This window comes from Mixophyes fleayi, chromosome 2 (assembly GCF_038048845.1).
Source record: "Mixophyes fleayi isolate aMixFle1 chromosome 2, aMixFle1.hap1, whole genome shotgun sequence".
NCBI classification, from domain to species: Eukaryota; Metazoa; Chordata; class Amphibia; order Anura; family Limnodynastidae; genus Mixophyes; species Mixophyes fleayi.
The window spans coordinates 361,240,421-361,384,599 of NC_134403.1; the positions used below are offsets into that span (position 1 = coordinate 361,240,421).

The 144,179-nt window shown below is 45.4% G+C and overlaps 2 protein-coding genes across 4 annotated transcripts; one reads left to right on the plus strand and one right to left on the minus strand.

Annotated features, from left to right (window-relative positions):
• Positions 1-916: 916 nt before the first annotated feature.
• HMGN1 (high mobility group nucleosome binding domain 1) lies at positions 917-5,262 on the minus strand. Its single transcript, XM_075197262.1, has 6 exons — positions 5,017-5,262; positions 3,845-3,880; positions 3,720-3,749; positions 3,383-3,439; positions 2,798-2,929; positions 917-2,002 (listed from the first exon to the last, which is right to left on the minus strand). The coding sequence occupies exons 1-6, from the start codon at positions 5,029-5,031 to the stop codon at positions 1,958-1,960; spliced, it is 315 nt and encodes a 104-aa protein (XP_075053363.1). The 5' UTR covers positions 5,032-5,262; the 3' UTR covers positions 917-1,957.
• Positions 5,263-5,811: 549 nt separating this feature from the next.
• On the plus strand, positions 5,812-104,771 carry GET1 (guided entry of tail-anchored proteins factor 1). 3 transcript variants are annotated; one of them, XM_075197261.1, is made up of 5 exons: positions 5,812-5,830; positions 6,941-7,106; positions 57,091-57,158; positions 100,756-100,870; positions 104,401-104,771. In XM_075197261.1, the coding sequence occupies exons 2-5, from the start codon at positions 6,983-6,985 to the stop codon at positions 104,472-104,474; spliced, it is 381 nt and encodes a 126-aa protein (XP_075053362.1). In that variant the 5' UTR covers positions 5,812-5,830; positions 6,941-6,982; the 3' UTR covers positions 104,475-104,771. The 3 variants fall into 3 exon arrangements, with proteins under 3 accessions (XP_075053362.1, XP_075053360.1, XP_075053361.1); XM_075197259.1 differs by lacking the exon at positions 5,812-5,830 and adding an exon at positions 5,839-5,998; XM_075197260.1 differs by lacking the exon at positions 5,812-5,830 and adding an exon at positions 5,903-5,921.
• Positions 104,772-144,179: the final 39,408 nt, after the last annotated feature.

Below are 144,179 nucleotides of genomic sequence, written 5' to 3' on the forward strand. Positions count from 1 at the left end.
GCCATACAGAAAATAGTACCGTGTGCACCATTTATTAAAGTATAAAGCCCGATTACCTTTTCCCTTATCATAGTCTCAATTCTTTTTTGCAAACTGAAATCCTATGACACCAGCCAGAAGCTTTGCCTTCCTATGAACAGCCAATGTGGACTTAAGCCAGCACTGTAACCCAAAGTAAGACAATATAGGAGAAGCAGGAGTCGACAAGCAGAATAGTTATACAAACCCATCTTACTTGCACTTGACAACCCCAGTTAATATTGGGATTTTCTGACAAGTATACATGTTACCCTTCCGAAATTTGCAAGCTAAACTTCCATTATCATTGCATTCTCTCTGCTTTTCAGCCAATGATTATTTTTGACAGCAGAGAGCTGATGTACAGACAAACTGAGCACAGCTGGGTCATGTGAAATTCATGGATGGCAACTGTCAATTACATAAAGGCAAGACTGAATAGCACAGAGTGGCAGAATAGCAAGCAGAAGCCAATTAAGTTACAGCTGTCTAATGTGAAAGTATTGTCTTAAAGCATCGCACATCAAGCCAAATCTTACACAGTAGCCTGTGATCAGTTTACTTGGACTGCACCTCAAAATAAATGCAAGTGCTGCTATCTATTAACGTAAATTAGGGACCATAATATGGACTTCCTTATTAGGGAATAGTACAATTAATCATGCAGCGATGAAAGCTACCGCTTACATCGCCAACGTGTAGTTACAGCCTATTACCTTCAAATAACACAAGACCTGGAAATAAACTCTCCAACAGCATGTTTGAAGTGTTACACTTTAAACACTCAGGATAACTGGGACGTATGGAAACACCAAATGACACGGGCTGTATTATAAAACACAACCATCGTACAAAAGAGATTGCCTGAGAAATCACAATTCACAACCCAACAGAAAAGTTACATTTTTCAACCAGGTTTTATTGGTTTGGTGATAAGTACACAGACACTATGAACAATTCTGTACATTTTTTTTTTTTTCCTTAAACTCTACTAGACTGGAAATCTAGGAATAAAAACATGTAGTCAACTTAACGTCAGAATCCAAAAACCCTAGCGGCTTTCCAGCTTGAAAGCTCAAAGACAAGTTGTTTTTTTTTTTTGTAAAAAATAAGAGCACCCCTCGTACCAGTATCTTCAATGTATTAGCTTAACTCATCCTCTGCAAAGGGGGAAAAGTGGGGTAAAATATTATGAAAAACAAAAATAATGCAGCCGCCCTGGGGAGCAAAGTGGTTGACAACTTAACCGTCTTAAACTTCCCAGTACTTCAACATCACACTCACTACACACTCAAAAGGTTTCAAAAGATTCACAGCACTTTTACATAGTTACTGAAAATAAAATACCACTACCCAAATATAGGAACAAAAAAAAAAATATGGTAACACAGATAAGTACACAATTTTTTTTTTAGAGGGAAATCCAACACCAGGGGATTTTTATTAGGTTGTAAAAATTGTACGCAAGACAATATGGGTACAGAGAACAGTTAAAATGTTAAGATAAAATAAAACCTTGAAATCTATTTGGAGCTAGGTTTAAATACCAGGCATTGCCATCCCTGTGCCAGGGAAATAGAGGGCATAGGTGGAGTGAGTGGAAAAAAGGTAATTTTGGGTGCACTTTTAACAATTGTCTTGTCACAAGATACCCGTGGTATTTGTTTTTTGCCTCCTCTTCCAACAGCAAATAATTTCAGGTACAAACTCCTCTAAAATGGGCTTTACATTTTATTCAAAACATGTAATAACATTAACAAAATAAGACAACCTCAAAAACAGAGACATGGTGGGGATTCCCTCCTATTTTAAAAATGTGTTTTCTAGAATTAAACTACTAAAAAACTTGCATTTACAAAATAGTTGATAAAAATATTCCTCTGAATTGTACAAGGGAGGTACAGGAACCACTGATAAAAGACTTGGAACAAGATGTAAGTTATTCAGATTTCGATTCCTTGTCTCCTCCATCAGACGCTGGGGCCTAAAGAACAAAAACACAACATATTTTAAACAGAAGAGAAGTAATCATTGCAAATAACAATTCCCCCCCCAGATATGTAGGTCTTAGATTGTCAACACTGTAAAAGACGGTTTGCCATGACAAGTAGAACAACCTTGAACAACGAAAATTGAGCATTAATTGTGGTTAAATACAGTACCAGATTTCTAAACAGCCTCATGGTAAAGCCAACAGCGAGTGACTATATGGGACCAAGTAGTAAAATAAGTTTTAAGCATGGTGACTCTACCCATTATTCTTATTCACAAAAAGAAAATACAAGCTAGAGAAATGCAATTTGCAAATGCTTGTTAAGATTACAAACCGAGGTATATTAATAAACTACCACTAAGGCAGGAAAAGTTGGGCAAACAAAGTATCACAAAAGCCACAACAGTTAACATTCTAAACTTGTATCTTGGCAATATAATGAGAACTATTCTCAGCCTACAAAACGGCTGAAAATAGGTACACAAAATATATTCGCTTCCCCAATTACAAGAGGCGTATTGAAATCATTTCACCCTAGTCAAAGCATACTAAGAGGTATATTTACTAAACAGGTTTGAAAAAGTGGATGTTGCCATAGGCAACTAGATTCTACTGTCATTTTTCAGAATGTACTAAACAAATGACAAATAGAATCTGATTAGTTGCCTATAGGCAACATCTCCCCTTTGTCAAACCTGCAGTTTAGTAAATATACCCAAGTGGCAAAACCTGAGCGGGGTATCACTTCAACAAATGGCAGGGTGTGTATTAATCAATGTTACTGACCTCATCGCTTTTTGTCTCTCCATTTTCAGATGGCAGGTCGTCCTTGGCCTCCTCTTTGTTAGCCTCTTCGGTCTGCTTGCCTTTAGCTCCCTTCTTTCCCTTAGCTGGAACTTTCTTCTCCTCAACCTTTTCCTAGACGCAAAGAAGAAAATGTTACTTGTTTACCCTCAACTGTACTGAACAGATCAGCATTTAAGACTTCATGTACTGTAAAAGCTGTTAAGTGTAAGGAGTTTACTCATTACCCTGTCTGCAACATCTACAAGTATGTTTTATGGAAACAAAATGATAACAAGGGTCTCTGGAGAGATTCTAAGACGAATGCTGTTCCAGAAGAGTCCAAATGAGGAGACCAGGGGTAAATGCAGTTACACACAAGTACCCCCTGGTCTCCTTATGCAATAACACATCAACCATTCTCCTACAATTTACATAATCAATACAAACGGTAAGCCTCACTTACAATTTTTAAATATAGTTACCCATGCAGCAGATTCCAATACTGCCTACAACACTGTTGTAGATGTATTTTCTTTTAATACAAGCTTTTAAAAGCACACATTCAATAAGTTATGATTGACTTACCTTAACTGCAGCCTTTTCCTTTTTTGGCTTGGGCTCGGCCTTTGCTGGGGTTGGTTTCTGAAAGAAGGGAGAAGACATTAAATCTCACGTAACCAGAAACTCCTGATATTAAGAGTTCATACAAGACTCATTGTTTTGACTAAAATTACATGTGGCAATAATTGCACAGCATAAGACTGCTAAGAGTTTATAAACAGGAGCTAGTATAGGTCAACATTTAATAATCCAGCTTTAAACTGAAAGTTTCAGTTTATTTACAAAAGCAAACCCTCCAATGGCTGTGCCTTCTGTCTAAACAGTAAAGTATAATACTAGTTGGTTAGCAAGAGATACTTACAGCTGACAACCGTGCCGACCTCCTCTTGGGCTGCAATAAACAAAGAAATTAGAAACAAAAGTTATTTCCTGCAAATACAAAATAAAAAGAAATAGAAAGTTGTGGTGAGTCAAAGGGACTCTTACCTCATCCTTGGCATCTCCAGCATCAGCAGCATTGACCTGAGGAAAAGATAAAGAAAATTTAAGTTATATGCAAAATAAAAAAAACAAACCTGTTGTAATACAGGCAGTCACCATTAACTTAATAAACCTGACCTTGAAAATAAAACACACACTATGCTACTTTACTGCAACAGGTTCACAGTCCTCCAACTACACACAAACCAGCAGAGGGCGCTAATACAACAGCGGGGCTTAGGACTCAACCATAGTAAGAGAATAGATGGGAGGGGGTGTGTGCTCGCGCGCGCTGCAAGAATGTAAGCTGGCTTATAAACAAACAAGCGCTCAGGCAAATGGCGCTGTGCGCCCCTCCCCCGCCGCCATGGATCATGCCCTCTCTATGAAGACAGCGAGAGCTTCTTCTCCCAACCAAGGGGTCATCACAGCACTCACATATACACACACCAACAGGAGGACTCGATGAGTCGTGACGTCACGAGCCCCGTCGCACGCCCATTGGCTGAGCCGCGGCCGGAACGTTCTAGAACGCCCGGGGACCTCCCCGCTGCTAATTAACCAGTGCGCGCAGGAGAGCGCAGAGGAGAACCCGCCACCGAGGGCTGCGGAGGGGAGGAGGAGGGGGGAGACAGACTGATCCTTTCCTTCCAAGTCCGCGCCATTACTCTCCCTCCTCAGTCACCCCGCCTCCCCCTCCCCCTCTATAGCTGCACAGACCCTTCGGCGACACGGTCTCCCTGCGCTTTACCGAAGACATGACAGGAAAATAAAAACCAAAATGTGATAAAAATAAAAAAAAAAATGTAAAATTAAAGAGAAACGTCTAAAAAAAATTCCCAATAATAACGCGCGATGCACAAATCCCGCCATAACCGGGAGTTATATGTAACAAGATATAAAAATAAACCCTGGATGTAAAATCTGTCCCAAATGCGCGCCATAATGCAACGCGCGGGATAATCCGCGAAGACAATGACCCGGCGCCCACAGAACAATAGATACTTCGCTGGAACTATTTGGCGGTAAAACACAGAAGCGGATAATAAAAGCGCGTAGAACTGTGCAGCGGTTCCCGCCGGACCCTGCACCGCGATGTAAGCAGAATGCGTCCTTGACAGTCCACCTCGCTCTCTCCTTCCACATAGTATATACATGCATGGTGCCCCGCAGCTTACCTTTCTCTTGGGCATGGCGATGGTTTTGTGCTACCCCAAAAAATATATATATATAGTCCGTGCAAAAAAAAATATTATCGCGAAGAAGCCGAGCTCGCACCCGCTGCAGCCTCCAGCACTAATGGACGCTCTGGGTTGTAGGAGATCTGAAATCCCTTTCCTCCTGCAGATGGAGTCCTCACAAAGACTACCTCAATCCTCAGCACTCGCAAGCGGTTAATATGCCAGCCAGAGAACTAGTTCAAACCGGATAGGATCCCTCCGCCTCTTATCTATTCACCGCTCCAACCTGCTGGGGGCTGGGAGGAGGAGCCAGCGTCAGTCCCTCCCCCTCTTCTCTGCCATTGGTTCAGCTCTCCTAAAGAGCGCCTTTCAAACCATAACACGGGCACCTGTCTGGGTAGGTTATCCTGTCAGTCAACTCGCAACCCCCCCCCTCCCTGTTTCTGATTAGGGAGGGGGGGTGTGAAGATGGGAGGGGGGGGCATAGTAAATCGGCTTTAGGTATTTTTTTTTTCCCTCCATTGGGAAGGTTTTTTTTTCACGTTTTGTTTGAATCACTGGTGGTAAATAGAACGTCGCTCGCTGATTGGTTGGACAGCGCCATTGTGGATGGAACGTCATGATCTACGACGTTCCAAACATATGCCCCAGCGTTCTACTCCTTCACCCAACGTTCCAAGAAGGGGGTGGGGCCGCTGTATGTGGCGGCCGTGACTGTCAAATAAAAGAAATCGTGAAAAAAATAAAAAGAACGAGAAAGTTGTGTTTTGTTGGTCGTTAGTACCGGGATTTAAGCATCTTATTTCCCTGGGTAACCTCGGAGGTTCCGAGGGGTGGGGTTTGATGATTGCTATTGTGTGTCTGAGTGATGCGATCGCAAGCTGGGAACATGGCGGAGAGCTGTGCGTGGTTGTTAGTGCTGAGTACTGTGTTTATATGCAATCTCTTTAAAAGCCAGCTTCATGCCCTATCCTCAATAGTAAGTAAGCAGACAGTTGCGTTTTAAAAATGGAGTGGATGGTATTACAGTAACCACAGATAGAAATACAGACATCTGTATTCTTAAACATGGGTGTTTGCCATTTCTAAAATATCTGGACTGAAATATTTAAAGGCGGGTTTTAAGATTTACCCCACGAACCAGCCCTTTGCACAGGCTTAAAATGTAGCATACAACGCGTCTAGAAATCCTTGCTAAAACATAGGTGTCATTTAATGATTATATTTTCCTATTTTGGCTGCTAACTGCAGCCAGCGACTCTCCTGCAAGTGCATTTTGGTACAATGACTGCCATGTTCCCTGTTCCACAATGAGTTTCTTTTTTCACCTTATTTAACCTCTCTGATATATCGAAAATAAATCAGTATCTTCCTGACTTGGTTAGACTGTAAAGAACGGCAATCCCATTAAAGTACATATAACAATTACTTCCCCGTCTACCTATACAAGGATGACCACCTAGAGGGGGTCAGATAGTTTGCACTCAGCATCATTGCTAGTGTGCTACAAACAAGTATGGAGGGTGATTTGATGTGTGCTTTTCAGTGCGTCCCCAAGTGTGTTGAAGACAGCAATGCCACCATTATGCCAACCATATGTACATTTTTCAAGACTTGTTTACATTTACTTGCAAAATATGATCAAATATACAGAAACTTATTAGTATGTTTACAAATGATGGCTTCTGTATTTTCATTATTTTGCTGAAGTATACAATCTAGTTTCTCAGAAAATAATGTGAGGAAAAGGTGTGCACATGCTAGCTCCAAGTATTACTGTATGAATTGTTTGCTCCATACACACCAATTGGTATTATTTTCCACATATTTTCCAGCCCTCAGGTGTAGAGTTATGATAGGCCAGTGGTTTATTGTGTCATTATTCTCACTTCTGAGAGTAAATCTTTTTTTTACTATATAGGTATCCAAGTTACTGCAGAAGGATGTAGAGCAAGAGCACCAGATGAGAGCTGATATTCAAATTATGAGACAAGAACTAACTTGTATCAGTATGATGGATGAATTTGCAAGATATGCCAGATTGGAACGTAAAATCAACAAGATGACTGACAAACTTAAAACCCATGGTAATACATTTTTAAAACAATTTAATTACTCTATATATATATATATATATATATATATATATATATATATATATATATATATATATATATATATATATACACACACACACACATACATACACATACACATTGGTTGAAGTGGGCTGGTATGTGGTGGCATTGCCATTCCGCCACTTTTCCTGCTGCTTTGATGTAAAATTACATGCCATTTCGCTTACATTTTCCATACCGCCATTTCTAAATTTGTACTTTGACCACTGTGTATGTGTGTGTGTGTATATATATATATCTTTTACATTATGATATATACATATTTCCTTATTCCTTGGAATCTCATTCAAAGACTACAAAATGTTCAGAGAACCTATTTGCTGATAACAGCATATACAATATTTATTTGGGTACGTAAGTATAAAACTGAAGATATATGTGATGTTTTCATCAAGGTTGGCATTTATTCCCAAGCCAGACTCCCTGTCGGAGACCACTGACGGGCGTTTCATTAGCAAGCAACACACAATATAAAATATTTTAAAATATTAAAGCTCCTGTTAACCTATGGAAACTTTTACATATATTTATCATCATCATCATCATCTATTTATATAGCGCCAACATATTCCGTAGCGCTTTACAATTGGGGACAAACATAGTAAACTAATAAACAAACTGTGTAAAACAGACAAAGAGGTGAGAAGGCCCTGCTTGCAAGCTTACAATCTATTGGACAATGGGAGTTTGACACATGAGGTTAAGTCTACATTTGTAGTCGGCCCAGCCAGACTGCAAAGGTAAAAGTGACTCGTAAGCTAAATGATCCTGTCCCACAACAATGTTGGTCAAGGGGTAGTTGTATAACAGGTGGTAATAGGGTAATGTAGTGAGGTTAAGAGGGTGGTTGACGAATATTTATGAGTGCCTTATGATGCATTTCATATTAAGTTACTTTGTATGTTAGAATTAATGGTCCTCTTTAGTGTGATTGAATGCTAAAGTTTGGAGCCAATCATAATATAGACCTTTATATAGTCAAGAAAACAACTAGAGAAAAGCTTTCAGAAACAGAATAAAACAAGTTGGGAAAATAAAAGGTCCTACAATCAAATGCGCTGCCTTTGCCTTTGGAGCGATTCATGTAGTTAAAAAATTATTATGTTATCAAGGTTGAGCCATTTGGAGAGAGTCAGAAGGGCGTTCTGATATAATTTATTCCCCCCCCCCCTTTTTGTGGGATTCTATAGCAATGACCTTGACCTTTCATTGATTTCAGTTACAATTTTGTGGTTTGAGTTTGATAACCTACTTCACGGTTGTCCAACTGGCAGCGTATGGCCCTCTATAACTCGTCAAAGCAATTTTGGCTTCTTAGATTTCAAATAAACTTGGATAGCATATTGATTGCCGAATATGCTGGTGCTTTATTAATTTAGAATAATAATCATCATCATCAATTATTTATATAGCGCCAACATATTCCGTAGCGCTTTACAATTTGGGACAAACATAATAAACAATAATAATAATAATATTAAAGGTGTTGCCACACCAGTCACTTTTCCATTCTCAGACGCGCTGAAGCATAATTATAACGTCTGGAAAAGCAAAGTGCTTTTAAATCTTACACCTTATAACGAGCCCTTAAAACGCCCCATGTGACGGTCAGCTGAAATATATTGTTATTATATTTTATTTAAAAGGTCCCAGAAATGTTCTGCAGCGCAGTACATGAAATATAATGGAATTCGGTCATAGAGTGGTTTTATTGAGCGCTTTGGACAAAAATGCTGCTGTCAGCGTTTTAAATCCAAGTGATTAAATCGCTCATGTGACATCCTCTCTGTTTTCCTCAAATGTAGGAATGGTCTCAATGTGGAGCGATTGGATGTTGCGCTTTAAACATGGAGGGCAAGTGCCCATGTGTCACACCAAAAGGGAATTCCAGTCTCCGCTTTACTAAATACTCTGTATATTTAACCTGCATTAGTTCCTTTTAGCTTCTCAGCACTTGCAATTAAAGCCCCGGTGAATTTGCTTATTAGGGTGGCAGTATGTGGTGTACTTCTTATGGCAGACTGTCATTATAACTGATACCCCATAATGCACAAGGACATTGTACAACCGTAATATTTTTATCTGTATAAGACCTGTTTATCTGTTTTCTAGGCATTCAGTGCGCATTGTCAGACTCTATAATGTGATACGGACAGCAGATAATGTAATCCGTATGGGCTTGTCCGTACACACATAATGCAAGGTATGCCACTTGGCCACATGCATTTTAAATGTTCGATGCATAGCATTTGAAAGGTTCTTCGTTACTCATTTTAACTAATGGGGTCCTGTATAAATGCAGACAAACCGTTAAAGCTTCATGGTGAAATAATTATGTGCTTGTTGCATAATCGTTATATAGTGCTTTTTTTTTTAGAAAAAAGGTGCCGGAACTCACATCACGTATTCAATCACTGTACACACACCCACACACGTTAGTTGTGTAATGAAACATAACGGTCACCGTCCACAGTAAGCTCTCAGCGCGCGACCACACGACCAATCACAAGCTGAGCAGCGCCACAAGCTGAGCAGTGCCATCACAACCAGCGCGGACGAAGTACGCATGCATCGGACTCGACACACAAGCAGCCTGCATGCACCGTTTTAATGATTTTGACATCGACCTGCTACGCTCGACAGGGCGATTCAAGTCCAAGTGGACCAAACATCAAAAGTTCAAGAGTTACTTATATATACTTATATACTTACTTATATGTCTTATTTAGCCACATGTCTATGATAGCTGGAGGGACACAGGAGAAGGGTAACGGAAAATGAGAGAAAGCAGCTGGACATACAGTGGTAGCCTTGCATTATTTAATATATCCTTGTGTTTTGCTACATATGTTAAAAAACATCTAAAATTAATTAAAATGAACAAGTTTCCAAAACCTTCAGTGGTCTTGGCGACCATTCACGTATATATTTTCCATATCACCACTTCTAAGTTTCCACTTTGACCACTGAATATGCTACTAAAAAAGTTATGTCTGCCTTGAAAAATGTTTTAATTTCACTTTGGTAAACTTTCAGCAAACAGTGATGCATGAACAAAACTCACATCGCAAAAACCTAAAATGAGATGGCTGTGAATGGGTCAATCCGCCCCATGATGACATGATTACTATTGAGTTAACTTGTATTTTAGGTGTAGTAATGCTTCCAGGTACATTAGAATTTGCCCTACACTGTCCATTGGTGTAGTGCGATCTTCACAATCCACAAGAGAAAGCTAACTTTGGCCAAAGAACACCAATATAGGTCTGGAATCTACTATCCCGTATACATGGAATTTTTGGTTATCTTGATAGGGTTTACGATCTGTAATTTGGAGCCAGTCCAGTAAAAAAATACTTTATTATATTTAAAAAATACTCCAACACTGCTCCAGACATTTCCTTGATCATGAAAATGTTTAGCTGTGCTCCTCGCAGTGATTTTTGGTGGAGGCACTTGGGGGCATATTTACTAAACTGCAGGTTTGATAAAGTGGAGATGTTGCCTATAGTAACCAATCAGATTCTAGCTCTCATTTATTTAGCACATTCTACAAAATGACAGCTAGAATCTGGTTGGTTGCTATAGGCAACATCTCCACTTTATCAAACCCGCAGTTTAGTAAATATATCCCTTGGTGTGTTTGACATTAGAGCTTATACCTGGTGAATAGCATTTGCATATAACAGCATTGCTTATTTTCTCTTGCATATCACGTCAAATAAGCTGAGAACCAATCACAGTGTATCTTGCTAAGCGATCACTTTAATTTTGGCCCTCTGCTGTTCCTGTCTTGCAGTAGAAACACAGAATTTATAAGGCATCCTATTCTCTCTAACACCTTCCAAATACTCCTGTTTTTCTTAGGATAGCTAGATAACAGACATTTACTGATATTTGTATTATACTGGCAAGGCCAGTTAGTAAAAACTATTACTACAATATTACATATATAATTTTTCAATTTAAAATTTATTACCACCGTTGGGAATTTGTAAGTACATTTTTTTAGCATTAAAAAAGGAGTAAGCTAAATTTGTTTAAGGACAAGTTATTTAGTTTAGTAATGACAATAATATGGCATCCAGCATTTTTAGTTGTTCTGGTACAAGAAATGCCTATAGCTAACCTGGGACTTTATTTCTGTTGTCTGTTAGTTTTCAGTCTATTGCAGTGTCCTCCATTGACAATACGGAAACAATAGGAATCAATGTAAATGCTGCAAGTTATTCTACCATTGGTTTGTACACAAATACATTTGTATGCTAAAAATTTGCTAGGCTTAACCTACTTTCTTCTTATGCAAAGCCCCAGTCAGTGGACACCAACAAAAACAAGTGAAATGAGAAATGTTTGTCTCAAGAGACGGCCATTATTTAAAACAAAAAAGACCCAACTTTCAGGTCACCTTGATCTACAAATCCCATACTCTTACCCGACTATAATCAGAAATGGTAATGGTTGAATTTCAGTAGTAGGTTCCAGGAAAGTAGTCAAGGCTATATATTAATTTATTTATATGGGTGGCACATTGGTTAGTATTGCTGTATAACAAAACTGTGGCCATGGGTTCGACACCATAGTACAAGCAACGCGAGTATTGATAGAAAACTAGTAACGTTAGGTTCCAATGCCTTTCATTTAGAGCTCACAATCTCCAGGAAAGGTAATAACATACCAGCATTAGACTGGGATTTTCTGTGGCCAATGTATACCTACGGCTTCCATCTGTAGATCTACCATTATTTAGCCAAACAGTTCTCTTCTGAATGCCTGAAGACTGTGACGTGTCACGGTACAAGAATACAAAGGGTTTCAAATACATAAAAAAGCAGGTAAAACATTATATATTACAAAAAAAATACTAATGGAAGTGGGGTTATACAATGCTTATATGGCAACAAGAGCACTAGACGCAAGTTGGACAGGCCAGACATTGTCATATGGATAATGAGGTTACAGAATATGAAAAAGAAAACGTTAGAGAATAATGTTTAGTATATTTTGTAATAAATTCAGTGTATATCGCCACGAAAATGACAACTAACGGTCTGCACCTTCCTTCCTGGACCTCATAATGTTATCAATCAATAATCGAAACATACACAGGCAGTATACCAATAAAAGGGGAGATAACGAAGGGGTGATTTGGGATGTTATAGCCCCTTTCAGAGATTGCATGTGAAGTAGGAAAAAATGCACAAGGATTAGTGAAAAAAATGACATTGACATTTCTTTTAGACAAGTTTAATATACCTGTAATTGGAGAAAAGGTAAATATTATACAATTTTAGGAACCACCCCAGCTTAAGTCCTTGAGAGAATTTTATTTGTCTGGGTGTCCTGGACTGTCCCCCGGTGATATCCCGGGTTCATATACCCGGGATATTGCCGGGGTAGCAGTCTGAAAGGGGTATTAGTGGAAGATGTCTGGGGGTTTTGTAATGACAGTATATAGAGAAAGGAAAATACTCATTGTTGTTCCTGAACCCCAGAAAATGCTCAGACACTGTAAAGCACATATATGTAGTATCTTTGGGTATCATTTACAGCTGATGATGCATATTTGAACCTAGAGTGTGACGCAAGCAGGGTAAGTGCACTATTTTTTTTCTTATTTTTTTTGGCATATGGGGACAATCCTGGCGGCCTTTGCACGCAGCACAGAAATACCGGGAAGCTTTATTTTAATGCTGCGATTTTTGAGCTGAGCTAGGAAACAACCTTACTCTAAATCTATCCACACATTTTAAAGTTGCCCCCAATCCCTGGCTTTACCCAGGTGCAGCATTTACCTCCTAGCTGGGTTTATCCCTAACTCTAAACGATGCCCTCTGCAAGCTGGAAAATGAGCAGAAAACATGTTAAGGTGTGTTCACCAGTTGCATGTAGCATGTAGAAAAACACACACGTGCATCAATAAAAGTAATTATTATTTTGAATGCAGTAAAAATGAAATTGAGCAAAAAAAAAAAAAAAGATATTTAAAATACCCATAGAGGACTATATGCCACAGGCTGTGCACTTTGTTAGAGGTATTTAGGGTGTTGTGGCACAAGGGGCAGAGGCCTGGGGTGGTCTCGTAGTGGGCTACCTTGGGCTGAGTCACTGGGTCACCTGCATTTTTCTCCTTTAAAATAGGCCGCTGAGTCAAATCTTGCCCCCCGGGCTAAGACTTGCCAGCCCCAACCCCCCCCCTTCCTCTGTGTGGCACCCAGGATCATTCATGATTAGATAAATAATTCCATTTTGTTACTGAATAATATCACTGTGGGATATTAACACTTATTACTGATTTACCCCCCCAATCCTGGCAAAAATATCAATCCCTAAGATATACATGGTATAGTATTCTTACCTGAGCATTTCATTTGCCCAAACTTCTTAATGACTGTTTACCAACCTATTCCATGATATCGTTGGTCAGCCTGTGCTGTGCGTTCAGCTTGGTACACACTACAGAAACTTCAACCAACTTTTTATGCCGATCGATTTTACATGCGATGGATGTTCCGATCGCTCGGTCCATGGACTGCATACACACTAGCCTTGTTTAGGACGATAAAGGGAAGAGCGGACGTTCCTTTAGCGACTTTTTACAGCCATGTTGTCGTGAGCAATGACTGTAATTTCGTACTCACTGTTGTAGATCGGTCGGAAATTTATACACACTGCACAGCGGAAACGAGATTGGAACGAAAATATTAAACGGTACGACCAACCAAATGAGGCGACAATCATCCATTTGGGCAGACTTTCCACCATTGTGTCACTGCACACACTGACCCGACTTTTGAACGAGCGGTCGTATGTCGGCTGATTTAGTCGATTATTGGATGAAAACCGTGTAGTGTGTACCCAGCTTACGTCAGAGGTGTCACAGTTGGGTTCAAGTCTTTAGCCCAAAAAATACAACATATGAAAGGTAATCAGAGGGATATGTAGTAATAATAGTGTACATAGATTAATAGTAAAAGTGGCAAAATTTGCTGACACGAGGGGGAGTTGGTAAAAATTGACAAACATAAGGGGGTCCTTAGTAAACTTATACATTCATGAGGGGATGTGTGAGAAGAAAAGGCTGGAGAGACCCTGACTGGAATAACAATATAAATCACAGTTCATGGTTACTGTAAACCAATCACATTCACTTCTTTAAGGAAAGACATTAACATTTAGATGAAGCATTGTTTGCGCTGTGATATATTTACATCTTATTAAAGTTTTTTGTAAAGTGACCATAGAAGAGATGCTGTATAAAATGGAGGATACTGGATTAGATGCCTAGTGTGCTTTGTTCAAATAAACAATCACATTTAGGGCTACACCCTGCAGCCCCACTCAAAAGAATCATCAACTCTTATTGTGGCACCAACAGGGGTGTTTGTTTTTATTCTTCTTTGTTTTTTTTGCAGAAATTTTAAAATGCAGAGAACAAGTCAAGCAAGAAAGTATTTCCCATTATCTGGCTGTTTGGCTAGCATTGTGCCATAGAAGGTGTAGGATAAACTTGGGGCTAGATTTATCAAACTTTCTAAAAGGCAAAAGTGGAGGTGTTGCCCATAGCAACCAATCAGATTCTAGCTCTCATTTATCTAGTACATTCTTGGGAATGATAGCTAGAATCTGATTGGTTGATGTGGGTAACACCAGTTCTATAATAAAGGATTGGCAAATTGATTTAGGTCTCCACTTAAAAATGGTTGTGGATTGGAAATGTGGTCATGAGGACCCCCTTGGTTTTTGGCTGGGACTGTAAGAGGAATGACTGCATGTAGCAACCACCAGGGCTCAAGAATAGGGGGTGAGTTTTTTTTTCATAGGTGGTAGTGCAGCTGTAATGTAATTAACACATTTTAATGCAATTAATACATTTGACTTAATTTCTCCCAGTGATCATAGCTGGAATGAGGCGTTGGTGGTGTTATAAAGGGGTGTGGTGAGGGGGTGTGTCGTGATATATAGAGGTAGCCCTGTGCTTTACATGCATGGTATGCCTAGAATTGGATATAGCATACATCGTTTACATTTTTTCTTTGTTGCACAAATAATGTTTTCGGAATAACTAGTGTTAGCACATAGAATGATATGTACATGCAATCTCCTTATTGTCCTGATTACAGGGAAGCCAAGTACGTGAGTTATATTCATGTCCTGACAACATTCTATGGTCTAGATGTGTAATTTCAGAAGTGTTATTATTTGTATCACACTGTATGATGAGTGCAAAGTCCCTAACTTGTACCCCTAAAAGCACTCCCATTTACAAAATTAGTCACCCATATGTATTCATCTATAGATAATATGATAATCTGAAGCTGCAGGGGGTTTATTTCTTCAATTTAATTATAATTTATAATAAAAAAAAAGAATGAATGAAAGTCCCTTATTACTACTGCTGAAAATTAACTGTTTATTTTGTTATGATTTGTTCAACTGGGGAATCGAACTCCAACATGTATCCTACTTGTATCGTGTGTGGCGATAACACGCGTGTGCTTTAGCCACTGGTTGGACACATGGCGGAACCCAGAGACAATGGAGTAGATTTTGGCGTTCAGGGGCAATCTAAATGTATTTTTCTGTGAGCACTTTATATTACTATTGAAATCATTTTCTGGGGCTTTGAAAAGACCAATTTTCACATTTTCTGTATGTGATATATGAACCATGGATGACAGGTTTAGTGGTGTGTGTGTGTGTGTGTGCCATAGTGAGTGTGATGAGTGTTATATTGTGGTGTGTGTGCCATAGTGAGTGTTATATTGTGGTGTGTGTGTGCCATAGTGAGTGTTATATTGTAGTGTGTGTGCCATAGTAAGTGTTATATTGTGATGTGTGTGTGCCATAGTAAGTGTTATATTGTGATGTGTGTGCCATAGTGAGTGTTATATTGTGGTGTATGTGCCAAAGTGAGTGTTATATTGTGGTGTGTGTGTCATAGTGAGTGGTGTGTGTGTGTGTGTCATAGTGAGTGTTATATTGTGGTGTGTGTGTGTCATAGTGAGTGTTATATTGTGGTGTGTGTGTGTGCCATAGTGAGTGTTATATTGTGGTGTGTGTGCCAAAGTGAGTGTTATATTGTGGTGTGTGTGTCATAGTGAGTGTTATATTGTGGTGTGTGTGTGTGTCATAGTGAGTGTTATATTGTGGTGTGTGTGTCATAGTGAGTGTTATATTGTGGTGTGTGTGTGTGTGTCATAGTGAGTGTTATATTGTGGTGTGTGTGTCATAGTGAGTGTTATATTGTGGTGTGTTTACCATTATGAATGTTATGCTTTTTTTTTTCGGTGATGGGGCACAGGAGGCTGGTACAATGTGATGGGGCACAGGAGACTGGTACAGTGCAGTGGGCACAGGAGGCTGGTACAGTGTGATGGGGCACAGGAGGCTGGTACAGTGCAGTGGCACAGGAGGCTGGTGCAATGTGATGGGGCACAAGAGAGTGGCATATTGTGATGGGGCACAGGAGACTGGTACAGTGCAGTGAGCACAGGAGGCTGGTACAGTGTGATGGGGCCAGGAGGCTGGTACAGTGTGATGGCGCACAGGAGGCTGGTACAGTGTGATGGGGTCAGGAGGCTGGTACAGTGCAGTGAGCACAGGAGGCTGGTACAGTGTGATGGGGCACAGGAGACTGGTACAGTGCAGTGAGCACAGGAGGCTGGTACAGTGTGATGGCGCACAGGAGGCTGGTACAGTGTGATGGCGCACAGGAGGCTGGTACAGTGTGATTGGGTCAGGAGGCTGGTACAGTGTGATGGGGCACAGGAGGCTGGTACAGTGTGATGGAGCACAGGAGGCTGGTACAGTGTGATGGGGCCAGGAGGCTGGTACAGTGTGATGGCGCACAGGAGGCTGGTACAGTGTGATGGGGTCAGGAGGCTGGTACAGTGCAGTGAGCACAGGAGGCTGGTACAGTGTGATGGGGCACAGGAGACTGGTACAGTGCAGTGAGCACAGGAGGCTGGTACAGTGTGATGGCGCACAGGAGGCTGGTACAGTGTGATGGCGCACAGGAGGCTGGTACAGTGTGATTGGGTCAGGAGGCTGGTACAGTGTGATGGGGCACAGGAGGCTGGTACAGTGTGATGGGGCACAGGAGGCTGGTACAGTGTGATGGGGCCAGGAGACTGGTACAATGTGATGGGGCACAAGAAAGTGGCATATTGTGATGGGGCACAGGAGACTGGTACAGTGCAGTGGGCACAGGAGGCTGGTACAGTGTGATGGGGCACAGGAGGCTGGTACAGTGCAGTGGGCACAGGAGGCTGGTACAGTGTGATGGGGCCAGAAGGCTGGTACAGTGTGATGGGGCACAAGAGAGTGGTATATTGTGATGGGGCACAGGAGGCTGTTACAATGTGATGGGGCCAGGAGGCTGGTACAGTGTAATGGGGCACAGGAGACTGGTACAATGTGATGGGGCCAGGAGGCTGGTACAGAATGATGGGGCACAGGAGGCTGGTACAGTGTGATGGGGGCACAGGAGGCTGGTACAATGTGATGGGGCACAGGAGGCTGGTACAGTGCAGTGGGCACAGGAGGCTGGTACAGTGTGATGGGCACAGGAGGCTGGTACAGTGCAGTGGGCACAGGAGGCTGGTGCAATGTGATGGGCACAAGAGTGGCCATATTGTGATGGGGCACAGGAGACTGGTACAGTGCAGTGAGCACAGGAGGCTGGTATAGTGTGATGGGGCCAGGAGGCTGGTACAGTGTGATGGCGCACAGGAGGCTGGTACAGTGTGATGGGGCACAGGAGGCTGGTACAGTGTGATGGGGCACAGGAGACTGGTACAGTGCAGTGAGCACAGGAGGCTGGTACAGTGTGATGGCGCACAGGAGGCTGGTACAGTGTGATGGCGCACAGGAGGCTGGTACAGTGTGATTGGGTCAGGAGGCTGGTACAGTGTGATGGGGCACAGGAGGCTGGTACAGTGTGATGGCGCACAGGAGGCTGGTACAGTGTGATTGGGTCAGGAGGCTGGTACAGTGTGATGGGGCACAGGAGGCTGGTACAGTGTGATGGAGCACAGGAGGCTGGTACAGTGTGATGGGGCCAGGAGGCTGGTACAGTGTGATGGCGCACAGGAGGCTGGTACAGTGTGATGGGGTCAGGAGGCTGGTACAGTGCAGTGAGCACAGGAGGCTGGTACAGTGTGATGGGGCACAGGAGACTGGTACAGTGCAGTGAGCACAGGAGGCTGGTACAGTGTGATGGCGCACAGGAGGCTGGTACAGTGTGATGGCGCACAGGAGGCTGGTACAGTGTGATTGGGTCAGGAGGCTGGTACAGTGTGATGGGGCACAGGAGGCTGGTACAGTGTGATGGGGCACAGGAGGCTGGTACAGTGTGATGGGGCCAGGAGACTGGTACAATGTGATGGGGCACAAGAAAGTGGCATATTGTGATGGGGCACAGGAGACTGGTACAGTGCAGTGGGCACAGGAGGCTGGTACAGTGTGATGGGGCACAGGAGGCTGGTACAGTGCAGTGGGCACAGGAGGCTGGTACAGTGTGATGGGGCCAGAAGGCTGGTACAGTGTGATGGGGCACAAGAGAGTGGTATATTGTGATGGGGCACAGGAGGCTGTTACAATGTGATGGGGCCAGGAGGCTGGTACAGTGTAATGGGGCACAGGAGACTGGTACAATGTGATGGGGCCAGGAGGCTGGTACAGAATGATGGGGCACAGGAGGCTGGTACAGTGTGATGGGGCACAGGAGGCTGGTACAATGTGATGGGGCACAGGAGGCTGGTACAGTGCAGTGGGCACAGGAGGCTGGTACAGTGTGATGGGGCACAGGAGGCTGGTACAGTGCAGTGGGCACAGGAGGCTGGTGCAATGTGATGGGGCACAAGAGAGTGGCATATTGTGATGGGGCACAGGAGACTGGTACAGTGCAGTGAGCACAGGAGGCTGGTATAGTGTGATGGGGCCAGGAGGCTGGTACAGTGTGATGGCGCACAGGAGGCTGGTACAGTGTGATGGGGCACAGGAGGCTGGTACAGTGTGATGGGGCACAGGAGACTGGTACAGTGCAGTGAGCACAGGAGGCTGGTACAGTGTGATGGCGCACAGGAGGCTGGTACAGTGTGATGGCGCACAGGAGGCTGGTACAGTGTGATTGGGTCAGGAGGCTGGTACAGTGTGATGGGGCACAGGAGGCTGGTACAGTGTGATGGGGCACAGGAGGCTGGTACAGTGTGATGGGGCCAGGAGACTGGTACAATGTGATGGGGCACAAGAAAGTGGCATATTGTGATGGGGCACAGGAGACTGGTACAGTGCAGTGGGCACAGGAGGCTGGTACAGTGTGATGGGGCACAGGAGGCTGGTACAGTGCAGTGGGCACAGGAGGCTGGTACAGTGTGATGGGGCCAGAAGGCTGGTACAGTGTGATGGGGCACAAGAGAGTGGTATATTGTGATGGGGCACAGGAGGCTGTTACAATGTGATGGGGCCAGGAGGCTGGTACAGTGTAATGGGGCACAGGAGACTGGTACAATGTGATGGGGCCAGGAGGCTGGTACAGAATGATGGGGCACAGGAGGCTGGTACAGTGTGATGGGGCACAGGAGGCTGGTACAATGTGATGGGGCACAGGAGGCTGGTACAGTGCAGTGGGCACAGGAGGCTGGTACAGTGTGATGGGGCACAGGAGGCTGGTACAGTGCAGTGGGCACAGGAGGCTGGTGCAATGTGATGGGGCACAAGAGAGTGGCATATTGTGATGGGGCACAGGAGACTGGTACAGTGCAGTGAGCACAGGAGGCTGGTATAGTGTGATGGGGCCAGGAGGCTGGTACAGTGTGATGGCGCACAGGAGGCTGGTACAGTGTGATGGGGCACAGGAGGCTGGTACAGTGTGATTGGATCAGGAGGCTGGTACAGTGTGATGGGGCACAGGAGGCTGGTACAGTGTGATGGGGCACAGGAGGCTGGTACAATGTGATGGGGCACAGGAGGCTGGTACAGTGCAGTGGGCACAGGAGGCTGGTACAGTGTGATGGGGCACAGGAGGCTGGTACAGTGCAGTGGGCACAGGAGGCTGGTGCAATGTGATGGGGCACAAGAGAGTGGCATATTGTGATGGGGCACAGGAGACTGGTACAGTGCAGTGAGCACAGGAGGCTGGTACAGTGTGATGGGGCCAGGAGGCTGGTACAGTGTGATGGCGCACAGGAGGCTGGTACAGTGCAGTGAGCACAGGAGGCTGGTACAGTGTGATGGGGCACAGGAGACTGGTACAGTGCAGTGAGCACAGGAGGCTGGTACAGTGTGATGGCGCACAGGAGGCTGGTACAGTGTGATGGCGCACAGGAGGCTGGTACAGTGTGATTGGGTCAGGAGGCTGGTACAGTGTGATGGGGCACAGGAGGCTGGTACAGTGTGATGGGGCACAGGAGGCTGGTACAGTGTGATGGGGCCAGGAGGCTGGTACAGTGTGATGGCGCACAGGAGGCTGGTACAGTGTGATGGGGTCAGGAGGCTGGTACAGTGCAGTGAGCACAGGAGGCTGGTACAGTGTGATGGGGCACAGGAGACTGGTACAGTGCAGTGAGCACAGGAGGCTGGTACAGTGTGATGGCGCACAGGAGGCTGGTACAGTGTGATGGCGCACAGGAGGCTGGTACAGTGTGATTGGGTCAGGAGGCTGGTACAGTGTGATGGGGCACAGGAGGCTGGTACAGTGTGATGGGGCACAGGAGGCTGGTACAGTGTGATGGGGCCAGGAGACTGGTACAATGTGATGGGGCACAAGAAAGTGGCATATTGTGATGGGGCACAGGAGACTGGTACAGTGCAGTGGGCACAGGAGGCTGGTACAGTGTGATGGGGCACAGGAGGCTGGTACAGTGCAGTGGGCACAGGAGGCTGGTACAGTGTGATGGGGCCAGGAGGCTGGTACAGTGTGATGGGGCACAAGAGAGTGGCATATTGTGATGGGGCACAGGAGGCTGTTACAATGTGATGGGGCCAGGAGGCTGGTACAGTGTAATGGGGCACAGGAGACTGGTACAATGTGATGGGGCCAGGAGGCTGGTACAGAATGATGGGGCACAGGAGGCTGGCATATTGTGATGGGGCAAAAGAGGCTGGTACAGTATGATGGGGCACAGGAGACTGGTACAGTGCAGTGGGCACAGGAGGCTGGTACAGTGTGATGGGGCACAGGAGGCTGGTACAGTGCAGTGGCACAGGAGGCTGGTGCAATGTGATGGGGCACAAGAGAGTGGCATATTGTGATGGGGCACAGGAGACTGGTACAGTGCAGTGAGCACAGGAGGCTGGTACAGTGTGATGGGGCCAGGAGGCTGGTACAGTGTGATGGCGCACAGGAGGCTGGTACAGTGTGATGGGGTCAGGAGGCTGGTACAGTGCAGTGAGCACAGGAGGCTGGTACAGTGTGATGGGGCACAGGAGACTGGTACAGTGCAGTGAGCACAGGAGGCTGGTACAGTGTGATGGCGCACAGGAGGCTGGTACAGTGTGATGGCGCACAGGAGGCTGGTACAGTGTGATTGGGTCAGGAGGCTGGTACAGTGTGATGGGGCACAGGAGGCTGGTACAGTGTGATGGAGCACAGGAGGCTGGTACAGTGTGATGGGGCCAGGAGGCTGGTACAGTGTGATGGCGCACAGGAGGCTGGTACAGTGTGATGGGGTCAGGAGGCTGGTACAGTGCAGTGAGCACAGGAGGCTGGTACAGTGTGATGGGGCACAGGAGACTGGTACAGTGCAGTGAGCACAGGAGGCTGGTACAGTGTGATGGCGCACAGGAGGCTGGTACAGTGTGATGGCGCACAGGAGGCTGGTACAGTGTGATTGGGTCAGGAGGCTGGTACAGTGTGATGGGGCACAGGAGGCTGGTACAGTGTGATGGGGCACAGGAGGCTGGTACAGTGTGATGGGGCCAGGAGACTGGTACAATGTGATGGGGCACAAGAAAGTGGCATATTGTGATGGGGCACAGGAGACTGGTACAGTGCAGTGGGCACAGGAGGCTGGTACAGTGTGATGGGGCACAGGAGGCTGGTACAGTGCAGTGGCACAGGAGGCTGGTACAGTTGTGATGGGGCCAGAAGGCTGGTACAGTGTGATGGGGCACAAGAGAGTGGTATATTGTGATGGGGCACAGGAGGCTGTTACAATGTGATGGGGCCAGGAGGCTGGTACAGTGTAATGGGGCACAGGAGACTGGTACAATGTGATGGGGCCAGGAGGCTGGTACAGAATGATGGGGCACAGGAGGCTGGTACAGTGTGATGGGGCACAGGAGGCTGGTACAATGTGATGGGGCACAGGAGGCTGGTACAGTGCAGTGGGCACAGGAGGCTGGTACAGTGTGATGGGGCACAGGAGGCTGGTACAGTGCAGTGGGCACAGGAGGCTGGTGCAATGTGATGGGGCACAAGAGAGTGGCATATTGTGATGGGGCACAGGAGACTGGTACAGTGCAGTGAGCACAGGAGGCTGGTATAGTGTGATGGGGCCAGGAGGCTGGTACAGTGTGATGGCGCACAGGAGGCTGGTACAGTGTGAGGGCACAGGAGGCTGGTACAGTGTGATTGGATCAGGAGGCTGGTACAGTGTGATGGGGCACAGGAGGCTGGTACAGTGTGATGGGGCACAGGAGGCTGGTACAATGTGATGGGGCACAGGAGGCTGGTACAGTGCAGTGGGCACAGGAGGCTGGTACAGTGTGATGGGGCACAGGAGGCTGGTACAGTGCAGTGGGCACAGGAGGCTGGTGCAATGTGATGGGGCACAAGAGAGTGGCATATTGTGATGGGGCACAGGAGACTGGTACAGTGCAGTGAGCACAGGAGGCTGTACAGTGTGATGGGGCCAGGAGGCTGGTACAGTGTGATGGCGCACAGGAGGCTGGTACAGTGTGATGGGGTCAGGAGGCTGGTACAGTGCAGTGAGCACAGGAGGCTGGTACAGTGTGATGGGGCACAGGAGACTGGTACAGTGCAGTGAGCACAGGAGGCTGGTACAGTGTGATGGCGCACAGGAGGCTGGTACAGTGTGATGGCGCACAGGAGGCTGGTACAGTGTGATTGGGTCAGGAGGCTGGTACAGTGTGATGGGGCACAGGAGGCTGGTACAGTGTGATGGGGCACAGGAGGCTGGTACAGTGTGATGGGGCCAGGAGGCTGGTACAGTGTGATGGCGCACAGGAGGCTGGTACAGTGTGATGGGGTCAGGAGGCTGGTACAGTGCAGTGAGCACAGGAGGCTGGTACAGTGTGATGGGGCACAGGAGACTGGTACAGTGCAGTGAGCACAGGAGGCTGGTACAGTGTGATGGCGCACAGGAGGCTGGTACAGTGTGATGGCGCACAGGAGGCTGGTACAGTGTGATTGGGTCAGGAGGCTGGTACAGTGTGATGGGGCACAGGAGGCTGGTACAGTGTGATGGGGCACAGGAGGCTGGTACAGTGTGATGGGGCCAGGAGACTGGTACAATGTGATGGGGCACAAGAAAGTGGCATATTGTGATGGGGCACAGGAGACTGGTACAGTGCAGTGGGCACAGGAGGCTGGTACAGTGTGATGGGGCACAGGAGGCTGGTACAGTGCAGTGGGCACAGGAGGCTGGTACAGTGTGATGGGCCAGGAGGCTGGTACAGTGTGATGGGGCACAAGAGAGTGGCATATTGTGATGGGGCACAGGAGGCTGTTACAATGTGATGGGGCCAGGAGGCTGGTACAGTGTAATGGGGCACAGGAGACTGGTACAATGTGATGGGGCCAGGAGGCTGGTACAGAATGATGGGGCACAGGAGGGCTGGCATATTGTGATGGGGCAAAAGAGGCTGGTACAGTATGATGGGGCACAGGAGGCTGGTACAGTGTGATTGGGTCAGGAGGCTGGTACAGTGTGATGGGGCACAGGAGGCCGGTACAGTGTGATGGGGCACAGGAGGCTGGTACAGTGTGATTGGGTCAGGAGGCTGGTACAGTGTGATGGGGCACAGGAGGCTGGTACAGTGTGATGGGGCACAGGAGGCTGGTACAATGTGATGGGGCACAGGAGGCTGGTACAGTGCAGTGGGCACAGGAGGCTGGTACAGTGTGATGGGGCACAGGAGGCTGGTACAGTGCAGTGGGCACAGGAGGCTGGTGCAATGTGATGGGGCACAAGAGAGTGGCATATTGTGATGGGGCACAGGAGACTGGTACAGTGCAGTGAGCACAGGAGGCTGGTATAGTGTGATGGGGCCAGGAGGCTGGTACAGTGTGATGGCGCACAGGAGGCTGGTACAGTGTGATGGGGTCAGGAGGCTGGTACAGTGCAGTGAGCACAGGAGGCTGGTACAGTGTGATGGGGCACAGGAGACTGGTACAGTGCAGTGAGCACAGGAGGCTGGTACAGTGTGATGGCGCACAGGAGGCTGATACAGTGTGATGGCGCACAGGAGGCTGGTACAGTGTGATTGGGTCAGGAGGCTGGTACAGTGTGATGGGGCACAGGAGGCTGGTACAGTGTGATGGGGCACAGGAGGCTGGTACAGTGTGATGGGCCAGGAGGCTGGTACAGTGTGATGGCGCACAGGAGGCTGGTACAGTGTGATGGGGTCAGGAGGCTGGTACAGTGCAGTGAGCACAGGAGGCTGGTACAGTGTGATGGGGCACAGGAGACTGGTACAGTGCAGTGAGCACAGGAGGCTGGTACAGTGTGATGGCGCACAGGAGGCTGGTACAGTGTGATGGCGCACAGGAAGCTGGTACAGTGTGATTGGGTCAGGAGGCTGGTACAGTGTGATGGGGCACAGGAGGCTGGTACAGTGTGATGGGGCACAGGAGGCTGGTACAGTGTGATGGGGCCAGGAGACTGGTACAATGTGATGGGGCACAAGAAAGTGGCATATTGTGATGGGGCACAGGAGACTGGTACAGTGCAGTGGGCACAGGAGGCTGGTACAGTGTGATGGGGCACAGGAGGCTGGTATAGTGCAGTGGGCACAGGAGGCTGGTACAGTGTGATGGGGCCAGGAGGCTGGTACAGTGTAATGGGGCACAGGAGACTGGTACAATGTGATGGGGCCAGGAGGCTGGTACAGAATGATGGGGCACAGGAGGCTGGCATATTGTGATGGGGCAAAAGAGGCTGGTACAGTATGATGGGGCACAGGAGGCTGGTACAGTGTGATTGGGTCAGGAGGCTGGTACAGTGTGATGGGGCACAGGAGGCTGGTACAGTGTGATGGGGCACAGGAGGCTGGTACAGTGTGATGGGGCCAGGAGGCTGGTACAGTGTGATGGCGCACAGGAGGCTGGTACAGTGTGATGGGGTCAGGAGGCTGGTACAGTGCAGTGAGCACAGGAGGCTGGTACAGTGTGATGGGGCACAGGAGACTGGTACAGTGCAGTGAGCACAGGAGGCTGGTACAGTGTGATGGCGCACAGGAGGCTGGTACAGTGTGATGGCGCACAGGAGGCTGGTACAGTGTGATTAGGTCAGGAGGCTGTACAGTGTGATGGGGCACAGGAGGCTGGTACAGTGTTGGGGCACAGGAGGCTGGTACAGTGTGATGGGGCCAGGAGACTGGTACAATGTGATGGGGCACAAGAAAGTGGCATATTGTGATGGGGCACAGGAGACTGGTACAGTGCAGTGGGCACAGGAGGCTGGTACAGTGTGATGGGGCACAGGAGGCTGGTACAGTGCAGTGGGCACAGGAGGCTGGTACAGTGTGATGGGGCACAAAAGAGTGGCATATTGTGATGGGGCACAGGAGGCTGTTACAATGTGATGGGGCCAGGAGGCTGGTACAGTGTAATGGGGCACAGGAGACTGGTATAATGTGATGGGGCAAAAGAGGCTGGTACAGTATGATGGGGCACAGGAGGCTGGTACAATGTGATGGGGCCAGGAGGCTGGTACAGTGTGATGGGGCACAAGAGAGTGGCATATTGTGATAGGGCCAGGAGGCTGGTACAGTGTGATGGGGCCAGGAGGCTGGTACAACGTGATGGGGTCAGGAGGCTGGTACAACGTGATGGGGTCAGGAGGCTGGTACAGTGTGATGGGGCACAGGAGGCTGGTACAGTGTGATGGGGCACAGGAGGCTGGTACAGTGTGATGGGGCCAGGAGGCTGGTACAGTGTGATGGCGCACAGGAGGCTGGTACAGTGTGATGGGGTCAGGAGGCTGGTACAGTGCAGTGAGCACAGGAGGCTGGTACAGTGTGATGGGGCACAGGAGACTGGTACAGTGCAGTGAGCACAGGAGGCTGGTACAGTGTGATGGCGCACAGGAGGCTGGTACAGTGTGATGGCGCACAGGAGGCTGGTACAGTGTGATTGAGTCAGGAGGCTGGTACAGTGTGATGGGGCACAGGAGGCTGGTACAGTGTGATGGGGCACAGGAGGCTGGTACAGTGTGATGGGGCCAGGAGACTGGTACAATGTGATGGGGCACAAGAAAGTGGCATATTGTGATGGGGCACAGGAGACTGGTACAGTGCAGTGGGCACAGGAGGCTGGTACAGTGTGATGGGGCACAGGAGGCTGGTACAGTGCAGTGGGCACAGGAGGCTGGTACAGTGTGATGGGGCCAGGAGGCTGGTACAGTGTGATGGGGCACAAGAGAGTGGCATATTGTGATGGGGCACAGGAGGCTGTTACAATGTGATGGGGCCAGGAGGCTGGTACAGTGTAATGGGGCACAGGAGACTGGTACAATGTGATGGGGCCAGGAGGCTGGTACAGAATGATGGGGCACAGGAGGCTGGCATATTGTGATGGGGCAAAAGAGGCTGGTACAGTATGATGGGGCACAGGAGGCTGGTACAGTGTGATGGGGCACAGGAGGCTGGTACAGTGTGATAGCGCACAGGAGGCTGGTACAGTGTGATGGGGTCAGGAGGCTGGTACAGTGCAGTGAGCACAGGAGGCTGGTACAGTGTGATGGGGCACAGGAGACTGGTACAGTGCAGTGAGCACAGGAGGCTGGTACAGTGTGATGGCGCACAGGAGGCTGGTACAGTGTGATGGCGCACAGGAGGCTGGTACAGTGTGATTAGGTCAGGAGGCTGGTACAGTGTGATGGGGCACAGGAGGCTGGTACAGTGTGATGGGGCACAGGAGGCTGGTACAGTGTGATGGGGCCAGGAGACTGGTACAATGTGATGGGGCACAAGAAAGTGGCATATTGTGATGGGGCACAGGAGACTGGTACAGTGCAGTGGGCACAGGAGGCTGGTACAGTGTGATGGGGCACAGGAGGCTGGTACAGTGCAGTGGGCACAGGAGGCTGGTACAGTGTGATGGGGCACAGGAGGCTGGTACAGTGCAGTGGGCACAGGAGGCTGGTACAGTGTGATGGGGCCAGGAGGCTGGTACAGTGTGATGGGGCACAAGAGAGTGGCATATTGTGATGGGGCACAGGAGGCTGTTACAATGTGATGGGGCCAGGAGGCTGGTACAGTGTAATGGGGCACAGGAGACTGGTACAATGTGATGGGGCCAGGAGGCTGGTACAGAATGATGGGGCACAGGAGGCTGGCATATTGTGATGGGGCAAAAGAGGCTGGTACAGTATGATGGGGCACAGGAGGCTGGTACAGTGTGATTGGGTCAGGAGGCTGGTACAGTGTGATGGGGCACAGGAGGCTGGTACAGTGTGATGGGGCACAGGAGGCTGGTACAGTGTGATTGGGTCAGGAGGCTGGTACAGTGTGATGGGGCACAGGAGGCTGGTACAGTGTGATGGGGCACAGGAGGCTGGTACAATGTGATGGTGCACAGGAGGCTGGTACAGTGCAGTGGGCACAGGAGGCTGGTACAGTGTGATGGGGCACAGGAGGCTGGTACAGTGCAGTGGGCACAGGAGGCTGGTGCAATGTGATGGGGCACAAGAGAGTGGCATATTGTGATGGGGCACAGGAGACTGGTACAGTGCAGTGAGCACAGGAGGCTGGTATAGTGTGATGGGGCGAGGAGGCTGGTACAGTGTGATGGCGCACAGGAGGCTGGTACAGTGTGATGGGGTCAGGAGGCTGGTACAGTGCAGTGAGCACAGGAGGCTGGTACAGTGTGATGGGGCACAGGAGACTGGTACAGTGCAGTGAGCACAGGAGGCTGGTACAGTGTGATGGCGCACAGGAGGCTGATACAGTGTGATGGCGCACAGGAGGCTGGTACAGTGTGATTGGGTCAGGAGGCTGGTACAGTGTGATGGGGCACAGGAGGCTGGTACAGTGTGATGGGGCACAGGAGGCTGGTACAGTGTGATGGGGCCAGGAGGCTGGTACAGTGTGATGGCGCACAGGAGGCTGGTACAGTGTGATGGGGTCAGGAGGCTGGTACAGTGCAGTGAGCACAGGAGGCTGGTACAGTGTGATGGGGCACAGGAGACTGGTACAGTGCAGTGAGCACAGGAGGCTGGTACAGTGTGATGGCGCACAGGAGGCTGGTACAGTGTGATGGCGCACAGGAGGCTGGTACAGTGTGATTGGGTCAGGAGGCTGGTACAGTGTGATGGGGCACAGGAGGCTGGTACAGTGTGATGGGGCACAGGAGGCTGGTACAGTGTGATGGGGCCAGGAGACTGGTACAATGTGATGGGGCACAAGAAAGTGGCATATTGTGATGGGGCACAGGAGACTGGTACAGTGCAGTGGGCACAGGAGGCTGGTACAGTGTGATGGGGCACAGGAGGCTGGTACAGTGCAGTGGGCACAGGAGGCTGGTACAGTGTGATGGGGCCAGGAGGCTGGTACAGTGTGATGGGGCACAAGAGAGTGGCATATTGTGATGGGGCACAGGAGGCTGTTACAATGTGATGGGGCCAGGAGGCTGGTACAGTGTAATGGGGCACAGGAGACTGGTACAATGTGATGGGGCCAGGAGGCTGGTACAGAATGATGGGGCACAGGAGGCTGGCATATTGTGATGGGGCAAAAGAGGCTGGTACAGTATGATGGGGCACAGGAGGCTGGTACAGTGTGATTGGGTCAGGAGGCTGGTACAGTGTGATGGGGCACAGGAGGCTGGTACAGTGTGATGGGGCACAGGAGGCTGGTACAGTGTGATGGGGCCAGGAGGCTGGTACAGTGTGATGGCGCACAAGAGGCTGGTACAGTGTGATGGGGTCAGGAGGCTGGTACAGTGCAGTGAGCACAGGAGGCTGGTACAGTGTGATGGGGCACAGGAGACTGGTACAGTGCAGTGAGCACAGGAGGCTGGTACAGTGTGATGGCGCACAGGAGGCTGGTACAGTGTGATGGCGCACAGGAGGCTGGTACAGTGTGATTAGGTCAGGAGGCTGGTACAGTGTGATGGGGCACAGGAGGCTGGTACAGTGTGATGGGGCACAGGAGGCTGGTACAGTGTGATGGGGCCAGGAGACTGGTACAATGTGATGGGGCACAAGAAAGTGGCATATTGTGATGGGGCACAGGAGACTGGTACAGTGCAGTGGGCACAGGAGGCTGGTACAGTGTGATGGGGCACAGGAGGCTGGTACAGTGCAGTGGGCACAGGAGGCTGGTACAGTGTGATGGGGCACAAAAGAGTGGCATATTGTGATGGGGCACAGGAGGCTGTTACAATGTGATGGGGCCAGGAGGCTGGTACAGTGTAATGGGGCACAGGAGACTGGTATAATGTGATGGGGCAAAAGAGGCTGGTACAGTATGATGGGGCACAGGAGGCTGGTACAATGTGATGGGGCCAGGAGGCTGGTACAGTGTGATGGGGCACAAGAGAGTGGCATATTGTGATAGGGCCAGGAGGCTGGTACAGTGTGATGGGGCCAGGAGGCTGGTACAACGTGATGGGGTCAGGAGGCTGGTACAACGTGATGGGGTCAGGAGGTTGGTACAGTGTGATGGGGCACAGGAGGCTGGTACAGTGTGATGGGGCACAGGAGGCTGGTACAGTGTGATGGGGCCAGGAGGCTGGTACAGTGTGATGGCGCACAGGAGGCTGGTACAGTGTGATGGGGTCAGGAGGCTGGTACAGTGCAGTGAGCACAGGAGGCTGGTACAGTGTGATGGGGCACAGGAGACTGGTACAGTGCAGTGAGCACAGGAGGCTGGTACAGTGTGATGGCGCACAGGAGGCTGGTACAGTGTGATGGCGCACAGGAGGCTGGTACAGTGTGATTGAGTCAGGAGGCTGGTACAGTGTGATGGGGCACAGGAGGCTGGTACAGTGTGATGGGGCACAGGAGGCTGGTACAGTGTGATGGGGCCAGGAGACTGGTACAATGTGATGGGGCACAAGAAAGTGGCTTATTGTGATGGGGCACAGGAGACTGGTACAGTGCAGTGGGCACAGGAGGCTGGTACAGTGTGATGGGGCACAGGAGGCTGGTACAGTGCAGTGGGCACAGGAGGCTGGTACAGTGTGATGGGGCCAGGAGGCTGGTACAGTGTGATGGGGCACAAGAGAGTGGCATATTGTGATGGGGCACAGGAGGCTGTTACAATGTGATGGGGCCAGGAGGCTGGTACAGTGTAATGGGGCACAGGAGACTGGTACAATGTGATGGGGCCAGGAGGCTGGTACAGAATGATGGGGCACAGGAGGCTGGCATATTGTGATGGGGCAAAAGAGGCTGGTACAGTATGATGGGGCACAGGAGGCTGGTACAGTGTGATTGGGTCAGGAGGCTGGTACAGTGTGATGGGGCACAGGAGGCTGGTACAGTGTGATGGGGCACAGGAGGCTGGTACAGTGTGATTGGGTCAGGAGGCTGGTACAGTGTGATGGGGCACAGGAGGCTGGTACAGTGTGATGGGGCACAGGAGGCTGGTACAATGTGATGGTGCACAGGAGGCTGGTACAGTGTAATGGGGCACAGGAGACTGGTACAATGTGATGGGGCCAGGAGGCTGGTACAGAATGATGGGGCACAGGAGGCTGGCATATTGTGATGGGGCAAAAGAGGCTGGTACAGTATGATGGGGCACAGGAGGCTGGTACAGTGTGATGGGGCACAGGAGGCTGGTACAGTGTGATAGCGCACAGGAGGCTGGTACAGTGTGATGGGGTCAGGAGGCTGGTACAGTGCAGTGAGCACAGGAGGCTGGTACAGTGTGATGGGGCACAGGAGACTGGTACAGTGCAGTGAGCACAGGAGGCTGGTACAGTGTGATGGCGCACAGGAGGCTGGTACAGTGTGATGGCGCACAGGAGGCTGGTACAGTGTGATTAGGTCAGGAGGCTGGTACAGTGTGATGGGGCACAGGAGGCTGGTACAGTGTGATGGGGCACAGGAGGCTGGTACAGTGTGATGGGGCCAGGAGACTGGTACAATGTGATGGGGCACAAGAAAGTGGCATATTGTGATGGGGCACAGGAGACTGGTACAGTGCAGTGGGCACAGGAGGCTGGTACAGTGTGATGGGGCACAGGAGGCTGGTACAGTGCAGTGGGCACAGGAGGCTGGTACAGTGTGATGGGGCCAGAAGGCTGGTACAGTGTGATGGGGCACAAGAGAGTGGTATATTGTGATGGGGCACAGGAGGCTGTTACAATGTGATGGGGCCAGGAGGCTGGTACAGTGTAATGGGGCACAGGAGACTGGTACAATGTGATGGGGCCAGGAGGCTGGTACAGAATGATGGGGCACAGGAGGCTGGTACAGTGTGATGGGGCACAGGAGGCTGGTACAATGTGATGGGGCACAGGAGGCTGGTACAGTGCAGTGGGCACAGGAGGCTGGTACAGTGTGATGGGGCACAGGAGGCTGGTACAGTGCAGTGGGCACAGGAGGCTGGTGCAATGTGATGGGGCACAAGAGAGTGGCATATTGTGATGGGGCACAGGAGACTGGTACAGTGCAGTGAGCACAGGAGGCTGGTATAGTGTGATGGGGCCAGGAGGCTGGTACAGTGTGATGGCGCACAGGAGGCTGGTACAGTGTGATGGGGCACAGGAGGCTGGTACAGTGTGATGGGGCACAGGAGACTGGTACAGTGCAGTGAGCACAGGAGGCTGGTACAGTGTGATGGCGCACAGGAGGCTGGTACAGTGTGATGGCGCACAGGAGGCTGGTACAGTGTGATTGGGTCAGGAGGCTGGTACAGTGTGATGGGGCACAGGAGGCTGGTACAGTGTGATGGCGCACAGGAGGCTGGTACAGTGTGATTGGGTCAGGAGGCTGGTACAGTGTGATGGGGCACAGGAGGCTGGTACAGTGTGATGGAGCACAGGAGGCTGGTACAGTGTGATGGGGCCAGGAGGCTGGTACAGTGTGATGGCGCACAGGAGGCTGGTACAGTGTGATGGGGTCAGGAGGCTGGTACAGTGCAGTGAGCACAGGAGGCTGGTACAGTGTGATGGGGCACAGGAGACTGGTACAGTGCAGTGAGCACAGGAGGCTGGTACAGTGTGATGGCGCACAGGAGGCTGGTACAGTGTGATGGCGCACAGGAGGCTGGTACAGTGTGATTGGGTCAGGAGGCTGGTACAGTGTGATGGGGCACAGGAGGCTGGTACAGTGTGATGGGGCACAGGAGGCTGGTACAGTGTGATGGGGCCAGGAGACTGGTACAATGTGATGGGGCACAAGAAAGTGGCATATTGTGATGGGGCACAGGAGACTGGTACAGTGCAGTGGGCACAGGAGGCTGGTACAGTGTGATGGGGCACAGGAGGCTGGTACAGTGCAGTGGGCACAGGAGGCTGGTACAGTGTGATGGGGCCAGAAGGCTGGTACAGTGTGATGGGGCACAAGAGAGTGGTATATTGTGATGGGGCACAGGAGGCTGTTACAATGTGATGGGGCCAGGAGGCTGGTACAGTGTAATGGGGCACAGGAGACTGGTACAATGTGATGGGGCCAGGAGGCTGGTACAGAATGATGGGGCACAGGAGGCTGGTACAGTGTGATGGGGCACAGGAGGCTGGTACAATGTGATGGGGCACAGGAGGCTGGTACAGTGCAGTGGGCACAGGAGGCTGGTACAGTGTGATGGGGCACAGGAGGCTGGTACAGTGCAGTGGGCACAGGAGGCTGGTGCAATGTGATGGGGCACAAGAGAGTGGCATATTGTGATGGGGCACAGGAGACTGGTACAGTGCAGTGAGCACAGGAGGCTGGTATAGTGTGATGGGGCCAGGAGGCTGGTACAGTGTGATGGCGCACAGGAGGCTGGTACAGTGTGATGGGGCACAGGAGGCTGGTACAGTGTGATGGGGCACAGGAGACTGGTACAGTGCAGTGAGCACAGGAGGCTGGTACAGTGTGATGGCGCACAGGAGGCTGGTACAGTGTGATGGCGCACAGGAGGCTGGTACAGTGTGATTGGGTCAGGAGGCTGGTACAGTGTGATGGGGCACAGGAGGCTGGTACAGTGTGATGGGGCACAGGAGGCTGGTACAGTGTGATGGGGCCAGGAGACTGGTACAATGTGATGGGGCACAAGAAAGTGGCATATTGTGATGGGGCACAGGAGACTGGTACAGTGCAGTGGGCACAGGAGGCTGGTACAGTGTGATGGGGCACAGGAGGCTGGTACAGTGCAGTGGGCACAGGAGGCTGGTACAGTGTGATGGGGCCAGAAGGCTGGTACAGTGTGATGGGGCACAAGAGAGTGGTATATTGTGATGGGGCACAGGAGGCTGTTACAATGTGATGGGGCCAGGAGGCTGGTACAGTGTAATGGGGCACAGGAGACTGGTACAATGTGATGGGGCCAGGAGGCTGGTACAGAATGATGGGGCACAGGAGGCTGGTACAGTGTGATGGGGCACAGGAGGCTGGTACAATGTGATGGGGCACAGGAGGCTGGTACAGTGCAGTGGGCACAGGAGGCTGGTACAGTGTGATGGGGCACAGGAGGCTGGTACAGTGCAGTGGGCACAGGAGGCTGGTGCAATGTGATGGGGCACAAGAGAGTGGCATATTGTGATGGGGCACAGGAGACTGGTACAGTGCAGTGAGCACAGGAGGCTGGTATAGTGTGATGGGGCCAGGAGGCTGGTACAGTGTGATGGCGCACAGGAGGCTGGTACAGTGTGATGGGGCACAGGAGGCTGGTACAGTGTGATTGGATCAGGAGGCTGGTACAGTGTGATGGGGCACAGGAGGCTGGTACAGTGTGATGGGGCACAGGAGGCTGGTACAATGTGATGGGGCACAGGAGGCTGGTACAGTGCAGTGGGCACAGGAGGCTGGTACAGTGTGATGGGGCACAGGAGGCTGGTACAGTGCAGTGGGCACAGGAGGCTGGTGCAATGTGATGGGGCACAAGAGAGTGGCATATTGTGATGGGGCACAGGAGACTGGTACAGTGCAGTGAGCACAGGAGGCTGGTACAGTGTGATGGGGCCAGGAGGCTGGTACAGTGTGATGGCGCACAGGAGGCTGGTACAGTGCAGTGAGCACAGGAGGCTGGTACAGTGTGATGGGGCACAGGAGACTGGTACAGTGCAGTGAGCACAGGAGGCTGGTACAGTGTGATGGCGCACAGGAGGCTGGTACAGTGTGATGGCGCACAGGAGGCTGGTACAGTGTGATTGGGTCAGGAGGCTGGTACAGTGTGATGGGGCACAGGAGGCTGGTACAGTGTGATGGGGCACAGGAGGCTGGTACAGTGTGATGGGGCCAGGAGGCTGGTACAGTGTGATGGCGCACAGGAGGCTGGTACAGTGTGATGGGGTCAGGAGGCTGGTACAGTGCAGTGAGCACAGGAGGCTGGTACAGTGTGATGGGGCACAGGAGACTGGTACAGTGCAGTGAGCACAGGAGGCTGGTACAGTGTGATGGCGCACAGGAGGCTGGTACAGTGTGATGGCGCACAGGAGGCTGGTACAGTGTGATTGGGTCAGGAGGCTGGTACAGTGTGATGGGGCACAGGAGGCTGGTACAGTGTGATGGGGCACAGGAGGCTGGTACAGTGTGATGGGGCCAGGAGACTGGTACAATGTGATGGGGCACAAGAAAGTGGCATATTGTGATGGGGCACAGGAGACTGGTACAGTGCAGTGGGCACAGGAGGCTGGTACAGTGTGATGGGGCACAGGAGGCTGGTACAGTGCAGTGGGCACAGGAGGCTGGTACAGTGTGATGGGGCCAGGAGGCTGGTACAGTGTGATGGGGCACAAGAGAGTGGCATATTGTGATGGGGCACAGGAGGCTGTTACAATGTGATGGGGCCAGGAGGCTGGTACAGTGTAATGGGGCACAGGAGACTGGTACAATGTGATGGGGCCAGGAGGCTGGTACAGAATGATGGGGCACAGGAGGCTGGCATATTGTGATGGGGCAAAAGAGGCTGGTACAGTATGATGGGGCACAGGAGACTGGTACAGTGCAGTGGGCACAGGAGGCTGGTACAGTGTGATGGGGCACAGGAGGCTGGTACAGTGCAGTGGCACAGGAGGCTGGTGCAATGTGATGGGGCACAAGAGAGTGGCATATTGTGATGGGGCACAGGAGACTGGTACAGTGCAGTGAGCACAGGAGGCTGGTACAGTGTGATGGGGCCAGGAGGCTGGTACAGTGTGATGGCGCACAGGAGGCTGGTACAGTGTGATGGGGTCAGGAGGCTGGTACAGTGCAGTGAGCACAGGAGGCTGGTACAGTGTGATGGGGCACAGGAGACTGGTACAGTGCAGTGAGCACAGGAGGCTGGTACAGTGTGATGGCGCACAGGAGGCTGGTACAGTGTGATGGCGCACAGGAGGCTGGTACAGTGTGATTGGGTCAGGAGGCTGGTACAGTGTGATGGGGCACAGGAGGCTGGTACAGTGTGATGGAGCACAGGAGGCTGGTACAGTGTGATGGGGCCAGGAGGCTGGTACAGTGTGATGGCGCACAGGAGGCTGGTACAGTGTGATGGGGTCAGGAGGCTGGTACAGTGCAGTGAGCACAGGAGGCTGGTACAGTGTGATGGGGCACAGGAGACTGGTACAGTGCAGTGAGCACAGGAGGCTGGTACAGTGTGATGGCGCACAGGAGGCTGGTACAGTGTGATGGCGCACAGGAGGCTGGTACAGTGTGATTGGGTCAGGAGGCTGGTACAGTGTGATGGGGCACAGGAGGCTGGTACAGTGTGATGGGGCACAGGAGGCTGGTACAGTGTGATGGGGCCAGGAGACTGGTACAATGTGATGGGGCACAAGAAAGTGGCATATTGTGATGGGGCACAGGAGACTGGTACAGTGCAGTGGGCACAGGAGGCTGGTACAGTGTGATGGGGCACAGGAGGCTGGTACAGTGCAGTGGGCACAGGAGGCTGGTACAGTGTGATGGGGCCAGAAGGCTGGTACAGTGTGATGGGGCACAAGAGAGTGGTATATTGTGATGGGGCACAGGAGGCTGTTACAATGTGATGGGGCCAGGAGGCTGGTACAGTGTAATGGGGCACAGGAGACTGGTACAATGTGATGGGGCCAGGAGGCTGGTACAGAATGATGGGGCACAGGAGGCTGGTACAGTGTGATGGGGCACAGGAGGCTGGTACAATGTGATGGGGCACAGGAGGCTGGTACAGTGCAGTGGGCACAGGAGGCTGGTACAGTGTGATGGGGCACAGGAGGCTGGTACAGTGCAGTGGGCACAGGAGGCTGGTGCAATGTGATGGGGCACAAGAGAGTGGCATATTGTGATGGGGCACAGGAGACTGGTACAGTGCAGTGAGCACAGGAGGCTGGTATAGTGTGATGGGGCCAGGAGGCTGGTACAGTGTGATGGCGCACAGGAGGCTGGTACAGTGTGATGGGGCACAGGAGGCTGGTACAGTGTGATTGGATCAGGAGGCTGGTACAGTGTGATGGGGCACAGGAGGCTGGTACAGTGTGATGGGGCACAGGAGGCTGGTACAATGTGATGGGGCACAGGAGGCTGGTACAGTGCAGTGGGCACAGGAGGCTGGTACAGTGTGATGGGGCACAGGAGGCTGGTACAGTGCAGTGGGCACAGGAGGCTGGTGCAATGTGATGGGGCACAAGAGAGTGGCATATTGTGATGGGGCACAGGAGACTGGTACAGTGCAGTGAGCACAGGAGGCTGGTACAGTGTGATGGGGCCAGGAGGCTGGTACAGTGTGATGGCGCACAGGAGGCTGGTACAGTGTGATGGGGTCAGGAGGCTGGTACAGTGCAGTGAGCACAGGAGGCTGGTACAGTGTGATGGGGCACAGGAGACTGGTACAGTGCAGTGAGCACAGGAGGCTGGTACAGTGTGATGGCGCACAGGAGGCTGGTACAGTGTGATGGCGCACAGGAGGCTGGTACAGTGTGATTGGGTCAGGAGGCTGGTACAGTGTGATGGGGCACAGGAGGCTGGTACAGTGTGATGGGGCACAGGAGGCTGGTACAGTGTGATGGGGCCAGGAGGCTGGTACAGTGTGATGGCGCACAGGAGGCTGGTACAGTGTGATGGGGTCAGGAGGCTGGTACAGTGCAGTGAGCACAGGAGGCTGGTACAGTGTGATGGGGCACAGGAGACTGGTACAGTGCAGTGAGCACAGGAGGCTGGTACAGTGTGATGGCGCACAGGAGGCTGGTACAGTGTGATGGCGCACAGGAGGCTGGTACAGTGTGATTGGGTCAGGAGGCTGGTACAGTGTGATGGGGCACAGGAGGCTGGTACAGTGTGATGGGGCACAGGAGGCTGGTACAGTGTGATGGGGCCAGGAGACTGGTACAATGTGATGGGGCACAAGAAAGTGGCATATTGTGATGGGGCACAGGAGACTGGTACAGTGCAGTGGGCACAGGAGGCTGGTACAGTGTGATGGGGCACAGGAGGCTGGTACAGTGCAGTGGGCACAGGAGGCTGGTACAGTGTGATGGGGCCAGGAGGCTGGTACAGTGTGATGGGGCACAAGAGAGTGGCATATTGTGATGGGGCACAGGAGGCTGTTACAATGTGATGGGGCCAGGAGGCTGGTACAGTGTAATGGGGCACAGGAGACTGGTACAATGTGATGGGGCCAGGAGGCTGGTACAGAATGATGGGGCACAGGAGGCTGGCATATTGTGATGGGGCAAAAGAGGCTGGTACAGTATGATGGGGCACAGGAGGCTGGTACAGTGTGATTGGGTCAGGAGGCTGGTACAGTGTGATGGGGCACAGGAGGCCGGTACAGTGTGATGGGGCACAGGAGGCTGGTACAGTGTGATTGGGTCAGGAGGCTGGTACAGTGTGATGGGGCACAGGAGGCTGGTACAGTGTGATGGGGCACAGGAGGCTGGTACAATGTGATGGGGCACAGGAGGCTGGTACAGTGCAGTGGGCACAGGAGGCTGGTACAGTGTGATGGGGCACAGGAGGCTGGTACAGTGCAGTGGGCACAGGAGGCTGGTGCAATGTGATGGGGCACAAGAGAGTGGCATATTGTGATGGGGCACAGGAGACTGGTACAGTGCAGTGAGCACAGGAGGCTGGTATAGTGTGATGGGGCCAGGAGGCTGGTACAGTGTGATGGCGCACAGGAGGCTGGTACAGTGTGATGGGGTCAGGAGGCTGGTACAGTGCAGTGAGCACAGGAGGCTGGTACAGTGTGATGGGGCACAGGAGACTGGTACAGTGCAGTGAGCACAGGAGGCTGGTACAGTGTGATGGCGCACAGGAGGCTGATACAGTGTGATGGCGCACAGGAGGCTGGTACAGTGTGATTGGGTCAGGAGGCTGGTACAGTGTGATGGGGCACAGGAGGCTGGTACAGTGTGATGGGGCACAGGAGGCTGGTACAGTGTGATGGGGCCAGGAGGCTGGTACAGTGTGATGGCGCACAGGAGGCTGGTACAGTGTGATGGGGTCAGGAGGCTGGTACAGTGCAGTGAGCACAGGAGGCTGGTACAGTGTGATGGGGCACAGGAGACTGGTACAGTGCAGTGAGCACAGGAGGCTGGTACAGTGTGATGGCGCACAGGAGGCTGGTACAGTGTGATGGCGCACAGGAAGCTGGTACAGTGTGATTGGGTCAGGAGGCTGGTACAGTGTGATGGGGCACAGGAGGCTGGTACAGTGTGATGGGGCACAGGAGGCTGGTACAGTGTGATGGGGCCAGGAGACTGGTACAATGTGATGGGGCACAAGAAAGTGGCATATTGTGATGGGGCACAGGAGACTGGTACAGTGCAGTGGGCACAGGAGGCTGGTACAGTGTGATGGGGCACAGGAGGCTGGTATAGTGCAGTGGGCACAGGAGGCTGGTACAGTGTGATGGGGCCAGGAGGCTGGTACAGTGTAATGGGGCACAGGAGACTGGTACAATGTGATGGGGCCAGGAGGCTGGTACAGAATGATGGGGCACAGGAGGCTGGCATATTGTGATGGGGCAAAAGAGGCTGGTACAGTATGATGGGGCACAGGAGGCTGGTACAGTGTGATTGGGTCAGGAGGCTGGTACAGTGTGATGGGGCACAGGAGGCTGGTACAGTGTGATGGGGCACAGGAGGCTGGTACAGTGTGATGGGGCCAGGAGGCTGGTACAGTGTGATGGCGCACAGGAGGCTGGTACAGTGTGATGGGGTCAGGAGGCTGGTACAGTGCAGTGAGCACAGGAGGCTGGTACAGTGTGATGGGGCACAGGAGACTGGTACAGTGCAGTGAGCACAGGAGGCTGGTACAGTGTGATGGCGCACAGGAGGCTGGTACAGTGTGATGGCGCACAGGAGGCTGGTACAGTGTGATTAGGTCAGGAGGCTGGTACAGTGTGATGGGGCACAGGAGGCTGGTACAGTGTGATGGGGCACAGGAGGCTGGTACAGTGTGATGGGGCCAGGAGACTGGTACAATGTGATGGGGCACAAGAAAGTGGCATATTGTGATGGGGCACAGGAGACTGGTACAGTGCAGTGGGCACAGGAGGCTGGTACAGTGTGATGGGGCACAGGAGGCTGGTACAGTGCAGTGGGCACAGGAGGCTGGTACAGTGTGATGGGGCACAAAAGAGTGGCATATTGTGATGGGGCACAGGAGGCTGTTACAATGTGATGGGGCCAGGAGGCTGGTACAGTGTAATGGGGCACAGGAGACTGGTATAATGTGATGGGGCAAAAGAGGCTGGTACAGTATGATGGGGCACAGGAGGCTGGTACAATGTGATGGGGCCAGGAGGCTGGTACAGTGTGATGGGGCACAAGAGAGTGGCATATTGTGATAGGGCCAGGAGGCTGGTACAGTGTGATGGGGCCAGGAGGCTGGTACAACGTGATGGGGTCAGGAGGCTGGTACAACGTGATGGGGTCAGGAGGCTGGTACAGTGTGATGGGGCACAGGAGGCTGGTACAGTGTGATGGGGCACAGGAGGCTGGTACAGTGTGATGGGGCCAGGAGGCTGGTACAGTGTGATGGCGCACAGGAGGCTGGTACAGTGTGATGGGGTCAGGAGGCTGGTACAGTGCAGTGAGCACAGGAGGCTGGTACAGTGTGATGGGGCACAGGAGACTGGTACAGTGCAGTGAGCACAGGAGGCTGGTACAGTGTGATGGCGCACAGGAGGCTGGTACAGTGTGATGGCGCACAGGAGGCTGGTACAGTGTGATTGAGTCAGGAGGCTGGTACAGTGTGATGGGGCACAGGAGGCTGGTACAGTGTGATGGGGCACAGGAGGCTGGTACAGTGTGATGGGGCCAGGAGACTGGTACAATGTGATGGGGCACAAGAAAGTGGCATATTGTGATGGGGCACAGGAGACTGGTACAGTGCAGTGGGCACAGGAGGCTGGTACAGTGTGATGGGGCACAGGAGGCTGGTACAGTGCAGTGGGCACAGGAGGCTGGTACAGTGTGATGGGGCCAGGAGGCTGGTACAGTGTGATGGGGCACAAGAGAGTGGCATATTGTGATGGGGCACAGGAGGCTGTTACAATGTGATGGGGCCAGGAGGCTGGTACAGTGTAATGGGGCACAGGAGACTGGTACAATGTGATGGGGCCAGGAGGCTGGTACAGAATGATGGGGCACAGGAGGCTGGCATATTGTGATGGGGCAAAAGAGGCTGGTACAGTATGATGGGGCACAGGAGGCTGGTACAGTGTGATGGGGCACAGGAGGCTGGTACAGTGTGATAGCGCACAGGAGGCTGGTACAGTGTGATGGGGTCAGGAGGCTGGTACAGTGCAGTGAGCACAGGAGGCTGGTACAGTGTGATGGGGCACAGGAGACTGGTACAGTGCAGTGAGCACAGGAGGCTGGTACAGTGTGATGGCGCACAGGAGGCTGGTACAGTGTGATGGCGCACAGGAGGCTGGTACAGTGTGATTAGGTCAGGAGGCTGGTACAGTGTGATGGGGCACAGGAGGCTGGTACAGTGTGATGGGGCACAGGAGGCTGGTACAGTGTGATGGGGCCAGGAGACTGGTACAATGTGATGGGGCACAAGAAAGTGGCATATTGTGATGGGGCACAGGAGACTGGTACAGTGCAGTGGGCACAGGAGGCTGGTACAGTGTGATGGGGCACAGGAGGCTGGTACAGTGCAGTGGGCACAGGAGGCTGGTACAGTGTGATGGGGCACAGGAGGCTGGTACAGTGCAGTGGGCACAGGAGGCTGGTACAGTGTGATGGGGCCAGGAGGCTGGTACAGTGTGATGGGGCACAAGAGAGTGGCATATTGTGATGGGGCACAGGAGGCTGTTACAATGTGATGGGGCCAGGAGGCTGGTACAGTGTAATGGGGCACAGGAGACTGGTACAATGTGATGGGGCCAGGAGGCTGGTACAGAATGATGGGGCACAGGAGGCTGGCATATTGTGATGGGGCAAAAGAGGCTGGTACAGTATGATGGGGCACAGGAGGCTGGTACAGTGTGATTGGGTCAGGAGGCTGGTACAGTGTGATGGGGCACAGGAGGCTGGTACAGTGTGATGGGGCACAGGAGGCTGGTACAGTGTGATTGGGTCAGGAGGCTGGTACAGTGTGATGGGGCACAGGAGGCTGGTACAGTGTGATGGGGCACAGGAGGCTGGTACAATGTGATGGTGCACAGGAGGCTGGTACAGTGCAGTGGGCACAGGAGGCTGGTACAGTGTGATGGGGCACAGGAGGCTGGTACAGTGCAGTGGGCACAGGAGGCTGGTGCAATGTGATGGGGCACAAGAGAGTGGCATATTGTGATGGGGCACAGGAGACTGGTACAGTGCAGTGAGCACAGGAGGCTGGTATAGTGTGATGGGGCGAGGAGGCTGGTACAGTGTGATGGCGCACAGGAGGCTGGTACAGTGTGATGGGGTCAGGAGGCTGGTACAGTGCAGTGAGCACAGGAGGCTGGTACAGTGTGATGGGGCACAGGAGACTGGTACAGTGCAGTGAGCACAGGAGGCTGGTACAGTGTGATGGCGCACAGGAGGCTGATACAGTGTGATGGCGCACAGGAGGCTGGTACAGTGTGATTGGGTCAGGAGGCTGGTACAGTGTGATGGGGCACAGGAGGCTGGTACAGTGTGATGGGGCACAGGAGGCTGGTACAGTGTGATGGGGCCAGGAGGCTGGTACAGTGTGATGGCGCACAGGAGGCTGGTACAGTGTGATGGGGTCAGGAGGCTGGTACAGTGCAGTGAGCACAGGAGGCTGGTACAGTGTGATGGGGCACAGGAGACTGGTACAGTGCAGTGAGCACAGGAGGCTGGTACAGTGTGATGGCGCACAGGAGGCTGGTACAGTGTGATGGCGCACAGGAGGCTGGTACAGTGTGATTGGGTCAGGAGGCTGGTACAGTGTGATGGGGCACAGGAGGCTGGTACAGTGTGATGGGGCACAGGAGGCTGGTACAGTGTGATGGGGCCAGGAGACTGGTACAATGTGATGGGGCACAAGAAAGTGGCATATTGTGATGGGGCACAGGAGACTGGTACAGTGCAGTGGGCACAGGAGGCTGGTACAGTGTGATGGGGCACAGGAGGCTGGTACAGTGCAGTGGGCACAGGAGGCTGGTACAGTGTGATGGGGCCAGGAGGCTGGTACAGTGTGATGGGGCACAAGAGAGTGGCATATTGTGATGGGGCACAGGAGGCTGTTACAATGTGATGGGGCCAGGAGGCTGGTACAGTGTAATGGGGCACAGGAGACTGGTACAATGTGATGGGGCCAGGAGGCTGGTACAGAATGATGGGGCACAGGAGGCTGGCATATTGTGATGGGGCAAAAGAGGCTGGTACAGTATGATGGGGCACAGGAGGCTGGTACAGTGTGATTGGGTCAGGAGGCTGGTACAGTGTGATGGGGCACAGGAGGCTGGTACAGTGTGATGGGGCACAGGAGGCTGGTACAGTGTGATGGGGCCAGGAGGCTGGTACAGTGTGATGGCGCACAAGAGGCTGGTACAGTGTGATGGGGTCAGGAGGCTGGTACAGTGCAGTGAGCACAGGAGGCTGGTACAGTGTGATGGGGCACAGGAGACTGGTACAGTGCAGTGAGCACAGGAGGCTGGTACAGTGTGATGGCGCACAGGAGGCTGGTACAGTGTGATGGCGCACAGGAGGCTGGTACAGTGTGATTAGGTCAGGAGGCTGGTACAGTGTGATGGGGCACAGGAGGCTGGTACAGTGTGATGGGGCACAGGAGGCTGGTACAGTGTGATGGGGCCAGGAGACTGGTACAATGTGATGGGGCACAAGAAAGTGGCATATTGTGATGGGGCACAGGAGACTGGTACAGTGCAGTGGGCACAGGAGGCTGGTACAGTGTGATGGGGCACAGGAGGCTGGTACAGTGCAGTGGGCACAGGAGGCTGGTACAGTGTGATGGGGCACAAAAGAGTGGCATATTGTGATGGGGCACAGGAGGCTGTTACAATGTGATGGGGCCAGGAGGCTGGTACAGTGTAATGGGGCACAGGAGACTGGTATAATGTGATGGGGCAAAAGAGGCTGGTACAGTATGATGGGGCACAGGAGGCTGGTACAATGTGATGGGGCCAGGAGGCTGGTACAGTGTGATGGGGCACAAGAGAGTGGCATATTGTGATAGGGCCAGGAGGCTGGTACAGTGTGATGGGGCCAGGAGGCTGGTACAACGTGATGGGGTCAGGAGGCTGGTACAACGTGATGGGGTCAGGAGGTTGGTACAGTGTGATGGGGCACAGGAGGCTGGTACAGTGTGATGGGGCACAGGAGGCTGGTACAGTGTGATGGGGCCAGGAGGCTGGTACAGTGTGATGGCGCACAGGAGGCTGGTACAGTGTGATGGGGTCAGGAGGCTGGTACAGTGCAGTGAGCACAGGAGGCTGGTACAGTGTGATGGGGCACAGGAGACTGGTACAGTGCAGTGAGCACAGGAGGCTGGTACAGTGTGATGGCGCACAGGAGGCTGGTACAGTGTGATGGCGCACAGGAGGCTGGTACAGTGTGATTGAGTCAGGAGGCTGGTACAGTGTGATGGGGCACAGGAGGCTGGTACAGTGTGATGGGGCACAGGAGGCTGGTACAGTGTGATGGGGCCAGGAGACTGGTACAATGTGATGGGGCACAAGAAAGTGGCTTATTGTGATGGGGCACAGGAGACTGGTACAGTGCAGTGGGCACAGGAGGCTGGTACAGTGTGATGGGGCACAGGAGGCTGGTACAGTGCAGTGGGCACAGGAGGCTGGTACAGTGTGATGGGGCCAGGAGGCTGGTACAGTGTGATGGGGCACAAGAGAGTGGCATATTGTGATGGGGCACAGGAGGCTGTTACAATGTGATGGGGCCAGGAGGCTGGTACAGTGTAATGGGGCACAGGAGACTGGTACAATGTGATGGGGCCAGGAGGCTGGTACAGAATGATGGGGCACAGGAGGCTGGCATATTGTGATGGGGCAAAAGAGGCTGGTACAGTATGATGGGGCACAGGAGGCTGGTACAGTGTGATGGGGCACAGGAGGCTGGTACAGTGTGATAGCGCACAGGAGGCTGGTACAGTGTGATGGGGTCAGGAGGCTGGTACAGTGCAGTGAGCACAGGAGGCTGGTACAGTGTGATGGGGCACAGGAGACTGGTACAGTGCAGTGAGCACAGGAGGCTGGTACAGTGTGATGGCGCACAGGAGGCTGGTACAGTGTGATGGCGCACAGGAGGCTGGTACAGTGTGATTAGGTCAGGAGGCTGGTACAGTGTGATGGGGCACAGGAGGCTGGTACAGTGTGATGGGGCACAGGAGGCTGGTACAGTGTGATGGGGCCAGGAGACTGGTACAATGTGATGGGGCACAAGAAAGTGGCATATTGTGATGGGGCACAGGAGACTGGTACAGTGCAGTGGGCACAGGAGGCTGGTACAGTGTGATGGGGCACAGGAGGCTGGTACAGTGCAGTGGGCACAGGAGGCTGGTACAGTGTGATGGGGCACAAAAGAGTGGCATATTGTGATGGGGCACAGGAGGCTGTTACAATGTGATGGGGCCAGGAGGCTGGTACAGTGTAATGGGGCACAGGAGACTGGTATAATGTGATGGGGCAAAAGAGGCTGGTACAGTATGATAGGGCACAGGAGGCTGGTACAATGTGATGGGGCCAGGAGGCTGGTACAGTGTGATGGGGCACAAGAGAGTGGCATATTGTGATAGGGCCAGGAGGCTGGTACAGTGTGATGGGGCCAGGAGGCTGGTACAACGTGATGGGGTCAGGAGGCTGGTACAACGTGATGGGGTCAGGAGGCTGGTACAGTGTGATGGGGCACAAGAGAGTGGCATATTGTGATAGGGCCAGGAGGCTGGTACAGTGTGATGGGGCCAGGAGGCTGGTACAACGTGATGGGGTCAGGAGGCTGGTACAGTGTGATGGGGCACAAGAGAGTGGCATATTGTGATGGGGCCAGGAGGCTGGTACAGTGTGATGGGGCCAGGAGGCTGGTACAGTGTGATGGGGCACAGGAGGCTGGTACAGTGCAGTGGGGCCAGGAGACTGGTACAATGTGATGGGGCACAAGAGAGTGGCATATTGTGATGGGGCAAAGGAAGCTAGTACCATGTCGGGCACACAATGTTGGTATATTGTGGCCGGGACACAGGCTGGTGAAGATTAATGGTGCATTTATAAAACTGTGCACATAGGATAACTGCAAAAATAGTGGGCAAAAATGCCCAACATTTTTAAAGAACCATTTTTATTAATATCCCCCAAATATCACTGTACAATTTTTATACCAGATCTGTATTGGTAGATTACAAGCACTATTTTTTTTTCACAATTATTACTTACCTCTTAAAAGCGTCAAGTCGTGGGTCCCGGTAATAGGCTATAAATAATTCACATCAAATCACAAAAGGTGCAGGAAAGTACAGTTTACTGCGCGAGCTCCATTATAAGTGTGTCGCTCTGCTGAGCCACATTATTGCAAAATAATTATTTACCAAAATAGTTCTATAAATGCCCCTTGATGTTTATATACATATAGCTGCCAACCTGACTGCTTTCTGTGGTGTTATACATCTGTTCTGCTTTTTGTAACTGAAAAATCCTCGACTGTATTGGACAATTCATACTATAACGAAACATGTTACCTGTTAATGAATGAGTGAAGCTCAGATTACTGCAGTTCTAAAAACAATACCACAAGACTGACATAACATACATTAATCCTCCTTAACTCGATATTTGGTGTCAGTTATTTTAGTCTGTGATAGACTTTGTGTTGTTCTTCATTAGATGCAGAAGTCTGAGGCTGGTCTTGTATATTCCCCACAGTCACTATTTAGTGTTAGTAAAGTAAATTAAGTATATAACCTGCTTCCACCATAGGTATAGTCCTGCCACAATGTTGTCTCAAGATTTGGATTATCTAGCTTTAGATGTAGGTCAAAAAGCTCAAATCATAAGGCATAGCATGTCAGTTATGCCTGCTGTGTCATTATTTCCCATGTCCATTGTATGAACTACCTGAAATTCTGCCTTTACACTGTTTTGAAGCAATGTAGAGAAACGCACACACCTAACTATTGTAAGCTTCCTATAAAGAATTCACAACATACTTTATGAATATTCTTTAAATACCTCAGTTATACAGTGAATTTGATGTAAAATAATTGAGTGTCCAAAATTGGCTTTATTTGCTAAATTAATGCTGTTTCATCGTTTAAAGTTAAAACAGTAAAACAATTACTACTTCATCCAGATGACCTCAATATAGACCCTAACGAATTATGATGTTTTTTTTATTCATTACCACTCTTGTATTTTATTCATCCATTTATTTTTATATCTGGCTTTGGTTTTCCATTTTCCATTCATAAACATGTGAATACACCGAGTCTTGTGACAGCCACCACTGCTTGTCCATTTAATCCTACAGATAATTATTTAAATTCTGTATAATTTGTATTTTTCATCAGTGTACACTTATATGTATCTGACCACTAATTCCATGGCAGACATGCTTCAAATGTGTTAGTATAGAATAGCGTTGTCAGGTTTAAATATATAGAAATGACTCGGTAATCTTTGTGATTAAAGGAAATATTTATTACGCCTATCTTTGCCCCTCTGTTGCCCATCACTGGTCTAATACCATCCTATTGAGGATTTCCTACTATTCCATATGAGTCTGTGCATCAGTTCCTAAAACTGAGGCCTTTCTTTGTGACTTAAGTCAGTTAAACACTTGTGAATACCCACATATTTCCGGATGGGTTTTGGGATTTTTCAGTCATGCAATGTTATGCATCATCTTTGTTCCCACTCACCTTGCTAATTGTAACGTCAAACTCTCTATGATTCCAGACTTTTTGGGGCATATTCAATTGTCGGGAAATGCCGCCGCGGAAAAACTATTACCGTTAATACGGTAATAGTTAGCTGAGCCGCGAGCTGAAATCCAGCGAGTAAATTACTGTATTAACTGTTTTTCCGCGTGTGCGGACCGCGGGATTTTCGGCGTTTCCGACGACAATTGACTATGCCACTTTGTGTATTATACCATTGTTTTTATTTATCTTTTCTGTTGTACTAATAAATGTTATTTTTTTCATATGTCCCAGCAGAGTTATAATAGTTTATGCTAGCGCTGTATATATATATATATATATATATATATATATATATATATATATATATATATATATACCGTATATACTCGTGTATAAGCCGAGTTTTTCAGCACATTTTTTCATGCTGAAAATGCCCCCTCGGCTTATACACGGGTGAACTTACCTGGTGTCGGGTCCCTGAGATCTTAAGTTCCGCAGTGGAACGCAAGTGCGTTCCAAATGCTGAACTTCCTGCTTCCTGTCAGTGGAACGCGCGGCGGTAAGTAAAAGGCTGAAAAATCCCTCTCCTCTCCTCTCCATGAACTTGCTGTTTAAGTGATAATGTACCACATGCTCAGTCTGTTTGTGACTTTCTCTCTCACTCTCCACGCTGCTTTGATGTACAAAGATATTCACACATACAACAGCTTGTTGGAGAGCCAGTGCATTACTGAAGGTCAGCGGAGGTGATGTGGAGCTTGCATGTTGTGTCGGCCCCTTCTCATCTCAAATCAGAATATTACAAAACATATTTCCATCTTCTGTATTTTACGTTGATCTTTTTATAATTTTAATGAATTCATTCATTGTCAACCTGATTCTGCAGACACTGGACTTCCGCTTTCTCAGATTCTGCAGACGTGGGCTGGGGCCATGTTGCATGCATCTGATTTCACTATATTCCTTATCGCTAAACCAGTAGGGCCTGTGATGCTTTACTGTGCTAAGGCATGGATAGTGGGCTCACCATGCTTTAGCATGTTTTTCTACAGCTTTTTCCTCCAGTTAAATTTCTACATTTTAAAAGGGCTTCTTTGGACATCAGGGGGAGAATATATTAATCAAGTTGAACTTGCCTTTCAAACACATTACCGTTTTTAATTTGCCCAGTTGGGCACCTGCATCTCTTTCTAGCTAGACCCTGGTTACTGACAGAAGATAACCTCATTGGGTGGTAGTAAATCATTCTGTAAGTGTCTCCTGGCCTTTGTTACTTCTGTCACCTGGATTACAGATGCTGACCTTAGGCTGTGCATTTACCAGTAGCTGCTGCATTTCCCACCCTAGGCTTATACTCGAGTCAATAAGTTTTCCCAGTTTTTTGTGGTAAAATTAGGTGCCTCGGCTTATATTCGGGTTGACTTATACTCGAGTATATACGGTATATATATATATATAAATATATATATATATATATATATATATATATATATATATAAAATCTACTATATAAATGCCTAGTGGCGTGTGTGGAAAAAAAAACCAAGCTGCAGCGCCACCTGCTGGGCAGAGTTATACACTGACCTATATATTTCTTGAAGGAGAAGTGATAGTTGGGAGTGGTTGGTGGTTGCCGGGGGTGACAGTGGGGAGTTTTTAACACCTTAAGTAGCTTGATGAAGGATGTGGCGATCAAGATGAAGGATGAGGTGATGGAGAAAAATGAAGAGGTGGTAACATGTGGACAAAACCACGTTAAAAAAGGGCGCTTGCGTCGGGAAGTAACGCTCTTCCCCCGAGGAGGCCTGGGCTAGTCCCAAATGCAAATGCATGACAAGAACCTTTTTAACACCTTAAGTAGCTTGATTTGACTAGAATGCATGAGTATCATGCACGGGTTAACTTGTGTGTGCATATATATATATATATATATATATATATATATATATATATATATATATATATATATATATACCGGTATATACACAATTATATTATTATTACTATTGTAGTTGTTATTATTATATTACATTATTATTATTCATATTATTTTTGTAATTTTTTAACTAAATTTGGGTACTGTTTTATTGCTTTTGTGCAATTTTATATTGACATTGCGAGCTTGATGTATCTCATAAACAGCTGCCGCTAGCTTCCTATGCCGTTGAGCGAATTTAAGGGTATTTATTTATTATTTTTGTTAGGTTTTGCATACAGAGGATGCCGTTGAATAGTAATTGACAGAGGTTACAGGGTAGTGATAATCGGAAATCGGGTAATTGGTAAACGCAGCTTCAGGCATGGTACTAACCTAATACCTAGATTTAATTCCATCCCGGAAAAAGCTTCACATAATTAGGAATTTGTTTGGAAGATGTATTATAAAGCAGCTATAAAATTAAATGTATTTTTTTTAATGTTAGGTTTCAGTTCCCACAATTTCACATCCTCATTATATTATGTACTGGCAGCATAGAGTAAGTGATGTGTGGCAAATGGTCCTTATCTGCCATCTGATTACTCTTTTTTTTTTTCTCTCACCTCCCCAAAGTGCAATAATTAAGGCCAAGTGCTCTGGTTTGCCCCCAGCTATTTAGAAACAAGAGAGCTACAGGCACTATTAGCAATGAGATAATTGAGTGGAGGATCTGCTGAATTCTGAACAAATGGTACCTTGATTAGTTCCGGCACCAGGTATTTCCTTTGAAAGTAAACCTTTTGTTTTAGTCTAGCTCCCAAAGTGTATGTGAGAAATCACACCCTGACTTATGGCCAGTCTCCAAAATTCCCTTTATAGACTGGACAAGGTGAAATGTTAAAGGGACATTATTCTAAAATACTCATTTTAAGATGGATAAATATTTTGTAGAGCTCTTCTGGTCCATTAGATAAGACCTATTGGCATGGCTCTACCATTATTGCTTGGTGTTCCCATTAACAGCATTACATAGAAATTAGCTCAATTTTCATTCTGTTCGGCCTCATTGAGAATTTCAAACGCGGACTTTTACAGGTTTTTCTGGCAGAATTTGGCCTAAAGTATTCCGTGTGGCAGCACGGTGGCTCAGTGGTTAGCACTTCTCCCTCACAGCACTGGGGTCATGAGTTCAATTCCCGACCATGGCCTTATCTGTGTGGAGTTTGTATGTTCTGCCCGTGTTTGCGTGGGTTTCCTCCGGGTGCTCCGGTTTCCTCCCACGCTCCAAAAACATACTAGTAGGTTAATTGGCTGCTATCAAAGTGACCCTAGTCTCAGTGTGTGTGTGTGTTAGGGAATTTAGACTGTAAGCTCCAATGGGGGCAGGGACTGATGTGAGTGAGTTCTCTGTACAGCGCTGCGGAATTAGTGGTGCTATATAAATAAATGGTGATGATGATAGAATCTCCCGCCCACCCCTCTTTCCCAGAAATCTCCTGACATTTGTGTTCTGTGTGAGATGACCCCAGTGACCAATCATAAACATGTATTTAAAAGCATTCTGCAACAAATGAATGTTCTCCTGATATAAAAATGTGAACATATATTTCAAGGGATGGGTGCGAGATCATATTTTGAGAATCAAAGGGGGCGCCAACCACCAAAGAGGTTATAAAACAATTCTTCTAGACCGTCCTGAGCTGTGGATACTTAATAAAATTGGGACCCCTGGATTGCCAAATTTGCCACCCAGTGGTCTCCGTATAATGTACGAGGGTCCCTAAGAAAAGATACCCATATACCTATTGTTCAAATAAACTTTGATTGAAAAAAAACCATTGTTAGATAAAGAAATACATGTCTTATTTGTTGCAATGTAGTTTTAAAGTTTACATATATAACATGTCAAAGCCTTTCAAAAGTGTGGCCACACTAATCAAAATAGGCAACGCCAATAATGTAATTGTCACTCAGAAGTAGACATTAATTCAAAACATTCGTTTCTTGTCTTTATTGAGGCGCGCAAATATCCTATAGGGCCAAGCGCACGTCTCTTTAACAAGACAGTGCCATACAGGCATACATTCATTTCTTCTATTCTTCTGCCAAAAAAGACGCACGGAGGGGAATCCATTACATAGAGTAAGAACGGATGATGAAACTTCTGACATAAAGAATTTGGGATTTTGTCACAGTAACGGTAATGAAAGTGCAAATACTGTTCTGTCACCTCTGCTCCTAGTTGTGCACAAACGCAGCCACTGTTATGGGGAGATTATGAAAGAGGGCCGCATCCGCTGTAATGCAACATTTTGCATCTACTGACTGGAGGACCTAAACGGATTAGGGGTTCTCCATGCCGAGTGTGGGTGCCTTTGTTTTGCAGGTCGCACAGGACCTTTCACCCCACTAAAGTACTTGCATTTTACAGGAACTCGAGGTACCAATAATCAAAATTATCCTATACTTTCAATTGGCTGCTTTTATCCCCAACCAGTCGTTCTTTTATGGGTAAGCGCATTTCTCTGTGCGTATGTAGAAAACTCTGAAACACACAAAGTATCAGTCCCAATGTTCCTTCACTTTCATGATTAATTTAAAATGTGCATTAGGCTAAACCCTGTAGTATTTTGAGAGAAGAAAAATAGAAGTTGACATTTAAGGAAGGGGGTACGTTTAAAGTATGAGCACCTGGGACTTTGTAGTGACATTTTCACTATTTCTACTCTGCACAAACGTAGGTGCAGATTACTTTTCCACGGGCAGTTTCAAACACTGTGATGTGTACATTATATTTGCCTACTTTCCTGGGACGTTCTGAATGTCGAGCAGCTCCCCTGGACTCTAGTGAGAGAGTGCCACCCTCCCACATTGTGCCAATCTCCCTAGTAGAGTGGGCAGGGACCTTTGTGATGCGATTTGTGCCTTGGTTAACCTTCAATGCGCAGTTGGGGGGAGGGCGAAACGCGTTGCTCTGTCCCCGGAGAGATGAACATCTTTACACTCAGCATAACATCTAGGCTGGCACGGCATGTATCACAATGCATGGTCGCCCACTTAGTTAGCGGATAGGCCATGTGACTTCAGATTACATGAGTCTAGGTTTGTGTCCTTGTTATAGAGAAATTACATTGCGTTCTAGGGAAATGACATTGTGACAGCTTATGTTACTCTCATAATTTTATTCTTTATTGAGCTGAAATTACTACCATACTTTTAAATTAGGTAGCCTTGACATTGTATATAACCTCTATTTTTTTTGTTTCACTATTTTGGTTAAGCTACTTAATAATAATAAAAAAAGTTCTCATACTGCATGTGTGTCTGAATTGAAAAGAGACGTTTGCATTGCAGAGTGTCTGAGTACTTGACTGTAAATGCTTTGTAAATACTACTGATTGAGTGAAATCTGCATATAAACAGGGGCTGTGCACAGTAGTGTGTAGAAGGGGTAGAGTAACAGCAGGATTCATCTTGTCAACATTCCTATGTGCGCCTTAGGCCTTGTTTCATTGAAGAAAGCAGAAGAGCGAATAATGTTATAAGTCAGTTCTTGTTTTTGTTTTATAACTCTACTATTTATTGTGGTGACCATGAGCCTGATTCATTATCAAAACGAATGTAATGTGTGTTTTTGTTCTTTTTAAAAAAAATGCACAAAAACGGGCATAGGCAGGTCCATATTCAACAAAGCGAATCTGAAGATACCGCTGCTGATGAATATGGGTATAGGTTCGGTCTGTTCTAACAGACAAGATACTGCAGGATGGGCAGCACGGTGGCTCAGTGGTTAGCACTTCTGCCTCACAGCACTGGGGTCAGGAGTTCAATTCCCGACCATGGCCTTATCTGTGTGGAGTTTGTATGTTCTCCCCGTGTTTGCGTGAGTTTCCTCCGGGTGCTCCGGTTTCCCCCCACACGCCAAAAACATACTGGTAGGTTAATTGGCTGCTAACAAACTGACCCTAATCTGTGTGTCTGTCTGTGTGTCTATATTAGGGAATTTAGACTAAGCCCCAATGGGGCATGGAATGTTGTGAGTTCTCTGTACAGCGCTGCGGAATTAGTGGCGCTATAAAAATAAATGATGATACGTCCAATACATATGTGGAATATAAAGTCACAAAAGAACACACAGAAGAAAATAAAAATTCCCTTAATGCCACCTGTTAATAATACAGACATTAATGACAGAACATTAATAAATAAAAAAGTTTTTTTCTTCTTCATATACATTTATTAGGATGTTATTAATGTCTACTGTACATTAAATGCATTATTACAGTTGCTCGTGATTGCAGACGCATGTTCTAGCTGTATACACAGCCGTCATCACTCGGCACTTACACCTGACCTGTAGCTGCTGCAAATGTTACAACTTTTGAAATGCCCTAAGCCTGAATTGGACGTTGCTGCGTGCACTGGAGCTTGGCAGCCCCTTACTGTACATTACATGTGCTCCTTTCCCTTCCCGTTCTGCTCCTGAAATCACAGGTTGTAGTAAGGGCTCTTTGCGCCTGAAGATGAATTGGAACTGCTGCATTTTGTGGGGTATAGTGCGTTACTGGGCATTAAAGATGCTCACTGACTCCCGTGAACTGGTTTTGGTTTTGGATCTGGATCAGCTTCGTGTTTTGGTTTTGACAAAACCGCCCTCGTGTGTTTTGGTTTTGGATTTTTTCGAAAAAATCCTAAAATATGCTAAAATCACATCATTTTGCTCTTTTTTTGATCCTACATTATCATTAACCTAGAAAACAAATAGTGGGGGATCCGCGCTATCCACGTGTGCGATGAAATGGGCAGCCAGAGGAACAAACAGAAGGGGTGGTCTCAAACCCCTAAGGGATACAACAACAATGGATTCCCCAGCGCGATAGAGGGATGGAAAGAAAGAGAGGGGGGGGGGGGGAAGGGGAAGTTTGGTCGGTGAACAGGCAAAGTAGGAATGGTAAATTTGTATATGATTGTGACAGTGTAAATAATGTGGACTCACTGATGCAGACAACATAAAGACATCTCAATATGGTATATGTATATGAATGTGGCAGTGTTAAAAAAATGTGGACTTACTGATACGGACAACAAAAAGATATCTCAATATGGTATAAATATCCGTTGATGATGTGGAGTTGTAGTAGAATACTAAATAATAATTCTCAGTCCAAAGTGGCAGCCGCTAATGAAAAATATAATAAATGCAAAAAATAACAAAAACAATGAATGTTAAAGCACGAGTCTGGGAAGGTTGGGTAGTGCACTTACCTCCCTCCCCAGAAGATGTGTCCAGATAGTCCTTTCAGAGGTCCTTCTTTCACTCAGCGATCCCACTCCTGGAGAGTGTGTACTCCTAACGTGATGACCGAGTAGTAGTCTCAAGGTCCCCGCAAAAATGGCCAACAGTAGTGCTCAAAACAATAAACCAAGAAGTGTGTAGGCAGACTGACGTTCCTCCGTGTGGGGGATCGCTGAGTGAAAGAAGGACCTCTGAAAGGACTATCTGGACACATCTTCTGCGGAGGGAGGTAAGTGCACTACCCAACCTTCCCAGACTCGTGCTTTAACATTCATTGTTTTTGTTATTTTTTGCATTTATTATATTTTTCATTAGCGGCTGCCACTTTGGACTGAGAATTATTATTTAGTATTCTACTACAACTCCACATCATCAACGGATATTTATACCATATTGAGATATCTTTTTGTTGTCCGTATCAGTAAGTCCACATTTTTTTTAACACTGCCACATTCATATACATATACCATATTGAGATGTCTTTATGTTGTCTGCATCAGTGAGTCCACATTATTTACACTGTCACAATCATATACAAATTTACCATTCCTACTTTGCCTGTTCACCGACCAAACTTCCCCTCCCCCCCTCTCTTTCTTTCCATCCCTCTATCGCGCTGGGGAATCCATTGTTGTATTATCATTAACCTCACTAACACTAATTTCAAGCCATTTGCAGTCAATCTTGACCACCTCACAGGTCACAATATTATTTTCATACACTTTCGGACAAATACTGCAGCGACCTGGCTGGATGGTAAGCGACAGAGCAATGACACAAACACACAGCAGTTCCTACCACATCTAGGACACATTGGCACACAGCAGTGGCAGAAAAGAAAAATGGTGCAAGATGGATTTGTCCTTGGGCTGCCCTCCCTCCCACCCACCGTTATGTTGGATCTTAAAAAGGAATCCAAAAATCCTGAGATCTCAGATCCGATGACGTAACAATGACATTTTGCCTTGTTTTCAAATCCGAAAAAGCGTGAAGGTACCAAGCCGGCTCGGTACTCGGATCTGCTAAGTTTGGGTATATTTGGTTCTCTGGAAACCGAGCCTGAGCATCTCTACTGGGCATGCGCCCAGTAATTGTGCACATTATACGCTATATACTGCCATTTACGCTTCTTAATGAATCAGGCCCCATGTGTGAATGTACATAAACGAAGTAATGTTTTTTACACATGCAGCTATGTTGTATGTTTTATCCACTGAATGTAATGGGGCACATTTATAAAGATCCTCTCTCCGCTATCACCAACATTTATAAGAGCTTAGAATCTTTATTTTTTTTATAATATTTTTAATCTTTTTTTTTGTAATGGGGCGAATGTTAACATTTTTCGCAGCAAGTGCGGGTAGCGTAAATTATTGTTCGGACATAGCTGCTCTACAGCTTATGTGAGCAACACTTCTGAACACCGTTTCCCCCCCCGGTCCCCTGCTCCTTATCATTATCATGATATAATCTAGAAGGTGCAATTTAGCACCTTGGCAAAACTCTGGTGCCCTGCAGGTGGGTGCAAATGTAATGTGTGCGGACAGATTTAGGGAGGGGATCCTAGCAGAACTGTGAATAAAGCTGCCCACTATTTGTGTGCAGCCTGAATGTTCCAGGGAGCTGGAATTTAAATCAAGGATAAGTTCATTTTTACCCTGAAAGGCGAGGGGGCACTACGAGCGTATTAGCCTAGGCCAGTGTTGGCTAACCTGTGACACTCCAGGTCTTGTGAAACTACAAGTCCCAGCATGCTTTGCCAATATAAAGCAGCTTATTGCTGGAAGGGTATGCTGGGACTTGTAGTTTCACAAACACCTGGAGTGTCACAGGTTAGCCAACACTGGCCTAGGTGTACCTGAACTCTTAATCAGGCCCTGCTAGTTACAAATATGGTTTTACAAGTGGTCAGGCATCCGTTCTATAAAAGAAGATACATCTATCACTGAAGGATGCCCAATGCAGATGTAACCTCAGTGATCACACGCAGCATCTTCATAGGGTGCAGATGTGCGGCGTGTGGTGAGAGGGAGCAAAACTATCACTGACTCTGTCTTTCTTTTGTGTGTCCGTGTTAAAGTTGTCATTTCTAATGTTTTATTGATTTGCACTTTTTCTGTTTTCTGTCTACAGTGAAAGGCAGGACAGCTCAGCTAGCAAAAATCAAGTGGGTCGTCAGCATTGTATTTTACGTATTACAGGTATGTCAGTTGCAATTCGTACAGTTTCTCTGAAAAATGATCAAGTCATGCAACATAGAAGCTGGGAAGTCATTGTGTCCCTTTTACTTTGGACTTGTCCCTCCCTAGATTCACATAGCTTTATGTCAAAAGAGAGCTCCACCCACGTTACTCCGCCCCTGCGCTCCTTGTAGAAGGTTGTAGAAAGTGGGATTTCTGCCTCCCTACCATCACTTAAACGCCCCCTATTGTTGAGTTTCCCCGGAGCTGAGGACAGGAGGATTATAGAACACTCCAACCAATATTCAAAGAGTTGGTTTCGTAGGTGGTGCAAACAGGGGCAGCCTGCACTCTGTGAGCGGAGTTCTCCTTTTATTCCTGCCTCCCCATTTCATTGTGTATGTAAAGAAAACAACATTGTTTTCGTTTGTTGTACTGTGTCTGTGTATAAAGCTCTTTAACGGGGCCGGATTAAGGATTACGGGCGACTAACTTGCGTGGGCCTTGCCAATTAAATTGCAGTTAGATCAAATCTTGTCAGAGACAACAACTGTGACCTGTCAGCCGGGGACATTGGGTGCCAGCCGAGGGGTTGACTGATTCTCTGACTGCAGTATTGCTGAAGTGCTCACTCATCCACCCACTCAGTCCCCCACACTGACATTCCCCCCGCGCTGTTGCACCAACTGGGGTAAGCAGGCCACAGTGGGGAAAGTTTCTGTTCGACCCCGAGTTGATTGCTCCGGTTTCCCCGCTCATAATGCGGCTCAGCTAAACCTGAAACACAAGTCCCTTTGTATAACAGCTCAACTAATGGTATTCACAAATACATATGTGTAACTTTCTGGAGTTTATCAAAACTATATAAGTTTAATCACGGATGGGGTGGGGAGTCATATGTGATTTATCCCCAAAAATATGTTGTCCATCTAATGCACACCTTAGAGTAACACTTATATTTTAAATAAACAGTAAATTGGTGCTGATGTAGAAGCCTTTGTAAAAAAAAACAACATTGTACAGCCGGCGCCTCCTTCCATTACCCCCATAACAACAGGAATAATAGAGTCGCGTTTGACAGTGACATCATTTACTGGTGCCGGGATGTTGATTGGTCGCAATTTTTGGACGTCAGTTTTTCAAACACTCGGGATTATAAGTCTGTCCGGAATGACAGATTCGGCCTCCACATGTCGGGGTAAGTGTTGTCGGATCAATATAGTGACTACCACCGGTTTCTTACAGCATTTGACCGCTTGTGTTACTCACCTAATATTTCAGTTTTGCTAAAACAACAATTTGTAGTAAGTAATATTGTAGCTTAAAATGCAAAAGTAAATGTTGTAAAGATGGATTTCCCCTTAAAGTATTTCCCATATGCCAGCCCCTTTTTTTTTTTCCTTTCTGGAAATGCCAGGGAAGACCTGTGTGATGACTTCAGTGCCAACAAACGTTACAATAAAATACACAGGAGGAATCATTAGGCAGTAATATTTTTACACCAACAACTTATGTGTCATGTGGAATTGAGCAGTTTATAACGACATCTCCTTGGAGGTGATAGAACCCTTGAACTAAAGCAATTCACACCATCAATTTATTCAGCTAAAGTGTGTAGGAACCTTAGTTCATTTCAGTGGGTGATTCTCCTTCACTAAAATCCCAAGTATAGTACAAAAGTTGCCTTGTTTATTTGGTTTGTTATGTGTCATGTGCATCTCAAGTCAGCAGATCTGTAGTCTTGTAGCAAGGCACCCGTTTTATTGTCTGTACTATTCATTTGCAGATAATTACTTTTCCAGCTTCCCTAGAGGTGTGCACAGAATTGCCCTTTTCTAACCACTTCCTGTACTGAAAAATATTGGCCACAGAAATAGATATTTTTGTACCAATAAAATTTGAATGTCTGCACACCATAGGATGTTCATGTGACTCTGAGATCAAATGCAATGTATCTACCTCCTAAAAATATGCAGTGGATAAAATAAATAGAAATATATATATAGACTATTTTTTATTACAGTAACAAAAATGGTCTTCTGTTTATTTGAGCCCTGTTGTATTGTATTTCTGACAATTAGAGAAGGAAGACCACTCCTGACTGTCAACTTGTAATAACATAACCGTCCAGCCATAAAAATCAAACCTATATGTGTTTGTAACAGCTGAGGTTGTAAACAGGTCCTGGGATTGGTGGAAGTCTTGCAATGCTGTTAAAGTTCACAGTGTTACCATGATCTTCCCTCTATAATGGACGGAAAAAGGCCAGGCTACCATGGGGGCTCACTGTATGAGTTTTTCAATTTTAGATAATAGGTAGTCTTCTCAAGAAGTAGTATAGTATGTATGTGCTGATTGTTGAGTAATCTCTGGAAGAGAAGAGCACAAGGTCATATCATTTGTCCCACTGGAGACTGACTACTGTTATTCTTCCTCTGTATTTGTCCTTCCAAGGTATTATTGTGTCTCACCTGCAGAAACACTAGGTGGTTTGGCATGAATCCAAGAGTAGTGAGTAATTAAGTATAATTATGTACATAAGACATAATAGGTAAGGTATATAACAAACACAATTTGCACAGACATGATGCAAGGACATAAAGGTGGACAAGATGGAAGTAGACAGTAAGTCAGAAGAAGAGAGGACCCCAGCTCGAGAGAGCTCACAATCTATTGAGAGTGAGAGTGAGGCTGAGAATGTGGCCAGAGACAAGGCCAGTGAGAGTGTATTTAAGCGGCAGACTGGTAGGCTTTGATGAATAGGTGGGTTTTTATGAAGTGTTTTTGAGGCTGTTGGAGAGCTTGATTGGCATGAAAGAGTATTTCATAGGTGTGTTTTGAGGACCAAAGTGGAATTTGGTTATCAGTTAGCCGTTAAGGCATCGTTCATTTACAGAGAGGAAAGGACGGGAGTGAATGTAGAGTGAGATTAGTGTATAGATGTAGTGGCTGAGGGTTTGTAGATGAGGTTGAGCAACTTAAATTAGATTCAGTAGGGAAAGTGGAATTAGTGTAGATATTTGAAGAATGGGGAAGCAGAAGTGGAGCAACGGGAGAGGAAAATCAGTTTCAGTGGATGAGAGTTTTTACAACATTAAGGTTGAATAAGAGTCATATCCTATGTCTCAAAGGTGGAAGCAACAGACTTGGGAGAAATACTTGATGCGGAGAATGAAGGCGAGGGTGGAATCAAGGGTAACACCATGGAAGCAGACATGGCAGAGGAGAGTATAGTGTTGTCATGGTGAGAGACCTCTCACCATGTGTGTGGCGGGTGGTGATTGGGGGTTCAGGGCCGGGGTTGTAGGCTCTAGGAGGAGGGAAGATGATGAATTCAGTTTTAGACATTTTTCATCATTGGGACATCGATGGGGAGAGCAGAGAGATAGCTGGATAACTGGTTCTTGAGACTGAATAAGTTACTTCATTAGTCAAGAGCAGAGGCTACAATGAGAGGACCAGAGGGAAAAGGGCGAAGCTTTGTGAGACCCCTTTGGATAGAGGGAGTGCAGAGGAAGAGGGGTTGTAGGTAGAAACATAGAAGGAAAGATAGGAAATGGACCAGGAAAGGACGATGCCACTTATTAAGGGCAGTCTTGGTTGAGTAAAGGGTACGGAAACCTGATTGGGTCAAGGAGGGAGTGAAAGGAGTGAAAACTTATGAAGTTATAAACAAGCTACACAAGTAGGTTTTAGAGTTCAATGGGAAATTGGGCAGGGTTTTTGAGGATGGGTGAGATAAGAGCGTGTTTATTGTATAAGGGGAAGATGCCAGTGGTTCAAGTTGGAGAGGTGCAGGTATCCTTTGCGGGAGAGAGAGCAGAGAAGGTGAGAGGGAATGGGGTCAATGTGGCAGTTAGAGTAGGAGAAGATGACAGTGCGTGAACCTCATACCCAGAGTTGGGGAGGGTAGGTTTGGTAAAGGATGTGAATAAAGTAGCTGTTGTGGCAGGAGAAGATTTCTTGATTTCCTAATAGATGGTATCAGTTTTGGTGGTGTAGTGGGGGGAGAAGTCGAGGATTGTAAGGTGTATGTCGAGAGGGTGGGAGAGGAGGATTTGGATGGGTGTTGGATGACTTGGTAGAAATGTGATAGTCTAAGTAATTTTGTTTAGTGAGAGAGGGCAGAGCTGTAACATGAAATAAATACACTTAAAGTGTAGGAAGTCAACCACATCTCAATTTCTGCTCAATTTCTGCCACCCCTTCCTTTCCAAATCCCCCCACCCTCCCAAACCTGCACTCCTGGCAACTATATCCACATCTCCCCATTTCCCTCTCTTCCTGTCACCTGTTCTCTTGAATGATAGATCTGTCTGTAAAAAACTCTATTCATGAGCTCCTCATCTCTAACTTAACCTCCTTGCTATTATCAAAAACCTCCTGACATCATTCCCCACACAGCTTTCTTCTACAGAGATCTCTTCTTCTCCCACAATCCCAAACCCCAGGTAGACACATCAGCAGTGTGCATCCTACTCTGCCTACCTGCTGCACTTTCCAGGTCATTTCCCCATAATCCTTTTTCTCCTTCTCCTCCTTTGAGATTCACTTCGTTCATCTCTTCCATCATTTATCCAGTCCATCTTTGTGTTAGGGTAATCTGCCATACCCCTCAGTTCTTTCTCCCAATTCTTTGATTACATTGCAGCCTCACTTCCTATACTCTGTTCTACCCTTCCTCGGCCTAGGTGATCTCAATATCCCTATTGATAACCTCACTAACTCTGCCACCACCAAGCTTCTCTCCATCTCTTCTTCCTTTGGCCTTTTCCAGTGGATTTCTACTCCCACCCACTTTAATGGTCACTCTATTGATCTCATCCTCCCTCTTTTGTTCTGTCCCTGATATTTTCAACTCTCCCTTCTCCCTTTCTGACCCAAAACTCCTTTCCTTCAGCCTCTCCCCACCTTGTACATTGCTCCTATCACCCAAATCAATGCGCATTCAAGGTCATGTTGGGAGATATGTCTCAAGCAGCCAGAAGAAAGAGCGAGTTGAGTAGGACCTGGTGAGGGAGATTTATGGTTGAAGAGTGTATTGCAGTTAGAGTAGTATAAAGGGTTTCAGTAAGACAAAAAAGAACCTGTCCTCGGAAGTAGGGTGGGCGAGGGGAGATCATATCGTAAGAAATGGGATACCAGAGGAGAGGAAGGGTGAAGGGAAAGTAGGAGAAATGGAGAAGGGGTTTGTTGAGAAGGGGTGGAGCAGGAGGTGAGAAGGTAACTTAGCTGAGGAGGGAAAGGTGTAAAGAGAAGGGGGGGGGGGTCAGGAGGTGCACAATGTAGATGAGTAGAGAACGAGATGGCTCAAACAGAGGGTAATCATGGAACAGAAAGTTATGGGCCAGGGAGAAAAAAGGGGAACATCGAACAACAGTAAGGAAATAAGTCAGCAGTTCGAGTAATATTTGAATAACAATAGATAGTATAGACCTCTCTTCATCTCACCTTGTAACAGAGAATAAAAGCTTTTGGAAACTCTATAACAAAATTTATTTCTTCTGACTGCGGCATAAGAATATTTATCAACTGTGAAAATGATCATATATAAAACATGATACATAACTACAATAATAAAGAACAGCATTATGCTTGGAAGGCTAAAACGTGTAAAACTGTCCCTTGTGTCTTAATAATCAGTGTTGTTATGTGAAAAGTACATGACATGGCAGCAGGAAAAAAAAAAAAGACAGCTATCTCCTCCGAGCTCAGACGGGGGAGCTGGTCATCAGCTCCTCTCTGTTCTGTTTACCTGATGTTTTTGGCAGCTTCTTCTATACTGAAGCTGTGCAGTTTAATTGTAGTTAGTGTGACTCAACTAAACTGTTATCTGCTATGTATTATGTCCTAGAAGCCATACTTGAGATACATTGACACACTTAACCCAGTGCTGAGTTTCCTGACTCCCAGGTGACAGCCGTTGCTGTGCAGAGTACTATGCTGAGCAAAGGCGCAATACGGAGGCGCGTAAGCCGACAGCAAGGACTGTCGCGGAAGAGCCAGGTGGCTGTGTCATGACTGCACTGGATGTGACATGCTTCTACGCAGAATGCAAGGAATTTTTAATGCATCAATTTTAGAAAAGGATTCTGTAGGGAACCTATGGGATAAAATTACTGTAGGTGAAGATTCATTTTACAAGTACCTGAATTAATGTTGAATAATGTTCCCTCACCTCTTCTTTCTATCCATGTTCCTTTGAGCAGAGGTCGTAATACACACCCTGTGTGTTTTACTTACACTGTACAGCGCTGCGGAGGATGATGGAGCTTTATAAATAAATGGAGCTGTAATAATGTCATTCTACAGGGAAAATACCACAGTAGCCACTTTTCCTCTAAGCTTCTCAGCCACCAGGTCTAGTTCGAGTCACAGGAGGATGATCACTAGAATTAGGAGATAAGATTCCAGAAGCGTCACACAATCCATGTCAGAATGAATCCGTATGGTGGTGGAGAATCAGCAGGTAGAGGCTAAAGGTTGTGTCCAGGCAAAGATTGTCACCTAAAGATCAGTAATACAACAGCTGCCTCCAGGAAGACTAATTAGTGACATGTAAAGGACAAGTAAATTATACCAGGCCTGGAGTAATATAAGCGCCATTCCATCAGGATGAGCATGACCGGATGCATCGACCTTGGACAACATGACCGGGTGTGGACGTAGGATGGTGCATGTGCACTGCTGACTCAAGTATATAAAGTGTATGAGTGAGCGCACTCTCCTGGTTATGATGCATTCAGCTGAGTTACACAGCTGTGCGCACGCTATGTCTAATGAGAGTGCGCATTATGCATCCGTAGTGAGCAGGAGGTGAGGATTCGACTGTGATCAATTGTTTCACATGTGGCGTCTACTGTTGGTGTGGATTAATACATTCTTATAAACAAGTCTAATCCAAATTCGGAATGAGAAAATAATCCCTCATAATCCTGGTAGGTGAAGGCTTAATTTAACATAGTGTTTAGCAATGGGCAGTACATAGGGACATAGGCACCCTATGGCCAAGCAGTCTGTCAAAACTCTGGTACCTCTCTTATCTCCTGGTAATTTTCTTCTGAGTGGGACTTACCGCGTAGAAGTGAGCACAGCAAACCCATCCCGCTGTGTATGGCTTAAACCAGTGGATCCCAAACTCTTTCAGTTTAAGGCACCCTTAGGGTCTCCATAAATTTTTCAAGGCACCCCTAAGCCAAAATAATTGCCAAGTAGTTCCCCGCCTTGCTTACCACTGGCCCTGGCTGAGGCACCCCTGTGAGATCGCCGAGGCACCCCAGGAAGATTAGGCGCACAGTTTGGGAACCACTGGCTTAAGCTCTTCCCCAGCGGATGACTGGAAGATTTCCCACTTTGTCCCACTTTTTAACTATCTACTGTCAACAAGCAGTTTGGGAGGATACCCTAGGAAACACTACTTTGGTCTCACTCAAAGAAACTACGTTTCCTGCAGTATTTTATTTTGTATTTGGCTCCTATAGAGTCCCACTTAATGTTAAATATAATCCCTGGTTGACTTCAGTGCCCTTGCCCTTATGTACTAATACGTTTGGTATTTTTATGTGTTTGATGGTTTTTGTTTTTACACTGGGCAAAGGGAGATTAGAAATTTCCACTAAATGGAACTGTTAAGAGTAAAATTGGTCCCATTAAAAGTATAGATCCAGGCCTGATTGGCGCTAGCTCTGACAAGGTGCAAAATTGAAGTGTGTTTGCTGGGCAGTAGTAGCTGTGTGCCCCTCCAGAAAGCAGCAACACCCCCAATTATCTTTCTGTGCAAAGTGAAATCTTATTTTTGCTCTGCTCATCTAACCTAGGTATGGATAAAACGATGCACCACCACAAATGCTGTCATTTTGTCATCTTTTGCTTATGGAACCCACGTGTCTATAAATTGAGGCACACTTGAACCAAAGTAGTTGCGTGCCATCACAACGAGGCTTCCGTGCCACATCTCGGCATTCTTGTGTGTCGTAAGTGACTTTTTTGTTTGTCTGTGCATTTTAATGATTAATCCTTATCTTCCATGACTCAGTGTGCATACACCACAGAGTTTTAAATTAATGTAGAATAAATGACAAAGATATGGCATCTTACTTGCTGGTGCACACGTAAAAGAAGATAAATGTATCACTTTAGGGGGGGAATTTGTCACGGAATTGCAGAGATGGCCACTAACCGGTATTGGCGCAACTGAACAGGGAGGTGCGGAGTCTAACGTACCCCCGGTATTCACCAGGGACTCCCGCAAGGGGGTTTGGGCTTAGGTGCAGAGGGTACGCAGGTCGCGGTTCTCCAAGACAGTCACCGGTGTATCGACAGTAGTAGACAGGCGTAGTCAGGCAATCCAGGTCAGAGCCAACCGAGTGGTGCAGTACAGAGGGAGGATCCAGAGAGAAGTCAGGTCAAGCCAAATAGTCAAACCAGCCGGGCAGCGAGGTACCAAAACGAAACACAGGAGAGTAGTCACAGGAAGCCGAGTCAGAACCGAATAACACACTGGATCAGAAGTTCAGCAAACGCTGGAGCAGGAGTGAACCAATACTCTGGCACTAGACATGTGTCAGAGGCTGCTTTATATACCCTAAGGTGCCTCCTGATTGGGTTAGGGAGATTTTGTTGGTAAGACATGCTGGCTGCAGACAGGTGAGCAGAGATAGCGTCCCACTGCTAGGCAACAGGATGTGGTTGCTGAGAAGGTGCAGGTGTCCGTCTCCTGCGCCAAGTGTCAGTGCGGAGACGGCGCCTGACAGAATTCAATTAGCTGCAAATTGTCTCACTCACGCAACCAATCATATTCTAGTTATCTTTTATTTAGTACATTCTACAAAATGACAGCTAGAATCTGATTGGTTGCTATAGGCAACATCTCCACTTATTGAAACCCGCAGCTTGATAAATTTGCCCCTTAGACTGAAAGCAGTGTGTTGATCGCTAGTGTGAGGGCAGTCTCAGTGAAAGGTTGGGGGCAGAAATCTGACTGCAGAAAGTAGGAAGTGAAAGGAGAGAAAGCGAGATTGGCAGTTTCAGACAAGTCGCTAAAGTAATTTGGAGGCAAAGGGTAAGAGAGAAATGGGGCGTTAGTTGGAGAGAGACTGGGTCAAAAAATTGTTTCTTTATAAATTTTGAGATGAGCGTGGGTTTAAAGGAAGACAGGCTGTAAAGTTGAGGTGGAGGGACAAGGGGGCACGGCAGATTGTAGCAAGAAACAGCGACTGCACTATGCACAAAATTCTTCTCATTTTACAGTTGCACTTTCAAGACCTGGGAATGAGCGTGCACCTTTCAGTGCGTAAAGAGGACAAATAGATGCATTTGTGCAAATAAAATAGTGCGGCTGTAACGCCTGCGGGGAACAGGACAGACGCACAAAGATGAACTTACCTTACAAACGATGGTCACGATGCACCCCAGCCGCTGTCCTATCCCAGCAGACCAGCGACCAAAACCTCTGTCTCCTCCAACCACTTCCCTCTGAGGAAGAAACAAGAATTAAGGCCGTCCCTACCAGGAAAGGGCTGTTCGAGACCACGGCAATAAGCGGTGACACTCGTGCTTCTCTTGCCAAGGCGCGGGACTACAGGCGCTTGAGACCAGGAACAGTCCTGCCTCAAGCACCTCGCTCACCTCTCGGTGAGGGCCTAACCAGAAGAGGGAATCGAGCGTTATACTCACCGGGCACTCCGACTTCCGGTCCTGTTCTCCTGCTCCATCCCGACACCTGTGGACTACAGATAACACACAGCCTCCCTCTACTCTACCAGTGAGGCTAAGATGTACACCCACAAAACTACTTACTACAACAGGCGACCCGACCCTAACAACTACTAATGGCCGGTAACGCAACTCGACTATATATATATATATATATATATATATATATATATATATATATATATATATATATATAGAACTAGAACTGGATGTGGTGTACTACCGGGACCTACTCACTGTACTTTACGGGGAACACCAGCCGGTGTTCACGGTCTATTCCGGAGGGCTGTTTCTAACACCCTCACCCAGGTCATACTGAGAAGACTGTCTTCTCACTATGGGGTCACCCACGGAATCCTAAGGACCGGTTGCACAAGGCCCGAAGGAGGCTCACTGGAACAGCACACCACTGGAGTGTCAACTGCCACACGGAACCACCAGTCGTCACCGCCGGAACTCGCAACGACTGCCTCCACTCAAGCGGAACACCTGTTCCAGTCCGGAACCGCCAGGGAAGCTGCCAGAACTGAGGACTGGAGCACTCAACCAGAACCACGGGCCGCCCCTGGAACTCAATTGAGCTGTGCCGCCCTGCCAGTGAGATACTCAATCACCTCCTCTGGAAACCAGCGTAACCCCAGGGACCTACGGAACAGGAAAACTACGGTGTGTTCTTTCCCTGGCTATGTGTAAGCTTTTAACTACACCTTGTCCCCACTGTACAGGTCAATGCAGAAGAACAGCAAGTAACAAGAGCCTACCTTTAATGGGGGCCTGACATCTTGCACCTGTAAAGAAAACACAGCACAACCCCAAACACGATAAACAAGGCAATATTCGCCGCACAGATGGAATAATACTCTGTTACAGTATATGGCAGGTAGACCACGCAAGTACACAGCTACTATCTAACCAGCCGGCTAATACAGCACTAACAGGAGCCTTCTGCTCTACTGTTGTCTCCCACCTAGTGTACTCATCTCACACACAGGACCGCGCCCTACTCTGCTCAGGGCTCTCACGCCACTGACCACAACCAGGGCCTTATGCCCTACTCCATGGGCCTCTCTGCCCAGCTGAATACAGAGCCTTGTGCTCTGATTATGGGCCTTAGCCCCCTCTCTACCTTGGGCTCTGCGCCTACTAACTAGGGCCTTGTCCCCTTCACTAGTGCCCCCTGTCACCTAGGGGCACTAGCCCCTACCTCACTAGGCCTTGTGGCCTTTCCTAACTATGGGCACTAGCCCCCTTACCTAGCTACAAGGCCTTGTGCCCAGTTCCCTGGGCCTTGTGCCCCTAACAATTGCCCACGGGCCTAGCGCCCGACTGTGGCCACGGACCTGCTCTGTACAGGATACTCAGCTTGAGCAGTCTTCTTTTCCGGGTTTTCCAGACCCTCCAGCCGGCAGCGCCTCTTCTCCTGTTCAGCGCGGCGTTTCCGGCAGTGTTACGGGCAGGGGCGCTCTCAGCCCTTACAAGTGCTCCCCGCTGGCGTCTCCGGCGCTGCCCTCTTCTTTTTTTCTGGGCGGGGGCGCTCTTAGCCCTTACAAGGGCTCCCAAGCCGACGTCTCCGGTGGTGATTATTAGTGGAAGGGTTGCTTGCCCTGACAAGGGCACCCTGCCACTTCCGGCGTCTTTTTGATTGAAGGTCTCACCGGACGTCCCACAACTACTGGCAAGATGGCGCCGGCCGGCGGCTTATATACCCGCCGGCGCGACATCATCACTGGGCACCGCCACGAGCGCTGATTGGCTTGCCGCGGCGCCATGCTTTTGAACGGCCGGAGGTGAGCCGGGATTGGCTCATCCATTCGGCCGCTGATTGGCCAGCGGAGAAAGGTGAGCCCTGATTGGCTCATCCTCCCTCCGCTGCCAAGACCTGCGGAAAGGAAGAAATACTCACCGCTGGATCGGTGAGTAGCTCCTCTTCTGTTCTTTCTAATTTGCACCCCTTGCATTGTAGCATGGTTTTGTCCAGGAGACTTAAATAAGAAGTTTCTTAAGTTAAGATCCTTAATGAATCAGGCCCCCAGTCTTTTTATTATTGTATTAACTGTCCTACGTCTCAGAGGGCAAAGCTTAGCCACTGACTAACAGCTGCTTACAGGTCTCCTAAGAACGTGCTGTATCATACATACCTGATATACAGCTGGATTCAGCATTAGATTTTTCATTCATTCCCTTTCATTAGATATATACGCCCAGGACGATGTGCTATTGTATATTATATTAAATACATTCTGTAAACCAGTATACCACAACATTGTATAGTGCCTTTGTCACAATGCACATATCTTTCTTTCCAGCAATTTTGTATTTTCAGAAACGTTGTAAAAACACAAGATATAGGACGATGATGGCAGGTAAAGACTCTGCAGTGCACTGGCTCTGTTACAAAGCCATCAGGTTCATACAGAAGCCGGGCATCCGCTCACAGCTAGGAGATATTGTTTTGTGCAACGCCCGAGGATAAGGTGCATAATAGAACAGGCCTACACTCTTCTGTGTACTGTAGATAATTATTAATATTCTCCTTTAGAATTCTGCATACAGCAGCACAGACTGTCCAGGAAGTTTTCTATTCAACATCTGACTCTCACAAGATAATGTTATTCATCCTTTAAAATGAAAGTAAAATGAAACAAATGTTGGAAAAATATTTCAAACAAAGGCACTTACAGTACAAAGTAAGTTAAGTTCATAGTTTAAAGTACACTCGACACTCACATTTATATATGTATATATTTGACTTCAATGTTTTATACTTTTTTATGCTTTCGTAACCTATTGCATCAGGTAATTACTATGTAAGCGTTTCCTGCAGTGTGCTCATCGAGTTTTCTAAATTTTACAACGGTGTCTGTAATTACAACCTGGCAGTATGTTACTGAGCAACGGTTGTTATTTGGGAGAGGGACGGGGAAGGAAGATACGAGTTACCTCCGTATGTTGATCAATTACCAACTCATATAGATCAGAGCAAAATTAAGATCTAATCAAGATAATGGTTTGTGCCCCCCTTCTATTCGTTAATACCAAGATCCCCTTCCCATGGCATTCCTGGGCACCTAACCACCCACTCTACTTACAGTACTTACCCTATAAGTACTGCAGTAAGACCAGTCTTTGTCTACCTTGGTGGGACTGTATGTCTGGATCGAAAGGTACAATGGGGAAAAAAATCAAAAACTTCACTTCAGTTCAACCTAATATCACTCTAGGATCACTCCTTTTATTTAGAAGAAAAAATTCAAGATCCCCCATACCCCCAACCCCTCCCCCCCCAAAAAAAATCCTTTGCTTGTTTCAGCTGGGTTTTTGTCTTAAATTAATCACAAAAGTGAAGGGGTGATAGGACTGTCTTTATCACACATGTGTGACATTTCATGGTTTTGGATGCTCTTATTCCAAGGGTATTTGCATATAAACGTGCTTATCGCCATCAAATACATCTGGATGATCCCCAAAAAAACAGTCTCAGGATGGCTGGAATCTCAAAACACCTGTAAAGAAAACAGTCATTTTACAGGAGAAAGAGGATTGACAAGTGGCCACAAACCATGGTACACACCTGTATGACCACGCCCATCACTTCTAAGTTCAAGAAAGACAACTACACCCAACCCACATTTATCTAGGAAAGCCCCAAACCATTCAACTCCATCACTAAATGTTAAAATTTGCACCCCCACAGCCACCTTGACACACAGATCTATGTGTTACCTGTAAAATGTTGCATTTTTACACAGAATAAGTGCATGATTTCACAAAACACCAGGGGCTGATTCATTCCCAACTATAAATCTGCCATGACATTTTAAATTTACTTCCCCCTCCAATGCAACATGGTTTTGCAACGATGCAAATTTACTCCTTTTTTTTTCTTTGCTTTACTTTCCTTAATGAATCAGATGCATTGTTCGGAATTGACCTTTCCTTTCTCTGTGCTAATAAGATCCTAGTGACATTGTCAGCCCCACAAAGCTTCATCACCAATCCCTAGCATAAACCGGAGCATACTACGTTTATACGACATCTGTGTTGCGAGAGGGGTTTCAGGAGGAAGTATTTGAAGGTCATAAAACAATTTATCTTAATTATATTTGGAAAAATATTTGGAAACTTGAAATATGGCCACCCAAAAATACATCTTTTTAGGGAGAAGAAAGAGGGGGGAGGGCAACGGCTGAGTAAGAGGAGGGCCAAACATTAATAGGTACCCAACCCTTCCCACAAACACAGGCCACGCTTTCCAGTTGTGTCAGGGACCAAGGAAGCAATTCATGGAAGGACAAAGCCAGCATTATTACTGAAAAACAACAAAACAAAAAAGCCAGGTAGGGATGAGAGGAGGATGGGAAGAGTAGATAATATAGCCGAGGCAAGGCGTTGGGTAGCGAACAAAATTATAACATCGCACCCTGTGTAAAACTATATACTGTCTAAATATACTTGACTGGTAACATGACATTGTATGTTATGTATTCAAACTGTTTTAGCTGGGGTATGATACTACATTCTCCTGGACCTGTAGATAGAGACTATTGGAATCCCTTGGCACACATGAGAGAAACTCCCCTTCCGCAGTGTGATGAAACCTTTGAAGGACCATGGCCTTGGGTGGTCCCTCCTTCTGTGACTTTATATAAAGGGAAGAAAATACTGATTTAGGGATGTAGAGTAGTGTAGTATGAGGACTTAGTTTTTGTATGATGTGGGTGGAGACTAAATTCATACTTTCCTATTTTTATGGTGCAAAGGGCAAGTGTTGGGGGCAGGGGGGGGGGGGGGGTTGGATCCAGGAGGGTGGCCTACTCTCTTTGGAGTCTGGATGTACTCTGAAATCCGTGAGTCCCCTGGATGTTCTGGGAATGTAGGCAGTGTATGACTTACACGTGGCAGCTAATCGAGTGACTAGGATAGAGGTCTAAGTGTAACAGAATGACACTAAGATAATAGACAAATGAAGAGGTTCTTAGTGGCGAGTGACCGAAGGTTAGTTGTAGAGATTTTACCGTGGATGAATAATGAGGGTATTGAAAATGTTTATGTAGAAAGGAGTCTGTCTGTGATCATCAAGTTTATCTGGTGCGGGATAGGATATAATAGTCTTGATTCCTTAATAAGACAGCCTTCTTGATAAATGGGCTTTGAACGGGAAGTTGCTGTTAATTTGCTTGGTCTGAGAAAGCTGTTGGAGGAACACAAAATATTAAACCTTCAATTTAATGTTCAACAAATAAACCATTTATTAATATTCAATAAATAAATCTGAATTTGAAATGATACCATTGAAAAGTTTCCTTTATGTAAAAGTACACTACTATCTGCTACTTTGGCCTGAAAAAGTTGTTTCCATGGGCAGGATATTGGTGGTGGATGTGGGGAAGTTGCATTAAATGTAAAATATGTAGTATGGAGGGATATGAAAGAAGCAGAGACAGGATTTCCATGGGTTCCATTCCACCTTTACTGTTATATTTGCTATACTTTCATTGAGCGATAGTACCAAGTCTTCAGTTTGGAATCAGTTGTCATCACAAGAGATGAACAGATAAAGCTGACTCGTCTCCATCACCAGAACCTGTTTGTGGCCATAAACTAGTGAGTTCAATGGTCATGTCATACCCACCTCCTGTTTTCCTTCACTCTCTTTCTCTTATGCGTCTCGTCCAATAGCTTTTCAGTTTGTTTTGTCCTGTCTGATTTTCCCATCTCTCAACTCTACGGTTTGTGAAATGAATTACCTATTAACAAGCAACAATTCAACATAGTCTAGGAATTAAGGCTGTCACTAAAATATTTCTGTGCCATTACATCACAAAATAAACATAGAAAGCTTAGAGCCGACCGAAATGTCAATGTATTCCACGCCTTTCCCCCCTCTTAGAATGCACTTGCACTCTTTTTACATGCTCATCACAAGGAAACGTTTGGTTATTGTTTTCTCCAATACATCTTTGTTGCCACAGAAACGGTGAATGTTAAAACCAAAACTATTCGCGTTAACCGACAACTGTGCCTACCTGTATAATGGTATCATGTTTAGTATTAGATACTTTTTATTTACGCTGTAAATTAATTAGCGTGACAAATTTAATGATACATGGCGTCATTTAAAGTAGGGAGCAAAGCAAAAAAAAGACGCGTATTTGCTCCTGGACAAACCATGTTGCAATGTAAGGGGTGCAAATGCATTTATACTTATTTGGCTGGGGGGCAGGGAGGAATCTGCCCCCAGGGCCGTCCTATAGTGGGCTACCTTGAGGTGGATCACTAGGCTACCTGTAATTTTTTTCCCTTCAAGATGTTCCTAATATGCTGCTGAGTTGGGTCTTGCAATCCCCCCCCCCCCTTCCCCCCGGGTTAACATTTGCCAGCCCCCCTGCATGTAGCACACAAATACTGGACAACTTTAATTTTACACTGCAATTTAGAGCTGAGCTAGGACCAAACCTTCACCAAATCCATAATAACTAATGTTCGTAAAACACCCTCTGCATGGAAATCAGTTACAAAATAAATAAAAAAAAATATATAATACATGAACTGAGGAAATGTATTGTATCCCTTGTATTGCGGACAGTCCTTTTTACCTTATATACCACACTAATATGCATATTATACAACTCATGACCGCTTTGGTAATCAGACACCAATAATAAGCATATTGTGGACTCCAAAATGCTCAGTATACAATACAGCCCCATTTGCTCTGTGTATAGTAATGATTTCTCCTTTAGTACAGCCCAATTTATAATTGTGTACCGCACTGCTGTCTGTGTGCATTGAAAACTCCTGTATGCTTCGTGGAAGCAAGGAAGGCAGGAACTGCGCCATTTACTCTTTCAGAGAGATTATCAAACCTGCTGAAAAGTCATTCTTCGATATCTTAAACCTTGACAAGCGTTCCAGGTAAAAGCCATAACTCTTTTATGATTATTATGTTCTCCCTGTGTTTGCGTGGGTTTCCTCCGGGTGCTCCGGTTTCCTCCCACACTCCAAAAACATACTAGTAGGTTAGTTGGCTGCTATCAGAATTGACCCTAGTCTCTCTCTCTCTCTCTCTCTCTCTCTCTTTGTGTGTGTTTGTCAGGGAATTTAGACCGTAAGCTCTAATGGGGCAGGGACTGATGTGAGTGAGTTCTCTGTACAGCGCTGCGGAATCAGTGGCGCTATATAAATAAATGGTGATGATGATGACGATGATGAATTTATCCAGTATACAGTGCAGCTCCCATTTGGCTAGTATTAAATATACAATGTTATATCACACAAACACTTCATGCCTTGATCACTGAATATAATTATATGTCTAAAACCTCCAATCTATAATAATTGTTATAAAGCCTTGCACCCATTAAATAAAATACGCATATAGATAAATAACTGGGAATGTCCCTGGCAATTAGGGATGAATGGGGACCTTGCAGAGGTTTTGCTGATAACTGATACTGTATTTAAAAGTGCTCTGTTGCTGATCATGTAGTTTTACGCACATTGTGTGGGCCTATGTATCTCTTTAATCTGTACACATACAGATCCACTATAGAATGTTTCAGTTTACTATGTTTTTTACGTTTGGTCTTGCGCCTTTGCTCTGAGCTGTTATTCGCTCTGCACGCCGCCTCCGCCAGGCTGCCATTTTGTACTACCACCTTATATTGACGATATTGCTTACCACAAGGTAAAAAGGGCATTACACTGTGTTATTACATTTTACAGTGCTATGTTATTTACATTGATAACTGCAGCCTAAAACACAGGTGAAAACTGGTGTTAGAGAGTGACGTAATGGAATTAATACATTTTTAGGCGCTATATTGCAGGTGGTAGAAAGCAATGGTGGCTTCATAAAGTGACATCACACCACAAGAATCCTCCCATTCTCTCTCTTCTTTCCGTGTCCAGACTCCAGTTTTTCTCTGCTCCACTTTTGCGTTGCTTTCATTTATCTATCCCTAGGTGCTGCCTCCCAATTCCTTAACAACTTTGCTGCCTGTCTCACTTACTTTCTGTCCTCTGACGTACCTACTCTCATACTAGGTGGTTTCATCGTTCCATTGACAACCCCACTGTCTCTGCGGCCGCCTAACTTATTCTACTTACTTCCTCCTTTGATCTTTCCCAGTGGACGTCATCTCCCGTCCACTGTGATGGACACGTCCTTGAGTTTGTAATCTCACGCTTCTGCTCTCTCTCCAGTTTCTACCTTGTTCTGCACTGATTTGGCTGCCTCGTTCTACAACAACACATTGGCTTCAGCTTTAGACAAAGCAGTTTTCACTACCACATACAGTCTCCTGCAAACAAAACTTGGTATACTAAACATGCCCACTGTCTGCTAAAGTGTTCCCACAATACTGAGCACCACAGAGGAAATGTCATTCCAATGCCAACTACCTTCACTATAATTTAAATCCTTTCATTTTACAACAATTCCTCAAACCTTTCACTTCTCTAATATCCACCCAGTCTTCTAAATCCTGACACCTTCAACTCCCTTCTCTGCCCACCTGCACCACCTCTTCCTTCCTCGCTGCCCATTACTTTGCCACCTACTTCAAAGACAAAATGAACACCATTTGACGAGATATCGCCTCATGCCAGACCCACCTTTTCCTATACTTCAATATCCACCCTCATTTCATTCTCTTCCCATAAATAAGAACAAAGCCTTTGAACTCATTTCATTGTTTCACCTTACGACCTGTCCACTCAATCCTGTTCCCACCCAACTCTCCCCTGGCACATTCATCCTCCTTTAGACACTCGCTAATCTCACCAATCCTAAAGGAATCAGTGCTTCAGCCAGGCTCTCTCTTCAATTACAGCCATATTTCTCTCACCCCAATTGCCTCTAAACGACTTGTGTACGACCGCCTATCTCGCTTCCTCTCATTCGACTTTCTACAATTGAGCTTCCGCCACCAACATTTTACTGAGACTGCCCTCACAAAAGTCATCAACGTTCTCCTTAAAGCAAAGCCTAAGAGTCAATCCTCCATACTTATCCTCCTGGACCTCTGCCACTTTCAACATTGTTTACTTTCACACCACTCTGCAACACCCTACATTGGCTCCCCATAAACTGCAAAATCCAATTCAGATTACTCACCCTTACCTACATAGCCTTCAACAATACAGATATTTCAAATGTCATCACAAAATACTCCTACTCAGATCTGCCTATGACCTGCGTCTTGCCTCCTTTCTGATAGTCATCTCTTGCTCCCACATACAAGACTCCACCGGTGCCGCTACGGACCTACGAAATTTACCTCCATGCTCGATCAGACCCTCACCCAATCTTAAAATTTTGAAATGGTCTCTGAAAACCCATTTCTTTATTAGAACCCACTGTACTCCCACCAGTACCACTCCCACTGGTACACCCTCGCTACTGTCCCAACCTCTACTCAGAGCAACACTCGCTCCTCTAGTCTCAGCACTGTCCTTTTCCGATTAGATTGTAAGCTCTCATGAGCTGGGCCGTCCTTACCCTTTATTTTCACATCTGCATTTTTTTTGTCTACCTTGTATGTCCCTGTTTCATGTATGTTCTGTTTTCCTCACCAGAGTGCTGTTATCAATCATGGTTCCTTTGGTTCTATAATGCTTACACATGTTTCAATATTGTTCCTAGTCCAAAGACATTTACAATATTGGGAAATAATTCCCCCAGTACCTGTATACTATTTATAGGCAAACCGAGGGAGGGGGGTATCCCTAGTGCCTGGCAACCCCCCCTCCAAGCCTGGGGCACTGTATAATTTAGGTGGCTGGACCCTGCCCCGCTTCACACGGCTCTGCTCGAAAAGGAAGAGCTGCGTGCACCTAACAGTAGTGCACGCAGCATTGCCCATGTATATTATGGGGATAGGAAGAGTTGGAGAGCAGCCAAGTACTGTCTAATATTATAGCTACGCCCCCATGCATGCTGGTCACGCCCACTGGCGGTGTGGTGTGAAAACCCCCCTCTACAAATCCTGCGTTTGCTCCTGCCATTGGTGTGGTTTTATGGTTTGGATCTCTAGTGTCATTTGGCATTTACTAACTGGCTATATCCATCTCTCATTGGAATACTTTATGGATTATTATTCGGCTCATATAATAGATCTTAGTGCTTTGTCATTGTATGTTATATACTATTTTTTTATTGAATTGATTGTCACTTTGCTTACTGTATGTATATATATATATATATATATATATATATATATATATATATATATATAATGTGATATTTCATATTTATTTGTCTTTTACCTTTGTTAAACATGCTTTGAGTTATATGACCTTAGCTCAATAAATAGTTTTGGTATATATATATATGACGATTGGTTTTTATATTCATTTACATTTTTATTTTTATTATTTTGTTCTGGTATTTGTTTTGCTCTGGTAATCCCTTTGGTTTTTGTGCATATCACTGTGGGCAGTACCTTCCCCACATCCAGCTGCAGCTAATTCCAGGTCATTCTTTTGTAATTTTTAGTGCCTGATTTATTTATTTATTTTTATATAGTTTTCCTCACTGTCCGGCCCTGTGGAATACTGAGACACTTTACAAAACAGGGACAATAATAATAAGAGGGTCAAATAAGGAGGAAGCACTTTATGTAACTCTATGTTATGCCAGCCTCACTATAACACCAGTTTTGCCCTGTGTTTTAAGCTGGCACTATAAAGAGGAGGCATGGTACAAAGTCAGTTTATTGTCAATAATGATCATTGTTTACACTTTCATCCGTGTGACATTTATTTCTTACTGCCAGTCATATTTTATCTTCCTTGGGTGTTATAAAATATGTAAGTAAATATTAGCCTATTGTCTTGTTTGTTCACTTATTGACTGCATCAGTTGACATGTTTGGCACCTAGAATGTGCTGTTGTGTTTTAGAGCTGAGCAAAGTGCAATATAGAGTTCAGAATTCTAGTAGAGGCAATTTCAGTGCTATTTATCGTGCAGTCTGTGGGCCATACGTGGCCCATCTGGGGTTTGGGCTTTTTGTTTGGCCCCAGGTTCACACCGGGAATCCTTTATGAAAGTAGGAGAGCTCAAGCTCAGTTTTCCTTTGGTTCCAACACTTTTAAATCCATTTAATGCAGCTATTAAAACCAATAGTTAATATTGTTACTACACAGTGGAGATCCTGCAGACCCTCCTTAGCTCAATAAAACCACTTGGGTCCTTTGTTTGAGATACTTTCTGTGTCCCACAAAGTGAAGCCCCCTCCCGTAATGTCACCTGATATTTCTCCCACTCAGAGCTAGCTTAAGGGTAAGGCTAGTGAGGCATCCACCAAAGGTCCTCTAAAATGTATGAAGTTGTCCAAACACTCTAACTTCAACCCAACTATTTCTTAAAGCTCTTCAGTTGTTGCTGCTATGACATACAATCAGCGTGGGCTACTGATAGGGCGTTGCCTGGCCCACTTACGTGAAGCAGCTGTCAGGTTATCTGTGAGTAAGCGGACAGGTGAACGAGCACCATTGGTGTAATGATTCAGGAATGGACACACTGCAGTTCTGTAGAGGAAGACTGAGGCAGAAATGTCGGGGCCATGGCTACTCTGAAAACTTAAACACTTGCAATAATTAAAATGCTGGGGCTTGTGGATGTCTTACTGACCTAATTTCCAGCCTCTAACTCTGTTATTTGGAAGTAAAGCCTTTGTAAGAGCTTAGCACATTATACTACTTAGATGATGGTCTGATATTACCAGGTGAGTGTCAGTAAGGGGTTTGAGCACATAAATAAGGAATTTCTTTTTATAGGGGACAAAATTGGAACTTAATTAACTGAAACCATAAAGAAAGTTTGGAGAGATGATCAAGGAGAAGCCTAATTTTGCGCTAAAGCTAAGAAAGTAGAAAGGAGAAATTATTTGGCGGCATACAGCACTGGGGTCACGAGTTAAATTCCCGACCATGGCCTTATCTGTGAGGAGTTTGTATGTTCTCCCCGTGTTTGCGTGGGTTTCCTCTGGGTGCTCTGGTTTCCTCCCACACTTCAAAAACATACTGATAGGTCAATTGGCAGCTAACAAATTGACCCTAATCTCTGTGTGTGTGTGTGTGTGTGTTAGGTAATTTAGACTGTGAGAGAGTTATCTGTACAGCGCTGCGGAATTAGTGGCGCTATATAAATAAATGGTGATGATGATATGGACGAAACATGTACTGAAATAGATTTGTCTATTTATGGTGTATGTTCAACGTCCTCTTAGAGAGCAAACAAATGTAAGAAGGTGTTGAGATGTAACATTATAGAATCTATTTTAATATATATTTTAGTTAGCTGTATCAGAATGCAGTTAGACCCAACTACCTGACAACTTTCTTTGCAGAGTGTTCCTTTTTGGATAAACTCCGCCAATAGTTCTCTCTGGCCCATTATCTTCTGCCGTTGTTTTGCGTCCAAAAACTCAAGTGCAGACCATGAGTGAAACGGATATAAACACACTTGCACATACGTCCGATAAGCGTCTGATATGCGGTTAGCATGTGATTCATATTGCACTTGAACTGTTTGTGTGCGTTGTGAAAACAAGCAGTACAGATTTTCCCATTCATTTCAATGGGGATGCCAGCGTGTGTGCAACTGGTTGAAATATCATTCAAATAAATGGGAAATTGAAATGTATTTTAGAACTCTGTACGTAAATAAATAAAAAATCAAGTGGTCTGTGCTCCCCCCCAAATCCTAAGTCAACCCAGAGCACTAGAAAGTTAGGGGGAGAACGAGTGTGGTTATTCATTCGTATTCTATGGGATCATTGTCTGTAATATTAATGCATAAGAGGTCTTATTTTGTGATTCAAGGGAAATCTTTTTAATCCATGGAAAATTGTAATTGATTGGGAAGCCTTTTTAAATTACAATCAATGGGAAAATCTTCTTAAATTGTAGTCTATGGGAAGTCTTCTTATTGCCTTTACACGGAAAAGAAAAACAAAAAACAAACATAATAGACACTGCAAGCTGCTCGCTGCGAGCTCCTCTGCAGAATTATTGTGAACTGAATTGACCCAGAGCCTCATTAGACATTCAGCCAATTATCAGCGGTTCCCCATGCTAGCTGCAATGTGATTGGCTGGCAGTGATATGAGTATCTCACATCAATGGAGACCAATTAAGTCTGTATTGATGTCGGAAAAGCCAAAAATGAGTAGCGGCTTGGAGTTCCATTTATGTCAATGGCGTATTCATTTCAACACTTGTGTGACCACTCTTCTTTTCTCCCCTATTGGCTATGTACACTGTGCGCCTCCATAGTGATGAATGGACCCTTTCAAATGCGGTGAATGCACTGAAATGAAGCAAGTAGTATCCAAAGTTTCCGAGCATAAGCTCAGATAGATATGGACGCATACCATAGAGCGGGTTTTAGTTTCATATGTAGTTACATGCTCGGCGTTTGTGTGTAAAGTGCAAGTCAGGCGCAGCGTTTAAACACCGATTGGTAAGCGGCCTCAAAGTCGTATGTGATGTCCTACATTTATAATACCACTGATTATTTAGTGACACAGTGCTTTGTTATCTTCTGTGTTAAATGGTCACTGATATCTGAAAGCCTATGGTGTGAATACATGTCTACGTCTAACAAATCTCTAGGGGCATATTCAATTGTCCACCTTACTCGCAAAAGTAACGTGGCTTGCGCACTATTACCGTTATTACCTTTAACGCCGGCTTTCAGAAATCTGGCTTAGAATTACCGCAATACCGGTAATACTCTTAACGCTGCGTTACTTTTGCGAGTAACACGGACAATTGAGTATGCCCCCTAGTGTTTCTCTCTAGTTGAAATGTACAACAGTATGCACAAAATTGTATTTGGCAAAAAACTCTATGTATTTCTTTGTCTTCTTAGTTTTAATAATTGGTTTGTAGAATTTAATTGTGTTTGACAAAGTTGTCATCATTAATAAGGAGAATATGGATAACTTGATACACATGGGAGGCTGCAAAGTTGCTTCTCTTCCCGTATTTTGTTGAGTAAGGCTGGGTACACACTACAATGTTTTCAGCTGACTATTGAGTCAGTTGAGTGATAAAGGACCATTCGGGCCAATATCACATTACTGTGTACACTTGAACGATAGTCGTTCCAAAGTACCGATCAGCGTTTCATTTGATTGTTCAGCAGAACTATAACTCTCGTTCCAACCACCCACCGATCCTGCAGTGTGTACAGAATTACGACCAACTGCTCGACCAGCTCCCGATAGTTCATCAAACAGAGACTCCTTTCTGGGCGTGTATATTTACATTTATGATGTTGTTTCTACGTCTCCCACGTGGTGTGGTGTCAAAACGTCCATCAAATGGGAATAATGTGCTCTATTAAAATTTATTTAGGATATTGCTGCCGGGAGGCTATATATCGCTTCACTGTGTACGGAGTCGCAGTCTTTTGAGCATACGTGCCTACTTTTAGGCAATGAAGTCCGGGAGATCCCGGACAGGGGGCGTGACCAGAGGGAGGGCACGGGGTGCGGTCAATCGCATCATTTTGGCCCCCACCCCCGCATCAAAACATCATTTCCAATGCGATTCACAGCGAATAGCATTATTTTGGCCAGGTATTTCACGGATGTGGTAGACTTGCCTGCTCTCCCGGGAGTCCGGTAAACCGACCCGGATTTCGGGAGTCTCCCGGACATTTCGGGAGAGTTGGCAAGTATGCTTTTGAGGAGAGGTTACAACAGACAAAACAATTCAGCCTGGGCGCTAATTCGTGCAAAAATTGTTTAAAACATGCATAGTGTGTACACATGAATCAACTGACTGATCGGAACTTCAGTTGTAGGTACACATTGGTTGGAACATTCTGTAGTGTGTACCTAGCCTTAGTCCTGCTCACACTCACCCCCCCCCCCCCCGCCCCCCTTTCCCCCTTCTTAAGGTTTTGTGCCTGTGGGGTTATTGCACCTATGCATAGTGATAGCTCAGCATGAAGATGAAAAAAATAACAGAATTAAATCTAAAACACAGACCTTGGTCACTGAACACTCTGTGAAAATAGCTCATTTACATTTTGGTGTAAATGTTGTCAGTCTCGCTAATTTCATACAGTTTACTAGTGGATAGACCGGAAAGCGGAAGTTTTTCCTAATTTTACCAGTCTTTCCCGATATTAGGTCTATAAAATAAATATATATATATTTATTCCATTGTACGACCATAAGAAAGCTCTTAGTTACAAAATAAACTTATGCTTACTAATAAATGTAAATGTTATTTCCCGTGTAATAGACACATTGCTGAAATGACGAGAATGTACCAGACCACCACTCTACACTTAAGTATATATTACATAAATCTATTCATCCATGGAACTGTCAGCTCACTTTAGTGGAGACAAAGTTACATTTCCACCTGTCAGTTATAAGACCTCTTTCTTCATCATCATGTAATGTGCGTATTGTCGCTAACCAATAACGATTGTCGAACCTCGATTTGTGTTTCCAACGCACAAAGATTTATTCGCAATGAGTGGAAAAAATATGCTCAAGCGATGTAATAGTAAATACAGCCGTTACTTATCGCAGGCGCTCTGGATCCAGTGCAGTCATTCAATCCTGAAGTCTGGGGACAAGAAGTCTGCACTCTGGATCACAAGCTGCTGCTTATATACACAATCAAGTACAGTAATACAATGAAGATGGTATGGCTTGCATCTATTGGTCCGGGTCTCAGGAATGTCCAAGGGGTCGTCAATCATTGGCTGGTTCATCCTAAGGAATCCAAAGGAGGGGGTCATCTCTGCAGGGGGTATGCTCTGCTCTTCCCGCCAGAATTCCTTAGTCTTAAGTAGTTCATAATTCCCTATCGTTCATAACTTGCGTATGCACTCTGCGATTCCCTCGCAGAGCGCACCAAACAGTAGGATATGTAACAAGGTTCATTATGATACCACTCATGATGTTATTCCTTTAACCCGTTCTGTGTATTTCCCTAATATGCATGTAACTCTGATATAACATATAAATACTACTATATTTCGACATAACTGACTATGTGTTGCAACTACCAATAATGTGTACTATTTTATAAGTATGCGTGTTAGTGCGAATGTATGGTAAAAGACCAATTACTGTTGCTGCCACGTGTAGTGGATGCGTACGCCCTTTCACGCCGTAGCGTGCCCTTGTACGTCAAAGCGTACCGTACGCATCTTTTCAGACAAAGACAACCAAGTTTGCTAGACTTTAATTGAAATGACTTTATCCAATTTGCTGACTTCGACAGTTCCACCCTTTGATAGTGTAATAAACTATCACCCAATCACCGTTTCAAGTTCAGGATTATACAATACTTCTTCACAGACCATGATCTCGGTATCTGGTACCACCCTTTCAGTCTCTTTCTCAGTGTTACTCTTATGAGACCGTTTTCCACACTTCAACACAGTAGGAACACATTTGACAACTAAACCAATTGCTAAGATGACACCCAGTATAAGGAGAAGGAGCTTACCTACACTCGCAATCATTTCCTGTACCCACTCCCCCAGACCGGAGAACCATTTTGCTGGGTTCAACCATGAGAACCAACCCGCCACCTTTTCCCTGACCTCATATAACGAAGAATTATGGCTCTTTCGAAATTCCCATTTCAGCTGCAAAATTTCATCCATCTTCCGGTCTATAACCTCTTTAGGGTCTTCCGTATTATTAGTAATGTACGTGCAACATTTGACACCGAACTGGGTGGCCAGTGTCACACAGTACCCACCAGTAATAGAGGTGAGATAATTTAGTACCAGTCTATGTTGCACCAACTCCTTCTTGTACGCTTGTAGCTCCCTTCCAGTATACCTGAAAGTGTCATCATACATCTCGGTGATATTATCTATTAATTTAGCTAGGTCTTGGATATACTTAAAGTTTAATGTTCCCCGAGCGGTCCTGGTGAGATCTAGAGCAACCATAACTTGGAAACCAGCAGTTTCACTAATCAATTTTGTAGCTATGGGTTCCTCACCAGGAATCATATTTCTCTTGCCACGGTGTTCATACTGTGTGTGTATGTATGGTGGTGATGTAGTCTTGTGAATATCTACCATTTCTTCATGAGTAATAGTCATGATTTCAGGAACCAGTTTAGCTAAGAAACACAAGCCCTTGGAACTCGGAGTCACCCAGGAATAAGCTTTCCTTCCACAAACAAAATACACATCATCAGGGAGAACATAAGGAACAGTATGCCCATGAATTATATCACACAGAGTTTTGATAAAACTACCCATGCCTAGTGTCTCCATCTGCTCTAGACACGTGTCGGCATTAATGATATTTTCACATTTATCTGTAGAGACTTTTCCAATAGATACCTTCTTATGTTTGGTTATACGCCCTAACTTGTGACTTACATCAGCATTCCTGCCTAGTAGTGACCTTGTGAGTCTCTCTCTAAAATGAGTGTGACGAGCCATTGTCTGATCTGATAGGTCAGCCTCCCAATTCTCCAGGCGCTTTGCATGAGATATGTTCATGCACAGCAAAGATCTGCCTATGGAGTATTGTCGAAGCGTCAGACTAGGGGACCTAGTGTTATTGTACCTCCCTTCTATGGGCCTCCCACCCCTTAATTCGTGTACTTCGGATATGTTTAGAGGGAATGGCACTAGTCCTATGTTATGCTGCCCTTGAGGCACGTGAGAGCACACCCAACACTCAGTTTGGTTTAGCACCTTACCCACCAGGGAGTGATAATCCTCCAAAGGATGCCCGCCTATATTCAGAGTACTGGGGGACTGGCATCGTTGGATGCATCTCTCGTCAACTAGGGAGTTGCAGAACTTGCAGATACAATACTCATCAGACAATAGCCCCTCACACTGCCTCCGAGTTCCTGAGCTAGCAGACCTTTTCATAACCCCTGGACCAAGTTTGATAATGGGCTGCTCAGGATATCCTATTAACTTTTCTTCGGCCTCTATTTCATCCGTATCACTCCCAGAACTCTCCTCCGTCCTCCATCCTCCTTCACAAAAATAGAATGTCCTAGAAAAAGTAAAAACAAGGAAAATCCTGGAACAAAAGAAAAACAAAAACCGCCACTCCATCGCTGGAAAGATAGTTCTGAGGTAACGTCTCTGGTTCAGGTGTCTCAACTGCAGGCTTTAGGTCTCCCGGAACAGGCTCACAAGTGACAGCTCTTTGTCGTCAGTCTGAGTCTTGTCTTGCACTTTCTCAGGATTATGGACTCTCCTGCAGTGGGTGGAATGGACCCAAGTGTCTCTCTCTGCAACCTTCAGTGATGTAGTACTGGTCAGCAGCACTTGGTACGGGCCTTCCCAACGGTCTGTTAAACAACCTGAACGTAAGAAATTGCGGATCATAACATAGTCTCCAGGTTCAACATCATGACAGTTCGTCTCTGGCATACCAGGTGACAGCATTTTTAGTTTTTGTTGTTGTTGTTTCAGCTGTCTACTCATTCTTATAAGATATTGTACAGTTACTTCATTATTACACTTTAAGTCGTCTTGTGGACTCACGATCAAATGAGGTTGTCGTCCGAACAGTATCTCAAAGGGGGACAGATTAAGAGGAGGTCTAGGAGTGGTTCGAATGCTGTGGAGGACCAACGGCAAAGCCTCAGGCCATGCCAACCCAGTTTCAGCCATTATCTTACCTAGTTTGTTCTTTATAGTACCATTTGCTCTCTCCACCTTACCACTGGCTTGTGGTCGGTAAGGGGTGTGAAGTCTGCTACTGATTCCCATGAGTTTACACATATTTTGGAAGACATCACCAGTAAAATGGGTACCCCTATCACTTTCAATGATTCTAGGGATACCGAACCTACACACAAAGTCTTGTACGATTTTCTTTGCAGTGAACACAGCAGTATTAGTGGCTGCCGGATATGCTTCTACCCAACCGGAAAACACATCAATACACACTAACACATACTTCAGATTCCTGCACGGTGGTAGTTGGATATAGTCAATTTGTATTACCTGAAAAGGTCCGTCTGTAGGAGGGATGTGGGATGGCTCAGTTGGAATAGTTTTCCCAACATTTTTCCTCAAACAAGTAAGACATGACATTGCTTTCTTACCAGCTTGAGAGGAAAATCCGGGAGCACACCAGTATGCTCTCACCAGTTTGCACATACCTTCTTTACCCAGGTGAGTCAGGCCGTGTGCTGCTTCAGTCAGGCTTGGATAGTATGTTCGGGGAGCTACAGGCTTACCTTGTCCATCCCTCCAGAGTCCTGAGGACTCTTGACCACATCCCTTCGCCTTCCAGACCGCCTTCTCCTGCAGGGAACACAAATCTTGCATTTCAATTAATTTCTGCGTGTCTAATGTCTGAAAAACCATCATAGTCTCGGTCGATACAGTCATAGGTTGCCCTGCTGCCCATTTAGCAGCTTCGTCTGCCCTGTTGTTGCCCAATGACACTGGGTCTTCTTCAAAGGTATGGGCTTTGCACTTTATGACGGCTACTGTTCTGGGTAACTGTATCGCTGTCAGAAGTCCTTTTATGTGTTGTGAGTGTGCCACTGGTGTACCTGCTGCTGTCGTAAAGTTTCTAAGACGCCAAAGGGCCCCAAAATCATGCACTACCCCGAAGGCGTACCTAGAGTCAGTATATATGTTGGCTGATTTACCCTCTGCCAATTCACACGCTCTCCTTAGTGCTACTAGTTCCGCCACCTGGGCTGAGTGAGGTGGACCAAGGGGTTCAGCTTCTACCACATCCTGATCGTCTACAACAGCGTAACCAGTACATAGCTCTCCTGTCTCTGTCTGTCTATGGCAACTTCCGTCTGTATAAAACGTAAAATCTACATTTTCTAAGGGGGTGTCACATATGTCGGGCCTTGCAGTAAAGGTCTGATTCAGGTGTTCCATACAGTCATGCGTGTCAGTATTCTTGCCTAACTCATCATCAACCAGGGTCTCCTCACCTCCCACCCTTTGTGTCTCTTGAGACACATACGTAAGGTATGTAGCTGGATTTAGGGTGCTACATCGTTTGATGGTGATGTTTGAGGGTGCCATCAGGGCTAGTTCCCACTTTGTGAATCTAGCTGAAGAAACATGTCTGGTTTGGGCTGAATTTAACAGAGCTGATACAGCATGGGGTGTATAGATGGTTGAATTATGTCCTAATACTACATCCTCGCTCTTACTTACTAGAAGGGCCGTTGCTGCTACACTTCTGAGACATGTTGGGAGTGACCTTGCCACATTGTCTAATTGTGCACTGTAGTATGCTACCGGTCTGCTAGCGTCACCATGTTTCTGTGTGAGGACACCTGCTGCACAGCCATCAGCTTCTGTACAAAATAGCTCAAAAGGCTTTTCATAATCAGGTATTCCCAATGCAGGTGCTTTTGTCAGACTATCTTTAAGATTAAAGAACGCTTGCTCCGACTCTTCTGTGTGTACGACACGTTCTGGTTTTGAGGAAGAGACTAGCTCCTGCAATGGTAATGCCAGAATAGAAAAACCTGGGATCCAGGACCTACAGTATCCACACATCCCCAAGAAAGTACGAATCTGCTTCTGGCTCTGCGGCAGGGTCATGTGTTGTATGGCCTCAATTCTGTCGGTTGTCAGGTGTCTTAGCCCCTTAGTGAGGCAGTGTCCTAAGTATTTGACCTTAGTCTGACATGGCTGTAATTTATCCTTTGCCACCTTGTGCCCTGTTTGTGAAAGATGAAGCAACAACAATTTAGTATCATGTAAACATGACATAAAAGAATCAGAACACAACAACAAATCGTCCACATATTGAATTAGAACAGACCCATTGTGGGGTTGAAAGGATTGCAAACAGTCATGTAAGGCTTGGGAGAAAATACTGGGGCTGTCAATGAACCCCTGGGGTAGTCTGGTCCATGTGTATTGCACTCCCCTGTAGGAGAATGCAAAAAGGTATTGGCAGTCAGGGTGAAGAGGGACTGAAAAGAAAGCAGAACATAGATCAATGACAGTAAAATGACTGGCAGACGGTGGAATCTGCATGAGGATGACAGCTGGATTCGGCACTACGGGGAATTGGCTCTCAACAACTTTGTTAATTCCCCTTAAGTCCTGGACTAATCTATAGCCCCTCCCCCCACTCTTCTTCACAGGGAAAATGGGACTATTTGCTGTACTGGCTGTACGAATTAAAATCCCTTGTTGTAACAGCCTCTCAATAACAGGATATACCCCTAGTTCCATCTCCGGTTTTAATGGATACTGTGGGATTTTTGGAGCTATCCTACCACTTTTTAGATTGACCATGACAGGGGCTACGTTTGCCATCAGTCCAGTGTCCTGTCCATCTCTGGTCCATAGGGAACCTGGTATTTCCAGCAACATCCCCTTTACTTGAGATGGACTTTGTTCTATAACAGGAGAGTGTAACATTAACCTTGGAGGGGTGTCCAATATGTCCTGTACCTCATGTGCAACCCTCTCGGGTGTATCTAGGAACACACCATCTGAAGTACAGTATATGACACATCCCATTTTACATAACAAGTCTCTCCCTAGCAAGTTAGTAGGAGCCGCTGCAGCCAAGAGAAACGAATGCTTAGTATGCAGAGGCCCGATAGTAACTTCGGCGGGTTTAGTTAGAGGATAATGTAACACTTTTCCCGTCACCCCCATAGCTGGAATAGTTTTGCTGGTCACCTGTAGATTGAAAGGAGAGGTTATCACAGATCGGGCCGCCCCTGTATCTACAAGAAAAGTTTGTTTCCTGCCAGCTATGTCAACTATCATTGTTGGTTCTTCACTCTGACTCTCAGTTAACCTCACTGGCTGTAGACTACAGGTATGACCTGACCCCTAGCGCTGACTAGTGATTTCCCGCGCAGCATTTGCTGCCGTAATATGCGCGGGTAGATGTGAGTCTTCTAGTCTATGTGAATCCTTTCTTGGAGGATATCTATGTGACCCACCCTTATGTGTATTGAGTCTTTCTTTATTACAATCTCTAACGTAATGTCCTTCCTCGTTACAGTTGAAACACCTGATCACTTTAGGTTTCCTGTTATATGGGTTGTATGCTGGTGGTCGTGTATGCACCCCTTCTAGAGCCTGTATACTTACCGTCATTAACCTATCACTTTTCTCTTCCCTTTTTTTAAAAAGGTTCTTGTCATGCTCCACAGCAGACTCCCTAAGGGAGTCTACCGTGACGCCTCTCCAATTAGGTAATGTGGTTTGTACTCTCGTCTTTAAATTTTCCCTAAGGCCATCCATCAGTACCCCTACAGCTACCTCTCTGTGATGTGGGTCCTCACTTATGTTGGATATCCCAGTAAATCGTGCAATCGCTGTTATAGCTCTAGCAAAGTAATCTGAGGCAGTTTCACTATCTTTTTGTTTGATGGTGAAAATCTTACTCCAATTTACTACTACTGGAAAACAGATGGCTAAGTGTTTGACAATTTGTTCTATATTCCGTTGGTTAATCTCATCAGTCAGGGTGTCATCTTCCTCCAACAAACAATCTCCAATAAATTTTTGTATGTTAGTATTGGGAGGAAGACACGCCCTCAACACTACCCGCCAATCCTTACTGGTGGGTTCATGAGCATTCCCTAAGTCTTTAACAAATTTTTGACATTTAGCTAACTCTTTTCTAGGATCTGGGAATTCAGTCATAATGGAACGTAATTCTGATCTAGTCCAGGGACAATGCATTGTAACATTTCTTAAAGGAACTACACCATCCTTATCCGGTTTCCCATTGGGAACTGATATTGTGCGGACCGGGAACACACCCTCTGGTACACTAACTTCAGGGGACGCTACAGGATTTACAGGCCCTAGATTTAGAACACTTTCACTCCTAGTGATCACGCTACTCTCACCTATCTCAGCCATTTTCTCATACTTGCGCTGAGCCTCTAGTACATTAACAGCATGGGCAATGGCCGAAATCACAGTGGGTTCATCTTCGTTTTCAGATACACTTGATTGAAACTGATTTAAAACAGGGTACAACTTAGTAATTTTTCTATTTTCAGTTTTAACAACGGCTGTACTTACCCCTCCCGCCACATAAGGTGGCGGGGGCGCGCTTGCGCTGAGTTCGCCACGCTTCTCAATGGTTACATCCGCCTTGCGCGCGCTTTTCGCCACGCCTATTTCCGGTTTGTATTCGCTGCTCTGCCACGTGTTACCTTCCATTTGCCACAATTTTAAACAATCATTATGTCTATTTCTTTTTTTCGTTGACTTGATCAACCATATTTTATCTTTTACAGTATTCAGTACCTCTGCATTAAAACTCCCTATTGTTGGGAAAGGCCTATCACAAGCTTTGGTCATCCCGACCCACGTGTCACAATACACAGTTGCATATGCACCATACTTCTTACACATGAGAAACCTCGCTGAACCAATAGGGCCTTCCTTAGGCAGTACACTGACCATCTCTAGCGTATGCTTAGCACCCATGTTGAACAATATACCTTCTACCCGGAACACAGACACACCGCAATGCTCTGTTCCTTCCGGCCAAATGTGAAATACAGACACACCGCAATGCTCTGTTCTTTCCACCTAATAATTTCAACTCTGTTGCTATACTCACCGCTAGAGATCTATAATCCTCGGTGAACGTATTTCCTTTAGCCGCGTTCACTCGCTTTTCTCGCCCCTGGCGAGGATCCCTAATACAGAAATATCACTGTGGGCCCCAAGGGCTATCAGCTCCTCGATACCCTGGCTAAACCACAAAATCTGCTGAGTTTATTATCGCTGGGAGCGCAAAGTCGATACAATCAACTTGCCTTTCCAGTATAATTCCTCCTAGCTGCTTCACCAATTCGCACTAACGGTGCGACCGGATCGCACTGCCTACCAATACTAATTATTAGCAAACCTTGCGATCTATTGGTAGCGCTTTGCGAAAACCCAGTTTTCGCATTCGGTATACCTGCCCTGTATACCGTCCTTCAGTTGGGCAATCCGCCTCGTCAGACAGCAACTGAGCACCTCAACAATAAAACAGTGTATCTACGTTACAACATCACACACTATACACCTTTTCTGCGCAGAAAATCAAAAGTTCCCAACAATAGTAATAATGTCTCAGAGGCTTTCACAAGTAATTATACTATGCATGTATAATAACTATCAACACGATTGTTTAACCACGTGGCAAGTTTACCGGAAGTTCGCGTACGCACAGCAGGAAGTACACATACGCTAAACAATGCAATACAGTTAAAACGCACAATGACAGAAAAAAGAAACAGTTTTCTCTTTTGTCCCTAGGTTCTAGTTAGCGTGCCCTAGATAATGCAAAACGGACATTCGGTTTCGCAACACAGAGTAAAATTCAGGTTTTGAACACCATGCGTTCTTACCCGTTTATGACGCGTCTCCACCCTTTGTTGAGGAACCGAAATCCGTTGGTCTTGCGTATCATCGGCAACGAAACCTCCAAAGCTCACGAGCCCCCAAATTGTAATGTGCGTATTGTCGCTAACCAATAACGATTGTCGAACCTCGATTTGTGTTTCCAACGCACAAAGATTTATTCGCAATGAGTGGAAAAAATATGCTCAAGCGATGTAATAGTAAATACAGCCGTTACTTATCGCAGGCGCTCTGGATCCAGTGCAGTCATTCAATCCTGAAGTCTGGGGACAAGAAGTCTGCACTCTGGATCACAAGCTGCTGCTTATATACACAATCAAGTACAGTAATACAATGAAGATGGTATGGCTTGCATCTATTGGTCCGGGTCTCAGGAATGTCCAAGGGGTCGTCAATCATTGGCTGGTTCATTCTAAGGAATCCAAAGGAGGGGGTCATCTCTGCAGGGGGTATGCTCTGCTCTTCCCGCCAGAATTCCTTAGTCTTAAGTAGTTCATAATTCCCTATCGTTCATAACTTGCGTATGCACTCTGCGATTCCCTCGCAGAGCGCACCAAACAGTAGGATATGTAACAAGGTTCATTATGATACCACTCATGATGTTATTCCTTTAACCCGTTCTGTGTATTTCCCTAATATGCATGTAACTCTGATATAACATATAAATACTACTATATTTCGACATAACTGACTATGTGTTGCAACTACCAATAATGTGTACTATTTTATAAGTATGCGTGTTAGTGCGAATGTATGGTAAAAGACCAATTACTGTTGCTGCCACGTGTAGTGGATGCGTACGCCCTTTCACGCCGTAGCGTGCCCTTGTACGTCAAAGCGTACCGTACGCATCTTTTCAGACAAAGACAACCAAGTTTGCTAGACTTTAATTGAAATGACTTTATCCAATTTGCTGACTTCGACAATCATCATCATCATTTATTTATATAGCGCCAGCAAATTCCATAGCGCTGTACCTCTTTAACTGTTGCGTAAAAAATATAATAAGATTAAGCAAAAGTAAAATAGACCACTGGTATCAGGAATACAGGTTTGGGAGTTGGGTACACACTATACAAAATTTCTCCCGATGCGACACATCCTTAACGATTTTACCAGCTAGTAAAAAAAAAAGTTGCTATCAGCAGCCGATCCATGTGTACACAATAAACACGTTTACAAGATTTACCGTCAGATCTGTGCTCTTCATCTGTCATAACCATCTGCTAAAAAGATGGTGACTCTGCACACTCCATAGAGATCTATGGTCACTGCTGCTCCTGAGTGCTTACACACTGCAGGATTGGAAGGACATCGTTGACTGAGATTTTTAGTTTGGTTTAGAAATCAAATCAAACGATACGATGAGCTTTGGAACGATACATCTTTGCAGCATACACACTAATGGCGCTAAACGGTCGTTTATTGTTTGATAATCGGGTTAAAATCCTGTAGTGTGTACCCAGCCTAAGCCGTAGTACACTACAGCCCGCGTGCAGTCACATGGAACTTACTAATGTGTAAATAATGCACATAACACAAAACAAGATTACATTTATTGCTGATGATTCTGCCAACCTTAAGATCCTGTCTCCTATTATGCTCATAAATTTGCATTTATTATATGTATACTATTCCTTACCAGTATTCTCTTTTATTGTATTCCTCAAGTATCTTTTATATATATATATATATATATATATATATATATATATAGTTTTTTTATTTTTTTGACAGTACATCCTGGAACAGCTACTCAATTTGCTAATTATATTTTTTGTTGTTCATTTGTATCAATACGGAGGTCTTAACTAGTGTGTGTGTGTGTATATATATATATATATATATATATATATATATAATATACATGTATGTGTGTGTGTGTATATGTGTGTATATATATATATATATATATATATATATATATATACACACTAGTTAAGACCTCCGTATTGATACAAATGAACAATAAAAAATATAATTAGCAAATTGGGAAGCCACTCCAGGATGTACTGTCAAAATAAATAAATAATATAGATATATGTGTGTGTACATGTATGTATGTATGTATATACGAATGTGCATACAATGGAGTGTATATTTTTGCAGAAAATATACCTGTGGTCACTGAGGGTGTTGTAATAAAGTGGGGTAGTACAGAGTGGGATATATATATATATATATATATATATATAATATATATATATATATATATATATATATATATATATATATATATATATATATATATATTACTGTCTTTTTCTGTGTATTTACACTTTTGTGTGTCTATCTATTTGCAGTGTAAGCGATATTTGCGTGTGTTTACATGAAATAATCTCTTGCTTGGTTCAGTAGCACAGTAGTAATAATAATCAGTCCGGCTGACTTGCAGTCTTACCACACCCTGTGTACACTCCCGGGGACTGGGTACAGTGGATTCCCCTCCGCTGCACACAAGCTCATGCCCGGGCAGCTTACCCCTCCCTAATGGTAAAGAATTCAAGCATAAAAGGCATCAGGACAGTTGAAATGTTTGCCCTTGGCAAGATCTGACTTACAAAACAGCATTTCAGATTGTATTTTTTTTTCCCTCCTATCTCTCCTATTATTGGTGGCTGACATCACATGCTGAGAATCATGTCTTTACATTCCAGGGTGACGCTCATACACACCTGCTTTTTAGAATGAAAAATACTCTTTGCATTTAATGCTTTCATGAAAAAGGAAACGGCGCTCGCAGTGATTGTGCTGGAAAGCTGGATCAAAATCCAGTGCGCTTCCCCCGTCAAATTATTGTCATCCAGGCAGAGAAATTCCCCCTGTCTCCATACAAAGGGTGAAAGACAAACAGCCACAGGCTTAACGTGGACATGTTCAGCCTGAGAGGTCTGGCCCAGCACAGCAACATGTATGAAAGCCAGAGTGAAGAATTCCGCCCTGTAACACATTCCATAGACATTATCTTCATGTATGCACTCCGTATAGTAACAGCGAAGGCTTACAATGTATGGTGTGATGCAACTCAGTACTTGTAGTTCTCTTTGGTTTGTTTTTTTTATGATCTTAATTATAATATTCTTCTTTTTTCTATTTTTTTATTTATTTTCTAAATGCAAAATGTTGGAGGGGGGAAATCGTTAAAGATTGCCGATCATTTTAGGGCTATTAGAATCTGGGGGAAAAAAACATTAAAAGGAATGCCCGTGTGTAACGCGGTTTGCGTACATTGCGCTCTTACCAGTACAGTCTAATGCACTGGTAACATGCATTATCGCGTGAGACGTGCTGCGCGCTAACATTTTGACCACGGTGTTATAAGGTGCAGAGTCGTGAATGAGCCCTAAAGGCGATTAAACCCAAAAATGAAAATTCAGTTTTGCATGGGTTATTATAAGTAGAATCCGATCCAAGCACCTACCTGGTTTCTGGTCCTTAGACGTCTTTCCATGACCATGGAACGTTTTACTTCTCATATCTCATCCAAGACGGAATTTTACGAAATCATCCTTCGCACCTACAGAATGATCACTTTTTTTTTTTTTTTACGAGCTGTTTGTTCATGTCGGTTCATGTTTGTGGTCAGCTTTACAGTAAGGTTGTCACCATGAATTAATCACCAGTACATAAAACATCATTGTTTATTTGTAAGGCGTCACAGATTCCATGGTGCCTGACATAAAATACATACATGAAAATATTAAGCAAAATAACAGGTACATGGTTATAGTTTAGCTGCATAATAAATGCATGGATGCAATTAACACAACAAATTGCACTGTATACAGAAACATTCTACTGCAGTCATGACAGAGTACGTAGACGCTGCCCACGGGAGCTTACATTCTAAAGAGACAGTAGGATCAAATGGGACAATTTAGATTGGGGAATGGACCAGGTGATGGGCAGTGTGGACAGACATAGACAGTAAAAGTATGTGTACATAGGGGTCGGGGCAATATGTTAAGGTACTAAGTATAGGGTCCGTGATGGTGTTGTTATTACTCTTAGTCTGTTCTCTTTGGTGGAAGCCAACCCTTAAATATACGTTCAGAAGGTATTTTGGCGATTAATAGGGATCAATGGCACCCGTCGCTATAGCTTAATGTACAAAAATTAAAATGCACTATTTTGTTTTAAAAGTCAATAACACAAATCGTTATTTGATATTCTACTGGGGAATGACATTAGTTTTTTTAATTCGTGTTCCAAAACGGATATTTTTCACTGCTGCTTATGGTTGAAATACAGCACTTATGTATGCTGCTTAAGTCTAATTTTCTCAAACTGGTATTTACTTTAAAGACGTTTTCCTTTCTAAATATATTTTTTTTCTATTTCTAAATATAATTTTTAGTAAATATCCTCCATTCCCTATGATAGTAATTTGTCTAGAATCCTTCACCTGAAACTCAGTCCCTTTGCTTTACGTAGCAGGGTCCTGGCACACATAGCGGAGAGACCGCTTCCTTTAAGGACTGGGCAGCTCCTCCTCTCAGCAGCCGGCTTTGTCAGGTCTCTCCTTCTCCAGATAGAGCCCAGCAGAGCTGAAGGTAATCAGCAGTGGTCTTGGATATACTGTATCTGAGTGTCTGACTGTTAGCAGAGGATTTATGGCAGGGATGCTGATGATAACACTGTGACCTATTGTGAGTGGTGCAGTGTGTAATACGTGAGGTCAGTGACATGTGGCTAAACCATGAGGTTGATTTATTACACAGAAGAAGGAGACAGGAGCTTCACACATGCTCAGAAGATATCAGTAGTCAGACTCTAATAAACGTCATAGGAACCAGACCTACACACACACAGAGATGACAGAGCGCACTGATTCCTAACACTCCTCCTCATTTAATAGTGTCTCTAGCTATAACAAACTTTACTAATCCACATTTAAAGTTTTAACTAGACATAACATTTTAGAAATAAGTATTGACTTTTTGTCTAGCAGTTAAATACACGATATGTCATGCAATGATACTTTAAACATATTCCAGTCCACATTTCTGCAAGAAAACATGTAGATTAGGTGATGCAAGTCCCTTAGTTAGCAAGTCTGCAAGATTTTCTGCACTTACAATGTAATTTACATAAATTAAGTTGTTGTCAACTAAGTTTTTGATAAAATGGTGATAGACTGCTTTATGTTTGGAATTCCTTGGTGTTTGATGCTTTGGGATAAATCGATTGCACCTTTGTTGTCACAATCATTCAGACATGTTCACGCTTTGGCTCATTTGCATATCCAGTATGACAACCTTTGGTGGTGAAGTAGTGTTGGGTGCATTGAGTTTTACTCTTTGGACTCTCCAAGTGTGCGACATTTGGCTTTACCTTGGACCAGGCCTCTTCTGGCGTTTTCCCACGCACCACCACAGTTGGCGCATGGTTCTTTAGGTGAACAGCGGTATGTACTGCCTCCGCCCCAAGAACCTTCCAAAAAGCTGCGCCATGGAGCATTGTTTGCGCTCTATCAACAGTTGTCCCTTTGGCCCTCTCACTCACGCCATTATGCTCAGGAGTGTAGGCAATGGTCCAGTTGAAGCTTGATGCCATGCTACTTTAGAAAAGCTGTTTGACCCTTCTTTTCATACTCTCCACCATTATCTGATCTGAGGATTTTTAACTTAAAACCTGTTTCAGTTTCCGCCAAGTTTTTATATTCAATAATTTTGACAGTCACTTTTATTCTTGATAAAACTATACGTGAGTTTTTTGTGTTGCATCATCTATCAGGGTGACAAAATAGCTGAACCCCTGAATGACTCCACTTCCATTGGCCCACACAGGCCTGTATGTGCTAATGCCAGTAGCTCTGCTCGCTGTGTTCGGGAATGGACAGCGTGTCTGTTTCCCCATTATGCAACTTTTACACACTGGTCTCATTATTTTTCACAGTTATTCCTGTCACCATGCCATCCTGTAACTTCTTTATGTTATCATATCCCAGGTGACCTAATCTTCTGTGCCATGGCTCCATGGTAGGTCCCTCATCAGTGGCAACCATTTCACAGCGCGTTTCTGTGTCCAGGACATACAATTGCTTGTGACAGGTTGCCGTGACTACCATAGTCACTCTACCATTTTGCACAATACACTGTCCCCTTGCAAACAACACTCTGAATCCCTTCTTCTCCTATACACCCACAGCTATCAGATTTGTCCCCAGGTCTGGCACTTACAATATATCCTCAATGTCAGTGACTACTGTGTTTCCTTTAATTCTTAGTCGAACATTTACTTTTCTAATTTCTGTGACAATTAAAGTCTTATTAACTATTCCTCCAACTGTCACAGGGTCACATAATTTTAGCGATTTGAACCAACCTGTGTTGTAGCTGAATTGCCTCAAGGCTTCCACGTCCATATACCAGGAATCTTTGTACCAGCATAATCTCCTACATTCAGTGCTGACTCGTTCCGTCGCTCATGACACCATGAATTTGCACTTGGTTCATTCGCTTTACATTCTTAGACTTTTTGCTCTGGTTTGTGACACTTGAATTTTATATATTTTCTTGGGTTGTACACCCTTGGAGAGTAAGGCGGAGCTATCCACAACTGTCTCTGTAGGTATGCGCTCTTGAAACTGTTGTAATTTGGTTTGGATAATTTCTATTGTAACTTTGGTCGCACGTGACTTTAAAGCAACCAACAACAAATCAAATTCCAGAGTCAAATTTTGCAGCATCGCCATTGCTACTCCTTCCCCGTATATTTCAACTCTGATTGCAGTCGGTTGTTGTGATATAGGCATAGTTAATGTACTCATTCATATACCTCATCCTCCTTAGATTGACTCGCCTTATAAGCCTTTTGCAGAATAATCCACATTTCATGTGCTGATTCCCTCCCACTAATGACTGCTGCACCGTTACCGGATGGTGCCCATCGCTGGGGCGGATTCAGGGTCATTAGTGACTTTCCATAGCTATTCCTTGTTAAGCTGCATTTCCATTGCAAACTTCCATGTGGCATAATTTTCAGAGACTGATAACTTTACAAAACTCATACTCCGTGTTGCTGCTTGCAGCTGTGTTGTACATCTTTCACGCGCACTGATAACTGTTAGATGATCTCTCAAGTTACTGTCCGCTTCCTGTATCTTGGATGTGGGCCAAGAATGGTTCAATTTCAGCTATCTTATCTTCAGCAAATACAGCCTGGGCCCATAACCTGTTAGCAGAGGATTTATGGCAGGGATGCTGATGATAGCACTGTCACCTATGGTAAGTGGTGCAGTGTGAAGCATAGGAGCCCAGCCACATGTGGCTTAACCATGAGGTTCAGTTATTACATAGAGGAAGGAGACGGGAGTTTCACACATGCTCAGAAGAAATCAGTAATCAGACAGTAATAAACGTCATAGGAACCAGACCTACACACACAGAGATAACAGAGAACACTCATTACTAAAGCTGGGTACACACTACACAGTTTTCATCTAATAATCGGCTAAATCAGCCGACATACGACCGCTCGTTCAAAAGTCAGGTCGTACCATTTAATATTTTCGTTCCAATCTCGTTTCCGCTGTGTAGTGTGTATAAACTTCCGACCGATCCACAACAGTGAGTACGAAATTGCTCACGACAACATAGCTGTAAAAAGTCGCTAAAGGGGCGTCCGCTCTTCTCTTTATCGTCCTAAACAAGGCAAGTGTGTATGCAGTCTATGGACCGAGTGATCGGACCATCGATCGCATGTAAAATCGCTCGACATAAAAAGTTGGTCGAAATTTCCGTAGTGTTTACCTAGCTTTAGTTTTAAATCATTATGAGTAGAGATTAGACAAGTACAGGGGTATGCTATGTGCAAAGACCATACATCCAGTAGAGACTATCTTTGTTTTTCCTGCCTGTTGCTAAATGCTTGAGAGAGCCATCGGAAGAGTCTGTCCAGTCAGTGACTTCTCTTCGTTTAGTTTTATTTTCAGCACTTTTTTGTATTAAGTCGTCCATAAGTGAGAGAGAGAGAAATATTTTCTCTCTGATTCTCCTTTGGTTGGGTGGTAGTAACTAGAGCAGTGGTTCCCAAACTTTTGCAGTTCGCGGCACCCTTAAAGTCTCCAAATTTTTTCAAGGCACCCCTCCAAAATAATTACTGAGCGGTCCTGTTTCAGAAGTAGTAAAATTGTAATAAGTATTTAGGTCAGGACAGAAATACTTATTTAGTTGTATGCAAAGATGCCCCCTCTGCATCCAGACACTCTGCCCCCAGGCACGCTGCCCCCCTCTGCAGCCCTCTGTCATGCTGCCCCCCTCTGCAGCCCTCTGTCACGTTGCCCCCCTCTGCAGCCCTCTGTCACGCTGTCCCACTCTGCAGCCCTCTGTCACGCTGTCCCCCTCTGCTGCCCGCTGTCCCCCTCTGCTGCCCGCTGTTCCCCTCTGCTGTCACGCTTTCCCCCTCTACTGTCACGCTGTCCTCCTCTGCTGCCTGCTGTCCCCCTCTGCTGCCCCGTTGGGAACCGCTGGTCTAGAGTGTATTACAGAGCTCTCAGAATTAAACAGATTCTTACACCGAGAGCTGAACTGGGAGTCTCCTGGCTGTCGATGCCATAAGTTTACAACCAAAGCTTGGACATTGGTTAGATGAAGATATGTAGGCCTGAGCCCTATAGACTTAGCCTCAGTCTCCACATTTACGTTTTGATAAAGATATTGTGTAGTCGTCCCCCACTCCCCCCGTCCCCCCTTCGAACTTCCAAATTGACTATTTATGTAAAGCATTTATAAAATGTAATATTACTGGTGCTTGAGGACTGCACCACAATACTTACCTACAAGACACCCAACACATAATTGACAGCTACTACTAACTTTCTGGGAGAATCACAGGTTTTAAAGGAGCCCTGGGGTCCTCTCCATGTAGACTTTGTGGATTGTCTCACAGCCCTTGTCTAAAACCAGGGCCGAGTAACTCTGCAGGACGCTGTGTGATTGAGTCGATATCATAGAGAATGCGACTTCTGATTGGTCATCATCATCTATTTATTTATATAGCGCCACTAATTCCGCAGCGCTGTACAGAGAACTCATTCACATCAGTCCCTGCCCCATTGGAACTTATAATCTAAATCCCCTAACATACACACACTAAGACCGAGAGCGACTAAGGGCAATTTAATAGCAGCCAATTAACCTACCAGTATGTTTTTGGAGTGTGGGAAGGAAACCGGAGCACCTGGTGGAAACCCACGCAACACAGGGAGAACATACAAACTCCACACAGATAAGGTCATGGTCAGAAATCGAACTCATGACACCAGTGCTGTGAGGCAGAAGTGCTAACCACTGAGCCACCGTGCTGCCAATGGTCCTCACCCTCCTTTCCTGAGCCATTTAAAAGTGTTAACTCTCTTGACTTTGGGCGTTCAGCTTAAAAGTGCCGGTAACCTTGTGAGGGACATATTGCTATTCTGTATTCCTCAATGTTAATCTGGTAGCGTAAAGATAGGTGCCTTCCATCAGTACTTATTTCAGACTGTGTATGATACATATGCTGTAGCGTTTCCACTTTGCTGACCCGTGCTCTTATTTTCACAGGCTGCCTTGATGATCTCCCTTATATGGAAATATTACCTGGAGCCGGTAACTGTAGTGCCCAGTAAATGGATTGCACCTTTGGAACGTCTGGTAGCTTTTCCCACTGGGGTTGCAGGTAACTATAGCACCGGCTCTGCCGTTGACCTTCTCTAGTTTGGAGAATGTAATTACAGTTTTATTTAGAGTATATAATATATAGAGTATATTTGTCAGAAGTACCTGAAAATGCACCACAGATGATGAGACCACAACGCAATGTGCGCTGTGTTCCGTTGTGAACAATATTTTCAAAATAAATCATTTCATTCAGGGGAGTGATACATTTTCCTGATGGGTGATCCCGGAGACCCACATGTACTTTTGTATTCCTTGCTTTAATGACTTTCGTCTAATCCTAAATCACCTCCTGTTCGTAATTTTCAAACTGCAGCACAGAAACTTATTTAAAAAGAGACATTATTTATTATTATTAATAACAATAATAATAATAATAATATAATTTATTATGTTCATCAGCTAAACCATACAAGCTGGTCCTGATTTTCAACTTTTCCCCAGCAGGGCCAAATTTCCAGTCCTGTCTGCCCTTCTTTGATTCCGAGCATGATGACTCCAACTTTCACTCTGTGCCATAAACTTTACTTAGATTTGTACGTAAAAATCCGCTCTTTGTGTACATGCAAAAGCTTCTTTTTACCGCTGTATTTTGGCTTGCATGTAAGGTCCACAAGTGCAAGACATCAAGATAATCCCACAAATCCAAGGCTGCAAACTGGACAGACATCCAGGGTACATAGATAGAGACAGTCAGACAAATACTTGATTAAGTGAGAAGTGATGGACAGTAGATAGAAAATAAATAAAAAGAATGATTTACTCGGCTTGACGGCCATAGTTAGGCTCCTTCTCTTCTGACCGGACGTCTGTCTCGCATGTGCAGGCTAAGCTCTGCCCTTTAGTATTATGTCTGGACCGACTGCTTTATCTCTTTCTTACTACTGACTCTCTGAGTCCTCCCACTCTGCCTTTGCCAGCAAATCTCCATTTGGCCTTCTCTCTTTGTTGCCCCTCTCTCAGTCCTGGGTTCAGAGCAGTCAGGGCAGAATGCAGACCCTGGACTCTCAGGTCACTGGAGTAATCTGTCATCTCATGTATCATATTAGGGAACTAGAGTTTAGCCTCTTGCCAGTTCCCAGACGCCTACACTGGGCTCGGGTACAATGTTACTGTCTTACCCAAGGTGGAATTCTAAATGTACTTCTGACATGAGTGTGACAGTGAACCTGAGGAATAAAGAACTTGGTTACAAGCCAGGGGATGTACGGTAACTGATTATATAGTTACATAGCCGCTACTGCTGCAGCACCGTTCCTAATAACTTCACTACATGCATAATATTTTCCTAGGAATGACACATTAGTTGGCTTTTATTACAGTGATGTTTTGTATGGCACAAGTCTCTTCATTCATTAAACCGTCACTGTGGTGTTGTGCTTAGAAGATTATTCAACTTAGTGGCGGTTTGTGGTTACATATAAAGTATATTCCTATTAACCACAAACTAGTCAGCCAGCTTCTTGGCTTTCAAATAGTTTCTTCAGCAGCTACAACAGTTTCAGTCCCACCTCTCACCCAGTGTTTCATTTAAAGTGGAAGATCCTTTGTACCTTGGTCTGGCTGCAGTCATTGTGTGGGACGAAGCAATATTACTCTTATAAATTATAAAAGGAACTTGTGGCATCACTAAGGAATCGGGCAGGAAGCTCCTCGTTCCTCAGTCATGTGACTAGTACCGAGGGTATCGTTGGTTTTGTTGAATATCGGTTCAGCCTACAACATGGCTGCCTCGAGGGATGTAGGTGCAGGTACACTTTAAGACATTTTTATTCAAATTCTGTACATCTCTTTTTTGCCTGTTTGAACGTCTTTCATCTCTAAAAATGTATATTATTGATGTATTTTTATATCGCAGTGTGAAAAGTTATGTCATCCCTTCCATTTATCATTAGAACCTCTCTAATCATTTATTAAGTTACTCTGTATAAGCATTGAATGGTGCCGGATCTATGATGACTTACAGTCCATGGTTTTCTCTCGTTTAGATAGTTTCTTTTTAGTGTTTGTTGAGCAGCTCCAGTGTATGTTTCTGTAGACCGTGAGGGGCATTCAGCTCCATATAAAGTGTCAAAACTATCATTGAGCTTTAGATCTTACATATAAAATGTAGAAACTCAACAGAGGTTCAACTCCAGATGCAGGGAGATCCCATTGGCAGGCACATTACACACGTCCCATTGGCAGACTCCTTGCCAGACACAGCTTACTCGGCCGCAGAGAGGACATTTGTAAGCAGTTCATCCAATGTGCAGTGATTGCTGCAGCTCTAACTGAGGAAATTAGAGTGGTGGAAGAGAGGACAAATACCCACTATGGTGGGCAGAGTGAAGTGCAGGAGGAAGCACCGGAAACCTGAGGTTGTGTGGGGACTGCTGTCTGTAGGTTAATAAGAGATAAGGCTGGGTCAGAGCTGGCAATAGGACTCTTAGCGTGGTCAGACAGAAGTGATTAGTAGCAAAGATCTGGTAAGATGGGAGGGTGATCTAGCATAACCTGCAATAATTGGGATGACGGGTGACACATTCAGGAACTGTTATAGATGTGTAGTGTTGTTTCTCATAGTACTTATGTGTTTGTAGATGTGCTGTGATTGGCTGTAGGTGAGTGTTTGGAGGAGGTGTATTTTGAAGAGTAGTTTGTTTGGAGGAGGGAAGCAATATGTACACAGCTAAAGGTATGTCTCAATATTTGCTGACTGGGTGCTGCTCTGATCATCCCAGTCGATGTCTATGCTGGAAGCAAACACGACAATGAAAATGCTTATGGCAGGGTTTCCCAAACCCAGTCCTCAGGGCTCCCCAACAGTGCAGGTTTTCCATATCTCCTTGCTGGAGCACAGGTGTATTCATTACTGACTGACACATTGTAACAGATCCACAGGTGGTCCTAATTATGTCACATGTGATCCAGAAACCCTGCACTGTTGGGGAGCCCTGAGGACTGGGTTTGGGAAACCCTGGCTTATGGTCTGTTTGGCTGTTTTCATAACAGCACCCGGAAACAATACGTGTTTCCGGGTGCTCCGGTTTCCTCCCATACTGCAAAAACATACTACATGCTAGTAGGTTAGTTGGCTGCTAGCAAATTGACCCGTGTGTGTGTTTTAGGGAATTTAGACTGTAAGCTCCAATGGGGCAGGGACTGATGTGAGTGAGTTCTCTGTACAGCGCTGCGGAATTAGTGGCGCTATATAAATAGCTGATGATGATGAAGTGTTATTAAAACCACATAAGTTGCTATAAACAGACATTATTAAATGTGTATAACATTTAATAATGTATAGCTCAAGTCAGTGACTTGAATGGAGCCTCCATTGAGCAGTATTGAGCAGAAATTTCTGAATGCTTCTCAAGTCTTCCTATGTCATAACTTGTCACCATGGTGTTTATTTATTCAGCAAGAAGACTTGTACAAAATATGTATTGTTATTGAAACATGAAATGACTTATTATCATGCCCTATGGATATTATGTAGAAATGTTACCCTGCATACGGCTTATTCAGTAATCCTGATTGTCTTTGTTTCAGGTGGTGTCGGAATTACCTGTTGGCTTGTGGTTTGCAACAAAGTTGTAGCCATTCTGTTGTACCCTATAAGCTGAGGAGCGTTAAGTACCAAACACTACAGTATTCCCGCAAGCTACAGCCTGAATTCATTCATGTGCGGTTAAGGTGACCTATTGTTTACATGCCCTCGGAATGTGTAGGATATATTTATTCATTTATATTAAAAATATGATGTGTTTCTATATCTGTGTCCAAATCAGTGTCCTAATGTAAAACAGTCTGTATTAAATCATGTCATGACATAATCAAGTCATATTATATCTTATTCTTCATTTGAAAATGTTTTTAATTTCCACATCTGAAATAAAGCGACGCATGGCAATTCCAACTCACCCTGGTGAAGCCTTTTATTGAGTTTCTTGACTACAATACAGCACAAGCGGTTAAGGGTAATACGTGTTAATTAAAGTGGGGAGATCCATCTTATGAGAAAAAATGGTTCCCACATTTGGCATTACAGGCCTGTTTAGATATTCCTATATATAGAGTATTTTTGTTTGTTATTGGCCTGTCTCATAATGGTGTCATTATATGTGGATTGAATTGTATTCCTCCTGTTACTTCCTATATGTGGAGGCTAACTTGTATTTCACCTCTCTGAATCACAGTGTTACTTTCTATATGTGGAGGCTCACTCATAATTGCCAACTCTCCCAGAATGTCCGGAAGACTCCCAAAATTCGGGTAGGTGTCTCGGACTCCCGGGAGATCAGGCAAGTGTCCCGCATACGGAACTCACTCATCAAAATTTGCAGTTTGCGGTGAATCGCGTCATTTTAGCCTCGACCCCGCGACAGAATGAAGTTTTTGCTGAGGGGGGCGGGGCCAAAATGACGCAATTCACTGCGCCCCGCTCCCTCCCGCCCTCCAACCACGCCCCATGACGGAGATCTCCCGAAATTGCTATTTCAAAGATTGACAAGTATGGGCGAACTTGTATTTCACCTCTCTGGATCACATTGTTACTTCCTATATGTGGAAGGGTAATTGAATTCCTCCTGCCTGGATCACAGTGTTGCCTTGCTTGCCATCTAGATAGGAAGCTAACTTGTATTCTTCCTGCTTGGTTCATATTATTACTTCCCGTTTGTGTAAGGTTAACTTGTATTTCACCTGGGGAAGGATGAATGATGTACAAAACCAGTAATTTTTTCTTTGAAAATAAGAAACATTTTAATAATTTAATTGAAAATGGTTTATTGATTTTTATTCCTCATTAACAATTACAATCTATTATTAAAAGAGACACATGAGTGATGTTTCCTTTTATTACAGACCTATTAGTATGTTAAACTAAAGCATAATCTAAGTAGAGGCTATGTGCAATGTTGTCTGTAAGCTGTGCCATGCACTATTATTGTATTGTTATTACAGAGCAGGGACCAACATTCTCTGCATAAAGTCCAGACTTCAAGCTGCTGACAAACTCACCATCATCACCGTCAATATTGCATGATTCTAGTAGTTGCTGTGTACTTTGTACATCCCAGGTAACTGGACACATTGAGCAAGGGCATCGTGTTTCCGAGTTAGTGAGCATGAAAAAAGTTTTTTACCTAACTAACAAATTTTTATATATACTTTTTTTTAAAACTTTTTTGGGGAAGAACCTGTTCTGGTTAGTAGTGCGTGTGCTTTGTTTCTGAGACAACAAGTAAAACCGGAAGTACTTGAGGTGGTCAGTACAAACCTTGCACCCAATATAGACATCACTACAATATCTTTATGGTGGATGGACTCTGAAGACCAAGAGAAAGACCTACACTGCACATAGTTCAGAATCTATTGAACTCAAAGCCTCCTGTAACAAGGCTCTTCACAGAGCAACTTGAGAAAATATAATAGCAAACAATGAGGTGTCTAATGTCACTTATTCAAAAGAAAAACCATTAAAGGAGAAGATCCGTGGGAGAAACAAATGTTCTTTTATAGTGAAATAAATCTATTGTATCATTCAATATTAACTGGTCTTTGAAGAACACCTATGAATTACCCAAACCGGAAAGCTGTACTTGGAAAGGCCAAATAAGCAAAAGATGTAATAATTATTCCATGCCCCACTACGATGAGAATGCAGCCTTGCAATGGAGGATGCAACTGACAATGAAACTTCATGAAAAGTTAATGGAACCAGATACACCTCTTTCTATAGCAAATATAAGCCAAAACTGCAATGACATCTTTAATGGGAAATGTTAAAATAAGATGCCACAAAAAACAGGGAAATAAAACTTAAAACTTTATTCAAGCCTATCAGCCCTCCTCTTAACTCCTTTGTTTCGGCTACCACTTCCACTCCCCGTTCTGTGCCATCCGATTTGTGTCTCCCCCATACCTTTAGGATGTTAGCGTTCACCTGCAGGGTCCTCTTTCCTTGTATTCTCCTTCTACTATTCCATCACTCTCTGTATCTTTAGACTTCAATCCGTTGATCTGCATTACTTGGGTATTCGTGTTTCATCTATTAGTAGATGTCTGGTTTTTGTATAACTTAGTTTCATAATGTGTTTTGTTATGTATTATGGATCGTTGCTGTCTGTGTATTGTATACTAATGTGACTTTCATGAAGGGTGCTGTGGACCTTTTGTTGCGCCTTATAAAAAAAGATAATAATAACAAGTATCTCCCCAACCAATTATGCACACATTTCTTAAAGTATTTTAGGCAACATCATGCACAGTGCAACAACATCCAGACCAACCTTTGTCCCAAAACTCACAAGATCAATCCTCTGCAACTATGGCTGGCCTCTACTAGACTACTGGAGACATAGGCAAACAAGGAGAAATGTTATACTACCTTATATCCCTCCTCATGAAGCAAGATTTCCCAGCATCGGGACAGAAAATCAAAGGACACAGGACCCAAGTAGCCTCACTACAAGCAGATATATCTCATCTGGCTTCCAGACTCGCAGTACTAGAGGAAAATAAGCAGGAAGCTAATGCATGCTAACATAAAATTCAAGAAACAAGCTAACAATCACTTAAACTACAATCTATACAAAACAGATTGGATTACATGAATAAAATGGGCTGGCGCAGTACATGGAGTAAAGTTAATACTAGAGGACATTCCACAACAAGGAATTACGGATGTTCTCACCAACTATTCAATGAGATCCTGGCACATAGATATTTATCCCTCTGGTGCTCCCAACCCAACAACCCTTTTGATATACGTAGACTCCATTATCCTACTGTCAGGCACGTGGTCCTTCGGTAGGTTAAATGACTTAAAGGTATAGACTTTATAATTCTTAAAGTTCAAATATGTCAAGAGTTGCCATGGTATACGCTCCAACTGGAGACTTTTGAAACCCCTGGCTGACAGCCCAGAGACATTCATATTAAATATAGATGGCGACTCTCTGTAAGCCTTTATGTTCTCTATAATTTGAAGCAATCAACTCTCTGAAAGTCGGAGGACTTTTCATTTGTGCTCAGATTGATCCATCATCATTTCTACAGTAACAAAAATGGCGGACCACCCGAAAAAGCAATCGCAGCTTCAGACCAGGCACGGGCACGGTATCTAACCAATTTTTTTAGCAGTTAGAACATATAGGAGAGTTTAACCATATGGTTCCATTAGAACAGACAATGACATATGATTCATAAGAAGAAGAATTTTTTTTTCTTAGAGTTTCAATTAGATTCCAATAACATTTTCTTCTAATCTTTAAATTTAAGGAGGGGAAATATAATTCCAAGTTTGACGTGTGCCACAAAAAGTATAGTTGGTCTATGGAGAGTGAACCAGATTATTTTGTAGACACTTATAACAGAAGAGAGACTCCCGACTTCTACTGTGCCCCAAAATAAAAAACCTAGATCACAAACGTAGAAGCCCAGCCTCAAAACATTTAAAAGCTTTTGAATAGTTGCAGTTATTACATTGAAGAAGTTTGCTATTATAGGGAGTTATATACCGTCTCTTACCCCCAGTAATTGACTACTTGTCGTAAATGATTATCTTGACCATGGGTCGACTAATTCCAACCATACAGATCAGGGTGACATGTTTACGTATACCTAAATTTACTCATGTTCACTTTATTAATGTATGTTTAGTTAGTTCTTTTGCTGTTGTCTTTTTTTTACCTTTTGTGTACCTTGCCCTTCTATAACCACATTATTTTCTTTTTGGCACCTGCCACCAAATATCTGTCATACTTCATTTCCAGAGCATACCTACTCACATTATAACCCAGTGGGACCTCTAGGTCTATATATTCCTCACTAAGTTTCTGTGGCGCTGCATAGTGTGGGTTTGGAGGTCTTTTTGATCAATGCAAGAGGTCTGAATATCCCAGAAAGAACAAAATTAGAGATCATCTTTTCCAGATAACTCCAGGTAATAGAACTCTCATAGCAATCAATTTCCAACCAAATGTTCACCTTTATCCCCTAACAGAGTCAGCCGCCATTATTTAATTGGATGCTAGATATTAGGCGATGACCTACAATGGATTTAATTACCCAGTTTTGAATTCTTCCAGCAGCTTACAAAAGTTGTTTCCATGATCATAACAACCACCAGCTGACCAACATGTGGAGACTACAACTGCCTGTAGATTGAGAGTACAGATTTTTCTCACACCTGCCTTACACTAGACTAGTTTACCTTTTCTCAAGGCATAGACACACCAGCGTCGAAATACGTCAGACTACATGGTCAGGCCAAACTCCAGTATCTATCGAATGGAAACCCCCAATCTATCTTGGATCAATCAATCCCCTTAGACAGTGGAAACTGAATGAGCTCTTACTACAAAATCCTGAATGTCAACAGCTGAGTTAACAATTGACGACTATATCGTCACAAATACTCTACAAATTTTGAAGACCATAGTACGGGAGGCCGATAAATGTGTCATTAGAAGGATCCAAATAGGCTCTAAGCTAAAGAAATAGAGTGAAAGACAGAATGATTCTCTCCTCAACAAAATTAAAAATCTAAACAACACAAAGGGGCATATTCAATTGTCGGCGGGATCGGCGAAAATCCCGCCGCGGAAAAACTAATACATGTAATACGGTAATTTGTAGCTGGATTTCAGCTCGCGCCTCAGTGAGCTGCGAGCTGAAATCCAGCGAGTAGATTACCGTATTACTGTTAGGAACCCCACCAGCCGGCACAACACAACCCGGAGTCTACTCCGTCAGTCAGGTGTTCACTGGAGCACCTGATGGTGGGGACAGACTGGGCCGCAGACTGACAGAGGGTCGTGAAGTGTGTACCGGCTGGGAAGAACCCAGGCAAGTGTAGTGGGGTCCAAGCAGAGGTCAGGGGTCACGAGCAGACAGGGAGTACGGTATACAAGCCAGAGGTCAGGGGTCATGAGCAGACAGGGCGATCGGTATTCAAGCCAGAGGTCAGGGGTCACAAGAAGCACAAGCAAAGTCCAAATCCAAGCCAAGGGTCATACACGGGAAATCAGCAGCGAGTCCAAAAAACAGGAACAAGGCAGGATGCAGGTTAAGCTGACTGGACACAGGAACTATAACCGGCAGTGAGGTTGCAGACCTCACTGCCTTAAGTACTGAAGACCACCAATCAGCCTAGCTCTGAATCAAGCACAGCCCCTGTAGATTAATCAGCCCACAGGCTGGCCTGTCACACATGCGCCCGGCTACTCAGCCTGCCGGAGCGCCTACAGCCTATTTTCGGCGTCCGGCCATTGCCCTGGCAATGTTCGGCCCGAAATACCGGAAGTGACGTCCCGGTCGTCATGGCGACGGCCGGGACGTCGGAGAGAGGTAATGTGTGTTGTGGTGGTGCCCGCGGCCGCCGCGACTGTCTACCAGTACCCCCTCCCTTGAGGAAGGGTCAAAGAACCCCGACACCCAGGTTTCCTAGGGAATTTTTTTAAAAATTCTTTTAAATGTTTGGCAGCATGAAGCCGTCTTCGCGGGACCCAGGACCGCTCTTCTAGTCCACGATTTTTCCACTGTACTTGGAAGTGCACCTGCCCCTGCACTCTTTTAGAGTCGAGAATCTTCTGGAACAAAATTTTTTTTGCTATGTTCCTATTTCCCACAGAATGCCCTGTAGGCTGGGATTGATTCGGGTATAATACTGGCTTAAGTAACGAACAATGAAATGCGTTGGGATTTATAGTGAGCCAGGAATCTTCAATCTAAAAGCTATCGGATTGATCTGTTTGGTAATCATGAACGGACCAATAAATTTAGGCCCCAGTTTCTTACAAGGCTGTCTGAGCCTAACATTTCGAGTTGACAGCCACACTTTCTGGCCCACTTTGAATGAGCAGGTGGTACGGTGGCGATCCGAATTTTCTTTAGCAGACAAGGAGGACTGAACTTTCCTCCAAATTACTTTCAGATCAGCAGCTGTGGGACGAATCTCCGGGATACCAGCAGATTTGAGAGAATATAGAGAATTAGACCTGGGATGAAAACCGAAGTTACAGTAGAACGGGGAAGTTTGAGTAGCTGAGTGAGATGAGTTATTGTAGGCAAACTCTGCCCAGGGCAGCAAAGTGGACCAATTGTCATGGAATTCAGCAGAATAACATCGGAGGAACTGTTCAAGTGACTGATTGACCCTTTCAGTTTGCCCGTTAGACTGAGGGTGGTATGCAGATGACAGACTGATCCTGATTCCGAGAAGGGTGCAGAAGGATTTCCAGAATTGGGCCTTGAATTGTGAACCCTGATCGGAAACAATATCAAAAGGAAGTCCATGGAGCCGGAAAATATGTTGTATGAAGAGAATGGCCAGATCTCGAGCGGTAGGAAGCCTGGTTAATGGGATGAAATGTGCCATTTTGCTGAACCGGTCTACCATAACCCAAATAGTATTGTGTCCTGCAGAAGGTGGCAAATCAACAATAAAGTCCATGGACAAATGTGCCCAAGGTTTTGCAGGAATGGGCAATGGAACCAACTGACCTACCGGGCGAGTCCTGGGGACTTTGTTTCTGGCACAAATCTCACATGAGAGGACATGACTCTTGACGTCAGCAGACAAGGATGGCCACCAGACCATACGGGAAAGGATTTCCAACGTCTTGTTTATTCCAGGATGTCCAGCAGACCTACTATTATGCGCCTCTGTAAGAACCGCCTTCCTTAGATGAACTGGAACAAAGAGACGTCGCTCCGGAGTAGTATCAGGGGCTAATCTCTGGAATCTCTGAAGAGTGATACTCAGATCCTGGGTTAACCCAGCATGGATTACGGAAGGAGGAATAATAGGCTCTGGGTTTGTAACTGGAACATGGTGTGCTAAGAAACTTCTGGACAGAGCATCTGCCCGGACATTTTTGGAACCTGGTCGATAGGTGATCAGGAAATTAAATCGGGTAAAAAATAACAACCAACAGGCTTGTCTGGGATTTAGACGTTTTGCCGATTAAATATACTGCAAGTTCTTGTGGTCAGTAATGAGAGAGATCTGATGTGAAGCACCCTCCAGCCAATGCCGCCACTCCTCGAAGGCCAATAGTTCTCTATTACCGACATCATAGTTGGCTTCTGCTGAAGAGAACTGACGGGAGAAATAGGCACATGGGTGTAGTCATCATCATCATCATCATTTATTTATATAGCGCCACTAATTCCGCAGCGCTGTACAGAGAACTCACTCACATCAGTCGATTAGTATGAGGATCCTTCTGCAATAGAATGGCACCAGCACCGACGTCAGAGGCGTCGACCTCAAGAACAAATGTCTTAGCTGGATCCGGCTGGACCTGGGCGGAGACAAAGGCTTTTTTCAGGCTTTCGAATGAGGCTACTGCTTGGGGCGACCAATTAGTTGGATCCATTCCATTACGGGTCAGGGAGACAATGGGAGCCACAATGTCCACAAAGCCATGAATGAATCTTCTATAATAGTTGGAGAAGCCCACGAACCTCTGCACCACCTTAAGATTGTTTGGTTGCACCCAATCCAAAATAGCCTGAACCTTAGTTGGATCCATGGAGAATCACTCAGAAGAGATTATGTAACCTAAAAAGGATACCTTCTGCACCTCGAACTCACACTTTTCCAGCTTGGCATAAAGGTGATTCTCTCTTAATCTTCGTAGAACTTGTTTGACGTGAAGTGACGTCCCGGCCGGGACGTCGGAGAGAGTTAATGTGTGTTGAGGCCGTGCCCACGGCCGCCGCGACTGTCTAACAATTACATGTTTTTTTGCGCACAATTACCGTAATATCGGTAATCGTGCGTGGACGGCTGGATTTTCAGCAATCCCGCCGACAATTGAATACCCCCCAAAGAGTCCCTTTCTAAAAACACGTATAGGTAATTAGCAGGAACTAGTTGGTGTTTTGAAAATGTATTAATTATTGTGTTCACGAGCTGCAGTGTAAGATACACTTAAAGTGTAAAGATCTGAAGTTACGTGTGCTGATGAATACATGTAGATCTGTTCTCAGGATACGTCCAATATCTATGTGATATAGAAATTCTTATAGGAACTCACAGAAAAAAGCAAAATTATTGAATTAATGTCATCTGTTAATAATATGGGCATTAATGACAAAACATTAAAGATGAAAAAAAAATTCTCTCCATGAAATACATTTATTAGGATGTCATTAATGTCTAATGTGCATAAAATACATTTGCACAGTTGCTCCTGATTGCAAACACATGTAATAGCTGCATACATGCTCGAAAATTAATTGAAGGTTGCTGCGTTCTGTGGTATATGGTCCAGTTCTGGGTGTTAGCAGATTATTTTGGGGATTATACGCACAAAATCGCCATTTACAACCCTTGATGAATCAGGTATGTTTATTCAGCCCATGCTCCATTAGATTGCTCTTTTTTGCTTTTGTGCAACAAGACTAATTACAGTGGGTCATTTATGAACACATACGCTCATTTATACCTAAAAACAGCAGGCATAAGTTGTAAAGGTGCAGGTTAATTGCACTTGGGTGAAGTCTACGAACTTGGACTTCTATGTAAAAATAGATTTCCAGACTTAAAAGATATGCCTGCCAACAGTTCTGATTCTTGCAGGACAGTAACAATTTTGATCTCCTTGAAGAGTGTAGACTACTAGAAAAGAAACATGTTTGACACATCTGGGCATGGTTTGGGGGAGTGGTGTAATTTGTTCTGCTTTTCCAATCTATAATGTTGACCAGTATGGCAAAAGAAAATCATCCCACACATGGAGAAGGCAGCATTTTGGCACCTGAACCAATAGTAATTACAATGGAGCCTAGCAATTCACAAAACGGCTACAGCAATGTTGCTAGTCTCTAGTGGAATGAGTCATCATTTCTTATAGGTCCGTGTCACAATACTGGAATGGACTCCCCTCCACGTCCTAGTGCGTTCTTTGAAATCACCCAGGCAGATTGTTGCAACCAAAACACAGTTTACTCCATAGATGGCAAGACAGACGGACACACAATCACTAGACAGATGCGATTCCTTGCAGGTACAGCATAGACATGTGACGGAAGCACAGATTCTAGTCACCAATTCACGAACACAGTCAATACAGTCTAAACACAGGTTATATCCCCTTCAATATTCCCATGGTGGTGGAGCTAATGGTGGAAGGACAAGGGATGGTAGCCAGGTTGTGATAGGTGGGTCAGTGGTAAGGCATAACCTTGAGGATCCTCCCCCATGGTGATTGGCTACTGTTGGCTCCCTGTGGATAAGGTGCCTAGGAGTCTAATCCAGGGATACTAGTATAACAATGACCTGGTTAACCAAACGGGACAGATTTGATAACATCCACAATTTTTCCCTCTCTTATACATGATTTACATTTTACCTGGCGTCATGTAAGAATACTTTGTCTGGCTTATGTAATCATGTTCCTATTGACATAAATATACAGAGCATACCTGTTAGGAACCCCTCTAGCCGGTACAGCACAACCCGGAGTCTGCTCTGCCAGTCAGGTGTTCACTGGAGCCCCTAGTGGTGGGGACAGACTTGGCCGCAGACTAGCAGAGGGTCGTGAAGTGTGTAACGACTAGGGAGAACCCGGGAAAGCGGAGTGAAGTCCAGGCAAGGGTCGAGGGCCGGCAGCAGACAGGGAATCCAATACACGGTCTGGGGTCAAGGGTCACAAGCACGGTAGCTAGGTCCAGATACAGGCAAGAAGGTCAGGGTCACAGGATACACAGGCAGGGTCAAAATCCAGGCAAGGGGTCATACACAGGCAATCAGTCCAAACAGGTTTTCACCAATACTAAACAGGAGCAGGAGCAGGTTAGCTGACAGGCAGACTGGACGCTATAACCGACGGGGAGGCTAAGCCCTCCCTGCCTTATATACAGACTTTGGCCAATCAGGGCTTATCCCTGCAACACATCACAGCCCATGCCCCTGACATTAATTAGCCCGCAGGCTATCCTAGCGCATGCGCCCGGCTGCCTCACTTACTGGGACGCACCGCTTGTTACACTCGGCGTTCGGTCGGGTCAGAGAACCGGAAGTGACGCCCCGGTCGTCATGGAGACGGCCGGGACGTTCACTAGGAACAGGAAGTGAGTCGCGGCGGTGCCCGAGCCCGCCGCGGCTCCTGACAATATCATAACATATGTTAAACAAATGCACAAGAATAATACATGCAATTAAAGTCAGTGAGATATTGAAAGTTCATATTATGCAGATGGAACGATGGATCATGAGTGTCCGTCTGCTTTATTCGCATGAATCCAAAAATGGCACTGTGTAGTTTCACATTCCTTCCCCTTCTTAAATTCGGTAGAAGAGTCCAATTGTCTTACTTGTGGGCAAGTGGCTATGACCAGGCCAGGAGGATAGAACGAACAGCATTTGCCTCATTCTGATGGGATAGTCCCTCTGCATTCCCATGTTGGCCATCCATTGTCTCCTGCGGTCAGGTTGGCAAATTTTAGCCCAGATGGCAAGAGTCAACTCAGCAGTCTATTTTAAAGAGAAACAAATGCAGGTGGACTGTGAATCAGCCCACGGTATTTCACTATAGGACCGGCCCGGGGGACAGATGCCCCCCAGCCAAGCCAGTCCCTGGCTCTGACCGTATCATGGTGAGTACCTCCGGGGGAACCAAATACATGGATTTCTGTAGTGGCTGTGCATTTCCGGTATCGACATAGTGAGGGACAAAATGAGTGTGATCTGGCTTTGTGGTAAATTGCGGTTGCTGCTTCTCCAACACTTCTCTCGCCTGGATTATCTGTGGTTTCTCAAACTTTTCCCTTAGATTTACGGCCTTCACCCCATATCTTTCTGAGCCTCTGCCCTCAAATCAGGAATATTGTCCACTCTAGGGTTATCCACAAAAGGACAGCATATGGCCAAAACCGTACTCATGGTTGACATAATATATGTGAGCCAAGCAACTGCAGCGATAACATTTCTTTGGCTGTGGAAATTCCACTGGACAGGATTGGACTGCTTCACGGAGCCACTGCAGTTTCGATACCTGGGGTCAATTCTCCCAACACTGCGTGCTATATTCCCTTTGCCCAAATTAGCTTCTCTTTCGGATTGTCATGGGAGTAGTTCTCTTGGCACAGTAGGTCTCCTTCGTGGCCGATTAACCATATACTCATCGGCCAGATCCAGAACTTGTTCAGTTGTGATGGGTTTTCTCAGGTTCTTACCTGCCTCTAGAGGGCCACCATTCTTCCGTCTCCAATGCGCCAGGCAGTAGCCTCTCTTGCTCCAACTCCATGGTTTCTGGACATCCTCTTTAAGCTACCATGGTACTACAAGTGCCAGAAGCACTTTTCCCATTGCTCTCTCCTTCCCCTACACCCACCATGAACCCATTTTTGGCACAGCATGAGGTGGTTAAATTTAATAACCTAAAACTCCCTCCCCCCTTCATCCATCAAACCCCTTTCCTCCCCATTTTTTTCACCATGATGTCCAACATATCTCTAATGAATGTTTGTTTCCTGAAATAGTTTCCCACCAATCAGTGTTGCAGTACAGAACAGATGGGTGTTTCCTGTGACTGGATGCCAGCAATTGGCTGCATATTTGCATCTACCCACCATAGCCAATGAGTTGAGATGACTGATCTTCGCTCACAGAGGGAGGCTGGGATACACATAACTAGCAGTAGAGGGGAGTCTTTAGCAGAAGGGGCATTCCCCAGTGAACTTAGATTGATTAAATCAAGTTTGAACGGTAATCAGCGAAAGAAGGATGTTAGAACTCTGTCCTAAGGGTCAAGACCTCATCATCTGATCAGGATTGTGATCACCTGTGGCTGACGATTAGCACGGTGGTTCATAACACTAAGAAGGCTCCTGGTAAGTTCCGGCTGATATACCTGTCGAATCCAAGTGGAAAATCAGTAAATTACACCATTGATATGCAGCACTGTTCATTAAATTATTAATCCTTTGAGGTGGCACTTCGTTCAGCCCGCAATTTTGGGCCAGGTGCATTGATGGCTAACGTGGACATTGAGTCTGCCTTTAGCCTTCTTACACTGCACCCGACTCATTTACTTATGTGGGTTTCAAGTTGGTGCTACTATTTTGATAGATGCCTTCATATGGACTGTTCCTTCTCATGTGCATTATTTGAGAAATTTAGTTATTTCCTCCCCAGCTCATTCCCCAGTTTCTGGCTTTTCTCGGTTCAGGCTTTGTTTATGTCGCTGAGCATGGCCATTGCTGACGAAAAAATTGAAAGGCCCATTAACAAAATTAACACTGACACAGGCCATTTTCAGTGGCCTGAAAACAAGGCTAGGAAGTTGGCAGATCTGATAGTTTAGGTTTCAGGGCACAAGTTTTACCTGAAATGGATTAAACTGATAGGATTGTTTCATTTTGCTTGTAGGGTCATCCCGGTAGGTAAGGTTTTCTGCAGAAAACTGGAACTAGCTTCTGTGGGGTTCAAAAAAATGTCATCACCTGGTGAAGCGTTCTAAGGAAATCAAGGATGATTTAGTCATCTGGTCTGTCTTTCTTTGTGATTCAATGGTGTTTGTTTATGGATGGTTCTCCTGGTGTCCAGCAGTACCTTTCAATTATTCATAGGCAGCTTTTTCTCAATGTTCTTTCAGTATGTCTCTGGGTGGATGAGCTCTGCAAGTAGTCGATCATTTTTTGGTGTGACAACCTGAGGGTGGTGCAAGTTGTCATCAACAACCAGTGTGCTTCATGCCCCGCTGATGATTTGTTTACTGCGTCATCTTGTTTTGCAATTTTTGTAATATTGTTTTTCAGGCCAAGTTCATCATGGGAGTGGAGAATCCGATAGCTGACTCCATCGCTAGGTTTCACTGGGATAGATTTATGGATCTGGTGCCCAGTGCCAATCTTACAAATACGCCAAGTCCTTCTTATGTTTGGCAGATTGTCAGTATGGCATAGTAGGACTGGCTGAAAGTTTGTTGACCTCATCCATGCATAGAACATATGGTGCAGCTTGGAGGGACTGGTTGGTTTTCAAGGATGCAGAGGTCTGTAGAGGTAAAGTGGAACAACATTATATGACTGCTTTCATAAGGGACTGGTATCAAGGTCTAAGGCGGCCATGTCTTTAGCCTTAGCAGGTATCGCTTTTTACTCCAATTTACATGGTTAGAACGACGTTACCTCTAGTTAAGAGGACTTTGAGGGGATGGACTAAACAGCAGCCAGAAGTAGATAGACAGAGGCCTGTAGATGAGTCCATACTCTGATAGGATGTTGTGTTTGGAAAGTGTCGTCATCAACACTTTTGAAACGACGTTGTTTTAGGGCAGCTGTTGCTATGGCATTCTTTGGTGCTTTCCAGGTGAGTGAGTTTGTTGCTTCATCAAAGGAACCAAGTACATCAGATATGCTTTATCACAACATATTTTTGCATGGGACATCAGTTACCTACAAGGTACACAGATATGCGGTATGTGGTTATATGCTATTCACAATAATATATAATATGTCCTGTTGCACTAACTTATGATTATGTGAAATTTGTCCCCCTGTAGGTCGTGTCTGGCTGGCACATGCTCCCAATTACGAAGTTCCAATTTGGGACAGTTTTTAAGAGCCGTGATTAAGTTAGGTTTAAATGCATTAGATTTCGGCACTCACTCTTTCCACCACGGTTGCCGCAGAGATGGGTTGCTCCATGGGCACTATAAAAAATTTGGGGAGATGGAGTTCAAAGTCTTATAGGAAGTACATTCGACCCAAACAGTGATTAATCCTTCTTTGCAGCTGCTTCCTGCGTCAGTTAACCCAGGTTAATCCGCTTGCCACGATGAATGGGGCATGAAAGGATTTTGCATATTTTTTCCCCAAGAAACAAGGCTTAATTGGCAGAATTGGTATTTGTTTATATGACTTGACTCTTGTTCTGACACTGGGGTTCACTTACCTACAGATTCCCCCAAGAGTGTGCACTGAGTCTAGGTGGCAGGACATTCCTTTATTTACAGGACCTAATGTCACCCTTTGGCTCTAGATACATATGTTTTTCCCTGGACGACGTGGGTGCGTTGGTTCGGTATCCGGGGTATGTGATGGGAGGGGCTGGAATCCTACTTAAATTGTTTGGTCTCCATTTTTGGAAATGAATGGTGATTTATTTAGGCGGTAATGACCTAGGCCAGCAAAAATCTATATAGCTTCCAGTAAATGTCAAGGATGAGCTCCTGAAAATTGGAGGGGTAAGCGCGGATCATAGATGCCATGCGGAGAAACATTAATGAGAGTTTCAGTAACTTTTTTTGATTAGAAAAGGCAGTTATGTTATCAGACATCCCATTTGCAGTTGCGTTACACATACCTTTATGGACATTGTAGAAGAGGGACTCGGTTTGTTCAACCAACAGATTTTCATGCTTTTGGTTTATTGTTTGGAGGTCTAGTTGATGGTGAGCCGTGGTTCTTCCGACGAGCCTTTCTTTGGCAGTACAGAGCGGTGGTCAGCGATCAACACTTTGGTGTCGGAAGTTTTGAGAGGAGTCGTCCCACAGCGCATTGCCCCCTTATTTTAGCGGCTGTATGTGTTGATCTTGCCTGTTCAGGGAGATCCAGAGCTAGCTTTTGCAGGGGGTCCTAACTGAGACAAAGAAGGGGAAGGTGGGTCTCCATGCCAGAGGAGGCAGGGGTACGGCTGTATTTATTTATAGTATTGGGTGTTTTAGTTATCCAACACTCTGTTTTTCTTGCTACCTAGCAAGTTAATGGAACCAGGGACATCCGGTTTTTCCAAAATCAAACTTGTCTGTCGTTATTTAGTATGTATTTCATGATGTGTATAAACAGTTAAAGAAGTGTTGGAGGTTAAGATATCAACTGAAATCAACGTGTTTAGTCCATGATGACATGTGTCCTGTATTAGACTAGCCCCATAAAAACCTTCTGCAATATTGAAATATAGATTTTCTTTTGTTTATTTCAGTTCATTTCTGATATCAATTCTTTCATTTACAGAACATTCCCTGGTTTACTCAGCAGTAGCAGAGGGATGAACAATTCTGCATTCACTTTCCGACTTAACTGGGTGTTACGATTGTTTTTCCCCCTGTCTGTTTAATCCGTGTTTGTCCTCTGTTTTATGTGCTGTGAACGTTACATGTGAAATCACCTTCTATGAACAGTACAGCTTGGGGCCATCATTCATGTATGCTAGGCTTTGTAGCTCAGAGGAATAAAAGGACATTCATGTAATTATACTGTTTTAGGAATGGTGTCCCGGATGTCTAAATTAAATCACTGGGGAAGGGGAAGGGGGGCTGTGGTTACATCGTGGAAATAACAGTCGGAGCAGACTGAAAATGGAGTAATCTGCCTGATTATCAATACATTTTTTTTCCATCAAGATTGTCACACTCAGAGATACTTTATGCTCTAAGACACCCAAGAGGAGTCTTAATTGTTCTCGTTCTCCAAGATCAGAATCTAATCATTTCATATGTCAGTGTAAAAGATTGCAGCATTCCAGGGTAAGAAAGTTCTGGATGTTAATTTAGACTGAGAAAACATAATTCTCGTGCAGGCTGCTAGGATCCTGGATACAGAACGTCACATTCTCCCATGCAGCATGTCAATAGCATCTATGCTTTATGTCAAATTTAGATTTTTTCAAAAATACAGCTTGGAGTGGACATTTCCTTATGTATACGAGACTGACTTGTGGGATTCTGATTGTCATCCTGCACGGATTCTATCTCCAAACGTCCATTTTAAGGCAGAGATGGCTGGAAGCCAAACACACGCTACACACACACACACATGCACACACATGCACACACACACACACAGGATGGATCCACCAATCACAGAAGTGGAGGGAGAAGCTGAACGCTCTCATTAGTGAGCTTGCAGGAAGGCAAAGTGAAAAGAAAAGACAGACAGATCTAGCCATAACCTAGCAGATGCTTATGTTCCTATTTTTTCCCCCCACCCTCATTTTCAGTGAAAGCAACGGTCGGTCGTCACATGCAGTATTCAGTGTGTTGTCCTAAATAATTTTAGCAGCTTTGCAGATAAACATACTCCTAGTCCTCCCTGGACAATCTTCCTAAAGAGGGAAGCTGTGTGAACACAGAGCACTGATGCTATTTGTAATCTGCAAATATATTGTATTGTCCATTTTACACAATATGATATAATCTATTTAAATTTAAGGATATACTGTTCAGTATATATATATATGCAAATGATATTGGGGACCTCACAGTATAATTTAAGCTTAAATATTTGCAGCGGGACATATCTTATTTTTAACGTATAAATATTATTAGTGAAAAATGGGAGATTCTAACACACATTGAATGTGATGGTGGCAGGGAATAATGATTCAGCCAATCTCTATGACCGTTGCATATTTTACATCTGCTAACGATGTTGAGGCTTATTTTGCTTCGCCCTTTGTGTGCTGACGGTTTAGCTATGCAATTTGTGGCTATAATAGAGGTAAAAAAAAAATGCCACTAAATAAAATGTTGATTTTGCCTTTTGCCGCCAGCTGCTGTCCCCCATCCTCACAACAGACAACAGGGGGAGAATGATTCAGAACAAAAGACAATGCAGATCAGAGGTTCTCAGTTTACGAACTGACCCATATTTCATCTGTCAGTGTGTGAGCAGCCACTGGGAATTTTCATCCAGTCCGTTAACTATTTTTTTCAGGAAGTAGGAAAATAAAAAAAGGTGGGAGGTAAATCCCACTGTAGAAACAATGGGGGACATTTGCGTCTCTCAAATGTGAGTTTATCCATATTTTATCTCATTGAGCACATCTGGGTGTAACTGCTACTTATATGCCACCAAGATGCCATGTACCATAAGTAGAGACGGCTGCATTTGCAAAAGACAGAATTTAAACAAGGACTAAGGGCTAGATTTACTAAACTGCGGGTTTGAAAAACTGGAGATGTTTCCTATAGCAACCAATCAGATTCCAGCTGTAATTTATTTAGTACATTCTACAAAATGATAGCTAGAATCTGATTGGTTGCTATAGGCAACATCTCCACTTTTTCAAACCCGCAGTTTAGTAAATCTAGCCCAAAGACCGGTGCTATTGAAAAGCTATTTAGAGGACTGGGTTTCCTGTTGTGTAACTTAAGCATTTGGAAAAGCACAAAGAAATAGGCAGTATGCATTTTAGGAGTCTTATTAGGCATAAGTAGCATTACGATTAGCACTAAGCAAATGTATAAATCCAATACCATGAGGGTCTGTCTTATATCTGTACGAAATATTAAATGTACAGACATATGAAACGCATAAGAAGCAAGTCATTATCATCATACCTACGAACAGCGTTGACTTTTTGGTAACAGGAAGGTGGACAGCCTGCCAGAAAGGGGTGTGGTCTCATCTGGAATGGGAGTGGTTTAAGTGGCATGGTCAATTTGTAGTTACGTAATGTTGGCGGATATTTAGCGTCAATATATTCCGCAGCCCTGAATGATAAGAGAACATTCCGGTACAGCAGTCAATGCCGCACAATTTAATTTCCCTACCACAGGCGCAGACACACTAGGCCCAGTTAATTAGGCACCAATTAATATATGCAGGTATGGACCATGAGATAAAACTAGAGCACCCAGAGGAAAGCCAGACAAGCACTGGAAGAAAATACAATGCAGATAGCACTCATAGGTGTCAGCATTTTAAAATAACATCCAAGGACAGCTTTCTGCTAAAAGCGGCGCATCACCGTTTTACGTAAACCCTAATACTCTGTAACCCCTGTTGTGGCATTTTCATCACTGTAAGGTATTTATTTCTATTTTCTATGCCAATCATTAATAGATATTTACTGATCAATGTCAGAGAACACAAACAGATCATAATAATTGCTTTTTATATACAAGAAACTTATAACAACTTATGTTTGACCATGTAAAAATCTTGAAAAACCGGGAACGGACTCTGGACATTAGAGATAGTCTTGATCAGATTAGAACTCGAGGCCCCAGCGTTAAAAGGTAACAATACTGACCACGGTGCTACCATGCTTTATTCCCCTGTTTGGTAGATTCGTGGTACAATAAACAGTGCTAGTGTCTTATAGAAGTGCAGGGAAGCAAACACAGTTGAAGTTAAGCATTTAGATAGAAAAATTGTTTTTTTTTGCCTTGCCTATCGTAAATGACTAAGTATCTGGTTAGGATTACTTGTTGTTACAACAAGGGGATTATAGTCTGACATGCTACAATAAAAGTTATGTCTGCTTTAGTCAATATGTTATTGTGGGTATTGTGGGCTTTGATTTATTTCTACATTTAGATAAGCTTTGTTGTTGTGTTCATTTTACTGAGGCTTTTATATACTACACCCCTCATTAGGACAGCCAGTTGTGACCAAGTGAAACACACACAGTGCTGACAGAGCGTAGCAATGTTAATTCAAGGCATAACATTATGGTACGTCTTAGCTGAGTCTTCTTTTCCGTGTAATCAACCTTTCTTACATTATGTTACACCCAATTCTATACTTCTCTGTATTTCCTAGCTGTCTCCTTCCATCACTGGTCAGTAGATATGATGGGCGTTGGGGCTCTCACATGACTCACCTCCCTGGCGCTATATAAATAAATGGTGATGATGATGATGATGAGTGTGTCAGTAGACAGGACAGACCACACAGCAGCCAGTTTCTTATACCACTTACTAGACATTCTAATGTTCAGGGGTTAGAGCAGTGAGACTGCTTTGTGGTCTAACCAGTTCTCCCAGCAGTGTCAGTAGACCAGATGCAGACCTGTTGTGTTCTGTCCTTACAGTAGATTAAACCCAGACCTGTTGAGCTCTTTCCAGTTCTCTCCTCCCAGCAGTGTCAGTAGATCCAGAGCAAGACCCTTTTTGGTCTGTCCAGTTCTCTCCTCCCGGCAGTATTAGTAGACCAGATCCAGACCCGTTGTTTTTTGTCTTTACAGTAGATTGCACCCAGACCTGTTGTAGTCTGTCCAGTTCTCTCCTCCCAGCATGGTCAGTAGACCAGATCCAGACCCGTTGTGTTCTGTCCTTAAAGTAGATTGAACCCAGACCTGTTGTGGTCTATCCAGTTCTCTCCTCCATCAGGTGTCAATAGCCCCGGAGCCGGACCCTTTCTGGTCTGTCCAGTTCTATCTATTCAGTAGATTAAACCCAGACTTGTTGGGTTATCCAGTTCTCTCCTCCCTGCAGTGTCAGTAGACCAGACCCAGGCATATTGTGGTCTATACAAATCTCTCCTCCCTGCAGTGTCAGAAGACTGGACCTGGACCCCAAATGGTCTGTCCGGTTCTCTCTTAACAGTAGACTGGGCACAGATCTGTTGTGGTCTATACAAAGAGATTCGGCCATGGCCATGATCTCGTCCAATATAGCCAAATGGGAAACTGGTTCTGCCATCCAGCGGTCACACCGAGTGCCAGGATCAGCCCATGTATTTGTGCTTTGTCCAGTTCTCTTCTCCTGCTGTGGAGGTAATTTACAGAGTACACTCAATGTTATGTCTGACGTACATAAAGGTGCACATACACCGTCACCTCTACAACCTGCAAACTAGAAGACCGCAGGTGACTGCTAACAGGTCCAGTCATCCTGACACCGGTCCTTGAAATTTAGGCAATTGTGCTAGGATAAGAGACCCTACTGCCACTCGCTACACCGGGAATGTCCCCCTAAATGCACAGTCTCCACCTCATTTAAATGTCTCATCCCACAACAAAAATAAAATCATTTGTTTGCATATGAGACTTTTTGTATCTAGCCCACATTCTGCCAGTATTCCTAATTTACCCAGAGGCTCCAATAAGAAGGAAAATAGTACAACCCTGCAGCTGATGTAATCTAGATATAGTATAAGCCATTCACTTTCACAATGGTCTTTGCTCTGTAGGTTCGCATAAATGACACTAGATCGACTGCTTGGGCATCTTGGCTGCCTGTTTGTCCTCCCTGGTTATTCACTTCCCTAGACTTCTCACTTCCTTGTTTTATTATCTTGCTGTGGACTGATGGCTGCCTATATAGCTAAATTCAATATAAGCAGGATTATTAGTGTGCGTTGCTACAGTTTGTTTTTATTGCCCCATCCAAGCATCAAGGTTGTCGAACATTACTAATAATTTACAGACAGTGAAATTTTTTACCAGTAACAAAAGTAGATATCATGAAATATCTCACACACCTGATTATCATACTACATACAGAATTGCCACACAAAGGGCTAGTTTTACTAAAAGGAGTTTTACATAAACCTCTGGGGGTATATTTGCTAAACTGGGTTTGAAAAAGTGGAGATGTTGCCTATAGCAACCAATCAGATTCTAGCTGTCATTTTGCAGAATGCACTAAATAAATGATAACTAGAATCTGATTGGTTGCTATAGGCAACATCACCACTTTTTCAAACCCGCAGTTTAGTAAATATACTCCCTGGTGTTAGCTGGTTTCAAAACAGATAGATTTACTAAAGGACAAGCCGCTAGCAAACGGCCTGAAATCTCAAGATTGGTAGGTATACGACAGGCAACATTTTTTTATTCTCAATTGTTAAGTGCCATAAAAGAGTGTTGTATATGTATCTGCTTCCCCAGCTGGAAATCACACTGGCATAAATTAAAGGTAACTTTTTATAGGCTCTTGGGAAAGGATGAACTCCGGAGGGCTGTAATTACGTCACAATTACTTGTGACGTAAGTCATCATTTGTGTCTGATTTCAGGTGATTCAGGATATAGGTGTCGCTCCTGGTATATGCAGACTTTTGCCCAGCACAGATATAATAAGGCGCATATAACCAGTAAGGGTGTGATGGAACGTAAATTTGGACTATTGAAGAACAGGTTCAGGTGATAAACCTGGTGGTGTGCTTCTCTACCCTCCTGCACAGGTGGCCGATATTGTGTTTGTTTGCCATCTACTCCATAATCTGGATTTACAACAACAAAGTCCATTGACTGTTTCAGTAGACAGTGAACAAACAGGTGTCTGTGTAACCATCTGGTGATGTGCAGATTACAGAGGGAACAGGGTAGGCAGATTATAGAAAGATTACTCGCCAACTACTTTACATGTAAGTAGTTTATAAAAATAATACACATCATTTACCAGCTGTGTAATGTATTACCAATCTCATCTAATATGAGTGTATTTTTATAGTATGGATTTGTTTGTGAAGAGGGCAGCGTGCCCAGAGACAGATTAAGGGGGTCAGGTCAAATGTTGTCCCATGGTGGATGATCTACCCTGCTGCAGAATCACACAGCACTTCATTGCTGCACAGACTCAGTATGATGATGCTGACTGGCACATGTGTAAAGTAGAGTGAAGAGAGGAACGTGAATGTGAGAAGAGCACAGACGGGGTAGGTATAATATAGGTAATATTGTGTAACAAAGGAAGGCATTTAGCTGGCAATCTGCAGAGAAATGATGCAAATAGATTTACAAATTTGTGCAGCAGTGCACCTAGTTTAAAGACAAACAGGTGGAAGACATATGTGTGACAAAATAATAGTCTGGTTTAACTTACATGGTTTGAAATGTCTTTTCCCAGCAGACTGACAGGGTGTGTCTGAAGTCAAGGCAAAACAGAACAGCTGATGAGAGCTCCCTTTCAAAGAGAAGGTAGGTGTGTCACCTGCTCTTCAAGGGCTGTGGGAGGAGTGTCAGGAATAAAAACCTATTTGTTTCACTGTTCAGTGTGACCGATGCTAGAGAAGCTGGCCGGTTGTTAGAGAGCTATTCTCTGTTTAACTAGTGTTGAGGGTCACAAGAAACTGTGTGGAATCTTTATATTGTCAAGTACTTTTACCATCCTGACTAAAACAAAGTGAAAGAGGCAATAATTTGTTTTTGTTCGCATGTGTTTCACCAGAGGTGTGCTCTTGCCACAATTGGTATAACTATAAGTAACACTGACCTTCATTCCTCCCACCAGCATAGGGAAACTAAATATTCATTCATTCTGACTTTGTCTCTACAGATGGTCTCACAAAACAGCTCCTTAATCACACGATAAAACAAAAACATTTAAGGACAATATAGATCTGTATATATGGTTGTATAATGTGTACAAATAGATGAGTTGACTTTCATCTCATTGAAAGAATACTATAGAAGCAGGGCCGGATTAAGACATTGTAGGCCCCTGGGCTAGGGGTACGGCCCCCATTTACATCTACAATATTTTACGTCATGATTAGTGTATACAAACTGTACTATGGTTCCTTACCAACACCTATGTGCTAGATATTCAAATACTGTTTATTATTCTATGTTCTAAATTAATTTTAGAGAAGGAGTATTTTAAATATGGATCTATCTTTTATTGGTAGATTTAAAAAATAAATTTAGGGCATCAATCCCTTCTCTAATTAGATGTACCTATGGTGTAGATACAACAATGATGTTTTGATTTATGGAAAGGCAATTCATCAGCTATACAGCAAGAAAATATTCCTAGATCTTAATATTGGATTTAATATAGACAACCATAAAGTATTTATTTATATGCACTTCAAATCTGTTAATGCTTACATGTACTAATTCAGACAATTACAATAGACGAGCCGGTTGTTTTTTTTTAGAGAAAGGATACAGTCGCAATTTTCTTAAGGCTATCAAGTTAGTGGTGGATAAAATTGGTGGGCAGCATCCAACAAAATAGCCAGTCTGTCCATATTCCAGATATTAGTGAACCTACTATAAAATTAAATTTTGTATCTGAATATCGTCAGGGTCGTGAAAGAATAATATGTATTTATAAAAAAATTGAAAGTTACTTAATCTTGATACCATCCTTTTACCTATTCTACCAAGACAAGCTAGCTATATTTGTATCAGAGCAAATCATTTGAAAATCAATTTAATACCATCTATAAAACTGGCTAAACTTATAATGGGAAGTCAATGAAAAACCTGCAATACATTTATGAGTAATATCACTTGATAATGTACATGCACCAGAACCCACCCCCCCCTCCCCCCGTTCCTGAGCACCTAGCTACGAATTACGTCTTCTGGTCCTCTCTCTCCTCTTTGCTGCAGGCAGTGGCGGATCCAGGGGGGGGGGGGGGGGCGATCGGGGCGATCGCCCCCCCTAGCAGGGGCTTGCTGCCGACAGCTGCACACTGTGCAGGTCCGTTCAGCAGTGACAGTATGCTGCCCGGCTGCTCTGATTGTGTTTTAAACACAATCAGAGCAGCGGGACAGCACACTTTCACTGCTGAACGGACCTGCACATACCTGCACATACTGTGGCCGGCAGCCTTAGAACACAGAAAGGGGGCGGGGCCTAAATCGCCCCCCCCCCCCCCCCCCCAAATCGCCCCGGGTAGGGCAAATGTCTGGGTCCGCCCCTGGCTGCAGGGGGCACCTTTATTCTTCTTGCCCTGCTGTCACTAGTGCTGGCACAGTGCACTCGGCGCATGCGCACTGAAGTAAGAAGAAGAGCCCCGTTCATTGTATGCTGCTTCGGGTACGAAGATTGAGTGGTAAGTATGATTTCCACTTCACAGGAACAGCAGTTTTTTGGAACTGCTGTTCCTGTGTTGCTTTTTTAATAAATATGAGAAATAGTTCAATCCTTATCAATGCGATAAGGATTGAAAACTATTTTTCATATTCTGCGAATTTTGATAAATGTGTCCCTATGACATAGAGATGTCATGGTCTCACTCTCACAAGGCCTCCTCACTAAGCAGCGCACCGCACCGCACTAGTGACAGCGGGGCAGCTAACGGAAATAGCCGCATACAGTGACAGTCGGGGGCAGGGCCACCCCCGACCCGATGAAGAAGCCGGCATAATTAAAAGAAGACAAAAAAAGTGACAAAAATCCTTGTTAGGGCCCCCCAGCTGCCCGAGGCCCCTGGGCTGTAGCCCAGAAAGCCCATTGGGTTAATCCGGCCCTGTATAGAAGATAAAGACATTATCTAGAAATACTAGAGACACATAGAAATTATAGAGATATACTGTATATTATAGTATAATAGATACTAGATAGATATAAGTACTATTAGCTAATCATAGATATTAGATAGTCCCTTTAAAGCATACACAGTGGTGCATGAGCTATTAAATACCCTATGGTACCCTATGGTGCAGTATATTGGTGCTGTAGCGTAACAGTGAAGCAGATCACCTTTGTTCAAGATCACCCATTGTGTCCAGTCTGGGATCACTGAAGCTAATCCTTCATTCCCACTCTACTGGCCTTCAAAGATATCCACTCATCCAAACTCACCGCCATGTTTGTGTGCCTTTAGACGCTTGCCCATTGTTGATGCCTTCAGAGGTGTGTTCATTTGCTGCCCAAGCCATAATCTTGATAGGGCAGTAGTAGAAATGCCCCCTTTCTCATCCTTACACATTGTAAACATAATGGGCCTGATTCATTAAGGAAAGTAAAGCAAAAAAAAATGAGTAACTTTGCCCCTTAGCAAAACCATGTTGCAGGTAAATTTAAAATGTGATGGCAGATTAATAGTTGGGGTAGAGCATGTCCTAGATCATCTTTAAATTTCACTGTACAAATAAAGCTACCAAGTATTTGTGTGCTAGATGAAAAAACAGCCAGTATGTAACTTATGTGCAAAATAAAAAAATAATTTGCACCCCTTGCATTGTAACATGGTTTGGTCCAGGAGAAAACTTACTCATTTTTTTTACCTTATTTTCCTTAATGAATCAGGCCCAATGACTATACAATATACCAGAAAGGTCGAAACCACCAATTTAGAAATTTGCCATATTATTATTATTATTATTATTATTATTAATTTTTATTTATAAGGCGCCACTAGGTATCCGTAGCGCCGTACAGGGACAGACAGAAACACGATACAGGGTGAGACAGCATGGTACAGTTAACAAAAAAGCACAGTAACTCAGAAGCTCAATGTACAGCTAGATGAGAGGTAAGAGCGGGGTAGCTAGAGGGGTAGAAGGGTAGGAGGACCTCACGGAGGAGACAAGGAGCTGGAGAGCAGAGTTAAGGTGGTGGAGAACAGGAGGAGAGGAGGCCCTGCTCGAAGGAGCGTACAATCTAAGGGGAGGGTAGGACGGACAGAGATGCAAGGGTAGGTATTTACATAGAACAGTATGGTTCTTCAAAACATACCGTATATACTCGAGTATAAGTCGACCCGAATATAAGCCGAGGCACCTAATTTTACTACATAAAACTGGGAAAACTTATTGACTCGAGTATAAGCCTAGGTTGGAAAAGAGCGCTAATTTAAAAACCTAAATAAAAATGATAGGTTCAATCTATGAAATCATTTTTAGCTAAACCATAAATAACAGTAGATGACAAGGAACATTCATAAATGATTATAAAATCATTGGCATTGGGTACAACCTAACCTAAATAAAGGGGTATATAAGGGGTAGGGATATAAGTGTATGAACATGGTGGCTGTATTGTTTGTTCATTATGTAATTGCACTGTAAATGAAAAAATGAGAGAGAGAAAAAAATGAGAGAGAGAGAGAGAAGAGAGAGAGAGAGAGAGAGAGAGAAGAGAGAGAGAGAGAGAGAGATTTTCACTTACCGGCAGTGGAACGCATATGCGTCCCAACAACAGGAAGTTCGGCATTTGGAACGCAAGTTTGCGTTCCAAATGCCGAACTTCCTGTTCTCTATTTTGTTATAGGATATATTTGGGGTTTACAAAGAACATGGTCCTTTCTCCTGAATAAGTGTATGTACAAGTTTGGGTTTGTAAGCTCTTCAGAGCTGTGTTTTTCTTTCTCAACAATACTGCACATTTCTAATGTAGAGTGCAAGAATATTACCGGATCAGTTCCAGCTGAGCCAGCTCTTGATTGGCCCGGAATATTGGCTTCTTTGTGAAGAGTTCACCCAAGATACATCCTCACTCCACACATCTATATATATATATATATATATATATATATATATATAATAGCATGTTGCTGCCTAAAAACATGATGCTTGAGACAGCTTGCTCGGTACAGACACAAACAGGGATGCCTTGCTATCTCAAATAGTTGACTTGTTGTCTACATTGTGCATTGGCCAACGGCATCTGCTGGTGATGAACATTCATTCTTCAACAAAGCTTGTGCTGCCTTTTTATGTAGCTTGGTAAGCAAACCCGCATGACAGGTAGGTAGATGCTTTTCACGTTACTCTGTTTAAACTCAGGAGGGCGGCCACTTGGCCCACTGTACATAGAAAATGCTGCAGGAGAGGTAAGGGCCACCAAAACAAACAATTAAAAACAGGTTAGTGATGAAATTGTTTTTAAAAAAAAGTCCTTTGGGTCTGTTTTTCACATTTAATCCCTAAAGAAGTGAATTTAGTCTTCAACCCCTGCACTGCTAGAATGTAAGGGCAGGGTCCTCTTGCCCAATTGTCTTATGTCTGTCTGCTGTATGTCTTCCTTAGACGTCATTGTCATGTCTTTTGCTACACTCAGTGTGAGTCCCTACAGTTTTTTACTCACATTCATTGATGCTTAAGGTGTAACTGTTTTCATGTCTTTGTGATCTCTCTTGTGATCTGGCTCACTGTATTAGTTATGTCTTATGTGTATTTGTACTACTATCTGGACCATCGTACAAACGCTACAGTGCTACGCCCTATAAAACAATAATAAAAGGGTGAATAGAGAAGGCACATTCCTCCATATGTGGTGAACGTGCCCAAAACTATCAAGCTTCTGGAATAAGATCAAAAGTTTGATTCAATCAATTCTTCAGGTGAACATTCCCCTGGAGCCCAAATTCTTTCTTCTCCCGATGGGAGTTCCCTCGGCATCTCGTCATCAGAATAAATTAATTAGACACATTCTTTCAGCGTCAACTTGGCATATAGCAGCAGACTGGCAGGTGCAATCCCTTCCTTCACTGCAGTCCATAGTTAACAGAGTTTGGCAGACCCAGCGGATGGAGTGTATGACCAGTATTATCCGTAATTCCTTGAGAGCCTTCACTAGGGTCTGGGACCCGTGGCTTTCATTTTTTCAGGCATACACACCTTTCACATAACTGTTTTATTACTTTTCTCCCTTCTAGATCTTTTTTCAACTCTTGCACTGGATCGTGCCACTTTTCCCTTTCCTTTTTTCTACTTCCTCTTTCTCTCTCTCTTTTATTTTATTCTTTTTTCCCCCTATACGAAAACGTTGGGTCACCCTTTCTCTATATATTTTACAATACGGTTGACAAGTTGAATTCCATTTTCTAGGCTGGTCGTAGACCCTGTGTTATAATCTTGTTATTAACATTTCGTATATTTACTTTGGCAGTTGTATATTTTTGTGCATGTGACTTTGCAAAGTAAAATTTATAAAAAAAATAAAAGGGTAAATGGAATGTACCCAGCAGATATAACCCACGACTGCAAAGGACAAATCTCACTCATCCTCTACGGAGCACGGAGGAAAAACTATTCACCAATCACAAAGCACCAACCCGGAGAGAATTCCAATTCTCCATTGTCTGAGGAATGGTTAGACAGTGGCAGAGCTTCCGACACTAGGGGGAAAGAGCCCAGGGATAGGGTGAAGCTCTAGAAAAGCCTCACATGCCCCCATCTTGGCTCCCACAGGAAGAGTCACATCTTTCACACTGAGGGGTACCCTTATCAGATATTATCTGTGGATGACTTCTGATCCACACACAATAAAACCACTACACTACATAAAATAAGCAAGAGCCTAGTGATGGAGGTAGTCTGTAATAGAGCCAGCAGATAAGGGGTTTATAGATGTAACCTTGTGTAACATATGCAGTCCCTGATTTAGCCCTTACTGTGCATCAGTCATTTTCAATATTCACAACAGTCGCATTTCACTATCATACAGACATGCAGGATGGATCCAAGTTGTTCACACAGCCAACAAAGTGCTGACATGCATGCGTGTGTGCACACAGGCACGGTCACACCACGCACTTCATAACTTGTAAGCACGCGCAATTTGTGACTGCCACCTACCTAGAGATTAGGTACAAGAAGTCTGCAAAGGTTTGACTGTTTTTTTATATACTACTAACATCTCTCTCTCTCTCTCTCTCTTGAATAATGATACTATGCTCTTAGTTTTAGACCATAGTGCTCCCCTGTCTTAAGTGCCCTTGCTGTTTGGCACACAAATAAATTACAATAGTTCAGTTATGGTGACATAATATTTATTTTTCTTTCACTTTTTTTTCTTGCAGCTAACTCTTTCTGAGGAATTTCCTCAGCCTTGGCCAGCTCTGGTGCGAGCAGTTGCTTTAGTAGTAGACATACTCTCAATGCTAGTGTCTTCTGATGAGTAAGGAGCAGGAAAGCCGAGCAATGAGTGAACACGCGTGGCCTTCCTCACCTCAAAAAGTGCAGACTGTCAGGACTCAAGGGGGCGGAGGGGTCACACTGGCACCAGAGCCAGATAAAGAGGATTGACTCAATGCGGCAGGAAGGGGGGGGGGGACGTGCAGGGAGGCACATTCCCCTTTCACACCCGGGGACTAAGAAGGCCGGTGAGAGACTTACTAGGAAAAACAAGTGGGGGAGGTTAAGATCTTGCAGCGACTGGAAGAGAAGGGATAGTATTGAGTGGCGATTGATGGCAGCAGCAGCCTTTGCCATTGCTGATCAGAAAAATCACAATTACTTGAATTGAAGCAGCAGACATGCCTGCAAATTGCCCAAGAAAAACACTGCAGGCAGCTGTACAACAAGGCAGAGGAACCCATCCAGGCATTTGATCGCGTCGGCTGAGATTCAGGAACCCAGCCAGGCACAACATTATACAGCAATGGTTATGGGTCACATGTGAGCTGGAGGAGTGCAGCTACAGGCAGAGCAAAAGGTTAGAGAGCAGCCAAGAAGGAGCAAAATAGCAAGGTCATCCTGCCTTTGGAGGCAAAGGCAGGACAAACCCAGCAAGTATCAGAAAATATCACAGACCAGCAGCACATGGTGAGTGAACTGTTCCCCCTTCCCCAACCTACTGCACAGAGTTAAGGGGCTGAAGATGACGAGTACTCAGGATAAGAAGGCAGCTTAATGGGGTAACAGCTTGAATGGGTACACAATACACCCTCATCACAGCATTGATCTCAGGCATAAAAGGAAGTCCCAGCTACTATGATAGAAGCAGATAAAGGAGAAATCCAGCAGCAGCAGAAGGGATCACAGCTGCCTCCTTCCCCTACCTATCTCACATGGACAAGGGGCAGATTATGCTGAGGAGCTGCAGACCAGATAAGGAAGACCCAGCTGAAATGATAGAAGCAGCTGAAGGAGAAACCCAGCATACAGAAGAAGGGATCACAGCAGCACATGATACCAGCATGAAAGAAGGCGCAGTTTAGACCACCAAGGGAGCAGGCATGGAAGCCCACAACAGAGAAAACAGCGACATGGGAACTGCAGAAGTTGCAAGGTCAGAAATCAATTAAGTTAGGGTAAGGGACATAGAGCTCAGGTTAAACGCCCAAGGCAGCGATGCAGGCGTGGCTGGACATGTATCCTAAGCGGTACGAAGCAGAGCTACTTTTTGCGGGATTTAGGGAAGGGTTTAAAATTCTTGTTAGGAGGTCAGTTTCTCCAATGATAGCGAGTAAAAACCAGAAGTCTATCAATGCGCAGACAACAGTGGCTAGAGATAAAATTGCAAAGAGGCTAGGAAGGTCACTCTAGAACAGATGCAGTCAATGCTGGGGTTGCGGAACTTTGCATGCTTGGTGATACCAATGGGCCACATATTTTAAGAGGCGGCTGGAGAGGGCTACAACAGGATTCGCATTAGCAGGGAGATCATAATGGATCTGTTGGTATGGGATCATTTCCTACACGAGTTTAATTGGGTGCGTTTATGGCTGCAACAAAGTAGCCTAACTGTGAGCTGCAGCTGTTCTCAGAAACAGCAGGGGCAATAGTTTTTTTGGAGCATATATGCAGGGGTAATGGTGCGCACAATCGTGGCCAGACGAGTGCATCGCTAGCGGTCTCACTAAGAACCTAGCTGTGCTGGAATTGTTTCCAATATTGGTGGCGTTTGGGGGAAGAGGTTAGAGAACAGGCAGATCAGGTTTTGGTGCGACAACCCGGGGGTGGTGCAAGCCATTACTAATCAGTCAGCATCATCCTCCCGCCTCTTAGGTGGTTAGTTGCAAAAGCATGTCCAGGGCAAGCATAATACCATAGCTGATGCGCTCTTGCAACAGAAGTGGGGGATCTTCAAGGAGGAAACGAGCAGGCTTAACATGCCTTTCACATCTTTGGCAGATTGGCCACCCAGTCTAGGTGAGCTGGTGGCGAAGTCCTTGGCCAAAAAGACATGCAGAACTTATAGTGCAGCTTGGGATAGATGGCAGCAGTTTATTGCCAGAAGAGCATCAGAGGGTAAGGAAGCCCTACAGATATTATTGGCATTCCTGGGTGAGCTACACAGAGCCAGGGCTTCAAAGGCCAGTGTTAGCAACATACTAGCCGGCATTGCCTTTTTCTTAAGGCTGAGGGGAGAAGCAGATATAACCAAAGCATTCATAGTGCATACAATAATGAGGGGCTGGGCCAGGAACAAGACTCAGAACCCTGGGAACCTGTGACAGCAAAAAGGCTGAGGGAGTTAGTAGGGATATCACCCATAGTATGCAGGGACCAACAGGAAACAGCACTGTTTACCACTGTATTCATTTTGACATACAGTGGGGCTTTCAGAGTCAGTGAGTTGACAGCACAGTCCAATAAATCACTCAGGTCAGGCCTTTTGTGTAAGAATGTGGTAGTGTCCGTTAACGCAATGCTGTGTAAGATCCACAGGTCTAAGACGGACCATCATCATCATCATCATCATCATCATCATTTATTTATATAGCGCCACTAATTCTGCAGCGCTGTACAGAGAACTCATTCACATCAGTCCCTGCCCCATTGAAGCTTACAGTCTAAATTCCCTAATATAGACACACACTCACACACCGTCAGACAGACAGACAGAGAGGGAGACAGACTAGGGTCAATTTTGATAGCAGCCAATTAACCTACTAGTATGTTTTCGGAGTGTGGGAGGAAACCGGAGCACCCGGAGGAAACCCACGCAAACACAGGGAGAACATGCAAACTCCACACAGATAAGGCCATGGTCGGGAATTGAACTCATGACCCCAGTGCTGTGAGGCAGAAGTGCTAACCACTAGGCCACTGGACCAGTTAGGAAAAAGGCGGTGGGTTTAGATATGGCACCAGGCGGGTTCTGCGATTTTCCCTGTGGCCACAGTGAAGCAATATCTCAAGTCCGGAGGGAGGGTAAGTCGTCCGAGTACACGGGGATGCATCCTCTCTAATAAGTTTCCAGTTCACAGCGTTTTTTTAAGAGATGCGTGCAAGCCTTAGGTTGGGATGTAGCGAGATTCAGGACACACTCATTTAGGATAGGCGCGGCAAGATCAGCAGTGAGGGGCGATCTGTCAATTATACCAAGAGTTGGGTGGCTGGAGATCAGACAGTTATAAATCTTATGTCAGGCAAGCAAGCGGAACAGCGGGTCAGCCCCCGATATGCGTGAATGAGAAGTTGATACCCTCACATCCACCCACCCAGCACACACCACCAGGGTTTTTTTTCTTCTTTTTCTGCCACCTCACGCATGCAGTCTCAGTCTTTTCACAGCCAGCCAGCCAATCTGATGTGGTAGTTTTACACCTCGGGGGCAATGACCTAGGAAAGAAGAAATCTTTGGATTTAGTATGAGGTATCTGGGAGGATTTGGTGTGGATGAAAGTCTGCTGGAGTGACGCTACATTGGTATGGTCATATATCATCCCAAGGCTGTCCTCGATAGGTGCAAGGAAGGGAACGGGCATTGACAGAACTCGTAAGAGGGTGAATTCAGCCATAAGTAGACTCATTTCCGCATGTGGCTGCATCAGCATAAGGCATGAAGACATTAGCATGAAATGCATTGGCTTTATAGAGGAGACGGGGTACACCTGTTAGAGGTTGCACTGGACTTGTTCAATAACGCGATACAGGAAGCGTCGGAGGTGTTGGGCGGTTGGTGTCACAGCATGGTGGTGTGGGCTTTGGCCTCATGAAGGGTTCACGAAGGCCTCGTGTGGTGGGGGCAAGCAGCACGCAAAGTATAGCTATGGGGGAGCCAGCATCGGTTTATAATCACCCCAAAAAGGCGGAAGTTTGCCCGGTTCTAGCTTCAACGGTTGGGCCTCTACGGGGGTGTGCCAAGGGAAAGAGAGTGTGTGAGACACATGATGCAGGCTCCAGGGGGTGTGCTTGTGGTGCCCAAATGGTGGACAGAACATGCCCCAGAAATTTCAGAGGGGCCTGCTTGCGGTGACCACATGGTGGGCAGAACATGCACCCCTAAAGGTGGAGGAATTGGCAAAAGGAAAAAGAACCTTGCGCACTGCTTTCCCTGCAATTGTTGTTAATTTTTAAATAAAACTGTGACCGTTATTTACGCCAACACCAGCCTGTGCATTTTTATTTCAGAAAAAGGGTTTGTTTCTTCCTGCGGGATGCCAACAGGTAGGCATATCCTCCCTTATCTCATTATATACATCTAAGATCAGACCCCAGTGGCTGGTAACCCCTGATACCCAATAACCAGTCTCTGTATATACAACAGTACACTTAACAATATATATAGCAGTTTAAACGGGTCTGCAGACATGATCGGAGGATTGAATAGGAACTGGAAAACTTTCAGCCTTGTATCCATATATTCTGTAACATCAATCTTCTAAAATAGCTGAAATGTTCAGAAAGAAATAAGAAGCAGCAAAGTAACTTTCAGGCATAGTTCCCAGAGGATTCTGGGAGAAGCTCCAACTAAGACCCAGTATGCAGACTAAAGGAGGAATCACAGTTTTTCAATAAAATAATAATAGCAATGCCCTTTCATACATCTGGTTCAGAGGATTAGTATATGTATAGAAATCCACAAAGTCTGAAACAGCAATGATTTTTCCTGACACAAGTATTCATGAATATTAAATCTCCAGCCTGAGTATATCGCTTGAGCAACTGTGGTACAAATAGAGCAGCGGGCGGGATACAAATGAAAACTTGCTTCAGCATGAGATGAGGTCAAGAGTAACGTGTATATCATCAAACTCACAGAATCCGGAGCAGCCATAATTATTCCGAGCATAAGGATTACCGGTGCCGAATCTTCAATCAAGTACACTGCCAGAGCCACAGCAGTACAAGCTATGAGCAGCCCATGTAATAAAAATGAACACTTGCTCCTGACAAGATCAGGAATCAGTGGCAAGAGTTTATTCAGTAATAACATCATTGACAAGTTCCAAAGTATGGTACAAGGCAAGTGCCAACAATGAACAGGTAGGTGTAGTCAGAACTGGAAGCCAGGTCAGTATAGGAAACGACAGACAAGCGGTGGTCAGATTGAGAGCTTGGTCAGTATGGCCGGGAGCAGACAAACGGCGGTCAAACAGAAGCTCAATAAGATGCACAGCGAAACTGTAGAAGATATACTGGACAATAGCCAGGGACACTCAATAATCTGTCAAAGGAGCCTTGCACTGACCAGATCTCATAGTTGCTGGTATGCACCTCAGCACCTGTGTGACATCACTGCTCATTAAGAATCTATGTTATACTATATGTTATACAACTGTGCTTCCCTTGCCCCAGCTGAGCTACCTACGTACAAAATGACTGAAAATGTAAATGTTTTGCATACTTCTTCTTTTATAATGCCTTCCTTATAAAATATGTAACTCTAGGATTTTGGGCTGACAAGGTTTGTAACACCAACATAGAACAAATAGGTCGCTTTCCCCATAGCCCCAGCATAAAATTATTAGCCCCTACAGCTGCTGCATTAAATGAATAGTCTGCATATTACACGAGTATCTCCAACAACTTCCACATTACATTAAGAATGCTCACATTACATTAATACCCCCAACATTACTTTAATACACCCTACCTTACATTAAACCCCCCCCCACCAGCACCACATTTACTTACTCTGCAGATCTTGACTGCTGTTGGATACTGACTCATCTGCCTGTTGGTGCCAACTGCCTGTTGGTGGTCTCTGCACACAGAGGAAGTAGGCACCAGCACCAAGTGTGCTGAAAGATGAAGGAGAAGTTGGCCCATATGGAGGGAAGGAAAAGAGAGCGGTAGAAAAAAAGCAGGAAGGTTGTCAGGATTTGAGCCCGGGGCTTCTGCCTCTCGAGACTGCTGGTCTGCTGGCTGAGCTATTATGGTTGCTGGACAGCTAAATGCTTTTACTCTGTATTCTACCTGATGTTTCAACATGTTCTCCTGATGTTCCAGCAAGTTCTAGCACCACCCTCTGATTTTCTATATAAGCCGTGCCTGTTCCTTGCCAGATCATTGTGCTTCAGGCAGTAATATAGTTCCTGCTGCTGTTGCTGCATCCTGCCTCCAATTATCCATTATTCGTGAACTGACCTTGGATTATCCTCGACTACACCTCTTCCCAGGGCCGGACTGGGACAAAAAATCAGCCCTGGCATTTAAAGTACACAGGCCCACCTCAGTTCCAGCAGGAAAGAAACTGTCTGCCGCCGCGTAGAGGCGGTGCCGAAAAGGGCGTGACCATAATATGTTGTGGGTGTGGCCAACATGGCTTATTGATACATACATTATAATAAAACATTACATTTATCACGCCCTCCCAGCCACATCACACCATCCTCTCAGGCACATTATGACGCCCCCGGCACACTGTACTTATCTATGCTTCTGGTGCTGCTGACATCCATAAGGGTGGGAACTTTTTGTATAGTGAGCAGGGAAGGTCTTTGTCTCACGAGATTACCAAATTTGCCAGAAGTGCCAGATGACCAGACCGGCCCTGATTCCCTGCATAATAGTGGGAAGTGGAGGTCTGACTGCATGTGGGTCTATTTGACAGCAAATGACGGACATGTTGGGGCATTTTGGCTAGTTTGTTTGGGGGCTTTCATCCATGAAATTAAGGTTAATGTGCAGACCTTTTGAGTATATTAGGTTGCCAATTACTGCCATACAGCACCAACCCTGAAGCACCCAAAAACACATCTTTACTCCGCTCAGACATTCTTGGATACACTTCACTATACATTGTATATAAGCAATGCTTGTTGAATAGATAGAGGGTATTATTTGAATAAAAATCCTCTACATGTCTTACATTTAACAATGTTAAAAAATGTCAGCAAAGATAAGTATACCCTTTACAAACATATTAGGGTACAAATTGCTTGATACCAGTAAAAACTGTCCTTATTATGAGAAAAGAACTTATGGATCTAAGAAATTTTTTGGAACAGCAGCAAAAGATCCTAATCACACAAATGAACTGGTGTTACAAAGTACATTAATTTAGTTCTATGAGTGCCCAAAAGAGAATGTGATATTGAGCTAAAGGTCCACAGAATCGCATTGAAATCATATTGCTTCAGGATAATACACTTAATACTTGCTGTTTAGATCCATCAACTGGATACCCAGCATCTTTAGGATAAATGACCAGGCTGTCAGTGTGTTGGAGGAGGCAGAGAGGCATCACAGGAAGTCACAGTGGAACGCACTACTTCACAAGGTAAAACAGGAAGTCCACAGTGGAACACACACGCTGTCTGTGACTTTCTGTATTTCCTTGTGAAGGTAGTCATGGGCAGAGGGGGAGAGGAGGATGAAACAGCCCTGACCCACACGGTAGTAAGGTGGCTGGTTCCTGGGGAGGAGCCAGCCACCAGGAAGCCATCAGTGTCGGGGCCGGCCTCTAATAGACTAAGGCCGACCCTATTAACTTTCAGATTCTAATAGCCAGTCCGCAGCGGCCCATCTACCCATCGGCCCTTCTGGCATTTGCCAGAAGTGCCAGATGGCCAGTCCGCCCCTGCCTCTTCCTGAACCCTTGCCTTGTTTGCTTCACAGTGTACCGAACTTAGCTGCCTTTAGCAATTCCTATTATAAGTAACTTTAGTGTCCTGCCTTCTCACCAACGCACTCCAATCCAGTCTCCAGACCTTTACCGAATTATCTGGCCAAATAATGGAGTCTGCAGGAGGAATGATGAAGTCACCAAGTAAAGTAAAGAAACTACGTTACGGAATTTGGTGGTGTTATATAAATAAATGTTGATGATGAAGAAACAAGTAAAGGAGTTGCAAGAGTTTGCTTGCATTTATCAGACAGGGAATTGCTAACTCTTGCTAATTCTCAGCAAGAACAAATAGCTAATTTGCAGGAAGATTTAAAAATAAGGATGCTGTTGCTGCACAAAATTCATGTCCAACCCCTGCCATCAAAATTCCTATTCAACCTGCGCAGTTCATTAATGATAAGATGAAGATCTTCTACATAAGTAATCTTTAAAGTGAGGAAGCTCTTGCCTGGGTCTCTCCTTCTGTTGAGCAAGACAGTGATATCCGGCAAAATTTGGAATCTTTTATTTCTGCTATAGGCCAAGTTTTTGATGACCCTAATCGAAGTGCCACGGCAGAAGCTAAACTCCATGGACTGCGCCACATTATACTGATGAATTTCGACGTTTGATTGCAGACAGGTGGTAATCGTTAAAACGATTACCACAATTCCGACAGCAAGGAGACCTACAAATAAAATGTGAATTTACAAAAAAACGATTTCAATCTAAATAGACTTACCTGAAAACCGACGCTGCACATCTCCGATGCACCAGCATGCTGACCGCAAGTTCTTCCGAATGAAGACCTCTCCGGCACAACTCTTTGACGTCATCACGACTTGTATTAATGGTAATTTAAAACGGCAATGGCGGTTAAGTGTTTAAACACTTCACCCAACATTGGCGCTTTAAATTAACATTAATACAAGTCGCGATGATGTCAAAGAGTAGTGCCGGAGAGGTCTTCATTTGGAAGAACTTGTGGTCAGCATGCTGGTGCATCGGAGATGTGCAGCATCTATTTAGATTGAAATCGGTTTTTCATAAATTCACTTTTCATTTCTAGGTCTCCTCGCTGTCGGAATTGTGGACATCGAAAAACCATACCCAACCAATTGCAGACACCATGTACAATTGTTCTGCTCAAAAAAGCCAGTTCCACCGTGGCCTTTCTGAGCAAGTAAAAGGTGAACTGGCCAGAGTGGACAACTCTGATGATCTGGACACATTTATCCAGCTATGCATTCAAATAGATCAAAGACTATGTGAGCGGAAAAATGAGAGGTTAAGAGCATTTGCATTGGGCAATAATATGCATCAGCTACAACATTCAAGGCCCCACCAGTAGACAGTCCTAATGTCTCACCTGAACCAATGCAAATTGATGTCAGTAGGAAACTATCAGCTTTAATAAAAAACAGAGACATCATGATTGTTACGAGCCGCGGCGGTGCTCAGCTGCCGCGACTCTCTCTTCTGCGTCCTGGCCGTCGATATGACGACCGGGACGTTACTTACGGGTCTCGTCCCAGCCGTTGCCTAGGCAACGGTCGGGACACTGCAGTACATAGCGCCACGTCCTGGCATTAGGTGCAGTCGTGCGCGCGCTAATCAGCAGATGTAAATCATTATGACAGGCTCTAGGGCTGATTTCATTCCTGCCCCCATTGGCCAGTGTCTGTTTATAAGGCCTTTGCCTATGACATTGACCTATTGCCTGTCTCCTGATTCTGAACCATTGCCTGTGACCTTGACATATTGCCTGCACCCGGACTCTGAACCATTACCTGTGATCCTGATCCATTGCCTGTCCCTGGATTCTGAACCGTTGCCTGTGACCCTGACCGTGCTGATACCTGACTTCTCCGGTGCTCCGTCCAGTCTGCAGATTGCTGGCCTGCCTCTGTTCCATGTGTTATCATCCGTACCTGTGCGCACCCGTGTGAGTTTAAACTTATACTACTTTGAGTTTAAGACCTGAGGGCATCTGAGTACCTGTGAGCATAACCAGTCTCTACGAGTAAGGCGGTTGCTACAGGTGAAGACCTCTTCTACCTGTTCTATAAGTTTATGCCGCAGAATTTTTGCTTAGATTGTTGTGGTCAGGGACATTATGTGTTCCGTTTCCCAAATAAGATTCGTCAAACCAATGCTTTCCAGAAAAGTGGATTCCAATGTGTCCAGTGAATTAAATTCCATCTCAAAACCACTAAATCCCCTGGCTCAAGGAAATGAAAACCCTTTGCCTCAACAATCCCATTTTGTTCTCCCAACAACAGTTTCCTGTGGTTCTCCTCTAATAGCCCCGTCTGGCCATGATCGATTTTGATGCTGGCGGCAATTTCATGGATATCATCTTTGCACAGGAAAACCATATTGAGTGAAGGAGAAAACAATTCCCTGTTGATTTGGAGAGTGTAGATGGATCCCCTTTGTCTTCTGAGTCAGAAGACAAAGGGGATCAGAAACCATCCAGCTCAATATGGTTTTATAGCCAGGACATCATGAAACTATAAGCTTTCATTTGATTGCTTCACCTAAATTTCCCATAACTTTGGGAATCCTCTGGCTGTCTACTCATAATTCTTCTTTCATCTGGGCTTGTTTCACCATTCTACTTTTCCTGCTGGTATAGCTTTATTCTTTGTTGAAAAGAAAGACTCTACTCTACAACCCTGTATTGACTATAGGGAACTGAATAAGATCACAATTAAGAACTTTTTATGCATTCTCTTAATTCCTGAATTGTTTGAGAGGCAACAGACGGCAAAAATATTTACGGAGCCTGATTTACATGGGGCATACAATCTCGTTCACTTTCGACCAGGGGATGAGTGGAAAACCACCTTCAGGACAAGATATGAACATTTTGAATATTTGGTCATGCCGTCTATGTAAAGCCCCTGCAACTTTCCAGCATTTCATTGATGATGTCTTAAGGGAACAATATCTATTCTTATATTTTCGAATAATCTGAACATTGCAAACATGTCTGTACTGTTCTTGAAAGGCTGCAGAAGACCCCATTGTAAATTAAATTGGAAAAGTATGAATTTGAACAAGCTTAAATCCAATTCTTAGGCGATATAATTTCCCCTGATGGTCTGAGCATGGATCCCAGTAAGTTGATGCAGTTGTTAATTGGCCTGTACCTAAGAATGAGACAGAAATGCGGTTTAAATGGCTTTGCAAATTTCTTTCGGAAATTCATAAGAAACTTTTCAGTAATAATTGTCCTATTACAAAACTCACCAAAAAGGGCGTTCCTTTTGAATGGTTACCTGAAGCACAAGAAGATTTTTACCGGATTAAGACTCTTTTTACATCAGCATCAATCTTAATACATCTCAATCCTGAACTACCCTTTGTTTTCGAAGTTGATGCCACTGATTCCGCAGTGGGAAAGATATTCTCTCAAGGTACAGTTGAGAAGATGTTGTTTCATCCTTGT

Bases quoted from the DNA above. Each gene is read 5' to 3' on its own strand.
- HMGN1 (XM_075197262.1), bottom strand. The intron at 3,750-3,844 runs GTAAGAGTCCCT...TGTTTATTGCAG, and splicing joins CTGGAGATGCCAAGGATGAG to CCCAAGAGGAGGTCGGCACG. The intron at 2,003-2,797 runs GTCAGTAACATT...TTTGTTCTTTAG, and splicing joins GAGAGACAAAAAGCGATGAG to GCCCCAGCGTCTGATGGAGG.
- GET1 (XM_075197259.1), top strand. From the start codon at position 5,888: ATGCGATCGCAAGCTGGGAACATGGCGGAGAGCTGTGCGTGGTTGTTA. The intron at 5,999-6,940 runs GTAAGTAAGCAG...TTTACTATATAG, and splicing joins TTCATGCCCTATCCTCAATA to GTATCCAAGTTACTGCAGAA. The intron at 7,107-57,090 runs GTAATACATTTT...TTCTGTCTACAG, and splicing joins TGACAAACTTAAAACCCATG to TGAAAGGCAGGACAGCTCAG.